Source organism: Varroa destructor, unplaced genomic scaffold (genome assembly GCF_002443255.2).
Source record: "Varroa destructor unplaced genomic scaffold, Vdes_3.0 BEIS01000006.1, whole genome shotgun sequence".
Lineage (NCBI taxonomy): Eukaryota > Metazoa > Arthropoda > Arachnida > Mesostigmata > Varroidae > Varroa > Varroa destructor.
Window position 1 is genome coordinate 19,043,604 of NW_019211459.1, and position 144,179 is coordinate 19,187,782.

General features: G+C 44.6%; 1 protein-coding gene and 1 long non-coding RNA gene across 2 annotated transcripts in view; both read right to left on the reverse strand.

Moving 5' to 3' along the window:
* LOC111252640 (uncharacterized) overlaps positions 1 to 29,240 on the reverse strand; it is a 34,692-nt gene extending 5,452 nt beyond the window's left edge. Inside the window, exon 1 of the mRNA XM_086991970.1 lies at positions 28,944 to 29,240. The gene's annotated coding sequence lies outside the window, so the exon portion shown is untranslated. The remainder of the gene's footprint in view (positions 1 to 28,943) is intronic.
* A 19,348-nt stretch (positions 29,241 to 48,588) lies between these two features.
* LOC147754953 (uncharacterized) lies at positions 48,589 to 108,362 on the reverse strand. Its single transcript, XR_015330578.1, has 4 exons — positions 107,641 to 108,362; positions 70,324 to 70,620; positions 60,440 to 60,568; positions 48,589 to 49,367 (listed from the first exon to the last, which is right to left on the reverse strand). It is a non-coding gene; the product is annotated as an uncharacterized LOC147754953 (long non-coding RNA).
* Positions 108,363 to 144,179: the final 35,817 nt, after the last annotated feature.

Here is a 144,179-nt window from a genome sequence, read left to right on the forward strand (position 1 = left end):
CTTCAATATGCGTGTATGTCCGCACTTTACTATAACCGTCAAATAATCGTGACATATCGTTTATTGTGCCACCTATCTTTTTATATATAGTATTTTTTCAGAAACTGTCCTTAGTTCCCGCATAGATATAGAGTGTATAGATTGGCTTCTATATCGCTGTGATCAAGATAAAAGTATACGTAAAATATTTAGGAGAAGAAATTCAAAGCACGGTAAACAATGTAACTATAATAATAATTTCCGAAGTAACGTGGCCATGGAGAGAACTAAAATACGCGCGTGCGTGAATCGAATTCCCGATACAAATCGAGAAAAACACCGTATACAATCTCGGGTCGAGGAAATGGTCGTAGGCGTCTTTCTCTAGCAGAAGGAGAAAGATGGACATTAGAAGCAGTAGTAGTTGTTACGCGAACAACGTAAACAAAGTAGTTTTATAGAATTCCCCTATACTCGATTGATATTGCATTTCACAAAGAGGTGCTCGCGAAGGCTATGCTGTACTTTGGAAACTACCAATGACCTACATAAAATAATTTTATGTAGGAGCATCCAATTCCACTAAGACCAAATGTTTATACGCGCATATTCTCTGGGGTAACATATGCTCAATGGGGTACTGTGTCTACCCGAAAACCCCACAGTGTGACCAGTCACTCACGACCTGTTTAATCAATGACCCAAGTAAGAATCTTTTGCATGTTCATGGGGTAAACTGTAAAAAAAGAAGAAATGCGCTGAAGATGATTATATCTAGCATTATATCGAAGGCACTAGCAAATCTACTATATCATTCTGGTTTTAGATCCTTCGAGGCATAATTTCACGTAACTAAGGCAAATGTGATACAGAATACTGAGATGGCAATTAAATAACTTAAATATACCTGTTTGTTAAATTGCGGCGTTTAGACACATTGAAGAAATCTACTTGAAACGTCTGACTAATCCCAACCACCGCTTTAGCCCTTTCCGAACAGATTTTACGTACCAGACGTTGCTTGCTCAATGTCGTGCTTATAAATATAAATATAGGTTATAAACGTTCCTTTTTTTCTTTGTGCTTTGATCTTTTGTACTTAGCCATATATGCCTGGCTAAAATAAGTCGTTGCAGAGGCTTATCGCAGCAGGCTTCCTAACTAGATCTGGCGTTGCTTCCTAATCTTTCATGCTGAATGTCTACGATTGAAGCCTTTACCGATCGAGGTAGAGCACCAAAGTCGATATATGGTTCGTATGACCATAACAGATTTTCAAGTTGCGTTTGATGCCTTCCGTTCGAGTGTTGAATTTAACACGCGTGCTAAATCTTTCAAAAAACTCGAATAGCGTTTGTATCAAGCAGGTAATTCGACAAAAACACAGGAAGCATAAAACTATCGGGATAGTTAATGCGAAATTGGCTAAAAATCGAAAGAATAACAATTCCATAAGATCAGTTTTTTTTTTCATTTGACGACCTGATGTCCCCAACGGACATCGGGCCGTACCATGAGACTATTGTGCGTTTGACGGGATCGGCGGATTGTGTTCCTTCGATCGAAGGACCCCGCCGGCGAACTACGTGGCAAAAACTCGACCACTTTATGGCGACCCAGTCATTGACGAGGCTCAACGAATTCTGTGTTGCCATTGTGATTTTGTGAGCTTAATGGTAGTCAATCGCTGCCGCGTTCGCGACCATTAACTAATAAAGGTGTTCTATCGCCTTCAAGACGATGCACTGATGAAACAAGCCCACAATGAGCGGTAGCGTATTTATTTCAATCGCTATTTCCAGTAACAATGCTGCTATGTGTGTGTCTAGTAACATCACGTGTTCGAGCATTCCATAAATCTGTAGGCCAAATATATAGTATTGCCAAATGAATTTATGAGGGCATTACTCGAACTCGTTTAAAAAACGTCTGACTGGCGTCATGTTTTAGCGCTGAACTAACATTGATCAAAGGTGTACGACTAAGAGTTGCGGCACAATTTCACCATGTGTCAAAGTTACTATTTTCCAAAAAAACCTAATAACTTATATCCAACAATGAGTAGCAAGCTGCAAGTAGCTTCTCTCGTTCTCTCGTAAGTTCTCTCGTTATCTTCTGATAATCAGGAGATAAAAATATTAGGAATGTACTACTTACAAGCGGGAGTCACGAAACGTGTTGGAGTAAGCCGAAATATGCGGTGTTGTTTTTAGAGGAAATACATTAACGGACGTACTGGTTACCTATATTGCTTAATCGCTTAGATGACCAGATATTTCGATTTGATTTACATCCGACCATGCCCATTTTTTCTGCCGTTTATAGACGTTCAACGATAGCATGATTTTGTCCTTTTTATATAAGTAATAGCAATATATGTAACAACAGTAATCGTCGCTAGTTAGCAACTACCCGCAGTAGACAATTGACAGGCATAGTTGAAAGCATCAGTAAATTTTGAAGACACCAAGAGCTTTTTATGAGATTTACTAAAGTCTGCTGGGTTCACTAATTGCAACCTTTTCTCTATAGTCACAAAATAGAGCAATCAGACAAGAAAGTTCTAAAGGATCGTAAAGAAGGAACCTTATTTATTAGCTGGTAGCCGAACCAGTATCATGTCCAGTAGCAGTAAAAAGGGGCATCAGAATATACTGTTACAAACTATGTTACGCTTATCAAGCAAATGCCTAAATTATTTACAAGAATCTTCTAATATACATGAGCAATTAGAAAGCCACTGATCACTTTGGCTATCCTGCAGCATAACGAGATCATGTCACAATGCCGAAAAGGTAACGACCGTTTCATTTTCAACCGAAATGTTTTGTTATTTCAAGACGATAACTTAGCCTGCAGATTCTAAATTGTGACTTGTTATCTAGCCCAGGACCATCTATCGGCTCTAACTGAACAAGAAGTTCATTGATTACCTTACATTACGTTAACAATTCAAATACTCAAACGTATCCCGAGACCTGTGGGTGAAACATTATCGCCAAGGAGACAATTTTTACTGAAAATCATTCCCTTAATCAGGTAAATTTAATTTAAATTATTATTGGTATTTCGCACATTTCCGATGTATGACGCCAACTAACTTAAGTAAGAGACCACACTTCTTCAAGCAGCCTAATGCTTCTAGGAGATCTCTGATCGAACGAATGGGCTATTTTTATCCGACAGAAATTCACGTACAAATTTATATAAAGTCTTCGAACGTTCAGGATTTATATACAGGCCATGTGAAAGTATTGTAGTAGGATAAACACGGACTCCTATTTGTTGTGATTTTTCAATTAGCCTGTTTATGAAATCGTGCCTGCACCAACGGATTTCGTTCGGGGCCTATTTCAATTCATATTTATCTTACAATAGGTTAATTTCGCAACGGTCATCTTATTATTGTACTGATGTTCCTTGTTGGTCTCACTCTGCGATCTATTTATGATAGAATTAAATAATAAGAAGCTGTCGTTATGTAAAAAGCCTTCTGTCACAAAAGGTAAATTTTAAATAATTAAAAAAAAAAAAACAATTTTTAAAAGCTCATCCTCCAACAACCTCTGTAGACCTTCCTTAATTACAAACACTTTTATGTCGATTGATGTATGCACAATGTTATGAAAGTTCGCTCAAACATGCGATCTCATTTCGATTCAAGCAAGTGAAGTTATAACAATATATAATAACTGCGACTCATCGCATAGAACTAGGATCTAGAACCTGGCGATTGTTGTCCTGCAAGGGTCCTTCTTAATTTAAAAAGGATGCATAGAGAGACATTAACTACATGATGAAAAATAGTTGTTTTTCATTTTAAGCTCTTTTACTTTAAGTAACTGCTATCTGCACTGGAATTACTGGCCGTTCCAGCCGAATCCAGCGTAGCGAGTGGCTTAACTTATCGAACACACGGCGTAAGATAAAACATAGCTTGCTTGTAGCGAATATTGTTAATCAACCAATATTCTGATACTGAATATATGTATATATATATATATATATATATTTAGTATCAGAATATTGATTGATTATTATTAAAGTTGAAATAAAAGTGGCAAAAATAAGTTTTTATTAACAAGTATAATATTATTTAAATCAGCTGCAAGCAATAGGGTGGAACTAGCGTTCGTATCCCTACCTTCTTCTATTTCCTTCATTCCGTAGATTGGGGTGAAAACCGTAGTCCTACCAGCTGCCTTAGCTAGTCGTAAATAATTTCGTGATCATCTATCTAATTCTGTATTAAGGGTTGAATTAGTTACTTGGACATAATATCAGGTCAAACAAAAACACTGAACCACAATACCGGTTTGTTGCGCGGTTCTTTCCCTTAGATTTAAGAATAGAAAGGTAATACAATTAATAAACTGCTCAAGTAGTAAGTGGAAGATTATCTAGTAATGAAATATCGAAATTCATATTTACAGCAACCAGCCGTCAGATTATATGCCGTAGATACGCAACTACGTAAGATGCAAACCTGTTATACACTGATACCTTCACAGACTACCTAGCCATCAGGTGATCTGTTGCAAAAATTTGATTATTATCCGTAGTCTGTGAATAGACACGTCTCGGCACTAAAAAAAATGTCTTGCTCAAAGCGTGCGTTGACGTCCCTAAACCCAATGATCAGCTAGAAAAAAGTCTGATACCACTACGTGATAACTTATAACGATTAAGGATAGGTTTGTAGCAGAGCAAAATCCACTTAACATTATTGTTTTTATTTTGTTTGGAGAATTTTCCAGCCATTTGAAACCAAAAGTCTCCAGAACTCCTTGGAAGAATCATGATAACCTGCCTTCATAATATCTTTGGGCGATGGATGAGGAGCAGAGTCATTCAATATTGACTGGCTATAGAAGAAGGTTAAAGGAGAAATCCTTCAAATCTCCTAATAGAACTTTACGAAATTATGAAATACTGGACATGTTCCTATTCAACTCGATAGCTAAAAGAAACACCAAAATTTTAGCAAAAACTTTGCTGAATAGATTTGGCTCCCTGGTTGGAGTAATCTCCGCTAGCCCGGTTAATTTTCAAGCAGTTCCTGGAGTTAGTTACGCGGTTTTAGTAGTATTCATGTTAACTTAACGTTCGTCGCTGTTTACGTAACGTCGTGTTTACTATTTATAAATCATGTGCAGTATCCCAGCATTAGCGGGGGTTGAACTTCCATAGGTGAAAACACTTATGTACCGCTTTCCCTTTGAAACATCATGTGTATGGAAGTTAAATCAATATATGTACGTATTTTTTAAATCTAAAGCCATCTTGTCTCCACATCATTATCGGCACCATTTTCTGTCTCGGTGCTTCTCATAATACAGCCTCGGATCAGCAAAATCCTTTATGTCTCTTTGGACCGTTTGAGAAATATATCGAAATCACAGCCAAAGACTTCAAAGACAGGGAGCGAAGGGAAGGATCAGGGGATAAGGGCACAGCTAAGAGTAACAGCGAAACGGGCGAACGTAAGAAGACCGGGGCAAAGGGAGAGAGAAAAATAGAGGTCGATAGAGGTTTAAGAGCTGGACGGAGCCAGGGAGGGGGTGAAAAACTAACATTGATTTTTCGATTAACTCAAAATCGACAGGGGTTCGCTCTTTCCTCTGCGACTGGGCGACCTGGGTGGTCTCGTGCTTCTTGCTCGCCCTCTTGGTGGCGATTTCTTCAGAAGATGTAGCTGCTATAGGACCGTCAGGAGTGCATTCGGACTCACAGCGTTCTCTGTTTCCCTTGCCGGAGCTGTCAAAGCCGTGGCTGCTGTCAAGCGTGCGGGAAACCTGTGCGAGAAGCATTGCTTTCTGCGCAGTACTCAGCTGGTCGCTTGAGCAGTTCGGTACTTTCGCCGATGCCGAACCCTGCGCGCAGGATTGCCTGTGAGATCGTAATCGGTTGGTCGGTCGGCGCCACTCGCAAATATAGATCTCTGCGGCAAAAACGACGAACCATCATCCTCCGTTCAACGCGGTTCCTCGTTTCCCGCCACTTCAAAAAGCGCCTCACTGCTCTTCCCTTTCTCAGATTCCGTTCAGACTGAAAAGTTTCAGTTGGCCGTTCAGTGATGGCCAAGCTTCTGAGGATGAGGACAGTTAGGGAGCGAGCTGGTAGAAAGAGAAATTCGCATAGTAGGAAAGATAACAAAAAGAAACTCGGAAAGCGACAATTGACTGCGATACGATCATCGTTACTGGCTTGCTCTGGCTTTGGCTAGTGTTTCCTGCTAGTGGTCTCTCTCTCATTTCCACTCAGCTTTCTCTTGTGCTGCCCTCTTCTGGATCGTTCAAGACAACCCACTTAATGGGGATGGACCGAAAAAGGAAGCGAGTCGGGAATCATGTTGGGTTGGGGCTACGGAAAGGGGTCGGGGGCTCAATTGGGATGATGGGGTTCGCTAGGAGAGGGACGGGATAAAAGGGGCAAATTGCGCAGTAGGCCCGCATCAGATCTCTGAGGCGGCCATCTCTGTTTGGTGCTTCGGCGATTTGAGGCCAGAGGCCAGAGGCTTAAGGGTTGACGAGACCCAAGATTCCCGTTGCCATAGCTGTTGTCGTCGCGTAGAAGTTGGACTCCATATGGACCGACGGGGAGCACTTTGGCGGGCTGAGTTCTTGAGGAGGCAGAATTTCGATGGACAGGAAATCTGTCCGGACTGTAGGGGGTGAAAGCAGGCGCTGGCGAAGTTTACTGAAAAGCAAATGAGAGCCGGGTCGAAAAGGACAGAACACAGAGGGACGACTAAGCGATTAGCCTGCCTACAAAAAAATACCGCCGACGTCCGCCAAATGATATACCTTAAACTCTATAAATGAGTATAAGAGACGCACGTAAAGACGGATTGCGGGCAGTAGGGGTGATATTAAGAAAGAGGTCTCGATAACCCTGGTAACTGAGGCTGTATATTGTTAGACAAGCATTGTTGTGTGTTTGAAGGTGTTTGCCTTTATGGACACAGGCGGTTACTGGTGCTGAACTTATAAGTGATAACAAAATTATTTTGTAGTCATGTATATATATATATATATATATTTTTTTTTTAATCACTATGTTGTTATCAGTCTGTGTTGTATACAGGCATTTGAAAAGTAGATGAAACCGGTTGTTGGAATGATCGTTTGATTCCTACAGCTGTAGATTGTTCATTTTGTGGTTCAGGTTGGACCTAGATCAGTTATAATTGTCAATTGCTGTTATAGAGATTTTGCTTAAATTACTATGGTACAGTTTAACGTAATTGTTGTTGTACCAGGGCGTCTTAAACTAAAGCCATTATTCTGTGTAGGTCATTTCTATTGTAAATAAGCACCACAACAAAACTAGCCTACGGGCAGAACCGTATCCATCTTCAGCTTGAGTTTCTCCGCAAAAGGGACTATTCGTTAACTATCAGTAAGAAATCTATATTAAGCATATCACTGATTGAAGGGTGCAAGTTAGACCGCGAATTGTCCTAATACAAATACAGGTTTATACGAGGCCAATGTAAAAGACAAGCTTAAGCTATTGTCTTATCAAGTGCACATGTTTGCATGTTGCTCGTGAACAGACAAAAACACTTTTCTCTAAGTTGATATTAATCAACATAAGAAGTTAACACTATTATTCAACATCAACTAATAATGAATCTCTTAACAAATGCATTCATATTTCAGGGACTGAAACTTGCCGATTTATAAAATTGAAATCAAACCTTTGCACTTATTATAGAAATATTGCAATTTCTATAATATTATAGAAAACATTGCAATACCCGCGTTCGTGGCAAAGCCTGACGCTCAGCGACTACGATAGCCAAGGTCCATTTGATTTTGGGCCTGCCTGCCTGTCCATCCTTGTCCGCTGTCCTTCTATGTGTTTATAGGCAGAGAATTACAGCAGGCGGTCCGGCGTCATTGTGTTGTTTTGTCGCCAACCGCTATAACCCTATCGTCATACAGCCAGTCAACATGCGGTGCTCGCTACGTGTCACCTTTCATCAGTCAGCCGTGCGCCCGCAATGCCATCAGCTTCTGCTTTGTCGCAGGCGGAGCTGCTACTGTTTCTCCACGGCAAACGCCCGATGTGTCCTCAATGCAAAACCTAACGTTGACTGACTCGGCCGAGCTTGCTGGCGTGCCTTCGACATAATGCGGGATCCTCTGAAGGTGGAGAAGAGGCAACGCGAGCTCTACTGAGAGCCAGGCAACCGAGAGGAGGATGAGGCTTGACAGAGATGACACTGGAGGGCCAGCAGAGGCGGGGGTAGCCTCTAGCTCTCAAAAGGGTGGGGGAGGCGAATTGTAAATTGGCTTTACAAGCGCATTGTTAGCGTGACACCTGTCCATGACCACGGCCATGCTGCTTCGTGCGGGAAGATTTTCGTTCGGACGGTATGGCCGCAGAGAATAGGACTGGAAGGCAAAGGGCAGGGGTTTAGTATGGGGCGAAAAAGAGGGGATTGTGGATATACGAAAAGGGGTTTGTTGGAACGGGAAGGCGATGGGCTACTGAAGAAGAAATGGTCGACCAACTTAGCTGGCTTGGATGTTCGGCTGCAGTGTTCCATAGAAGGAAAGAGGGAATTGAACGAGAGCGCATCGCTAAGAGTACGGACGGCATCCATTGAGACGACGCGTACCGTTCCTTCGTTCGTTGCCGTTCTGTCGAACGCTTTTGACTGTTGTGTCTGCCTCTACCACCAGCACCATCACCGGCAGCAGCGGCAGCATGGCCTTCGCTGTATAGTCCTACATGCTGCCACTCTGCCTATCCTGAGTCTTCCTCCTATGCCCTCAGTGCTTTTACTTTCAGCCATGTAAGTAGGAGGCGCTCGGCCAGACAGCCGTAGACGCACTCTCACATAGAATATATCCACATCAAAAAGAATCGTCTCATATACGTACTTAACGGAAGGCTGCTTGTCCATCGACCTGCCTTTCGGTAGTAGCCCGTTCGCTCGTTTCTTCCTGCTCGAATAGTGATGGGGTGGTTCGGACGAGGAGTCTGCCTGTAGCTTGCGGAAGCAGATCTAGCGAGGGGTGCCAGTGTCGACTTCATAGTTGAAGAAGGGCTGTGTTCGCCGGTTACAGACTAACCCAGCCAAGCCTAACAGGTACTGCTCTGCCAGCGATTTTCGAAGTGGTGGATCGGCAAGCTAAAAGGGTTCTCATTTTATATACCGAGCACTTAGTTTGTTTTTCGGTTACAGCTTTACGCAGATTATCACGGCTCCGGTTTTCTTACCAGACTAACCGAAACGTGCATTGACCCGTTTGCCTGTCCCTGCACGTAGTACAGTCAGGACATTTTAAAGTAACCCGGCAAGTTTGTGCACGTGACCCGCTTGTCGCAACGAACGGCTATGCATCGATTCGATTACCTACCGTGCCTATGTATGTAGATTTACTCACGCTTCAACAAACGCAACGTCGGCACAACTGCTCTTTGTCCCGACGAGTAAAGTGGTACTTTTTGAAGCTCATACAATAACAGTAATAAGCACTGTATTCAAAGCAGTTGAAGATATGATTTGTATGCGATGGCAAGTCAAACATGTTCCATTGATTCTATCTACTTAAAACGTGAGAGTTATGTGGATGTGAGATAAGTCGTAAGGATGCATCAATGAAAAAACTGCTATATTTGACATTAACAGGCGCAGCGATATTGTCTGAATATGTGGTAATTCGATGCAGCCATGCACTCCAAACAAAATATGGATGAACGACCTGTACAACATGTAAAAAAGGCTCTACGCCATGATTAGCTTGTAGTTTTTCGGACGAAAGCAAACCCAGTGGCGGTACAAAACGAAGCGCCCTTATCCACGCAGGTGTTGCATATTAGCGAAACCTGACCGTCCCTCCTGATAACAGCGTAAGACGTGGAACACCTACACCTCACGAAACACCAATGGATGCATTTATCAAAGCGTATCTCGTACCCGTCTGCAAGTGTCTATTCATTCTACATCAAAGTCTTTCCTGCTCGTACCGTTTAGTCATAAGAGTTTTGCAGTCACCGGCTTGCAGGCCCGAAGGCCTCTCCTGCAAATGGGACTTATGGCAGTCTAAAAATGCAGCGTATGTAGGTGAAATAGGGTTTCTGTGGTGGTTTAAAAAGCGGTAAATTAAAGTCGAGATGTTGATTTGAAATCGAACTCAGGTATGTTTACACTCTAAAAATCAATAAGTAAAGACGAAAGATTGGTAATTACTCGAGAAAAACAATTAATTATGGTAGTAATTTTTATCTGTAATACAGTGGGGACGTCGTATCTACGTACGTTACTGTAGACATTAATACAGATCATCAACCTTCCGGCACAGATTTTTTTGTGTCCGCTTTTGTTTCGTCGTACATTGTTTATGTATAGCTGAACGTGCAGTAACTGCGATTTCTATGGCCACTGCAGCGTTGGGACGAAAGAGCATTGGGAGAGCTTTCTGGCAATCGTGAAAAAAGAACACACCTAACTCGTTATATTTAGTCTGTATAATTTTAATAAAGCAGCGAAATCTATTAAATATAACATTGGTGAGCACAAATCTCAACTAAATAGATACATCGCCACGTAACTCGTACATATAAATTTTACGGGTTGTATGCCCACGTAAGCCAGACGGTTTCGCTGTTTGCGAAGCGGTCTAGCGGCTATAGTAATATCAAAAGACACATGCGCCGAAGAACTGAGCTACGAATAACCGCTCTGTGCTACTGAAACTGTGAAACGACAAATATTTTTCTTTCTTTGAATATAAAGAGCTTTTACTTATAGTCCTCTTCTATTGAAATTACCTACTCTTGTCAACTGTCAGACTACCTTGGGCCCTCTGCTCCCATAGGGTTACATAAGTAAGTGCGCGATAACAGTAGCGCTGGAGACCTGCAGCAGCTGCTGAAACTGCTATGAGTTACTTAAGAAAGTTCCCTCCCAAAAGTATTGAGCAACAGGTCATCCTAAAGCATGACATGGCAAAAAAAAACCCTGAAGTTCAAGCAACTCTCTCGATACCCATATCCTTAAACCGGTGCAGAGAGCTAACTTGTACTAAACAATGTGAAATGTCTATTTTTCGGTATCTAAATTATGGTACCTTTTTATAATTGAGCGAATTTGTCCGGCCAGTAATTCCTTTTAACCGCCGCCTCGGAGGAGCCACTGGCTTTTGAGGCGGACCCCATGCGGATTTTCACCTCACCGACGTCTAATGGATGAATTAGCAGGTCAAGGCCAGAAAAACAGACTCGCGTCTTGTACATGCATACATACTTCGACGCGCCCTATACATATATGCACGCTACGACGTTACGATATGGCCAGATAGGGAGAATGTGTAGAAGAGAGCGAGAGGGATAGAGAGAGACAAGAAGTGTTTAGTAGTACGGCAGTTCCCGGGGCGACACGGTAAAAGAAGTGAACCATGCGTGTAGTGCAACGAACACGACGGCCAGCCAGGACCCGGCCCTGGGATGGGTGAAGATTAGCGAAGGCATGAAGGCTGTCCCCAGCGCTGCTTCATTGTGGCTGCCACCTCGCATTTGCGCAATGGGCGGAATCGAAGCGTAAGCCCTCGAGATGGTGGACACCTGATGACGCTGACAATGTGAACGCCGGAAAGGAGCGGCACGTGAAAGCCAGCGGCTAGAACGACATTGTCGATTACGGCCGAGTGCACGTATCATGCATGAACTAGTATGAATATGGCAAAAGTATATTAGCATTCACTCACCCACAGAAACATATAGTATAATAGTGATATTGAATAATAACACGAAAAGGGTAAATTCGGACTGGTCGGCTAGTAATATTAATAATAATAGTAGTAGTATCTGTCGTTGTAGTACTAATTATCGTCCATAAAGTAAGCCATAAAGTAAGAAAGAAACTTATTTGCACAAAAATAAGTGTTACGAAGCAACGAGTGACGAATCGAGTTTGCTAGATTACGCCACGCAGCTTGCCTATCCGACCAGTAGACAAGTAAAAATAGTAAACTTCTGAAATAGGATTATAGTCGAAGAAGAAACGTCGCAAAGCGAAAACGATAGGGTAACTTTTGGCGTAACCAATCGTAGAGATTCGGTAAAGGAACCATACGGCAAACCAAAATACTACAAGTGATGCAAATACAGAAAGATGCGTATATCCCCGGTTTTTCCGTTCTACCCTGTTTTGCTTCCTTTCGTTTGTTCTTCCTCTCATTGTTGCTGTTGTTGTCGTCATCATCCCGTAACATGCGCGAGAGCAAGACATGCCCTTCGGGTGACCGCGTCCCCCGTCGGTCCACGAGTCGAATGAATAATGATTACTAAGTAAGTATCGAAACGTAGTAATGCACAGCACGTTCCAAAGACGGTTGAGAGTTGCGTTCCCGAACTGAAGCATAACAGCTATTGCAAACACATGGATATAATAGGCCAAACCAATAGGCCGACGAACACAATCGTCGATGGGAAGGAAAATAGCGCGGGCCGACCGTTGGCCTACTGGTCGTGTGGTGCCGCTAGCCTTGCCTTTGCGGTTGTTTAGAGAAAGCGCAGAAACACAACAGATTGTTTTTGGACACAGTGACCAGACGCATTTACCTCTATGTAGAAAGCTTCGTGGAGAGCAATCAAACGAGAAGACAAAACGCCATACACAAACAGGTAGTCGAACACTGACGACCAGTTTACAGGTTAGAATAGGTAGAGCAAGCGTAGCCATTGAGATTACACTATTTTGGGCTACTACGATTCCGTGTGAGCTGACCTCGCTTTGCGTTACCGTACGTTCCGATGCAATACTCGGAAACGAGCGAGCTATCGTGGGAACGGTGCCAGAGCAAAAGAGACAAACAGCCAGGTGCACATACGGAGAGAAGAAAAACACGGAGGAAAAAGTGTCGTAGAGTGTACGCGGATGGTATGAAGAGAGGATTTTCATAGGTCGCCGCTTAGAGGGGTGTCGACGATAACAGGAACCGGGGTCGTCAACCCAATCGCGCACCGATTCGCAACAGAAATGAGTCAGAACAACTGAGGGTTCATCTGCCCCCTTACTTCGTTTTTCACCCTGTCCCAGTTTAGCCGACTCTTGCAGCCTCCTGCCAGCCGGTCTCCACCTCTGCGGAGCCGCCCACAACTAGTCAACTGAGTTGGAGTTACTGAGGGACAGCAGCTGCCCATTCTTGCACCTGCCCTTCTGAAAGCACCGACTAGTTGAGCTGACGCGGTAAGCACAACGGCGTACCAGCTGAATAGTATCAGAAAGAAGGAGAGACAAAAGTCATTTGGATAATACGAGCCCACTCGAGCCATAGAGCGACCCAAAAAACGAAACAGAGGCGAACAAAAATCTGAGGGTACGGGTTTGCCCTACCGAATGCGGCCAGGCAAGCTTTCTGCCATCGCCGCCGCCACTGAGCGTCGAACCGGAAATGCAAACGACAAACAAACGATGATGCATCAATTTCCGACGGTAGATGAAACGGACTTCTAAGGGGAATGCAGTAAGCATCGTCGAACGGGTGGCTAGCTGGGCGTATGCTCATGCCGTCACGGGCCAATTATCTTGGATGTACAGCACATAACAGCGCAGAGAGGCGAAACAGAAAGAGAAAACGAGGAAAAGTCAACTACTGAAGTGGGACAAGCGTGCCATCGAAAATACGAATCCGCCCAACTGATCAAACGCAGTTATTGCTGAAGATGTACTACCACTACGGAGCCAATTGCCAGTGGCTGGTCCTTGATCGCTGCATCTTCTACATTCGTTCACTCTTTAGAAGTAGATCACAGGGAGTGAACAATTTGCATGGTATGAACTTATCGCCCACGAAGTAAATTGGCGTAACTTGATTATACTTATGCAGTAAAAATCAAGTATATATATTGTACTTATATAATTATTAAAAAAAGAAAAAAAAAAATATATATATATATATATAGAATAGCGAAATATGGGTCGAAACTAAGGAAAAATGTTTTTGTTGAGTTACTGTTACAAGTTTAGATCCCGAATATACTGCATCGCGCATTACATGCTGCTAGCTTAATGCTTCGTAGGCAGACTACGGATTTATACTGTATATTAGGACGATCACTTATCGAATCTCGCGTTTCATTGCATTCAACATCGACTCGTTATTCAGTAAGCCATCAAAATATACCAGAGATTTCTCTAAGTGACGGTTATAAATAACGAATAACATTACTTGCGCAAGTCGTTTCGCCATCCGACGCGATGACATCTACTGAAGAAGCAACGTTACGCCTCATTGTACACCTCTCCGTGCCTGTGCCACAAGAACTGCAGTGCGTAGTGGTGTACAGCTCGTTACCGTGCGCCACGGTCCCCCAGAATCGAGGTGCGTGCCACGAACTCATCAACAGGAAATAGTTCCTAATGTGCTCTCACGCAGAGAACCACATGCCGCCTCGACCATTTTCCCATCCTCCGTGCCAACGTCAACGACGACGATCGCTCAGCTAAAGGCGTTCGGTCGCAGGCCAGCCAGGTATGACCATATAGAGACGGTGGCAGGGTGGTAGGGTAGCAGCAGAAGTAGCAGAAGGTCGTAATTGGTGGCAGTATAACACATTAATAGAGCTTCTGCTGCTGTTGATAATGTTTGGGGGTGTTAATTGGAGCTTCTTTCTTGTGTTGCTGCCCACTATTGGGTGAGTGGTGAAGTCGTCGTAAATTACGTTATCATAACTCTCTGTCTCTTTTTTTTTTTTTCTTTAGAAGTCGTTGTAGTTGTGCCACCGCAGCTCCAACATTCAGTGGCCCTATCTAACGGCGAGAGCGTCTTCAGTGGCTGGCGCACGCTTCTGGCCGTTGTCCAGCGGCGAATATCGTTGTCGCCTTGTGACGATGGGGTCCACTGAAAGAGTTGCGTCGTCTGCGACATCAACCGTATAAATGGAAAATGAAGAGGGAATGGTCGTTGGTTGGTCAGGTAGGGTCGCCGTTTGGAAAGTCAACTATACATGAAAACAAGAAGTAGGTTACGGATTGCTGTCAGACGGATCAGCACCCTATGGAGACCCAAAGTACTGATGTGCCGTCAGGGAGCAGTTGACATCGAAATGGGAAGCAGCAGTGCGTGGTTGACAACGTGAGAAGTGGGAGACAAAAAGCAGGCACGAATGTAAATGTGGGCATTGGTGTGGTCGATTCACGTTTTGAACTAGGTTTCGACTCGGCCCGACATCGTGCAACACGAAATTGCCGTGTTCTGCAGCGTAAAAGGAGTAACTACAATGGCGACTTGTGTAAGCGCCTTGTATTGTTTTTTTGGCCCGAGAATATTGCACCTACATTTGATCTTCGAATGTAGAAGTGTGATTGAGAGCGAACAACTCTCAAAAAATAAACCAGTTTTTTTTTTTCTTTTCTTTTTTTTTAATAGACAGTTGTCAACAGAGCGACATTGCTCAAGGAAGGAACGGAACAGGAATTAAAAATGAAAGCTTAATGTAAATTGTACTATTAGCTTATCCATTTAATTTGTCTGTCTTCACTATCCTTCGAGATAATATAGTAATAATGGCGTAATTGTATCTACTTAGACTAACCCACTTTTAGTTAGCCCGATTTAAAGTAATTGTAAATAATCACACGTTCACCGAATAAGAATGAGATTACTCGGTACGTACATAATTTTACGCTTTACATTCTGCATTAATGTACGCCATAGTTCAGGAAAGATTATTATTGGGTTATTATTTTCCCAATATATTTAGGCAGTTGTTTGAGCGGAAGGCGAAGCCAGGCAAAAGTAACTAGGCGCGTTTCCTTAGCGTTTGTTGTGCATCTTTTTCAGGACTGGAAGGTAGTAGTAAGGAGTAGTAGTAAGAGCGATATGCTTTGTTCTCTTTTGTCGTATTGTTTGCGAGACATTTTCAGATGCCTTTCCCGAGCGACACGTCTTGCGCTGTCTAGGAAGATTGTAGATGAAAAGAAAAACTTGTTCCGGTTAAGAAACAATGATACCGAACTCGAAGTGTTTGCGCCAGTAAGAAATGATGTGCATAGAGTATATGTGGTAAAGGGTCTAGCATCGATATATTGAAAAGCGGAAATAAAAACTTGAACATAACATTTGCTTAGGGCGTGTTTAACTTTATTGCAAATAGAGATAACACCACGATTTACTTTACACATGCTACTTGGGGAGGGGGGAGGGGGGGGGAGGAGATTAAGTTAAGGATCCGTCTAAGTTCAAGTCAAATACACTTTAAAAATAGCTCTTATTTTAATCAGGTAATAACAGAACGTCATAATTTCAGTTATCTATTAGTCTGACTAACGGTTTTATATAGATATATTGGACGAAGGTGAGATGTGCGCCAGGATCAAGTCAGTTGTCAATTATCTATAATTTTGAAACTTTACAGAAACTTCTTTCAATTTCTATTTAATCTAACATTTTATGCGTTTATCAGAAGTGAAGTACTCTACCTCAATTTCCGTAGCAATGGAATGTACATTTCAAATTACTATTATCGTTTTACCTTCGGGCGTCCTTCGACCCGTTCTGGCCAAAGCATCTGCTAATGTAAATCTTATATGTGTTACAAACTGGCGATCAGTTGCAAAGTTAGAGAACAATGCCAATGTACATATATATGTTTTTTAGATACATTTACATACCATTCAAACATTTGAAGCTTGAATTGAAAGGCCATGCCTTTGATCTCTACAAGCTTCTATAGTAATTTAACTTTTTCAATTTTTTCAAGTGCATAGTAGAACACCTTAAATAATAAGTGGCACTTAGCTATAATAAAAGACGACTGCCTTTTAACTTATCTCGTTTGGCTTCAATTCAACTGGAGATGCAAGCATTGCTAGACTGCATAATATGGTCTCAATTATGGCCTCGTATTACAAGAACTTTCTTTATAGGATGACGACTTGACTCTCTCTATTTATAACAACAAACTTTCTATCTCGTCGTAAAAACAAATTACAATTAACTTAATTTTTTTTTCATATGTTTTTATTTATTTGCTAACTACCAAATGGATCAAACTGTGATTACAAGTGTGAAACACATCGAACAAAATACACTTCCGAAAATCTTTATCCGATCCTATCGAAGTATCATCCAGTAGTCAGTCATCCTTCCAGGAGGCACTTCTCCATGATAGCATCCGCCATTATTCAACACGCCCAACTCAAACTAATCCTTATATCACTCGTTCTCCACTACCCATTATCACACGTTGCCAGCCACGGACTGAAGCCGCAGCGGCAGTAGCAGCACGCACGATCTGGCTAGCTAATATCGGTAATGTCAATAGCAAATTACTGCTGTTGCTGATACTGCAATGGCCGACGCTAGCTGATGCAGCCGTTGCAGTCGCACTTAGTCCAACTCGAACGGAAGTAACATCGGCGTTAAACAGGCAACGTGATTTCCTCTTCCGTTTTCCCGTAATGCCCATTCCAGAAGACGGCAAAATAGAAGACGGATAGCGTGTCTTTGCGCTGGCCAGTCCCACGATGCCGCTCGGCGTCCGACCACCCCAACACTTTTTCTTGCACTATGTCTGGTCCGGTTGGCCCTACCATTTCCCTAAGCCAACACTGCGTCGCATTTCCAACATCCAGTATTAACGGCGAGAGCAGCAGAACTAGGTCTCTTACAGTGAGCGAACCTCTGACCTCTGTCTGTCTACCCGGCGTCCGCCCAGTTGGTGGCTCACCGCATTGCCTATAGCTACGATAACCCGCGATCTATGGGCATCTGACAGATGACCAAGAACTCAATCGGTCAAATGGCCCCAGGGCTTTGGGTCGAAAACCCAGCAAAGACGCAATTGCGGTGGGAGGCTGGTACCCGACGTTTTTTTTGCGAGCTTGCACAAAGCACGATAGGTAAGGGCAGCACGAAGAGCTGGGCCGAAAAGCGACTCTGACGAGGACTATTGAGCTGGACGGTATGGAGCACTGTACGAACAAAACGGGACAGAGGCCTTTGAGAGCTAAGGGGTAATGGCCAGCAAAGAGGCAGGGACCGATCCTAGAGGGCGGCGAGTTCGAGCCAAAGGACGCGAGCCTTTAGTCGGAGTAAGAAGGTGCCGCCGCTTTCACTCACAAAGTCGACTATAGAAATGGGGGTCGAGAGCCTCTAGGCCAGGGCTAACAATGGGCTAGGAAACGTTATGGACACGAAAGAGATTTGAACAGAGCAGAAGATTTCGATGCTAGCCAAGCCTTGGCAGGGGCATACGGGGGATCAGATTGACGGGTGTGTTTGGGGAAAGGGACCTGAGAGTGGCAGACAAGCAGCGTAGAGGGTAACGGGGCAAGCCGCCTGGACAACCAGCTAGGTACAAGAAAGGTGTTTGGTATTCCGCAAAGCCCTCATCAGTTGCCTTGATTTTGACTGATGGTCCACGGTGCCCATCGCTGGCTGGCCGGCTGACCATCCCTTTATTTGAGCCGCCTATTCTTTGGGTTCCGTGAAGACCACAAATCTTCTTCTAACCAATCTCGGACAGTCTCTACGTAATCGCTGCTCGCCGTCTGCGGATGCTGGGCTGTGCGCGTGCACCAAAACCGCGGCGCCGCTGAGACAAGACGAGTTCAGGCTGGGCTCTGTAGACAATCAAGTTGATTTAGTCGCTGGGCAAATGGTGGCCCAACGGCAAGCTGACTGCAAAAAGGGCAAATTGTTCCATTGTTAGTAAGAAAAGAGAACGCATAGGGTGCAGTGGAATGGCAGGAGTAGAAATCGAAGTGACGTCGTCGACGGAGGTGAATTCGTATACGTGTATGCACATACTGAGGTGTAAATACTCGGGAGGGGTAAGCGGAATCACGTGAGCGCGATTCTCCATAGCGCATGCTGAATGGCTAAAGTTACAGTATGCTAGAAGGTACTCAAGACACGTTGAAGAGAACCTGTGAAGAATCGATCGTGCTATAAACCTAGTTCGCTCTAACTGGAGAAAATATCTCTATTTGCAAGGTTTTTTTCGCTCAAAAGCCGAGCGGTTTCGAAGCTGGTAAAAGACAAAATTATTATATTTGTCGTGCTCTAGCGTCAGCTGAATACTTAAATATATTGCTTTGTTGATATTAATCTGTTTCATGAACATTTTTGTTTCTAATTATTATCGACTTTATAGCATGTATCATCAAAGACAATATGTAATCACTACGTTAGTAAAAATGTTCATAATTATAAATAAACATTGACTTCAGTGAATGGGCTTCAGGCTGGTGAAACCTGTTAGTGCAATGCTACCAGCTAATCGCTACTAATTAATCCGACAACTTCAACGTATGACGTATAACGGTTTTAAGGATCCTCGTGGACTGACTTGAAGATAAATAACCTCCTGAACAATTAACCCGATTGTCTCCGACCAACAAAACGGGAAGAGGTTAAAATAGATCTTTTATAAAGTTTGGATAAAAAATGACCAAGGTCCAACTAAATGTCCAATTGCGGAATAACGTTCGATAACTAAGCTAAAGCAGACTACAACCAATGAAACAACCAAAGGCAAATAAAAAGAGTCAACAAAGAATAGCCCTTATTATCACACAATGTAACAAGCTGCTTTGTCATTAAATGTCTTTTTTCGAGATTGTGATACTTGGAGTCCTACGAACTCGTAGAAATGCGCACATTGACAACTTGCAGTATCCGCAGATTGGATGAGCAAAACGGGCTTATTAAAAGTGAACCAATAGCATACTTTAGTAAATCGCATATCGATGTAAGACAAAAAAAAAACCTAATATAACTTTGCAGGTCCATGTCTCCCAGTAGTGTATATCCTATTTTGATGTTTTGTCATTGCTTTCCATTGCGCCGATTTCTCACAACAAGCCACTTTATACTGCATAAAAAATATGACTTGCAGATCTGATACTAAGCTTAATGCGAACAAATATTTCACAATAGTTCTGATAAGTCCAGTCTTCTCACACTTTCATTTCTTAAAGTGAGTGCGCGTCTGGAGGCTTGTTTTTGTTTTCAGCAGCATAAAGCGTTTGCTTCGATCGAGGAGTACTACGATGCCAGCCAAGGTACCATGGTGACACTGCTGTCGGCTACGGCTCGTAAGCATTACGGTCAGCTAGACGTTGTGCGCGCCAGAAGCCAGCGGTAAATCTCCCAGCGGGGTAATGCCAGCGCACCACAGCAGCACGGGCAGGCCAGTCGAATCGAAAGACAGCTGTAGGTGTCGAATCGAAAAGTTCACCTTACTTGACGTGTGGTCGAAGGCTTTGCAAGATTTTTACGGGCGCAGAGAGAGGGTCTGTTTCCGGAGCGTATTCGCTGGCGGATAGCATGCCAGGAAGCTAACTGCGACTACGCTAGTGAAGACTGAGGGCTGTTGGGGCTAGAGAGGTTCCTTCGTCCGTCGTAGGAGAAAGGAGAACAAGAGCCAGAAGTCGACGGGCAGAAGGCCTCGTTGCACACGACAAGCAGCAGGAGCAACGGAAACCTCAGGGACTTCGCTTACATGCCTGCCACTGATGTGTCGAGTCAGTCGGTCAACTGGCCAACTTCGTTTCTTCCTGGCATCAGCCCCCTATTTGACCCAGCACGCTGGTTGGTTCTTAGTTCCATGTCGAAGTGTTTGCCTGCGGCTGAGGATCGAGAACCCGAGTCGGACCGAGGACCGGAGTTGGCCCGATGGCGAGTAGGACACAGCGGTAGCAAGTGCGGAGTAAGCAGAGCAGGTTTCGACCCGACTCAACTGGCCACGAGTGCGGCTACTGTCACTGCTGGAAAGACATACACTGCGTCTCGGGGCACAAACCGAGGCGGAGCCTTGGTGCCCACCTGCCCGTCGCTTCCTTCTCTTAGAGAATGTAAGGGCAGATAGAGGGGTGATGGACTGCTGCTGCGGTAGACAATAACGATACGGCTTACCTTAGTGTTCAGACAGCATCTACCTACAAGGCGGGATTCGCCCGGAGACCTGATGGCAGCACCAGCGATAGTGCCACTGGGTAAAGCTGTGTGTAGCAGACGTGCCGATGAACAGGACTTACACCTGTTAATTCTCTCCTATTCTTATATTACCGTTACACGTTTCGGCCATTAGGGATATCCAACTGTGCGATCAAAAAGAAAGCCATGCAAGAAATTAAATTAAACACAAGGATACAATAATAACTGCGGTTATGCATAACAACTGCATTCGTAGGCGGTGCTGAAAAAGTAAGTGACATTTATTTAATTATTATTTTCAAGTTAAATAATGAACCAACTTAATCTCGTGAGCGCGAAATTTAAATTATTGTTCTTTTTCGGCAGCCGTTTTGCGAATCAATATTCCTTTTTTTAGAAGATGATAATTAGAACTATAGGAAGCAAACTTAGTTGTCACTCGAACTGAGTTTTCCAATGAGACAAGTACCAAAATCTATGCTGAATCACAGATAACAAGTAAGTTAGACCAACCAAAATGACCTTATTTCATGATCACGGTAGGAATTTTGCAGTTATCATTTGTATAAGTCAAACTTCTTATTCATGTTTGTAGGATAGTATACGGGAAACTTTTGGACCTCAGCAAAAGCCATCATGACATAATGGTTCGAGCTAGATTGCACGATAGATTGTACGCATCACGGAGGATCGTACCAAGCACTTTTTGAACTATACTTCGCTATCGGTATCACTACAGTACCTTTAGTATTATAATTATCATCACACTAGAAGTTACTTGACACCCATTTACTCACTATTGATAAGTTAAATGGACTACGAATTATCTAATTATTGGACATCAGAGGGAACTGAACGAATCAGGCATGGACAGACGCATGATAGTCTCAAAGATCGTCAACACCGCGCAACGACCATTATTGTTACTCGGTCGTATCTTATTTAGGCGAGTGGGTTATGATTGCCTTCTTCACGACCATGATACGCTCTCGCTATCCGTCGCAGACTTTTAGATATCCCTCATTGAAAACTTGTCCTTGCTCGTATCAGTCTGAGAATATTACCAATAGGCCAAATATCTCCAAAGACGTGCGATACTATAAAATGAACGCTGTGAAACACGAGCTTTTCCGTCTTCGTGCATACACGACATCATACAATAGATTCTTTTCTACCAAACGTCTTCTACCGCAATGCAACGAGGTCGGACGGCCGCTCGACAGCCTCCTCCTCTAGCTCGTCCTTTACAAGGCCTTATATTGTCCAGTGAGTTCAAGCGTATATCCATTCTATTTTAGATTCGAAAACAAAGTCAGTTATTCGCTTCGCTTTCATTTTTCTCGGCGAAGGATTTTCGGACCTCTCTCTCTCTCCCCATTCGCTGGGTTGCCCGTCCCGTCTGGGCAATCTACCGACTTAACCGCTTCTAGGTTGGGAGTTGGTTTGAGGCAGTACAATTCCGACTGGAGTAGAGCTCCGGTTGTGGTTTCTTGGTCGACTAAGAAAGAGAGCGCGGTGTGACGCTGGTCCGCGACACGGGTGGGCGTGTTTAATATTTGACAAGCAACTAAGCTCGAAATCTAAGTCGCATAAAGCGAAGACATGCGAGGAAGACAAGGACACGTACGATCCAGGATAAGAAGAATGTACTATTGAACAGAAAAGAACGCCGTAACGGAAATAGGAAGCAGCCCGAAGGCAGAATATACACGGCCAAATAAAAACAGAGTAAACATGATCTGTATTAGTGTTTTTTTTTCTTTTTTTATTTTTTTTTTGCTAGAACCATGGCGAAGATTAGAAGTAAGCTAACGATAGAAAAAGGATACACGACAAAGTCAACTTATTCTGAAGTTATGGTGAAATTTTAGCTCAGAATCGACTCTAACACATTGTGCATGTCAATGCAACGCGGTAACTTCGGCATCAGATACATTATTGTTATTGAATGCTCATTCGCTTATAGTCAACTTGGCATTGTTTTCGAGGGTCCGCGTTCAATCCTCAAGTGGTGACGACGTATCAATATTTTTTATTTAGTTGTTCCGGCAGCTTCTAAATGGAACGCAAATGCTGGCTCACACTAGTTGCTGACACAATACACAGCGTTGGAGATGCTTCCCGTTAGTCCTCTGTGTACTTCGAAGATTTTAATACCTCGTGTGAGGTGTGGGGAGGTACCATCCATCGTTGTCGAGATCTTTTTGTGCTGTTGCGCCCCCACCGCCACGATGCATCAGTTTCGATGAGTGTACACACGTGCACACGCTAGCTAATGAATAAGTCGTAGAACGCGAAGCATGGTTGAAGATGGCCATCACACTAGTGCTACTCAAAAGAGATCTGGATAGAAGCAATAAGCAATGGCGATGATACGACCGTTACGTCTATCTACGACCAAGTTCCGCTGCTTTCAAATTAATTAACAAATTTAAAAGTGACAAAACCTCAACAGTCACACAACAACACCTGAAATCTGTAGTCAACAATTTCGAAAAGAGCGACATGTGTGCTTCTAATTCTAATAAGTTTATTTAGTGTTTTCGTTATAATTTGTTTAATATAGCACTTATCTGCATTGCATTTATATTAAGTGCGCTTCAATGAGCTCAAATCTATCCACTTTCAGATATTTTTAACTGACTTTTTATCTGACTGCGAATACCAGAAACCTAGTGTAGAATAAAGAGTTTGTTTGGCCGTCCATGATATTTAAGTACTCGGCGACTTATAATGTCATGAGATTCTGTTGAAGGATTTAAGAAGCTTTTAAGACAATACATTAAAAAAATCAATAATTCCTATAAAAGCAAAGGCTCTGTGCCTCCACAGGACACATGTACTGTGTTCCTGCGGCTTATGGCCATTCAATGCAGTGTTTAATAACATGAGGGCTGAACGGATGAGATTTTTGCAGTTTCGGGTTACTCTACAGCCTTGGTATACTTAGTCACAGAGTAAGCTTTCTTCGAGATAAAAGGCACCACTCCATACTCTCAATAAATACGGAAAACTACGACCTGATTAATATTACTCTGTTCTGGTGATTTTTTTTGCATTACACTGAGGCTGCCATGCCTTGCGACTACTGCGTTGAGAAGATACTGCTTTCAGTCCGAATATCTGCAATGAACAGTACACACCCACCTTCATCAGAGAGTTGGTTCTAGCAAAGTAATGATTCTAATAGCGATCGCTTCTGACGAGTACAGGTAAACTGACATTGGTTAACTTTGGCGTCACTTCGAATAAGTTATGCCTTATTTACAGCCCACACATGAGGCCGGTTTGATGTACGTTACGATACAAGCTTCTTCGATTGCCTCGGCAGGCTAAAACAGGAGCTAGGATGCTAAGTTTTCGTATTCATTTCTAGTGCGCCCTAGATTCAGGGCATTCGAAATGAAAGCCTTCATTGGTAAATTTCGATAACAGGGCAAAAATAATCGGACATTGTAACATACGCGCAATGACTGATAGTTGATCTTCAAGCGTTGTGATGTTTATTAGGAACGTGGAACGTTCTAGACAGATCTGAAAGAGCTTTCTGGCCACAGGCTACCAAGGGACCCAACATCCGCTTTATAACGTAATGCTGAGTCCCCCGCGAAAGAAGCTAGAGAATATTTAAATTCTGCAAATGCTACTCTGGCAGTAACAGTAACTAACAGACTAGAGTCCATACGAATCAAAGAGTACATACGGAAACAAAGGATCGCCAGTCAACATAAAGGAACAGTGTAGGCTTTATCTACATAATATTCAAGATGCATGGTTTAGTTATTGATTATATTGTTTAAGCGCAAATAGAATATTTTACCAAGTGACGCTGAAATCGATGGAGGGGTTGTTGTGTCCTTACTATAATTACATATACGCCCTGACGAAATACAATGAGATGAAATAGAAAAATAAACTTATGAAAACATTTAATGGCTCTGTTTATATCATAGTACTGAATAAACGAGAAGACAACCTCAAGGACTTAATTATAACGGATGATTCCTGTAATTGGACATAGAAGTTTTGTGCTATAAAACAATATGGCTACCTTTTTCGGAACTTTTATGCTGTCCCTTAAAGAATTTTGCAGATTAGGAAAGATCCGCACTAGAAGAGTATTTGTCAACTTCGGAGATATGTAACTCACAGTTTTTAAAGTTCGAGATACGTTATGTCGACTTGGGTTATCTTCATAAAAAAACGTACTTCCGCTAACCTCATGCGCAACAGTTTTAGCATTGAAAGTCCTGAGTAAGAACTGCCCGTAACCATGTCCGTCGTGTTTCCTTTGTCGAACTAAGCAAAATTTCAAATTAATGTTTGCTAATGTTCCGTCAGTCTTAAGTGTTGGACCTTTTGTTAGGACAATTTTTTTCTTTACTCGTACGGTTTGTGTAGCGTGTGTGCCATCAGCGTAACGCAAATACTATAGTTGAATACCTGATAGATAATCGAAGGTTTTAAAGGAATTTTTTCAGTATACATATTCTAATTTTACATCGTGTAATGAAGCTAATTAATTTGGTAATATGTTTCTTCCAGATCGCCTAAGTTAAAGCGCAATTTCCTTATTGCAACATAATAATGAAATGCCCTAGAGAGGTGCCGTATATCTATCATACAATCCTTGGCCCACTTCACTGAAGCGCAAGGCCGCCGTCAAGCCGTTGCTAGATATGAGTCTATTATCAGTAACATTTCGAAGAACGTTAATTGAAGCGCGCTCTAAAGAACTGTTCGATTATTCTGTTAATCTCTACTAGCTCGGAACCAAGCGGATGCTTTAGAAGAGGGTGAAGCGTGTGAGACCTGATATGTTAAAAATTCTATTTTGTGTGCCCGACCGACTGCTGACTCCTCTGCTATTGTACTGTCGCTTTAGGTCCACAGGACAGGATATTTCGGGACATCTGCTGTGAAATCAGGCAGCCAGTCGCTAGACGTTGGCAATTGCAGGGGCCTAGTTTACCAAAACAGTGACGTATGAGCTGTGTTTGTATTCAAAAACAGAGAAAATCAAGGCTTTCATTTGATTCTTTTTATCTGGTTGTGGTGGCAGAATAGGCAGTTAAGACGCTTTAAAGGAACATGCTCCTTCCAGCATACGTTCATAGTAACTTCCTTCAAAAGTAGTTAAGTTAGAAGTTATTTTTACTTTGTGTAGATTGGCCGAGGTAAAATATTGTTTATGATAATACTATCGTCATTTTCTGCTTCTGCTTAGTAGGACCGTTACCTGGAAAGGTGGCTAATTGCAGCTATGAGGGTACGGCTTCCGCACGCTTAAGATGCGAACGCCAGCGTGCGCAAATCACTCAACGGCCAAGGATGCAAATAGAGAGCTGTTCTAAAATGTTTGTTTATTGGAGAACAAATATGAATACCTAAAGGTCGTTGTGATTATCGAAAATCGATGATCCTGAATGCGTACATAGTAAGGCCTAGGGGTACCTAAGTGTGCGATAATGAGTGCACCGGGATTCGTTGCTATCTGTGAATGATCGACGAAGGTAGGTTAACTTGGGTTTGTACTGTGCCTCTTTATGCTATCGCCTTCTATTGTGTGGCTGCCGGAGAAGAGACAAGTTTGAATTTTCGTCTGTATTTTATATGAAGATAAATATTTCGAAAGGCTAGCGTTTTATCAATAACAATATCGGGAAAGCCTGTTCGGTTATTGTTATTGTTCTAGGGCAGTGATTCTCTGAATCAACAAAAACGGCCTGTTTTTGTTTCAGCATTTTGATCATTTCGCACAAAAGATGACGTATGTGTATCATGCATTTTAGAGCTTGTCATTTAATGCGTGCATGAATTTTCCAACTACCCGCTCGATCCCGGTACCTCAGTTAGGTAAAGCTATTTAGAGGTAATACAGGCTAAACAAAAAGATGGAGAACGATTAATCTACTAGCGATAGCGCCATTCCTACCACGTCACCTATCTGTAGTATCTTCGAAACGAGAACTATCTCGAGATAACCTTCTGGGTGAAAAAAAAATAGATATTTTCTTTATTTGAAGCCGAAACTTTTGCTTCCTCTGTGTCCCTCGTCAATTTTGGCGGCGGCCAACGTAACTCAGTTGGCGTCATATTCTGTCAACACTGTGTTGACACTTGTTAATTTTTGACTATGTCAGGTATAAGCAAGGGATAATTGGAAACCTATAACCGACCTAAAATCCATTATACGTTTGCTCTTACGATCAACACGAAAAGCAACGAAGGAGAGTCATCTGGCGGGAATTGCACTTCACGGCTCCGTCTTAGGGACTAACGCGTTGTTTTTTCCAGTTAGAAGTGAATTTTCCCACCGCTAACACTTTAATACAGTCCATTTCCTCGTGGTGCGGGGCAATTCGCAAGTCCATAGCCATGAACGGATACGACTAAGATTTAGCCCACTTTATCGTTATAACATAGACACATACGCTATTGCAGGCGGTGCACTATGGTTTTCAGTGCCCATAAAGTGTAGACAAGAAGAATTAGGTACAGCGAATGTATGACGATTTCATTTTTTCCATAGAGGTTTCTTTATTGAGATAATATTTTACCTTATTCTCAAATACGTAAATAATATATATTTATTCTCAACTGAATATGTTCATTACATAGATGTTTTTTTGTTTTTTTTTTCATGAGCTTCGATTATTTTATACCGATATAAAGCCACGTAATTTTTGAAAGAAAAACAGAGAAATCAGTCGAGTTTTTGTGAAAAGCTTACCTCGAATTGCTAAAATAGCCACTCCGACAGCAAATACGGTGGTACGGTGTACGACGCAATGCCGTAATCAATAATGCATTGCATTTCTCAGTATTTACTGCAATAAGTTTAGGTCCGCATTCAACGACCTAAAAAACCTTTAGCTTTCTTTGATATTAATTCACTTAAAATATTGTACACTTTACTAACTTATAAATGCCAAATGTGCGTGACGAACTATAACGGATACATTAATTGTCACTGACGCTTAACTCCACACCGTTTTAAAAACTACATATTACCACCCTTAAGTTACTAGTACAGTTAAACTTGAATAAAGCGCTTAGGTATTGCAAAAGCTTTCGAACAGTTGCTTCGGTTCCCGTTTATGTATTATACCTCCACAGTCGGTCTGCCAATGTCGCAAGCACAGAGCGTCACTACGACACATTGCTTTCGTCTTCGCTGGCCATAGAGGACACACAACATGCGCACAGATAGAGTAATTGGGACTGCGTCTCTTTTGATAAAATGCTTCCTGCCCAGCGGCGACGCATTGCGAATCGTTGGTCCCGCCGAAAAAAAAACGACCAGGAATAACGTAAAAGAGGCCCTATTACAGTAGTTCCTTTTATCGCCCCTTTCATTCCGCGCTATAGGGATTTAGGAACGTCAGAAACTCTTCTGGGTCCGAGGAGCTTCTGGGAATGGCTAGGGAAGGTCTAAAAGAGGGACCGCCACGAACCGTAGAACACCATTTAACTCTGTGGCGACAGAAACCCACAGCCGAGAGAAATGGCGAGACGGGAGCCGGTTTGAGCCGTCCATTGGAGCAAACGCTAACGCTCACTGACTAGGACCGCCAGCCTTAGGGCCGTCAGCCAGAGGACAACCAAGCAGGAGCCAACACAGAAGGCGGAGTAGCAGCGTTCATTAAATGCCTCATTCTTCACAATATAGCGCACGGCATAGCCACAACCGCGTAGGGCCCCCGCTCGGCCGTTTGCCAGGCCATTCTACTGCTGCTGCTGCTGCTGCTGTTACTATACTACTACAGTTGAGACCTACACATCTGCGTCCACGAACACGCACACACAAACACATACATACAGGCTCACATATCTACATTTACATTCATACAGACATGCGCCGCCCCCGTCTTCCGACGATGACGCTCGCAGCATGCTCGGATCGCCCGCTGTGATAATGATTCTATTAGCTGCTGCGGTCGCCGCTGTTTAGTGCTTACGTAGTCCGCTTTCGGTACCACCTGCCTGTTTCAGATTGAGCGTCTCAGAGCTGCTAGCTCGTAGACCCATCCTAGTTGCTGTTGTGTGTGCTATACATACGTCCGATGAAGAGATGACATTACGCCGTAGCGTACGACCCTGCGAACGTACACACGAGTCCTAGCTGTATACACAGTCACATATATTGCTTACAGTATAAAAGTTGTGATACAAAATGGCTACGGAAAGACAACAGGCCCATAATTTGTAGTGGTATATCGGTTTCCATGTGGCAACATAAACAAATGTGTAGTTTCTATGGAAACATACAGCCTGAATATCAATCAAGTTTAAAGGATAGCCAAAGAATGTCATAGCATGAGCCGCTTAACCTCAGCTTGACGAAAGTGTTACAGAATACAGTGATTCATGGGGGACTTTGTACTGCGCGGTAAGTTCTGGCTAAAAAAAACCTTCACTCCCGCTAACACCGTATGCCAAGTTATCAGTGCGATAAAATAAAGTAGGCAACAAACGATTAAAGTACAGTGAGTGTCTAATAGTAATCTATTATTTGTCGTGAAATTTGTCATGAAAGATAAGTTTACATATCATGACACTCATATATGTAGATCTAGAAGCTGTTGCCCCTCGACCTGTGTAGTGGCGGTGGTTTCTACCTATCGCAACGCACATGTATTTGTTTAGAACGCCGAGGCAAAATATCGAATCGAGCCGGCCGACGCTCCACCAGCCTTCACTGCGCAGCGTGAGCCTTAACGCTCTTCTGTCCTTTCCGCTCCTTTAATCGTGCCCAGCACGTAGTTACCATAGTACAGCCTATATGAGATTCTTAACAAACTGCCGACCTTATCTACAATATATGTTGCGGTTGAAAATCTTACCAGGTTTAGGTCAGTCTGTTTTAGGCGTGAGAAGCAAACGCCGAGGCAGTTCCGGCATCCCAAGTGAAACAATAATCAGATGTTCTTCTCGCGGCATTTTTTTAGAGAATAAAACTTCGGCGCGTTAATATCCTTAGTTAAAAACGGTGCGGAACTGTTTTTCATATAAGACGCTTCGACACGACGTAATAGTTCTCGTGGAAGCTTCAGTGCCAACGTAGCGTTTCTACGTTTAGTTGGAAAGCTGAAAAAGCTGGTTGGATACCGAACTCCTTCAGTGACATAGCTATTTTCTAATCTGATTCTGCTACTTTTTCAACGGATTCTGCGTGCGTTAACTATTGTCGGATGGTTGCTTATGCGACCAGCGGCTTATTCACTGGCCAACAGATGAGATCTTCCGCTGAACAAGCAACGGTGCCCGCACTGCTGAGGGTCCATGTAGACCCTAGGCCTGGGGTTAGGTGGAGCCAAAAGAGTCTCAATGGTCCCTGGATAGGGATCTCGGCTAAGTATAGCTTACGAAATAGACTAGCCGAGAGCAGGGGTCCACTTAAATAAATGGACATGTGCAGAATATTTTGCATAATTGCCACATCGTAGAACGTCGTGTCAGTTTTGGGTATCCAGCCTCTGGCTTCGGACATTTGCAGGCTCACTAACTGGCTGGAGCTTCGCTAGAATGGGCTACTGTTGCTCCACCTGCGGCTGGCACTTCTGCTGTCCTCGCCCTGTAGCCTCGACCTCAGCAGACTCCCGTTCTTCATCCCCGTTTTCCCGTCTCTACCTATAGCTTCCATAGTCCCGCCTGCTGGTTGACAGGCGCGCCGGCAGGCTGATTGAGCAAACCGGCAACCTAGCGGCAGCTCTTCCGTCGATCACCCCGTTAACGGCATAGGCAAAAGACAGTGTCCTCCGCGCGTCGCCTGCCAAATGTTACCGCTAGCGTCCTTTCTGAAATAACATAGCGTTGGCTCAAAAACTGTCTACCTCATCTGCGCCTGGCTGCACCGCGACTGTTGTTTCGTGTGTAGCGCAGCGGCGAGCGCGCTTGCGCCATAGTTGAGCCTTTTCTGTACATTCGTATACACTTACATAAATACACAGGCATATAGAAATATACACATGCATAAACTGACTGACATACGCACATTACTAATAATCTTGTTCGCCATTTGTAGTAGTAGCAACAGTAGGACCGCCCATCCGGCTTATGGATACCAGCTCTCAGCTTCCTTTCTCCTTGTTATAGACTCACCGCTGCAGCTCTGGCGGACGAAAAATCAGCCGTAAGTGATGAGAGTTAGCGAGAGAACTGCTTGCAATCGTAACAGTAGGCTTAATCTGGACGTAACTGAAGCCTTTACGGCGACGCCCTAGCGACGCAGTCCTCGGAGGGATGTTGTTTAAGGCCAACGAAGGCGGATGAAGCGCGGGACATGGGGCTCGGCTTTTCAATCTACTCACCACCAGAGTTCTTTCTCTTCCACAAATCAGGGTAGAATATCCGATCTCCGAACAGCAGCAGCTGCTGCCGGTACGTCTGCCAAAATCGTCAGCGGTTTCTTTTTCTCACCCGCGCATGTTGCCCAACTGTCGACGCCACCGTTTAGCTAATGCTTCTTCCCGTATCGCAGTGTCTGAGGAGTTGATAGCACCGGGAGAACTAGACAGGTAAAAGCAAAGGAGACGACACTAATCGTCGACGGCTCAAGCATCAATGGCCTCCCCAGACAGCCCTAGAAACTGATTGTCTCCTAGGAGACAAGGCCTATATCCTCTAGTAGGCTCGTTGTCGTTAATCGCCCCATTTGAGCCTTGCTGTCTCCACCACGACGACGACAGGCATACGCTGATGTACAAAAGTGTGGTCAATTTCGTCTTTTCCTACTGGGCGTAATCTTTTTCCTTAAATTCACATTGAGCCGGACAACTATAAAAGGTACGGCCATGTTCTTACGTCCCTATCCTGTCGTCATTGCAAATGCATGACGCTCGGGCTTAGCAGCCAGGGGTTCGGTTGTTTAGAACGGGGTGATCGTGCCGATCTCCAGAGATGTTAGACCGGGTCGTTGACATAGTGTTTCGAGTGCACTAAGATGCCGTGTTTTTGCGCTGGCCGCACCCTGTCAAATCTTTTACGCGCCTTGGTCGCTTTTGCGTCTGCCATGTCACATCGCATGGTCCAGTAGTGCCGACGACGGTCGCCTGACCATTCGAGCTATGAAGAGAAAATTGGCAGCGGCCGCTGCAAAAGGCACGTTATATTTAAGATGCTATATTCTCAAACGTTGTACTAATGCGAAAAGTGACTGATTCACAAATGCGACACGTTATGCTAAAAGTACCCAGCGTTCGAAACAAGTTTCTATAGTAAACGCATGACGTGTAGCCTTTGATTAACACCGAGTAAAGTTGGGAATGCCCAGCGAAATTGAGAGATCCATGGCAAATTTAGAAGCTACGCTAAACATATAACGGGAAATTAAGAGCTTACTAGGTACGAAGTAAGAGACTTTTCTAGAGAAGGCTCGAGCAACAAATAATTTCCTGGTATATTTCTATGATTTTTAAAATTGTTCGAGATAGGTACGAGCTGATTTTCTATATTTAGTTAGTGTTGTATAGTGTATCGTAAGATTCAATGTCCGAAAGCTACGTTTATAGAGTAGTAGAAATACGCAAATATAATTAATTTCAATCAGCACAGGAAAAAGCCGAGGACTGAATTTTGCGTTCGCTTTCACCTATAGCGGTCAACGGCCCAATCGATAAATAGTGTTTTACAGAACTTGGACGCTTCAACGGGACAACTGACGTAGTTGTTACGCTTGGTTATTATACTTAAAGACATCTACACTTATTATCTAAATAAGGAATATGTCGTTATTTAAATAATAACTACTTCCTTTGAACTTTTGTTAAGATAAGAAAAACATTTAGATAAAAGCATTAATAAAAAGGTTTAGTCGAGCAGTTTTGTGTTCAGATAATCAATTTCCATATTAGGTTGTTGGTTACTTTTTTTTTTACCACTGCGTTAAAGTTAGTGCTATCCGTTATTACTGTTGGTTTTACTATTAATATTACTATTATGTCATGACTATTGCATACACTTACTTACTGAGCCTTAATGTGGTAATATATAGGTATAATTAACGCCAGCCAATAATAGGTCGTTGTCTAAGCCAGAAACGCCTTGCATTTTATTTCCTATTGATAGGTTAAAAATAACTAGAGCTGGTTAAACTATTGTCTCATAGAAACTACACACTATAGTTGCGCATAAGGGCAACCTGATTCATCAGTCGATTCGAGCTGATATCGGCGTACGGCGTACAATAGCAACTGTACAGCTAAGACGATACTGATCATTCGGAGCACACTCCATATCCATCAATCATCGTATAGTGGAAAAATAGAGTCACTTGAGAACAAGGGCGATGGAGCAGAGTATGTCGAACCTCGAGCTGCCTGAACGTTGAATAGTGAGCATCTGGGTTACACGGGCATGTATCAAGGGCCTTCGGCTATCCAGGGTATGGACGTGAATATGGGAGTATAGAGGGAAGCGAGAAGCAAAACGTCGGTTACCAGGCCCGAGGGACGGACGAAATGTTGGGAACTTACGGTCTTAGGGTTTAGACGAGGGTTAGGGGCAAAAGGGACAAGGGGCAGGACTAATATGCCTGTCGTCTACGTCGTCGTCACTGGCTCCTTCGTTGACGGCCACAGCCGCTGCAGTCATAGTTGTCGGTCGCCAGCCAGCAGGACTGCCGTTCATCACGAGAGCTGTCGAGCGACCACCGACGAGGCCCACCAGGCAGCCGGACGCACCAAAGTGCACACTATGTCGGCATGGCTGCGCCCGTGAGGCAAGAGGCATATCTCTTCATTTCGATAGCCTATATATTATGTTCCTGCCAGTGCGCGAGAGCGTGCTTCATGACGCTCCCGTAAACCCCCGTCGCTTTCGTCTACGTCCCGTGATTCTTACCAGGTCTACTCTCGCAGTGCTCCCCTTTTTAGCACTGCTCCTATGTAGGAAAGTCCTAGGCAGCGACCGTGGACTCTTCCCAAGCAACGGACTATTCCACTACTATAATATTGTTGTGTCATCTACTACGTCACCTGAACATAAATATTATCGACCTTTGCCAATGGCAACATCTTCAACGTCGACCTGAACGGTACTCTTCTGTTGCAAGCTTCTCATTCTACAGGCGGACATTGAAGTCTTAAGGGATTAGATTATCTGAGCAGGACGATTGAACAGCGAGAAAAATTACATAGCGTTACGGTGTGCGAAACTCTCCGGGTCGAACTGAGCCAGACACGAGCCAAACTAAGAATAATTGTAAGTTGTAGTTCCCAAAAACTTCAAACTGGAGCTAGCATAATAGACTTTGGAAAGTAGCTCGTTGTAACGTGTTTCTAAAACCCTACTCACTGTCAAGTAAAATTGCCCAAATGAAAAAGACGCTGATTATCCTTCGCGCATATCTGGAGCTCAGTTGTAGGACGGAAGCTTCTTAGTTAATGTTTACTATAGCTGTTATACGTAAACAGTAAGATATCTACAAGTTAAGTTAGTACTACTAAGCTTATTGACACTTTCTCCGTAATTAGTGTGTCCTGAAAACGTTCCAATAGCCTGATAGAGGTAAATTTAGTGTTTGGCTCCTATTATAACGGTAACGTCGAGCATTTCGCATCTCTCTTACGTCTGCTTCAAAGTAATAATTTACTATGTTAAATATGGTAATATTCAAATCGCATCAAAAGGGCAGTTACTAATCCACCTGTACTCTCTAGTCATGTTCTATAGCTGGAGATTCTTAACCTCTTTTACGCATTTTTAATGTGATAGTCGCAGCTATTATGTTTAGCATACCTTAATTATACTTATTTTAAGCTAACTTAATAGTAGTATCAATTACTAGAATATATCAATTAACCCAATAAAATCTTTATTACGTTGCCTTTGTTATATCTGCCATTCTCCGGGAAACCCACTTGCGATACTTGTCCGGCACCACAAGTTGGAATCTAATTTTGAAGCGTAACTCGTTCATTTATTTCTACGTCGCTGCGAAGAGTGGCATTGCAGTTGTGCTTCCTTCACAATGATTCTACTCATGAGCATACGTGCTTGATAGGTGGCATTCTCAACAAGAACGGACACACGATACACAGACGAGCACGTAGCCTTTCGCCTTCTTATATGAAGATAATGGCCAGACCCAAATCTGCTTGTACGATATGTACCCTAAGGCACTTGAATTGACATTAGGCTTCTTATGGACGTAGTCGTTGGCGGCATTATTCGAAAGGTGAATAGAAGCATAGGTCAATAGTAGACAGTTGGATTCGGGTGGGCAGCAGCTAGAGAAGCATAAGGTTGGTTTTGTGAGTCCTCAAATGAGTTCGATAGTTAGCTACTGCCACTACTAGTGTTTTGTCCGCACGAACACCCAACTTCCAACAAGCTGCTTAGGGCTGTAGGCTAAACCGTCCAGGGTTAGGGCCGTGTCTAACTAACACAATCCCAAGTGTACTGTTGTGTGTACTTCTGTCTACCTGTTTGTATCTAGCGAAGTTACGCCTTCCATTTGGGCATCCGCGGGTCTGTGTTGTTTTAGGTACTTCGGACTTTGCTTGCCTGACAGTTCGACTGGTTCGACCCCTTCGATCACCCCCCTCCAAATTGCTTACTTGCATGTTCACTTGTATACTCTATGTAGTAATGCCCGATATTATTATAGTGCTGTTGTTGCCGCTCTAGGAACGATAGGAAAGTATCACGACTAGTATGCAGAGAGCTTCGGTGAATGGAGTTCGATGTGTAAAACCATCGAAGAGGACGATACAAACCATAGGCCTTACAAGGCAGGAGAACAGAGAAGGAGCTCCGAAAGAGAGAAAAAGTAAGGTTTCCTCCACTTTCAATCCCATTCCAATTCCTAGACAACAACAGTCACTCCTTGAGCGGCAGCAGCGCTGGTGGGCCTTGGGAAAGACCAGAATGTATTCCCGAAAAGCGCCCGATCTCCTTTCTGACCTCAGCTGCTGCTCGGACGCCCACTATCCCTACAAAGCTCCGTCGGGGGAAGCAGAAGAATTTGGCAAGCTACAGACAAGCCATGGCTGCGTGGTCGGTCTGGAGTTCTCCTGACCGCCGGCGCCGTGCGAATGACTATTGATATTTATTTCGATTGCTGTACCCACCCTTACTGCTTTTCACTGCCAAGGGGTCTATCGGTTGACTGGCTGACGAGTGAAGGAAGATGCCTGCTGAAGCTGTTCGCGCAGCCAGAGAAACTTACACAGGCGGGAGTCTGAGCAAAAGCGAGAAAGCCACGAACGAAGAAAGGACATTGAGAGCTCGGAGTGGAGACTCAGGAGAAGAGGATGGAGAACGCAGCTAGTCGGAATAGAGGAGAAGCTATAATCGTTCACGCAATGGGAAAGCCCTCACCTACCACCTTATTGTGCCTATGCAGGTCCGGTTTGCCGCCGGTGTCCATCGAAGCGGTCTCACAATCGAAGCGAAGGAAATAACAGGATAAACAGGTGGGGGTGCATTTTACACAGTTTTCTCTTCGTATAATGGACTCGCCATCCATAATCAAAATGGTCTCTTTCTAAAAACATGCATGTTTTCCCTTTTTGCATTATCTTTTCGTCTGTTATTACAATTGAATACAGGTTTTTTTTAAGTTTATTTTGAAATGTGCAATTAGATCTCAATGGTAGTACTGATGCTAAAACGTTTCGGCTTAATTCGGGCGCTTCGATACAATCAGGACTAATTTATTTTCATACCACAAAACTAGAGGTATGTTAAATGTCAGTTTGATAAACAAACTTGGTTCACGTTTTCTGCATTAACTGGGGACACAATAGGAATACATATATATATAAAAAACCGTCAGTGTCGCCCCTTACAAGCAAAAGCAGAAAGCGGTATCCGAGGCTATTACCAGCTATCCGTATATTATATTTTTACGCCGTTGTATCTTTTTGTAATGCAACTATATCGTTTATTACCGAGGGAAATCAGCAGATTGCTTAAAATCAATCACGTTACATTTTGACGCTCGCTAGGATGAACCTCCATCCTGGTACTCGATACGTCTTGCAGTTACTCCTACTTCAAATCCGACAGGCATGTCCAACACGAACTATAAACGAGAACTTCAACTATAATGATAATGAGACAGGGTACAAATGTAATAGTAAAACTTTTGGTTCAATTAAATGAGTTTAACTTAGCGACATTGTGTGTATTATATCAAGACTCAGAAAGATATTAAATGGTAATGTGAGGATCGGTGGCGCCCAAGCGGCGGTCCTGGAAAAAAGATCTCATACCGTCGAATAATTCACCACGGTAAGGTACGATTTGTTTTTCGTCCTTAACAAAATTCTTGGCCTTTCACAACTGAGCGAAAGTCGAGTTGAAACGGTGACTGCTTCTACTCTAAACCAGGTTCCTTTTCAATTTTTTTCTATTAGTTACTAAAAATACTTATTCTTTCCTGTATAGTGTAACAGAAATATGTTCGCTCAATTTCGCTCATAATAACAGAAAACGATTTCATCAAAGGCGAGTTTGTCCAATAAAACGAAAAAAAACGCGCTAAACGCAACGTCACGAGTTCTTTGAATCACTCCAATGAGGTTTGAGGTGAAGTTATCAAGTGCTCATTTGTCCAGCCTTGTCATGATTGTGTATTCAGTAGAAATAGGAAAATGTAGAACATGCAGAAGAGGACTGGATCGCTATTCTCTAATGGCCCCCCAAAAACCCATTACCGAGTCCACGTCAGCCAGTCTGTGTTTTTCGCATCAGCCCGTTGCTACTGTCAAATTACGTAAGAGGGAATGGCGCTGCTTGTAAGAGCCGCTTCTTTTAGATCATTCTATGCCACCCTAACCTAACCTAACTAATAGATCGTGCAAATGTTTTGTTTCTAGTTGAAACGTGACGGAACTTCTGTGATGCGAACAAAGAGCGCCCGTGACCCATTTTTTTCTGCTCATGTTAGACCTACAAAGGTATCAAAGTTGTCTTGTATCATATTTATGGATCACATTCCCTTTAGACCTTTTTGCCTTCGTCGACTCCTAGCCATCCCTCTACACACTCTGCGGTGATCGAGTGCCATTACCAGTACAAGTTGGCTAACGACAGCTTTTTCTAAGGTATATGTTACAGGGCAGGTTTTCAACTTAAGTTCCATTGTTTCTTTTCGATCATGCTGGCTTATACTGGCTGCAAATATTGTCGAGTGGCACATGCATTTTACTCGCCTAGCCCTATAGTCTGGATGATTGCTGCTGCTGCTGCTGCTATGACCATGATCGAAGGTTCCCCGCCGCCACGTTCAGGCCAAGTGCGGGAATTTTCGCCGTGGATGATCGCCTCGCTATTGCTGGTTCGTACGGCGTTGCCGGCAGCGTCGCGGCTGATGGTGGTTCCTTGATGTAGCCAGAGAAGACCAAGGTTACAAGGAGGAATCGCGGTAAAAAGATTGGCCCATGGGGTTGGGCCAAGTTCTTCTTTTTCCTCCTCCCCCAACCCTCTATGACTCCTATTCGAGTTATGCCGTATGGTCTTCGCGGGCTTCATTCGTCATTATAATCGTCGGGGAGCTGCCGCTTAACAGACTTTCTATTTCGCTAGCCACCCATGCTCTAGTGTGGCCGTAGTTTGCGCCTGAATGGGAAATACCTCGTCGGCTGTACGACACAGTATTTTCGCTTAGGGCCGTCGCACTAGCCAGATATGCTGGTCCTCCGGGGTAGATCCCTGCTGCTCGACATATATTTACCTCCGTTCTATCAAAGCCTTAAAATTCGCTCTTAATCACTCTTCGCCCGAGTGATCGGTGATTCCGAGTCGTCCGCTGAAGTTCGCCGCGTTGGCCAGAAAAGAATTAGACGTATGTGCTGACTGAACCCAGTTGTATCAGCAAATGGTATGGCCACAGTTTAGGCTACAGAGACTTTCCAACAAAACGTTAGACAAGTGAAGTCACACAGGATCCCAGTCGACGAGGACAACAGAAAATGGTTATGTAGGAAGTAAACTACTGCGCGTATTAAAGTGCGATCGTTACGGTGAAACGGCAGTACAAAACTACAGAAACATTCACATCTAAAAAAAAACACAAAGGTCCGATCATCTGGTAATAATTTGTAGTCTTGATAATAGTAGTACAACGAAAATTAAGGGCGACATAGGTCACAGTATTCACACTTTTCGGTTCTTGTGCCCCGAGAGGAGTGTATCTAGGGGCTTGTTATTTTGTTTTCAAGATTCTACTTCGTCGGTGGCTCTGATGTACGTATGCAATTCCTTAGATTCTTTTTGGGCCCTTAGATTTTCAAAGGAAACGAAAAAAAGCAGCACCCAAAAATTATATGCCGCCGTTTTTCCAAACGACGGCTAACGCTGCACAAGCAATAGACAGTGTCAGTATATATTTAGGTCTTAATTCTATGTGGCCTTTCAAGGTTCGATATAAACATCGCACGTCTTTGATTTATTCACTGACTCGTTACGAACAGTTAAGTCTAAGGTAAGGAAGTTGCTCGATATATGCAAGCCAATAATACGAAAGTTACTTCGATAGATGTGATTTCATCAATCGAAGAAAACATACGTAATGATATATAAGGAAGCCGAATTTCGTACACTCATGCTCATCATCTGAACTATATAACGATAGGCGTTTATACGAAATCTTCGGTACAGCATTGTTTCACGTTATTCTTAAGGGAAGATCACTATTGAGGTTTTCAATGTCGCTGGGTTTAGTTGGGTTATAAACGCATCTCCCAACGATAAATTTATACGAACAAGTATTAGGCAATTACGAACCGTTTGAGCGGTTATATCAAATGTTATAGTTCCCTCCGCGCGTTTCAGGAATTCCGGCTCGAAATTCAACGTGGGAATGGTATTCCCTGCGTAGATCATCAAAGGTGGCTCCAGATGGAAACAATGTGCTAACGCTTCCTATGTGCGTATAATGCGACCGTTTCCACTCGTAATCTTGTGCGTGCAAAAAACCTTCCACCGGAGCAATGATGGCATTTAATTTGTTTAAATAACAACATTGCAAACAAAATACCAGCGAAGTTAAACACTTCCTTTTATGTACCCGCATAAACTTTCAAATCTTGTTTTGTGATCATATTTTCTATTACTACTATTGTTATTATTGTCAGCGTACTAAATGAGAGATTAAGTGAGAGTTCAGCAACAATATATATATATATATATATACATATACCTATTTTTGAATAAAGACGAACTTATAAATAGTAAATTTGAAGTCTAAATACTGCCGAATGATAACGATGGAAATGAGTTAACTTCGCTAATTAACGGTTGGAAAAGAGATGATTCGACAGCTGGCCAAGTTCGGCTTCTGGTAAACGAACAAAAGCAGATGTTACCTTCCCCTTTTCCTTAAGTTAATTTACTTTTCCATAAGAGTAGACTCATCCGACTAGCATCTGATTGTTGCCCCATCGCTCTGTAGGTTCCTGTTGCTGTTTTAGACCTTGTCGATGAAACAGAGGCATAATCGAACGTGAAGTCCACAAAACACTTAGTACCACAATTTACCCACAATAGTAAAGGCCCTGTTGCACCAATCCTAAGATTTTCAAATGAGGTCTTTAAACAGCGATAATACAATGTAAGTTTGGTAATTAGTCGAAGAAAGCGTATACGGACTAACCTTGGACCACGTACTCAATACATAATAACGTGCTGATTATTAGCAGATGATGCCTCTTTTCGTCTGAGAGTGTCCATTGTACTAATTGTGTGTCGTTGCCTATGGACGTGGATAACAGCTAAACAAAAGTACTCAATGTAGTCATGAAGAAAATTGATAGGCCTTCATAAAAAAAAACTATTAAGCCTAGGTAAAAGGACAATGATAAAACTGTCTTATAGCTGCATGCTCCTTCGTGAAAGTAAGCGATCAATTCGATCTGCGCGCGGGACCCTTCCCGGTCTCGATGACCCCCAACGACTAGTGTCAATTGTTGCCTCCTTGGTTTATTTATGACGATCATTACCACTACCTATGCTTAATTCGTATTTTTTCGTTAATATTGATCACATTATGCGGTTCCATTAGTTCTGTAAGGTGTAGGCGCCGTCCCGGTACATCGAGGCAATACTCTATTCTTCGAAGGAGCAAAGTTTAATCTATAAATTTTTGATTGCTGTTGTAACAGCTTAAGTTGGCTGTCGGCCGTAAGACACCACGAAAGCTCTCGAAAGTGCTCGATTAGCTAGACAGTCTACGGCGCTGAACACAGTGTTGTTAGGAGCCATTCTGATTTGAAAACAGGTACTGGCAGACTGACCAGCTTCCTAAGGTTTAACCTGGCGACAACAGAAAACTTTTGGTCGAGATGTACGCTTATAAAACTTCTAAGGCTGTAACCCATCATCACATCGTGCCGTATTAATAACATTATTTATCTAGCGCAATTATAATTTCAGTATGACTGCTCTTATCGTGTCTCGTCGCATGAGATAGCACGTACTTAAAAAAGGGTCGCAAACAATTCTTTCCTAGTAGAAGTTGTTTCAATTGGTGTCAAGCAGACGGATGCCTATGAGATGAGAGACAGAGTGAAGAAAAAATATTCTCTAAACGTTACGCTCTCAGTCAGCGTGCGACTAGTAGCTTAACGATTAGGCCTTATTCGTTTTATATCATAAGAAGTTTCATGCAATATACATGCAAGCAAAAAATGTACCAATAGCCTACCCTACAGTTGTATATCTCGGCTAATGATCCTACTATTATTAAAACCAAGATATTATTGCCCTTACTGCCAATGAGAGGTGTATACGAGCATCGATATAAATAGAACTAGCCTTGTTGAGTTGCCAGATGACTCTCGTCAACGGTGGAGGTGGCAGTGACGACGGCAATAATCACACGCGATGCGGTGTGGCAGACATGAAACAGTCCATCCACTTGGATTCGACTTACTCGGCTCTAGTGAAGGGTATGTTCCAATCAAGTTAGTTAGGGAATTGTTTCCCTGTTCTGTATATACATCCGGCTTCTGCTAGACGACCTACGTATCGACACTGTTCCTTGTATGTGCTAGACCTTCAAGGGGCGACAAGTGTCGGTTACTCATCGTTTTGTATAGTTCAATCAATCAATCGTCAAGGCGCAGAGCTCTGTGTGCCTATCTGATTTCAATTGTCGTTCCTTGTCGTTGATTTTCGTGATAGCGGCTATCGCGGTTTGACAAGCGAAGCGTAGCACCTTGTTTGTGCTGGCGACGCCTTTGCCTGCAAGCCTCAGCCGGCTTTGAGGTCCGTCCACCGATGATGACCTTTAGACAGTGAGTTATAGTAATATCGACCTCCTCACCGTCGTCGACGCCGTCCCGATCGGTAGACGATGCCATAGCAGTGGTTTATTGAAGACCCGCACAAAAATACTGTTGCTCTCGCATGCTTGTAGACATGAATGCATTGGAGTCTTTCGACGAATGGGTTGTAATATACTCGCCACAGTCTTCTCAGCTTCTGTCGCTGAACCTTAGTTATAATCTCAGACATAATCAGGTTCTCTCCATGTCGTGCACGTAAGCGCGAAACACATCGCTTTTTTGTTCGGGTACATCAAGTCGTTGTTGATGGCTAATGTCACTAGTATACGGTGACGAGTGCTGAAACGCGTCGTGCACGGCAGGATCATTAGCGATTAGCTTCGTCTCCGCATTGCCTACATTCAACGCTTCGTTGTCTGAAGTCGCAGGGGAGATTAGGTGATCCCGTTGGCAACAATCTTCGAACCCAAAGAGGATTTACTCGGATACAGCTACGCAGACAACCACTTCCTATGTGAGGGCATATTAGGCTGAACGCGCGGGCCTTCCGTCGACAAGATTTGGAACCATACATTCATGTCGTTTGAGGATCGCAGGCGAGGGACGGCTAATTCTCTTCACAAACCAGCGCAACGATTTCAGTGCCGCCAGATGGTCGGCCCCGGCCGTTGTTAAACCTCGATTGAGCCAAGTATCAAAGTAACTTTTCAGTAGCCAATAGTTCAATTGATAATCGACGAACGTTTTGTCTCAGTGTCCAAAACAGGGGGCTAATATTGGTTATAGGTTGTGTTCCACTGCGAGCTGAGGTTCGGCTCTGCGCATTGGGGCCTATGAACAGATCGCTACTGCCTGAGGGGACACTATGTCTGATCGATAGTGATGTAAAGCATGCCGTCAATTAGCAAGGGGTGAGGTTACAGACGCATCCTGATTGGACGCATTCATTTTGTCAAGCCACAATGTTCGATTTTTTGCTTTTCATTAAATTCGCTGGAGTCACGATCGAATCACAAAAATCGTACTTTAGAAAATTTGAATAGTTCTGAATAATCCTTGAAAATAATTTTGGTTTTTATCAAGGCTATTGCGAGATGTTGGTGTTATTTATTATTTTTTTTTTGTGTGGAGCCGATTTGTCCACACTGCACACGGTTTCTTGAATAACGCGGCGCTGTTTAACGCAGTTATTTATAGTTTTAGCCATAATCCATGGATTTAAGATAGTCAGCTATTTTCGACATCGTCATATACAAAATTCTACACTTCTCAAATGGACGTACGCAGGATTGAAGATATTGTAAAGAAGATGTTGAAATGCAAGTCATCGCGAATCGGAGGCTGTTGAGTACCGGCAGACCAATCCAACAGAAACAATGAAGAACCGGTGTTCGGATTAGCAATGTAAGATGTGACCTATATATCAAGTTTATGGATACAGCATCAAATCGTAGGAGCTTTGGACCAGTAAATCAGTGTCAGAAATATCCGAAACAAAACTGCTGGTTCTAATTTTTAACAAATTACTGATTTATCTAGTCCGTGACACTAAACTACGTAGCAGTCAATATTAATTGTACTGTTTCCCGTTTGGAAGCAGTTAATAGGTAAATCAATTTACTAAACGTGAATAATACCAGATCCTGGGTAGGACCTGCTCACAAAACCTTTGGTGCCTCAACCGATTATCATGCCTGTATAGCGTCTCTTTTTTCGTCATTCCACAATGGGCATCTTGTATGATTTTAAAAAAGAAGTTAAGTATATAATTAACTTCAACACGTAAAGTAAGCAAGCAGCTTTACATCGTTAAATTTTTTGACTGAAACACCCGTAGCACATAGATTGAAAACTAAGTTACATTTTTCCATTTAAATCCGTGATGTTGTCGGAAGCTGGCGGCCCTAAAGTTCCAATATTAGCAAAAATATATTCTAGCCTAAACAAGGCCATTGTGTTTCCTATAAGTATTCATTAAATAACAAGGGGTTAGTTGTAACGACTTAGACCTTTTTGCGTAGGGGCATTATATATACACAACAATATCTAGATGTGTCCGTCATGACAGCTTCCATTCGTAATATTAACGAATAGTTTGTTTTCCCGGTTGCACCGTGTTCTTTCGCTTCTTATTCTGATACGCGGTAGCTTAAGGGGGGCAGACAAATCTAAAAAAACTTATACGAAATCCAAGTATAGAAATAATGATCTTCCAGAAAAGATCATCTCAATACTAGCTCTATATTTAACGGATAAATAAAAGCCAAGTGCAGTAGTTTTATACGAGGAAAAAAATTGTTGTTACCTAAACATAATATCCGCAAAACCTATAGCGCTCTTAATTCAGGCTATCTGTTGCATCTACTAGACGACTGTAGTCACAGGGCGTAAGAGAGATGCTAATGTTACTAAAAAACTATAGGTATAGTTCAGTTCCATAGTTAGATCATGCATCGTACTGGTTTTAATCGTACAATATATGGAAACGTCACAACATGACGGGAGACGTCAAAGAACCTAAACACTACCGAGAATCCCTAGCTGAGATTTGCTATGCAGACGTACTGTGCTGGCATAAATATCGTCAGCCTTGAAAAATCGCTAGTAAATGATCGATAAAGATTCTTTCAGTAGGCTAAATTTTTATCTCTGCTCTTGCTTACGCTTTTTGCTATTCATATTGAAGTACAATCTATCAGCGAGCTTAGAATCATTTACATATATCAAAAACCACCTTCGATGCTTTTAGTTAGTTAGTTAGTAACGGTCGCGTAAAGCAGGCCACCAAGCAGCGAGACGTGAAAGTTATATATAGACATAAAAATGGAATTTTATGGAAACGCTAAATACAATTTATCTTACACGCAATAACTAATGACAATAAACTAGCGCTAAACGCTATAGGTACCGCATGATATATCAATGACTTAACAGAAAAGAGTAAAAACGACAATGTCTACACAGCACTGATACTATGCGTTAGCAAATTTTCTCCCTGTATCCCCTTGTATCAAAGGTAACCCACGCACACATTCAGCCCTTCACGCGTGACTCACACTGAAGCTGGCTACAACACACATTACACCTATTAAAATAGGTGTAGAGAAAAAAGGCCAAATATGTTCTCCCGAGCATTTCTATTATCGTTAGTTTTCTATTGTTATCATCGACAGCAAAATGCAATGTAGCCAGCGAGTCGAATTGAGTCTGTTGATGCGACTCGTGAGCACCGAGAGTGCACCTGACGGCGACGGACAACCGCCATCAGCTAGCTGGCCGTCTTTTGCGAACGGCCTGCCTACAGTCAGCGTCCATTCAAACGCCCCCGTCTGTAGCGGTAACGTCAACGCCAACGTCGACCGCGTAAGCACGATGATGGTCGACGTATTAGCTTTTAAGCCAGGGTACCAATGCACGTGGTCAGGAACACGGGTACAAACATTCACTGGCGGGCTGAGTGTTAGGAAGAACGCGAACTCCTTTCTACTGCACGAGTAGGTAACGCTAAATGCAGTGGCGGAGGTTGACGACGGCAGGCAGAGCCAGGTGAGCAGTGAATAGCGTCGAGAAGTACAGTGAGGGCCCGCAAGCTGCCGCTTCGCTACGCTAGCAGCGCTTGGCTGTTACTAAGCTAAACGTAATGCGCGTGAATGCCTAAGCGTCTCAGGCGAGTGGCGCCAAAGTTTGACTTGGTCTGTTAAAGGTGCTGCTGCTGCTGCTGCTGCTACTGGCGAGCGCTGCCAGGCCAAGCAAAGCATCTGGGCGTGAGAGTTTAGAGGGTAAAGCAGGAAGGGGAGAAGCCAACTCCGGTCTGCTAGTGAGCAGTGGGGCGCAATGACTGAGCGCAAGAGATGAAGGGAGTGGAGGCAGTCGCTTCGCGCAAAGTCGGAGGGCATTCATAGCTGGGTAGTTGCTTGATTCACGGCGTCTCTCTAGTTTCCCACTTCTCTATCCCTCATTTCCTCGCTTTTTCCTACCACTACTTTGCCGTCTACCTATTCGGACATGAGTCATGGCCGTAGGGGCCCGACAGAGCGAGCTGCCGCTACCAGAAAGTGGGGTGGATGGAAGCTTGGTTGTTGCCTAATCGAGTTTAGCGGTGGTGATCTTTATGATCCGGTACGCGTTCGCTTGTGAGAAAGCGAATTTGCTACGACTCACTCACACGCGCGCCTCTTGCGGGTTTTCTGTAGGAGCGATGCTCCCTTGCACACACCACTACGGTCGCCGCTACTGACGCAATGAGCTTTTCTTCCTCTCTTTCAGCGACCCTGCGCCCGTACACTTCCTTCACTATTATATCTCCTAAAGGTAGACCCATCGCGGCATCGATCGATACGAAAAGCACCAACCACCAATACACACGCAGGCACGCACGAAGACGCTACTGCTATTCGCCACTCTCCTGACGCTCCGCACAGGCCGACTCGCTGTCTGCACGATCTTTCTATGTTGGCCATCATAGGCCAGGCATTAAACTTTATGATAGCCACATACGAATAAAATATACAAGAACCAGTTTGGTACCCCCACCGATGGTGGAGCCAGTCAGGTATAAGCGACGATACCTATGCTATCCCCTGTCGACTATGTGCCGGGAAAGCACAGTCATGGGCGTGCGAGTGGTGATTTGGCATAGGTTAGGAGGCAGACGGATAGGGATACCACTCTGCGGATGGCTGTTTCTACTACGTGGAGGAGAAGGGTACAGAGTACTGGGGGTTGTGGTAGTTGCATAACGAAAGCGATCGTCAGGAACAGTCATAGGCAGAATAGAAGATGTGAGCCGCTGCAGGAGGCGGCTGAAGGGGTGTTAGGTGACCTGGAATTGCACGACGCAGGCGGCCGGCAGCACGGCATCCGTCAGAGCGTCATCCGTTCTCATTGCATTCTTGATCCTACATTTCTACAAAAGGGGAACTCCAAATGGGGTTGGGTTTGGGTCGCCGGCAAAGCAACCCACCGACTGGTTGTGGGTCGGTAGTTGGAAGCCGATTGCAGTCAGGCCGCGGGCCTACATGCGGACACGCCGGCTGGCGGGCGGGCTTTCAAACTAAAGTCAGTAGTAGTGATGGTCGTGGCTATGGCAAACGATGGCGGCGGGAACGCCGGTAGTGGCAGAGGCGTTTACGGAACGTGATGCTTCCTTTTCAATTACCGTCGTGAGCCTGGCCGACAGCAAAGCAAACGCATAGAAGTGAATGGTACAGCAGTGCGCAGCAGCCGCACAGTGTTCATCTTATTCCCCTTCCGATCAAAAAGAGAGGCCAGACCGCCCATTTGGCTAGCACTATCCTTTTGCAACGGGCATTATTTGGCTTCGTGCCTCGTTCAAACAGGAAGAAAAAGAAGGCCAAAGGAGTCAGAAAAGATCGCTTGCAGAAGAGGCCGTGGTTACTCTGCTAGCCAGCGTCGACACGTTAGATGGGGGGGGGGGGGGCATGGGAAAGCAGACGGGGCCTATAGCTGTAGCGAGTGAGTTCTCCCGTAAATTCTGTACCTATAGAGCGACTCACTGACTGACTCGCGTACAGGTGATGGAAGTACCAACGGTAGGTCGACAACGTTGTACCCCTAGGTTAGCTACAGAACGCCCCGAACTGAGCTGAAGGACGCTGCCGAAGTAGCCAACGTACACAGCAGCCGAATCAGCATTGCAGTGGTTGCCAGGGGCAGTTGCAGAGTAGCCGTACAAGGCAGGCATGACCGTAACGGTGCTAGTCGCAAACCAAGTACAACTTGAATATACGATACAAAACGACGGAAGTATGGAAAGAATGGGGGCTTAATAAGGGGGGCAAGCACGTCGTACAGAGGGGTGGGCCTGCAACGCCTCGAAGGGGAGGAGCTTCGAGCGGTGCGAGATCAGGTCGACGCGTGGCAACGCCGGGTTCCAATCCATGGAGCCTATCACAGTGATGCGTACGTCCCATCAGATGTGTTCTACAAATCCTATGAAAGAAGTATCACGAAGTTTTGATAATGATATCCACATAAGGTTGTACGATACCTTCTACTCGACAGTGAGAGCTGAACAGAGAAGTACCGACCGGCAGCTCTTTCAAAGTTTAGCGAAATCTGATTTTCAAGCTTTCGTCTTTAAGGCTGTGCAAAAGATGCCTAAAACACTATAATAGCTTAATATAGTGAAAAAAACGCCCGTTTTTTTTTTGTTGTAGCATCGCAGAGATTCGTCTTCAAAAATTATCGAAAACAAAATCGAGTCGATAGTATATCAGTATTTCGTCCTGTTTGGGGAATAGTTAAACGTCATTTAGCTTATTCAACTTAACTATTCATCTAGAAAAAAAATATTACTCTGTCTCCAGCAGCTGCATAACAAAAATTACAAAATGTATTTAACATATATGATATTATATGATCTAACAACATCCCATATACTATGAATGAAGAAGTGGTTTAGCATATAATGCTACTTGAAAGAACAAACTTTTTGGCTACCGTGACGAAGTTGAGCTATATACGATTGTATGCAGTTTTCATTGGTGTTGATAACTTTACAATGATAACGCTGAGAAGTAGAACGCGCAAAAAAGTTAAGCCAGATTTTTTTCAACAGCTTTCATTATACAGCTTTAGCTTATATAATATAAACGAAAACATTGTAGTTGTTTGACTGTTACATTTCTTCGCTGCCCTGTCTATTGAAAGTACCGACATGCTCGGTGCACCAAATTTTCTCAACCACCGTAGACCAGGCCAGCTAATTGCTCAATCTAAACATCAAAGAAAAACAATTATCAGAAAATGGTTGAATCGATCATCAACTCATCCTGGCCAACTTTGCTCATACTTACGTGTAGCAGCGAGCGTCAGGTGAGCTTCAAGCATTTTACATTAGTAATATGCGTTTGACAAGAATTTGGCCTTAGCACGATCCGTCCGATGTCCTGCTGGTGAAATTGCAGGTTATTTCCTTAGGTGCATAGGACGTTTCAATGAGTGTGAGGTCAAAATCGAGGTAATCGGTTTAGTATCACTGCACGAATCATAGTTCCGTGGGGACGGGTACGGGGGGGGGGGGGGGGGGGGGTATGACGACTTTTTTAGGTTGCGTCTACCATCGGCGTCATCCCTGCTATTGTTGTCGCAGGTTATGGAGAAGGCGGCCCGACAGACGAATCCTTTTTCTTCTTTCAATATCACGCGAAAACATTCGTTGAAGCCCACTGGCAGACTCGGCTAGCGCGAACTGATATCAGAGCGTGATGCCACGTTTAGAGCACGTCTGGAATTAGAATTGTGACCTTTGTGTCAGTGACGCGACGCGTGGGCATATGACGCTACCACTTATTATCTGGTTGTCGAAGACGGTGCGATTTACGTCGACCCTGCATAAGAAGAAACCTATTGCCTAATTCCGACTATGCTATGACTAAGGCACATCGTACGTAACATTTACTTAACTACACGATTACTTACGTGAGCATACGCTAATAAACTTATTCGCTTGAAAAGTTAGACAAATTAAGTGAGAGAGAGCGCTATTCCATACAGAATAGTGCGAGCTACTGTAAAGTATAGAACCTAAACGACGACATGGCAAAGTAACCGACTTCTGCACATATCCCTAGATATGTAAATCTAAGTTACTCTTCTGCTTCGTTATATAATCTTTGTAAAACCAGTTTTATAAGTAATCGTCCTAACCGATACATTTTAAGGTCAGTTAGCGAAAGACCTAGCACATGACTGTAGGCCGTCAACTTAACATTTACATGAAAATTTCTCGTCCTGTTTACTGGAGATACGCCGCCTCTAATTTATGTTAAACAAAATTTCTTTTCTGTTATAGTCGATAACCAAGTACGTATAGCATAATTGTCAACAATGAAATATATCTCCATATGATGGCTCATATATTCGGATCGCTTATTTAAGTATTCGTAATGTTGCCTTTTACTCGAACAACAGTTTTACTGGATAGCTGTATTTACCATCTCTATTAGAATAACATTTGAATAGGTCGGTGCTGCAGAGAGTCAAACCACAGAGCTTTAAATTCTATCAAGAGCTTAGCCTGTCGAGATAGGCCACACTGATAGAGACTGATCCTGTTAAAGTTTAGATTTATCACCTTGTAGTTAATGTTTTCCCAGTTTACGTTGTTAATATCGAATTTTACGCTCAAAGTTCTACTGAAATGTGTTTATCCAATAAAGATCTACAAGCTTACTAGTAAAATATGCAGAGAAGCAACGGCTTAACTTTATCGGTCGAGCTTTGCATACGTAGAGTGTCATTTGTGAGCAGTTACAATCTTTTCTGTCTATACCATGACAATGATCCTCCTCTATTAATCAAGTACCAAAGTGGGATCTTCTCCGGCGATCTTAGCTATCAATACAAATTGCTTGCTAGAAATACAAACACTTCCATCATCAAGGAAGATTAAATATTTTGATCGAACGATTCACCGAGGAGGTACGGAGAAAACAACAACACGTCATAATTCTTGGCCAGATTTCTATGTCACAACGTCTTCTATAACAAAACTCTACTTGTATCTTCTATTAGCGCACTCGCAGTACATGTATGGGGTCTGAAGTCGGTGTACTCCTCATACGGAATGCAAGTTATTTGGCCGCATCTTAATCAGACGAAATTAGACAACTGCGTCCCCAACTCACAAAAGTGTTTCAGTGAAGAGAAAACGAAATAGAGAAAGAGGGGCCGGGGGCAGGGAGACAGAGAGGGAGCGCTGAGTAAGCTTGGGCTAAGGCTGTCTGGCCGTCCTGTTCGACAGCGAATTGGGACCCGGCGTTTGTGGAGCTGTTACAACGGAAGTTCAACTATCCTCAGAGCATTCGGCATACCAACCTAACCCCATCCGCCAAGAGAAACGACAAAAACAAAATAATGAGTACGAACACTTTCTGACTTGTTCATGACTCGTAGTTGGAAATGCCGGACAAATCAGCGTCAAGTCATACGGCAAGTATGCCAATCGAGCACAAAAAAGACCGGCCAGGTGGATAAACGCTTAATAACAAATAGCTAGCTCCAGGACATTCCATCGGTCCTGCCTTCATAGTTTCTTTTCACGACTATGTTACATTTAAATAATGCATAAAGTTAACGGAGCCAAATTGTTCTTGGGGATAAGAGATTTAAGTAAAATCCAGTGTTTGCTAGTGCTCTCTTTGTTTTCGAAATTAAGGAGTAAATAAAGTCGAAAAAACAATCCCTCCTAATGTCTGTCCAGCCTATATCTGCTCTGGAGTCCGAATCAAACTATTTGTAGTCTAAACGAACTTTTATGTTTACTTAAATTCGTGCGCTTCAGCTTTGAATGATGTGTAACCGCATGTTGCGTGCATGTATAGAAGTACGTTACTCCTCTGCCTGCTGCCAGCCAACAGTTACTACTACCGCACGTTATTCAGCTTCATTTAATAGACACACACAGCGTAGCTAATCAATAATTGCTACAATAGCTACTGCTATTGTACAACAGGCATCCCATCTTCCCCTAAGCCGTAGTAGCAGTGATAGTAGAAGTTGCAACACTGCAACAATGCCATAAGCAACTGCAATCACCGTAACAACAACAGTCGCTACGGCAACAAATGGCAGACAGAGACAACAAGAACGACAATAACAGCCCATGTATGGTGGCCGTTACGGCGCCCCATTAACATCACGTCGCGAGAGGCAGGCGTCTGCGATAGGGCAGACGCAGAGCAATATTACCACTACGCTGCCTCGCAACTCTTTCTCCCGGCTCCGCCATTCTCATTCTTCTTTCTCTCGCTGCCAATAGAGCTGATGGCATCGCCTGGCGGTGGCAGCTGCGAAAGCGGCGATGAGGGCCGGCTTCGCTTTGGCAGACGAAGCAAAGGACAACGATGTGTGCGGTTCCGTCTGATCCTCGTAGTGCTCAATGATCTCCCCATTTCCACTTCCTCACTCGACCGGCGCTTGTTTTCATTCCCTCGTCCCGCAGCAATCAACGGAGACTGTCGACGAGCGCTAGAAGGGAGTCGCTGTAGGGACTTGTGTCCCATTGACAAGACAACAGCATCATCATCATCAGCTAGCAGGCAATGCGAATAGGACAAAGATAAGAGTAGGAAAATGGGACAAAATGGCGATGGCTGGAGGCATGTGACTCGTACCAAACGAATAGTTTGTGGGAAATCATAGGACTACAGGCGTTCGTGCAATGGCTCAGAAGCGATTGTCATCTGAGCGCAACATAGCTATGCAGCGTAAGCAAGACACCCGTTTCGACTTGCCCACATGACTGTTTGTCAATCGTTGTCGCAGATCGCGCTGCTGCAGCACGTTTTACCTCAATACAAATTAAAGCACACCAACACGCACGAAGTACACGACGAAAAAATTCTATAAGGAAAGCATGTAAATACATTTAACTATCTGTCCTTTCGTTATCATCGTGTTAAGTGTTCGTTCGTTAAGTGCGCGCGCGCAAAGCGCGATGCGGACGTCACATCATCGTTGTTGTTCGAACAAGATGGACGATTTAGAGAAAGGGAAAATGGCACTTAAGGGGGGCGAGAGTGTTAAAGACTGTAAACAAATTATGTGGCGGTAATTGCCAACTCGGAACAATGTTAGCAGACTCAAATAGAAGAAATACAACTGCAAGGGAAAAATAGTATACGACATACGAATATGTCGATAGATAGGTACTTATATAATATTCATATATATATATATATATCCAAATGATTTTCGATGGCTTACGGGTTAACAACAACAATAACCATTGGCGGCAACAGCCAGTTGAACTGCGAAAATTGCACAAATCGGATGCCGCCGCTGCGATAACGCGTACGGCAACAATAATCGTAACACAGTTTGACAATGTTCATATCAATTGAAAAGTGCGAGCAACGAAAAAAAGGAAAGAAGCACTGAGAAGAAGAATATTGAGGACAAGACGGGGCATGTCCAGGACCAAACGGGGCGATGCGAACCGGGGAAACGATTAAGAAACAATATTGGGATTAAAAAAAAATAACACAAAGCAATGATGGCTACATACGGTCGTATGCCTTTGTTCGCGCACCACGTGACGATTAGGTCCGCGATTTGTGTTTACTGGGTGTACCGACCCATTCGTACGACCAAGTTACTGGTATGCACTGGCTGTTCCTGTCCATACACGATAAGCAAACAAAGTGGAGGGAGAACTGACTCCTTCAAAGAAAGGTAGGAAACAGCCATCTATATATAGCCTTGCAAAGGGGGCGTAGCCTAGTAAAGCGGTAGAGGTTTGCCGTAGTATTGACGGTGATGGTGTCGCCAGCGGCGGCAGAAATGACTGGTAAGTTTTCCCCGGTTTAAGAAAAAAGTCACAGAAAAGGTCGAATTGGGGAGCAGCGGCAGTAATAGTGATGGCAGCAGAAGGCGGCCATCCCGTGATCGGCGCTGTTCATACGTAGCCAGAGGGGAGCAAAGGAAGAGCCGTCGCTTTCAGTGTCTCGCAAGCATTGTAAGTAAAGGAATAGTCTAAAAGAAAGCGCTTTGCTTCTGTTCCACGCAGCGTGGTGTAATGTTTGGCACTGTTATATGGCTGGGCCTATTGAGGAAGGAGTTGGGAGTTGAGGTGGTATGAACAGCAAGAAGAGGAGGCAGCAGCAGCAGCAGCAATCCGAATAAGGCCTGACCACGCCTGAAGAGACTAGGGTTTAACACAGACGCTCCCGGTGAGTGGGCTTGTTCCAGTACTAGTTGGCCCGAGGGCACCACAAACTAAACAGCCTTTCGTTTTTTGCCCCTTCCTTGTCCTGTCGGCCTTGCTTCGTCCACCGCATAGCAAGCATTGAGTACGTTTCTCTGCTTATCTTTCGTTGGCTATTTTGTTTTCTTCCATATTTTTTTTCAGTAGTTGCAATGACGGAGCAGGTAGTAGATGTCGAAATCTTCCCGAAAGGGAAATGACTGCAGCGAACACGGCGGACGAGTAGAAGCAAAGATGAAGCAAACGAGCGATAAAAATCGGGGCAGGGGCTTTTTCTCGCTAAGCAAAAGCATAGGCAGTACATTCGCTTTTGCTGCTCTCCGATGTTGCCAGTGTTTCTTCTGTTTGCTCTGCCTAAGTCCGTACATGCTTGTAGCTAGACTCTGCCGAACCAGACCTGCCGCTTCGGGGGACCAGACCCGGCAAGCTGAGGTACGATGACGAGGCACCGGCCGATCTGAAGAGCAAACGAAGCTATCAGCTAGCGATAGGGACCGACGGACTGAAAAGTGCCGTCGTTGAGAAGTTGCCGCACTGAAAAAAGACAGCGCCGAAGATTCGTGGGGGTTGTGGTTGGAGGAAGATGGGGAACGGGAAGTGTCGCAAGTGAACAGAAGCGAACAACGTTCAAGGAAAAAGTTGCCAGTGACGATCGCCTCCTGGACGATCCATCGCCTAGGTAAAAGAGGAAGCATACAAACGAATCGACGAAGATGCCTCTTCCGAAAGAGAGCAGCTCCAAGAACGGCGAAGTCGAGTGCAGAGAAATAAAGAGAGCGGAACCGTAATGGTTGTCCCTGTTGTTGCAGTTGACGCTGGGCCTCATGAAACCACGGTAGCAGCAATGCTATCATAAAAATCTTTGATGTCTGCCAGCCGCCATCGGCCGTAAAGGTGTCCTCGTTTAGCTCTCGAAAGCAGCAGCAGCATCAGAGGGAACCATCGACGTTCGCTGGCGCTCGAGGGGGTGGCAATGAATCTATAGCCTGCAGAGCACTATGAGAAACCTATGAGCGTCCAAATATACCTTTGGCTGGCGGCTTTTCATCTGGCCGCAACAGCAGCCGTCGTTGCCACTGGTAAGAGTAGGCGGTAACGCTAATGCCAGCACCGAATTGGCAGCACCAACGGCAGGGGAAGCAAGCAGGTGAGGGCGGACATCTGGCGTGCGACCGGTGGATTGTACCGGAATGACGCACAAAGGTCATCGTCAGCCTCTACAACAGCGACGAAAGCGACTGCAACGTAGACCACGTCAACAATAATACTGCTACTAGTATTACTATTACTAGTAGCAATGTCTGATGTAACGCCTAACGATGGTTCCGGACGTAAAACTAGAAGCAGTCTAATGCATCCATCAGAAACGATAACACTGTGGCTACTGCCTCGGTGTTGCTTCGGCTAGCACTCGATAAGAACGAAGAGGCGCCTGCAGCCTGACCGCTTTCGTGCCGTTCATCGTCACACAACCGTTGTAACAGGACCCTCCGCGGGCACCGAGATGCCCGGGGGCCACGCTGATAAAGCAGACAAGACGTACACTACTCGCGAAACGGTACAGTTTGTGTACACTCACATAAAAGGAAGAGACGAACCGGACCTCGCCAACACCGCCGTCGACATCACCATGTTCCCCACCTGACGTTGGGGAGCCACGCCAGTTTCCGAGCCTCCAATCCTTCGGGAACTGTCGCGGCCACCTGGGGCGACTTGCACGTCGAAGTCACCACCAGTACACAGCTAGAGAAGAATGTTACCATGAAGAAGCTACTCTTGACGGAACTATATAGGGCTAGGAGCAGTAGCGGCCGCACGGCAGAATCCAACTGCGAAGACGGTCGCTGTTCTGTCGTTCGTTCATCTTTCTTTTTAGCTTGGCCTTCTTGTGCAGGGGGTAGACGAAGGCAGGCAGGACAGCGACAGTGAGGCAGCGATTGACGACTATGGTTTAGGTGAAGGACATCAGCTTCAAGCTGCTGACAACTGCGACCTCAATGCGAAGGCTGCGGTTGGCTGGATGGGCGGAACTGGGCATCTGGCGAGCTCTCCAACTGCCCAGCTAGACAGGCTGGTTAAATGCTACGGCAGTTAGTTGGTTAGATAACCGTTTGCCGTCCGGAAAACTGTTCAACTAGGTGGAGACAAAAGGCCCGAAGCGAACTTCCAAACAAACAATAGTGGCCAGCGTCATTGCCTTTGGGGAGAAAGAATCTGCATGTGTGGCTGAACATAACTGCATATTTACATTGGTATGGATCATTCCACTGTTGCGACTAAAAAAGCCGTCGCATTGCCATAAAGTACAATAGAAGCGACGACCGAAATCTCGAGACTACAAAATCAAGGTAACCAACCCACACGGCGCAGCATTTTACGAGGCTGCAGAGCATAATAATAATAATAATAATGTGTGAGAGTACGAACCTGATGAAACGAGTACCATTAAAAAGAATAGGCTTTCTGTGGGGTCGTGATTAGTGATTATGCGCTATTTGTTTTTCCTGAAATTCCCTCACCATCAGGGTCCTGATGTCTCTTACGTAAACCCTGAGCGCGAAGGACTCGTCAACGGCCGCCTTGAGTCGGTTTCGATCTCCTCCGCTTTACTGTGATGGTCTTAATACACTCCTAAGTTCATTCAGTTTTTGGCCTTTGTTATATCTATTACCACCATCGGCTATTCTTCCCAATCGATTTCATCAAAACACATCAGAGGCACTAGTAGGCGATATCGCGGCCGCTGAATGGACCCTGACAATAATAAAATAAAGTGGCCCAAGGAAGACTTCAGCGGCAGACATGGGGTACATCGGCGATCGCAACAGCAGCCTGCAGCCTCGAACAGAGAGACCTGCTGTCCGTGGGGAGCGATAGAGAAATCAAGGGTTAAAGCAGTCATCGACAAAACGGAAGATAGTAGAGCCAACTGCTGCTGGTGCTAAAAAATGCCGACGACAAGAAGTGCGGTGAATTTTTAGCTAACGGCCGATAGCTAGTAAGACAAGCCCACCAGGCTGACGCCGAAGCCGAGAACCGAAAACGTGCTGCCTGCTATAGTATAAAACAGCATGCATATTATAGAGCGCACGGCTTAGTGGCCTACCCAGTCGAAGGAATCGGCGGACCTTTGCTTGAGCCTCGGTTCTTAGTTGAGCTGGCGTCATTCGAAGGAGCTACCACGACTGGTCGTTAACGCTGTTGTGGAGGCTTCCGAACTGTTGGAGTGAAGGCGCTTCAATTAATAATATTGTTATCAGCAAGAAAGGACGATGAAGTCTGAGCTTTCCCAGGAGCGAAGCTAAAGTGAAAAGTACTGAGGAGACGTGAGCTTCTGCTTTTGCTTCCATTGCCACTAGACGAAGAAGAAAGAAGACGCTGAAATAACTTTTAAGAGAATGTGCGAGAACAGCTTTGGTAAGGTAAGGTAAGCGCACACGTTTCGCGCCGGCTTTCCCAGGGGTACCGCTAGGCAGTCGCTGTTACACTGAGGAGATATTCAGCAAAAATCTCTGAATGGCTGTAGCAGCGCATTGAATTAGACAGATAAACCCAGCTTCGGCATTTCGCCATGGCCGTGAGCTACACTGACTGCTTTTCCATAAGGCAAAATTCGAAGTGCGGCCATTAATATATGATCTTAGAGTTTCGCATAGTAACGAAGCCATATAGGTAATCACCACCTAAGTAATTGACGTGTAACCACCGGCAAGCAAAAAGTGTTAAGCGACGCAGTCAGCCATCGTATTGCGTACATATATTCTCCGTTAGGAATTTATAGTGTGCTTTGATAGCTAGTTAGAAAAGCATTAGGGGATATGCTTGTACATGTATAGTTTGCAGTGTTCAAGGAGCTAGCATGTATTAACTATAATATAAACATTACGGAAACTTGACAAGATGCACATGTTGAGTGTATTTGATATATCATTATAGAAGCTGATATTACTTTGGTCCACATAGACATGCCGCAGGTTCTTTCAGGCTGGATAATGGGTAGTGACCGAAAATCTGAGTGACCTGCTTTGCCTGCAGAGCGGTTATTGGTGAGCGCAATATTTTTGCAACAACAATAAATCGTTGTTACATTGTACAGAACGGTGTATCGTTATCGTTGGAACTTGAAAATGATTACTCATTCGCGACTTGCTTGTAATATTGTGTAATTTTACTATCTTATTACTTAGATAAACGTTTATTTGCGCTCGTAATCCGAGCTGAAAGCGAAAATTCTTGATTACCTTTATAGAGTCCATAGTTATTTAAGAAAATATCAAACTATCGTGGGCACATGAATACCTGAAAACGTAGTGTTGTTTTTTTATACATAATGAAGCTGACTTTTACCCGCAACTACGAACTTGAATATGCAAGTTTAATTCTCTTAAAACTGCTATTGATTACATCCTTATATTCTCTGAAAAGCATCTTGAGCTGTGCTTTTTTCCCAGGTTATTCGACAATTTTTGTTAGTATCTTCCATTGCCAGCTCAGTATGATTGTCTGAGGCACTACTCAAGCCTGTCAGCTCCGGTTCAACTTCTTTGTTCACGTACATACTAATAGTGTACCCCCCCCATGACCTCCTTAAACTCTTCGGCAACTTTCCCTTTGCTTTCTGCTGCTATTGGTACTGCTACCATCGCTGGCACTAGAACGTAAGCTCACGTGAAGGGCATTCGTCCATGCCTAGCCCTGCCCCCGGGGGAAACAACTGACGGCACTGTAGCAACGGCAAAACTCTGCTGTCACGTCACGCCGCGTTAATCCGACCCCGTAGCGATACCACGCACGGACATTTCTTTTCACAGACAGTTGCTTGTTTGCTCATATCTATCCGTTCGTCCACTAGTTACATAGACATTTAGCTCCAACAATATATGTTCTATTGCAGCAAGGCAGTTCTACAGTTTGGAAGCTCCCTGCTACATTCTACGCGCAATGTTGTTGACGATACGTCTGCTGACGTCACCGCCGCCACCGGCGTCGCTGCTACCACCGGTTCGTGACTCCAACGGTTCGCGCACGGCGCGCCGCTGGCAACCAATTTTGTCTTTGATGCTCTCTCCAGTACAGAAAGCAGCAACAGCTGCTCCTATGACCCCAGTTTACCGTTGAAAACGGACTCCTACCCCGTATGCGATACTTCATCTTCTCACCCCTCATGCCCAGACAACCCCTCTGGTCTGCACTCTACTTAGACAAGTGGCCACTGGAACAATGACATGTATTCACTTCCCCTCCTTACTCCGTCGCTTTTTCCGACGGACGGAGGTGGTCGGACCAGTCAGCCAGGGTCCCATAATACCAATCATAGCTTCTTCCCCCTCACTTTTACCTTATTTTTACTCTTATTTTGCGCATTCATCTTTTATCCCGACGCCTCTCTTCTCTGGCTGCGCTAAAGAGGACTTCGCTGACGAATATTGGCTGCTGTCAGGGAGCGCCAGGCGCCATGCTTGTCGCGCTGGTAGCTCGTTTCCCCATTTGCGTGCCGCAACCGGCGATGCTACCGCTACAACTAGCAGCGTTTGTCGCCAGCACTGTCGGCCGGTGGCGCGCTGTTCGCGGCCAGACAGGCTAAAGGCAGGCTAGAAGCTACGAGTCATGGGCAGCAATGCGTTGCCTGACTGGGGGCTGCACTCCGCAGATAACGTGTAGTATTGTTGCCTCTGCCTCCGTCTTTACACGCACTAGCATCCAAGCCTAGCTAGGCTAAGCGGGGCGAGCCAGGCCGACCGGTGGGAGGCGGCCGTCAATCCATCCCAGCCCCTAAAAGCCTAGAATAAGCCTAGCTAGGCGGCTACTGCCAAGGCAGCAACACCAGGAGCTTTGCTTGGGGTGGCAAAAGCTTCACTGGGACTGCAAATGCCGGCCTTCCTAACGTGCTCGGCCATGCCGGATGGCTGCGTTCTTTTCGGTTGGGTCCTTATTTCGGGTCCCCCCGCAACGCCCACATACGGCTGATGTGCTGTTAGTGCTAATGGTGATAGCTATACGTACGGAACGTAGCATGTAGGGTGGGGTTCGTTTATGGGTGTTTTGTTAGAGGGTGGAAAAGGGGGCATTCTTGTAGGTCCAGGACGAGCGTTCGGACCATGACTCGACATGAGCACTCCTCCGCTCCCACTGGTGTCCACGGTGTTGCTTTCGAAACAGGCTGAATGCCTCCTGCTGGTGCCTTTGCTATCAACTCTCTTTGCCAGACAGTGTTCATAGTACGCTAGTATATTGTCGATGTATGTTCGTGTATGCACATACTCCAGTGCATGGGAAGGCGTGGTCTTATATAACGAAACGACACACGTAGATACGTACAACAGAACGAACAGAACGCACAGGCGGACGAAGGCCGCAGTGGTAGTCGACGGCCGGGGGACGGCACGCAACAGTCGCCCCGTGTGTCGCTCCGCCTGCCCAATTATGGCCCTACGGGTGACCATGGCGTAGTACGAAGAGCCGTTTGCCTCCGATACACCCCCAGAACTCACCCCACCGATGAAGAGAGTTGACCACTAGCTGTAGCAGTACGTAGTAGTGGCAGGTTACGTTGCATACTAATCTTAGCTTTTAGTTACTCTACTGCTCACCATTATTCTGCTGAATATACCAGTGGACGACGCGTCGGCCAAATCAGCAACCAAGTTGTATTTCTAAGTTATCTTCTTCTGCTGACTCTTCAAGCACGGTCACTCGTCTTCGTCATCGTAGGTTTACATCTACAAGACAACAGAATATATATCACAGTATGTTAAATAAGTTGTGCAGGGAGTCAGTTGTAGTAACGGTACAAATAAGTTGGTGAGTGGTACTCGTCTTGTGACACGTGTGCTTATATATCTGGGCCTGACACTTTCTTTAATCTGTAAAAAGCATTTAGAACAATTAACAATCGAGCTATAATTGACGAAAAGACAGATATTTAATGTTGTCTTCAGCGTATAACTTTTGCTATAATATTTAAAAATAGAGCAAGAGGATGGAAATTCCAATGTATGATAGCATCTCAAATAGGATTTTGTCACAAAATTGCCTTAGCAACCTTCTAGATAGTTTTTACAGCTTAGCTATATATATAACGCTCAACACCTACAAGGTTAGGTATAGCCAACAATTTTTGACTAAATACTTCTATTGGTTGCGTGCATTTTAGTCATGTTTGTCCTTCAATCTGGTACGGCATTTAGTGCTGTTCTTGTGCAAATCAAGAAGCTGCAGGACCAACAGGTTTCCTAGATCTGCCGATAACTGGGTAGAATGCCAACGAAACAGAGTCCAAGACTATTTGTCTAGATATTGGTAAATTGTCAGCAGCTTTACATGGTAAACACTTGAAAATAAGGTAAGTACCTGCTGGACTTTGCAGACATAAAGCCATTTGGTCAAACAGAATTTACTCTAACAAGCATTAGTAATTTTAGAAACTCAGGCACTTTTCAGTTTATCTAAATAGCCGATTAAGGGGTGGCGTATCTACGTATATGGATTCCATATGAATTAGCTACTCATAAGTCAAAATCGCTCGAAATTGACACCGTAAAGTCTCCTCTCGTTAAAGTAGATCCTTGCACTCTTTGGCAATTCGTGGATTTCGTAGTGATAGTGATAGTAAACTTATCTCTGTCTAACGTTTCAAATGTCGGATAAATCAAGGTTCGTTGTTTCTCGGGACACTGAAAAGTGCCTTAGCTTGCAATACTGAGGAACGGCCTGGTTAGGGCAAACGTGCTTGTTTCGAACAATACAAACCTCAAATCCGACGGAAGAATCTTTTTCTTCTATCACTTTATGACGCTCTGTAAAGCGAATCAACGTTTCGTCGCTTTTTGGGGATTCCAAACAGAATCACTGATACTGTTTAATTCGGATAGTCTTGGTAGCCAAATCATGCGCTAAAAAGCACTTTATGGTATTTTAGCCACGAAAATTCGTTGTATCGTTAAGAAATCACCCAGATCCGTTCTTTATGCAACGATATACAAAGCTCTCTGAGCCTAATTCTAAAGGACGATTTCGCTTTCCCCAGCGTCAATTAAATACCGCCATTATTTCTCGCAAGAGGTTTGGAGTCCCGTATGCTTGACATTTAGTACGAACGAGTACTTGACTGCCTGTTGAATGGCACCTAACGATTTCACATCCCTAGCGCTATCTTCACCTACCGCAATGGAGATGCCTCGTAAGTGGCCTTCTTACACGAGTGGCTGTGAGACACCTCTAAATCGTTACATTGCTACCGTAACTAACTACTTAATAGAGCAGCTCAATTTAGCAAAATGTATTACCAATGCTTTTATTATTACTAAAAAAAAAACATCATTAAATCTTGGATTACTAGGAACACCGAATAAATTTACTTTTGGGGAGCTGGTTCCACATCTCGCTTTCTCTAGTTTTCAAATGCTCAACGTTCATCCTCATAATTTCTATTACCACTTAATAATCCTATCGCTCAAAGGATTATTCGAGCCCCAAAGCGGGCACCGTTTATCCTAATGTTGATCTCACTAAACGTACACAAAGGGCCGCTAATACAACATTGTATCTGTTTCGAATCAAAAATCACCTTAGCTTGACTTAACTTTAAATAAGAAATATTTACACTGCTATTTAGTGTTGGATTTTGATTGATTTCACTTGGAGCAATGAGGAAGTTATCCAGAAAATATGTTTGCAGAAAAAGAACACCACAGGCCTTGGCTGTGTCTCGAAGTGGTAGAAGTGATACATTTCACCTTCATTTTGCGTCTCGGTACACCTCCTAGTTATCTTAACGGGCGAGTGTCTCGGATACTATAGCTATGTTCCTGCCGAAGACGCCTCGATTTGTATCTATGGCCGAACACAATTAGCTACCCGTTACGCGGTCCTTTCTGCTTTATTTGCCCCTCGTATACGATTGCTGTCGTTAATTAACGCCTTATGCCTTCAAAGGATAGTTTAGGATTACTGTGAGCACAATAGGAACTTTACATACTTTCATTTGCAGGCCATCTTAACCGTTTATATTTCATTAAACCATATATATATATATATATATATATATATATATATATATATATATATATATATATATAGCCGTTTATTGCACGTGTACCTTTTTGATACTCCCGGAAAAAGAGCCTATATATGAAGCAGACCCATGCATACTGAAGAGATCACTATGTGGTCATTTTTCAATGCAAACCATTTTATAGAAATAGCGATCACAGCTATGCATTGAAGCTACAATGCATTGCATTCTCTCTAGAATTAGCTAGCCTAGCTTAACGACTATACGCACACCAGTGACCATATATCACAAACATTCACGTACATTAGAAACGTGCTACGTGTAAGCGGTCATTCATTAGTGAGCATAAACTGCGGCATTGGGCGCTAAAAATGGGGGCACGGCCATTTGAGAACGGACGGACCTAATGTTGTTAGTTGAACAACACTTGCAAACGATTATGAAGAGAGAACCGACGAAAATAGCGGGCAAAGACTTGCTCCTTGCTTACGGAAGGGCCGACTTGAGTTAGACATTAACGGCCGCTAAGGCGCGACAGCGCCAGTGGTCATCGTCGCTGCCAGTAACAGCAAAGAAGGTGCCAGTCCGCTCGACCAAGATATGAAAGCAAAGAACCGGGGGGAAGTTAGGGACACTTGGCTGGGACCTGGCCTAGGTCGAAAGAAGTCATCGCTAGGGCCCGGTCGGCTGCGGCAGCGCTCGATGGCGCAAACCCCGGCGATCCAGCAGTTTCCTTTGAGCTAGCCAGCGTGCCAAAGTCAGACAAGCTGATGGCAGCCTCGAGAGGTAGTTCTTTCCCCCACGCCCCGGCCGTTTTCCTAGCGCAAACCGACCACCAAGCGAAGAGAAACCGCGTGTGCGCCAAAGGAACGACATTAAGGGGGTGGATCCTTAGGAGAAGAAGGGCGTAGTCTGGGAGAGTTCTGTGTGTGTAGGAACAACCAGTAAGAAGAGCCAGGAATGGAGTCGAAAGAAAAGTCAAAGATGAGCTTAGAACGATAGGTAAAGAATGATTGGAGTAAGGAGTGCAGGGCGAGAAGGAATAGCAAGGAACCAGCCGGTAGTAGTTTGGGGACCAGCAGCGGGTGAGCATGCACGGGCCGTAGCAAAGAGCAAAAGACGAAGACGAGTTGGGGAGATGCAAAAGGGGCGACTGGGGCACATTGGATTTGGGGGAAGGTGCTCGACCAGCAAAGTGGCATCAGCAGCAGCACCAGGGAGAAGGGGAATCCTGGAGAACCAAAAGTGGGGAAATACCCGGTTCGAAGCATTTTGACTTTAGACAGGGGCTACTGGGATCGGAAGACTGCGGACGGCCAGAAAGAGCAGGAGTGGAAGAGTGAAGGCGAGTTAGCAGCTGGTCAGAGCGCCAGCCGCATTCCGCGAATACTTGCACTTGCGAATTACCGTGGACCCCAAAAGGACCCTCGGCCCCACGACGATTCAAGTAGCAGCAGCACCATCACTGGTAACAGTGGAGGATCCGAGAACACCGATAGACTGGTTGGCAGACCAGCCAGCTAGCAAAAGCCGAAAAGACGGAGACGGCGGCGCGTAAGGAAGGGAGCCGAACTGAGCAGGGCACCCATTGGACTCTGTGGGTCTGCCGAGTACGCCCAAGTCCTAGAGACGAAGCTATAACATCGGGTAAAGTAAGGGGGGGGGGGGGGTAGTCGTGCCGACAACAGAAACATTGACTACGTCGGTTTTGCTGCTGTCCTGCGAGTCTGCAAATTTGCGGCAGGGGAGAGCGGCTTGGTCCTCAAACTCCGGACCGGAGGGACCAGAGAAGCGACTGCTGAAGCCGGTACGGCTACAAAGCGAGCGGACTAGGCGACGGTAGCGGCAGCAGCAAGAGGAGGAAGAGGACGACGACAACGACAAAATACGGATGAAGAAAGAGAAGAATATGACGGCAAAGAGGAACACTAGAAAGCTAAGCAATAGAATAGCTATTATCTACAGCGTGATCACGAGTAGCCTGCCCTGCCCCGTGTCGCCGTCGGGTTGCCTTTCCCCGTCAAGGCTCGCCGAAGCCTCGCACTTCTCCCATGCTACAACAGTACATTTTCCCGCAACAACAGCCGAGTCCGGTGCAAGCCACTGCTGGTCCTAGTGATTGACGCAATACAAGTGAACAACGCGGTCCTGCCCTGTGGAAGGCAAGAAAGGCGCCACTTGTAGCAGATCGTGGTGCTCGGAACAGAGCGGAAAGCTTCTGAAGGGGACGATATGAGACGGACACCCAATGAACAGCATAGTCGTGTACAGGAAGCGGCTTGCGAGTGGATTCTGACATAGAGACCAACTGTCGCACTGTCCTGCTCGAGAGCAAAATAACAGAGGATGAACTCTCTCGTATGTCTATTATTCCAGGCGTTCAGCATACACTTCACGTGTGTCCCTAGAGTTTGCGGGCACACACACCGTTATAAAACGACCACGGGAAATTAGGTTTTTTAGCCACAGTGTCGTTGGAAAGCTTAACACCGAGAGTCGAAACAGCCTGGCTATCAAGCTTCTGTTGTTGTTACGGTGAATGGTCGACAAGAAAGTGAAATCGATTTTTACACTTTGCTGGATTCGATCTTACGAACCATCACAAACTATCCTCCAGCTTTCGAGAGATCTACGCTACCGCTCACGCCATCGCGCTGTGGCTGTCACTGTTGCTATTCCAATTAGTAAATGAATAATGCAAGTTTTATATCCGGAATTGCTGGTCGGCATTACATCGGACGGCTGGTCCCTACAAGCAACTATTGTTTTTGCTCTTTTTATAGCATGTTTTTATTTGGTGTCAATTATTCGATCATAACTTCGATACTCCATTGTAATTTGCCCGCTACGGGCCGCTATAGGCTTCGTCCGTGCTGTGTATGCAAGTCGGGTAAGTTAGTGTGCTATCTATTATTAGATATACAAGTGCCTGAATAAATGTCGGTTAGACAAATCACTATGATAAATCGACAGTCAACACTAGAAGTACTTTTTGATAATATCTTTGCTAGTACTTTTATGGAGCATGAGATATCTGATAGAAACTAAAGTGAAACAGCAACCTAAACGATTAGCTGATCGCACGGAAAATCCCATTGGACGGAAACGAGAAGCGTATCGCGCACGAAAATGACAGAAAAATAAACGCACGAGGTTGAGCTTATTTAGCATTCAAACGAGCTGGATCCGATAATAAAGCCAAGCACGAAAAGTCAAGATGGCTCCCGAGAGGACGCTGTTTCAATTATTGCTTAAAACGATGGCTGAATATGGCAATGGCCCCTTCTATTCGAGCATAGGATAGTTTTAGTTTATCGTGGACCGCTCACTGCTCCCTTGCCATAGGCAACCTAAACGCTCTCTAGGCGCAGCATAGCTGGTTATTATTTGATCTTGTTGATACTGTTTGACCTTCTTGTTTAGGAAATTTCAGTGAAGCTCTTATAGCAGTCAACTTAATCTACTATATCGAAGGAGGGAGTACGGCCCTGACAGAGCTAAGTATGCCACCTTTAGAATAAAGGCTATTAGTAATTCCAGAAGTAGTTGTCGCTTATGAGAAAATAGGACTGGCAAAGAGACGCGACAAGAATAAGCGCTAGGTCCTAGTAATTTATGTGCACTCACGGTTTTAAATTGGTATATTAGACAGTCAACAAACATAGTAAGACACGAACGACCAGCCATTCTAATAACCCTGCGGCCCTAGGGAGACGCAACAGCTCTAGAGCTTTCTAAATCTGCCTGTACATACGCATAATTTCTAATGTTGGTTATATATTTGTGCACGATTATCATAGTAAAAGTTCTACCCTTTAAAATCCTCCACTATTCTTACCTGAAGAGAAATCAAAAGCAAGAAGGAAACTGCCTTCTTGTCTGTACTTCGGTCTATCTGCTCGCCTTGCCGTCTGTATAACCGTGTGTGTTTGCGTAGATTCACACGTGCATGCCCAAATGGAACTCCCAGTAAAAAAAAAAAACATCGTCTTTCGCTATGGTATAGCTGCCCCACACAACTTCGGTCTAGCTATGGATCCGGGCTTTGTTTTATAATCACTTGGGCAGGCAACGAGCGTGATCAGCTCCTCGAACGAACGGGTGCCGACAGTCTGTTATCCGCGTTCTCAGTGTCGCCACCACTTCTGTTCCCGGCTTGAAAAGCAACAGCGGAAGCTGTTGAGAGTCCAAAATTATCCTTGACGGCTGCGTTCTTTGCTGACTCCGATCTTTGAGCTTTCGTCCCGCGGGCACCGCGACCATTACCATCATGGTTGCTGTTACCATAAGTAAGGCCAGTACGGACGGGGCCATGTCGTTGCGCAGATCCAGTTTTCGAGCCAACCTCGGAAAACTGCCGCCTTGTCGTGTTGTACACATTACGCAAATAGGCAAAATCGGACGGGAAAGACTAGTAGGCAATGCAACGAATGGCAAATGACAATGGCTGACCAGTCTCTGCTATAGCCTCTGTAAAGTGGCAGGTTGGTCCGCTCAATCAAAGCACTGAAGAACCGCCATAACCAGTAACAGTAATGGAAACTTGGACGTTTTCTTCAAGACCGGCTGTCAGCCACGCTTTCTCTTTCTGTCTGACTTTCGCTTGTCACCAACAAAGGGTGATACCGGCAGCCTAAAAGGACAACACCTACTAACAGCTATGCCTTATTCAGTCCGTTATCGGTGTCTAGTTCGACGATTTCAGATATACGGGTTAAGAGACAACGAACCGACAATGTGAAGAATTGTGGGAAGAAACGAATAGCTAAGGATGAGTAGAAATTTAGCGGAAAGAGGACGTACGTACGTAGTGGCATAAAGGCCGATACGGGAGGCAGGCTAGAAGGTTGAAGCTGCCGGCAAAGGATGCATTAGAAACGTTCCTGGTTAACCGACAGACGCGACGACCGTTTGAATAAAAGAAAAGAACACCTAAGGGATAGTAAAGCTAAATGAATATTGACAACCCGAAATAAATTTATCTATAAATCCGTACGTTCGTATTGCGAGAATTGCACGCGTTTTCTGTGACTATTTTCTTCGATTTAGTGAACTTTCGCACAATCGATTTGAAACATGTGGTCACGAAAATTTTCGCGCATCGACATAGCCGCAAAAGTTAAGGAGTTAGCTGAAACTCTGACCTACACTTACCTTATTGACTCGAAACAACGTCGAAACCATTGATTTGATGAGCTGTGGACCCTCTTCTATCAGTAACTAGCGCTGCTGTGACTATTAGCGCACGCCAATCAAGGGCAGCTTACGTACTGAAATTCCGACCGAACCGTACGAAAATATACTAGATCTGCCGCTGGTCAACGGCGGAATCACGTCGCCCAGATCTCTAATGCAGGATCTACTCTCGGTCATCGACATGGTCGACACACGACCTTCCTGGTTGGGTACCTTTTTTCGAAAGCCACTGAAGTAGCTGCCAGTCGAATTGATGAAATTGCTTTTCCGTAGCAATTTCATCAATAGTAGTGTTATCAGTTGAGTAACTCTCACGGGTTGCTACATTAGAGTGACCTTTAGAAATAAGGCAACTTGAAAAAACGACCGGACTTTACAATAGACCTCGTCCAGCGACCAGCGACTTCGTTACAAAGTGAGTCTGCGATAAAGATAGCCTAACAGCGTTCCAGGTACGAGCGGCAAGGACGTGTAAAACAGTAGTGAACGTAACGGCTTGTATGCACTTGCATGAAAAATATGTAGTTTTACAAGTACCTAGCAAACTCTATTACCGCTCGAGGCGAAAGTATTAGTTTATTAGGCGTGAAATGTCATTGTTTCGCAAGCAGAGAAGGCGGGGATATTATCGAGAGCTAGAACTGAAGGTGACATCCCTTAAATCCAATATTGATTTTCTACGTTTCACTGCTATCGAATACATCCACTTATCACTATCACACCGAGTAACTACTAACATCCGGTAAACAGTATTCGATCTAAGTATTGTGTCTCAGATGTGCGGTGATCTAATGTATAAACATCAATGTATAAACAAAGCGGCGATCAAAGTGTTTACAAGAAAAACATGGGTCGGTATAAAATTCGTCATTCAGAAAAAGGTTAAGGGTAGGATGGGAATTGTAATGACGTTTTGGTTAACGCTTTATAGCGTGTTGAACCAGGACGTTCGTACTAGATATTTTTCGAAAATAGCTCCATTTTCAGGCGTATACGTGCAGAAAGGAACACGCCGAAAAATCCACATCTCTCTATGGCGGTCGGTCTTCAGTTGGGTGAAACGGAATGTCTCCACGTACTGCTTTAAGGCGTTAGCTTCAACCTGTTTAACAAATGTCCTTCTTTCTGCTAGAGTCTGCGTGCCGTTGTTAGTCTTACGAATATATATATATAACATGTACCACTGGGAGGTGACAATTCTAACCGACGCTGAAGTCAAGATGGTAAACGATTATGATAATATAAATTGAGTATTATACTGTTGTTTTGCAATTTGTCAATAGTGAACTTTATTCTATGCTGGTTTGTATGTATTAAATAATTAGAAAGGAATTGTTGGACCTTTTTCTAATCGAGCGAAATACAACACAGTACTCTATACAGTTACAGAGAACAATACTAAACAGGCAATTACGTGAGTTATTACCGGGTTTAGGTCAGTGGGACGGCTGCGTCGCAGTGGTACCTTTCTTGGTGGTCACTAGAAGCGTTATAATTCTAGGTCTTTATGGGTCCGACGTACGATAGATTTGCTCAATAGCTGCGGACAGCTGTTTTAGGATATCTAAGTTAAGATCGAGATTGTCGAAAGTGGATGAACTTGTGGCACTTTTTTTCGACCTCTACCAGCACTTGATACCAACTTGAGCTCATATTACAGTTCTACTAAATGCTTTATCGCTATCACCCCCTTCGAAATCATGTTCCAGTCACCATGGGACATGACACGTTTGAAGTGGGCGTCTTATAACACTGGCGTCGAGAACACCAGCGACAATATCGGCCACCCAGGCCCGAAAAGTCCTATAGTAATTCGTTCTTGCAACCAACTCTCAGTTAATAAAAACATTCGCATTAACAATTCTGAGATCAGGTCCGCTTTCGAAGTTCCGTCCATCGGTAAAGCTCTGGGCACAAATAGTCCGCTAATTGCTAAGACACTTAATTGCCTACCACGTTCGCATCTCTCCATCTTATCTATCGGTACCCTTAAATTTCACACCACCATTATCAGCAGGCCGATGATATTTGATCGTGTTGAAACGTCGTCCTGTTTCTTGTTCTTCTTGGCGCATTCGATAGCATTATTGACATACACGTTGGTAACGACGGTGGCAGCCTTCTTTATCTCCCAGTTGCGGTTCTCGCAGAGTCATTTTCATAGGCAGGTCTCCAGGGAGCGTTCTGCTAGAGAAAGCAAAGCGGTTCTTTTTGTTCGAGAATATTGCAACTAATTCGCCTTTGCTGGTTCGGTGTAATACTCACCTAGGGGCGCTTGAATGGCCCACGTCGGTAGGCTGGATATAACAGGAACTGCGAAACGAGGCCATCCCAACGGCTCCGCACGCCACTCCGACGCCTTCCTTTGGCTCGACTCACTTCATCTGTCTTCTCGTTCAGCTGCTTTTCGTAAGTTAACAGGACCACTGCCAACCAGCGAGCAATGCACTGTTTGATCCCTGATGCGGCAGCCGTCGCCACTTGCGCTGCTCAGCAGAAGTCGGCCGGTCGAAAGCCGGGTACACGTGTGGAGTCCCCCAATGGAGGCCAGAGCACCTAAGCCTTTCGAATAGCGGACGAAACATAAGAAAGCAAGGTGTTGAGTGTTTCAGGCGCCATCAGCAAAGAAAGAAATTGGATAGTACGTGCGTGTGCGCTTACAACGGAACACATAACAATATCGGCTTAAAAACGACTATAGTTGATATTAGAGCAGACCGGATAGTGGACGATAGTTACCGAGTCGGGAAACCCTACGGTATACTCATAACAACCTTTGTGTCCACTGCGCTGATTACTTCGCTGTAGTTATTGGCTGGAAATAAAATTCCACGTAGAGGTTTGGTCGCTGGTAGAGCAAAGCATGATCGTCTGTCTACACATGCAGGTTCGAGTTGAAATCAAAATAAGTACCTGTTTCTGGGAAAATCGGTGTATTTCAGGGTGGCTTTGATCCGAGTACGTCGCAGTTTAAAAACAAAACAGATTACATGGGCGTAAGCTGGGTTACAAGCATTGAAACGTAAACAAATATAAGGAAAAGATGTTTGCGTTATTGTTCTAAACGCTGTCATGGAATAAGTGATACACACATGTGACTAGGCCAAAAATCGGAAAAGCTCCTGAGAAAGAAGAGTTGCATCTTTACTTAGAAGTAATTTTCAATGGTGCTTATTGTGTTCTATCTTGCTTTGCATCGACGCAAAAACGTATGTACGTATTAACAGCGTTTTCAAGTAGATATTTAAATGTTTTGTATTGTATATCCGGTGTTTTAGTTAGATATCAACGAATTTCAGGCGATAGGTACCAACGAAATAGTTAGCTGTCAGTAACCGCATGCGTAGATGTTATATTAAATGGTTGAAAATGTATTGATCCTCTTTAGGCCACAACTAAAGCAAATATGTTTGATACTTTATAAAAATATTATTAAGCTAGGTAGTCACCATTTTTAAAAGACGACCTTCTGTCGGTTTTTTCTAATACTATAATCCCATAATTTTAAAATGTCTGGTTTCTGCGCTAAAAACTGTGACAAGCGATTTTTGCGTTCCTCCATTTACCTTCCAATTAACACCACTAAAAAAGTTCTACAAAGACCGAAAGAGATGATAGTTTGAGGATACAGGATTTGCGTTATCTAAGGCGAACGTATTAAAATTCCTTATTTCAGTTTTTGCCAGGTATCTAAATGTATAAGGTCGTGTATTTTCATTGTAGTATATGACGTCCTTTCTGTTGACTAGTTTTGGCTGATATTCTTAGAAGGTTGTTGTAACCCTCTTGGTTGTTGACAGTAGAGGTCCTACTCCATCGCGCTGTTAGGCAGAACTAGCATCATCTTTTTGCAATCCCACCAACCACATTGCACCACCTTGTTTGGCGTTAGTCTGTGCTTTACCACAGATTGAGGAGTGTATTTTTTGCTTTTCTTCGTGCATCACCGTGGTATTTAATCTACTTTTTATCACTCACGATTAAACAATTTAGGAATAGCTCAATTTTATTGTGTTTCGATCAAGGAATTATCTTGCGTCAGTTTGTGTGATACTCACACGCTGAACCTTTATTTTTGTAGCCAAACGACCTAAAACCCCTTGAATGTCGACGTTGTTTCCCTATCAATGTTTAATATATAATAATTTATAAATAAATTATATATATGTATACATTATTTTCGCTTATATTTAAGGCACTTTGTCTATAGTTAGACAGACCGTCAAAACCTGTTCCGACAGGTCGATATTTTGGTTTAACCTGCGGCTCCAGCTTTTCGAAGGTGTTATTAGCGATATTCTAGCGGCGGCCTTAAAGGCTAAACGCAGGTTCTCCTGATCACTGCCTAACAGAAAGTGCCCAAAAAGCGCAATGCTCTATTAAAGATGAAATGTCAGAAACGCAGTTGAAATCATCTTCATCTATTGTTGGTCCTAGATATTTTAAAGATATTATAAGACAAAAAACCTAAAAGGTAGAGCAAATCTAAAAGGTAGAGTGGAACATTTTTGCATTCCCAGCCCAAGTTAAAATGCACTCCGTAAGAGCTAATGCAGTTCTGAGGGTTAGACTAACTTACGAAAGGGTTAAAACCGTAATGGTCCTCTTTGTAACTCTATGAGACGATATCTACCTTCTTACAGGTTACTTCAAGCAAATGAACGTTTATTTTTTTTTAATACAACAGGGTGTGAATAGTAGACATGAATAGATGGGCATCCACCTCGTGCGGGAAAAGGAGGGGCGAAGCCTTGGCTAAATCCGCAGTTTCAGTAAACTTGTGCTTGGTGATCTAGTGGGGACGGTTCCGGACCAATAAAAAAGAGCTTTATTATGCTTTATAGCACAAGGAGTTCCGGCGGAACTATTATGAATCCGAGCCGAATGAGACCGCACTACAACATTCATAGCCTGGCAGCTGTCTATTTGGGATAGGATGGGGCTATTACCTCCAAATGCCCCGCCGACGTACAGAAACTTACTAATGCCACCAAGCATCCAAGTACCAAAATAGTGCTAATTCGGGTGCTGTTGCCGAAGTCTCCTGGTGACCACTGTCAAATCGCCAAAAAAACACTGATCATCCGTATTTTCCTGTTGGATATATTTTTCATATGCAGCTATTGTGCACTTAACCATAAATGCGCATAAACGAATGACCATATCAGCAGACTAATCAGGGCAAGGTTGATACTGACTGAAGTTATCAGAGAAGTTAATTTATTAAGAAGCTTGAGAGTGCGGGCTCGGGAGTAAAGCTTGGCATTAAGGTGACAATATATTCAGCTTCGTGAATATAGCCACACATGGAAAAGTTGTTTCAATTTATAGGTAGCCTATGTCATATGTACCGGAGACGATTCGTAAGCATATGTTTTCAGTTCCGAAATACCTGCGAATATATTTGTCTACTTATATTTTATCTCTAATTTTTATTGGTAGTGAAAACCAAGGCGTGTCCCGATGAGGTGATGGGTAAGAGATTACTTTTGCTGAATCTGTTTTCTATCGCGCTACAAAATTTATTGGTATCGGCGTGTTCTATCGTGTCCTAAAACATCTCGGTTACCGCGTACGGTACTGAAGCGTCCTAGCCCTGCGGTTGCTTGCTGAGTGTACTTTCTTAATTAAATAGCTTACGCATAGATTGAATGGATCCGAATTTTGCTGGTGCACTGAGTAACAGCCGAAGAGATACCCCCCTTGAAGAAGAAATCCCCTGTCTCAATAAACCACAGACTGCCTTCTTGTAGAGTGCGCCTATCGCACTTGGCCAATACAAACGTTGACAAAGGTTAACGAATGACTTAATCAATTTCGTCCGGAATTCATATGCTCATATTGAAAGCTACGTCGCTATGCTAACATCGCCTTATGTTAACGCTGAGAACCGCACGTGGTCATGCGGTCAATGGCAAATAATAATAATACCCTTTATGTAGAAACCAATCTCAACCAATCTCTTCAGGACTACACGTTTGTCTTTTTACAGTCTGCGCTTGTCTGAAGACACACACAAACCGATCTTCCTCTTGTAGCATTCAAATGAACTCCATCAAGTCTTGGTCCAAAACGGTAGACTATAAGATTCCTGGGGATTTTTCTATTACTAAACTTGCCAATGTACGCATGATTCTTTCTTGCGTAAATTGATCGCGCACCGTTTTTTCTGTGCGTTTCACCGCTACTGAAAATATGAAAACTGCAAGCGGACAATACAGACATGCTTTCGATAATAATATTTTTTGCTAGATGTATTATATTCTCTGTCTTTATTGCCCATCAATGACAATTCATAGATAGTAAAGAAGCTTACATTGCCGAGCCAGTTAGCTGTCTAAAAAAAAACAACTGTTGACTTATTAATTTATCTTTATATATAACTAGCTATAGAAGTTAGATAGCAGAAATCAATGACTATATAACATAATAGTAGTAACATTAAGCTACTATGGGTAACGTGTTAACACTATGTTTTTAACGAGCTCACTCTTTAAGGGTACTATAATATATCGTTACGTTTCCTTAACGACATACCTAGGTAACACTTCTTTTGGCCTCTACCCGTTTTTGCCGTATGAAATGCCATGATGTTTCCCGATACGATTTTTCTGGCCTTTCGCTCCACTTTTCTTTAACACTTAGAAATTACCTTCGGTAGATGCTTTTATTAAAATGACCAAAACGTTACTTAGCGTTCACGTGTTTTCCTGCGGATTCACATATATATTGCGCGATATATATCCCGCTGAGACAGCTCCCGGCATGTCGTTGTTTACTCGTTCCTTTTTCTGTGCTTATTTTCAGCAATGGCGCCCACTTTTCCTTGTCGGTGCTGCTTTGCCGCTGCTCATCTGCAGTTATGTGCAGTCAGTGGCGACAGACGCAGCTGGACTTGGTAGCGCAAAAGCCAGCCGGAGTTGCTCGACGTTGCCTGGTCGGGTGGAGATGCGTATGGCTGACTATGTTCCTAGCCGTCGGCCTATATTAAGGTCTGAAAGAAGACAGAAAGAATCCGGCGGATGCTGAAGCTTGCGGGAGAAGCTTGTAGAGACTCGCTGCCGACGGCTTTAGCAGGCCGAACACCCAGACATAGTAGCTTGTTGGTGGCTTCGTATTGAGCAGCAGGCGAATGCGAGCTACTGGAGCTTGATTCGCCTACGTGCTGTCGAGGTACCCAACGTTCCGGGTCGTTAGTTGGGTCCACACTCTCACAGTCATACTATGTACTCTCACAGCCTTTGGGAATATGTTGGCCTAACTTCGTGCTACTCCCGAGAGCATTGGTAACATTGCCCATAACACCTTCTTCTCGCGTTTCGACAAAGACTGCCGATACATCAGGTAATGTATAGCTTCTTGTAAACGCGCACAAACGACGAAGTTCAAATCTCAGATAGATTAACCTGTTTGAGCTGGATTAAACATATAAGTTTCGGATGCAAATTCACGTACTTTTGCACTTTTTTCTTTATATGCTTACACTGTCTATATATTCGTTGCGGTTTTTGAAATTGGCGCTTTGCCTCGTTCGAAATTAAACCATAGCATGTCGAATTTCAAATGCATCCATGTTGCAATGCCCGTTAAAAGCCTGGGCATAGTATAGGTCTCACTACGTAAGCCACCTCTATAACTCAGCCAAGATCTAGGCTCTGCATTACGGCACCAGAATTACCATTGTATAATATTTTCGTAATTAATGTTTCACGAGAATCGCATCGAAGGTTCAGTGCGGCTTGTAACGTAGTTTTCAAATTTGCCTTTGCAGCAGTGAACAAAACCTCGTTTTTACTGAAAGCTGACATACATTTCAAACATATCGTCTACAAAAAAACTAAGAAGAATAACGTGGCCGTATCATTACCAGCATCACCGTCGAGCTGCCTGCTTCTACGCATACCCTACACGGAACAAGCTGCTCCATCATTCAAAATATGCAGCTAAGATGTTTAAGAAGATTAACTTGATTTGGCAATAGATAGCAGGCGAGTAAATTTCATAGGGAAAAAATAAGTAAGACACCGTTTTCATACGCTTTTCATTTCGGTCCTTCATACCTTAGTGATTTATAGATAGGATTTATTTCTCATAGAGTCCGGAAATCGATAGAAGCATTATTTTCCATACTTTTTTTCTATTTGAACGTTTCTGCAGTATCTTTTCATATATACACATATATAATTCGTATTGATCTCTTGTTAATAGAATTTCGAGCATTCGGCCATAAAATTTAGCTCAGAGAATCAGGTCGATATACCTGAGTCATTTGAATATAGTAACTGGACCGGTTCATGAGACATTTTATGTTCGAAATAAGAATAGTCGGAGACTATAGTAGTTCGAGAATGTATTTAATGCTTATTTAGGGCAATGTGTACAGGAGCCAACGCTTGTGAACAATACATGTCCCTACGGATCGTAGGCGATAGCTTCTAGTGCTCGATTTCAAACGCCTAGTAGGCACCGACCACCTTCAGCAGTGTGCACACCTTCGAAAAGGACTATTTTTTATTATTAAGTGCAATAATCCTGCTTTACCTACACTTGTTGTATGTTTTCGGGCGTTTAGCGACTCGAACGTATGACTCCTTGTAATTGGCTCTCAAATACGATCCTTCCAGTGCTTCTTAGGGACACCACCGCGCTACAACAAAAAATGAGCTAAACTCCAAACAGTAACTTAAAAACGGGCCCAGTTTTCACGTTGAACCTTGTTTGTCTAAAAGAAAATTAAAGTTTCCAGGTAGATGAGAGCAAATGATTTTATCTTCCTGCTATAAAAAAAAAGTTGTCCCTATTTTTTTTAACAACAACATGTAAGTTGTTGGTTCTTGTTTATTTATAACGTTAATAGTAGACAGTATGATACCTTAATTGTATTTAGGAAAAAATACTGGATGCATGTAGTCACTTGGACATCTATTGTTGTACATATTTGCAAGTACCTGTCAAACCTGATAATTTTTTTGGTAAAGTTATTTATTTTTTCTAATTAGCGTGTTTGTTTTTTGAATTGTTTATTGTTGCTTAATATTTTTAGTCTGTGACTGTAAGGGTTATCAACACCTAAAAGGCTAATACATACTTTCTAATCTTCATACCCATCAAATCATGCCCGTTTATGTTTTCTTTATCGACAGCTCCGCTTGTTGTTTGGCTTCAAATGACTTCAACAAGTTTGGATCATACTAGAAATTATTTTTAACCACTTTGTTTAGAAAATGCTTACTCGCATTATACCGGATTTACTCGCCGGACGCTACGGGGATTTATCAATAACAGTCAACTGATTCCTCGAAAGGGAGGTGTCATAAACAAGGCAACCTCGACTGTGCACAAAGGTCTATGCGTTATTATAGCGTATCTCGAAAGAGCATACTTTAGTGGTGCACGGGCATATTTTTTTCTGAAATCCACTCTGTTTAGGTCTGTATTTTATAGACCCAGCGGGCTGGTGTTGTCGCAGTTTCGTCGGTCACTCTAATCCGACTGGATCGGGGATCAATACAGATGAACCCGATTTTGTGCTGGATTGACGATCGCTGGCTAGGCTAGATTTGGCGCTGCTTATTGCTTTGTGTGGTCGCTTCCGGGCTCAGTTCAAGTTCGGCGGTCTCGCCTTCAGCTGTGCTAGCGGCTTCAGCCTCCATCATCAGTCCGCAACAGCAGTGCTCTCCCCAATGCAACAACTTGCGGGAGGTGTCGTGCGCAAAGAGCGACGTGGCAGGCCAAGCGAATAGAAGAAGTTTGTGCTCTCGTGTAGGATGCATGTAGGTTTTTGCTGGATATCGACACTGGATGAAAACCCCGTAGCTATCCAACGGACGAACGGATCCTTCTCCCTGTCATTAGTTGTAGTGGCAGTAGAAGCAACCTGCCGTCGCACTGCGGCGCCCTGCTTGCATGCGCCATGTCTAGCTAGCCATATCCCCTATCCTACCATTGCAGAAAAGACTGTCGGTCTGCAGCAGCTCCGCGCTGTTTTATAAGTTCGTCGCCTTTTTGCGGCCACCAAAAAAAGGGAAATGCAGGTGGAACAACCGAGAAGGACTAGCGGGCCCTGCAATATACGAGGTAACTACGGACAGATAGGTTCTATGAAACTGTGAGTAAAGTATGGGCTCTGCGACTATGCCGGCTCGACTATCGTGCAAGTACCGCGGTAAAAGCAGTAACGGCAATGTGTATTTGTGCTCGTGTGAGCGCGAGTCGATGTGTGCGCCGACCTGCAAGATGTACACACAAGATGTAGTACACAGGCACAAGCTGTATTTTCTGCAGGTATCTAGTGGCAGTTGCAGTGGCCATACTAATGTTCAGCGATATACCGAAACCCCTAAAGCCTCCAGCAGCTACTAGTTGTACACCTGAACGCTACCGTTATTGCAGCTGAAGGCGCCGCTGTCGCTAGCTGGGAGTTGACTGCTTTTCCCAGCTGACTGCGGTCTTCCTCGGGCGGAGCGCTGAAAGCCGTGAGCAGACAGAGCTAAGGCTAGAGCTGCTTTTGAAAACCGTATGAGAGTTCTTCGTTTGACTGCTCATTGCTCGAGCTCGCTTTCCTTTTCGATTACGCTCCCTCGGCTTCATAAGCGTGAAGAGGTTCAGGAGTATCTGTTGAAGGGTAAGATTCAGGAAAAAAAACAGAGAGAGGGCCACTTGGAACGACACGAGCATGAACTCGCTCACTTAGACTGTAGTGACGGTGGTCGTAGCGGCGATAGGAGCAGTAGAGCAGGCATCTGTCGTCAGCGGTTTGAACTATGACTCTGTGAGGCCGCTCGGCTTGCCGGTCAGACAGTTCCCTGAGTAAGGTATTACTTACTGGTGTTGCTATCGGCGCGCCGTCGTGTCCCTTGCTCTGAACCCATGCTTTGTGATTCTCTACGCTAAGACTAAGACCGACAGTCCGTACCTTACCGTTGGCAGGAATTGGACGGCTCCTTTTCCTCAATTTCTCCTTTACTCTCTTCAACTTTCTTTCCATTTGTCTCCCTTTAGGGGCCCAGAGAGGAATAGAGAAATCATAAAGATGGATACCGCTTTACTGGTTTTTTATCCATTGCTATTGCTTTCCCGCTGACTGGCTTTTGCTGTGTGTTTACGCAACTGCTACAAGTAAGCAACAGGCGACGATGATGACTACGTATGCCCGTTATAGCAGGAGGATTGGTATTAACAGAAATATCAGTTCTGATACACGATCGTGATATAGCATGACAGAAAGAGGCAATAGAAGGATAGTACAAGTCAGTAGCCTTTGCTGCTGCTACTGCCACCGCCGCTGTGGCCCTGCGATATCCCGCTCCTCCTGGTATGGCCAGGGACGAACACAGTCAGGCTCGTGATGAGAAGCCTTGGATATGGGCAGATGGAAGCACTATGGGCAAAGCAGAAACTGCTACCGTGGCCGCTTCTCTTTTCCTGGCCGTTTCTTGGTCGGGCTAGTCTTACTAACACCAGCCCTAGTTTTTCTATCAGGGATTTCCTATAGGCCGGTGATGACGACAACCAATCAGAAAACGATGTGAATACGGTGATGGTGGTGGCAATGATAGCATGGATCTGCTGATTTCGATCGCGGCGCGAGATTGAGATTGGTTACGAATGCATAATACAGCTCACGACTATGCAGAGCTTTCTGAAGATGGAGTCAAACTGACGACAAGAAGGAATACTCTTATATTATATATGTATATGTATAGATGCTACTTCTTTAAACATTACAGAGAGCTACGTTTTATATGGGTATGTACCCCTCGCCTTATAGCCTCGTTGATTCGCCGTCAATGTATGCGCATCCACATCTCTGAGACGACTCACGTCTTAAGGATTGTTTCTTCTTCCTTACCTCTTCGCCATATATGACAAAGACGCACACAGCATATACGTGTATAAGTATATCCGGCAGAATTTTGTGCATTAGAATTGCATTTGTTTCCTTTCCACTGTGCATCCACAATTTGTTCACCGCAAGCACACAACCAGCTTTAAGGCACTGAAAAGGAGGCCAGCGGAACGGCTCTGGAGAAAAAGTGTCGAATCAAAGCAACCTTATAAGAGTCCTCAAAGAAGCCCAAATCGCGAGTCGCGCCTCTAGTAGGCCGATAGCTATAACTGCATGCGGGTGCTGTTTTCTTGTTCGTCCTAAATCTACACTAGACGACCACAATAGACTTACAATAAAACCTGTTCGATTCGTGTCTGGCTGGCGAAGACACTCGTCTTAGCTCCCCGACCCATGCAGCCATCTTGTCTGCTGTTCTCTGGGCCCCCTCTGGCTACCAATGACCATCATCAACACCGTCGGCTTTACTGCGATTAGCAGCAATTACATCCCACTCCCATCTTTCGTTTTTTCGCCCGCTCGCCTTTTTTTTTTTTCTAGCCCCCGATTTCCCCTCTTTACAACAATTCACCCTTCTCGTAGAGCTTTCGAAGACGAAAGTGCGACCAGATTTCGAAAGGCACAAAAAGGAAAAAAACCAAAAAAGACGAAGGTAACTTCTCCTTCGTTCTGTCATCATCTGGCCCAGTTCGGAATCCAACTTATTCTATCCCTATGTAAGTCCCTGTACCCGACCCATATTGGTCCTTCCTAGAGCCCTAGCCTGTGCAGCCCCAGTTTTCTCTCTCACACGTCGTCTTTCACTCGACGCAGGCTTCGATGCCTTGCGAAATTCGATTCGGTTCTGAAAAGATTCAGCAGCAGCAGCAGCAGCAGCCGCAGCCGCCACAAGCCGACCTGTAACGCGTCACGCTACTATGTTCACGGTTGATTCCCTAAAGAACGCAGGAGGCAATGTACAGACTGACGGGATGAGCTTGTTGGGTTCTTGGCTTGGCCATCCTGCCCATCCACCGGCGAATTTAATCATCCTGCGAATTTGAATCCTCTCTGTCGCCATCGTTTGCGAACGAACGACGAATGAAGCACTGGAGAGAGCAGCGTAATGCCAAAGAAGAGAAGTAAGTAGTCGACAAGCCGGTGATGGCAGCAGGGTCGAAGGTGGTGGCAGTTTTGGGATTTTGCAAAACAGCCGGTCCTGTCGGGGCAAAGTTCTGGGCAAAATGGAACGGAGATGGGGAACAGCTATGCATCTGTGTGGCCGACGATTCTGTTGAGTGTGATGCAGGAAAGGGGATATGGGTCAGGGTGTGCCCGAAAAGAATAGAACGAACAGAAAGAGAAGCTGAGACAGCTCGGTCCCCATCTCGTGCTGATGTTGCCTCCCCCGATTTCACGTCTCCGTTATGCGGTGCCGCTACTGCTGTTATTGCTGCTCGTCGCACTCCGCCACCACGAATTTCCCTTTGCCTCCTTTGCCGCCAGTGTCGACTATGTCCGATGCCGGCCGACGTTACCGCTTTCAATGCGGCTTCAGCCGGCACCTCCTGCATTGATTCGTTCCGTCTTCTTCGCTGTATCTCGTTTTCAGTGCGTTCCTTTGGCGTCGGCATACTGTGCCTTCTGTTTGCTTTTTTCTTCTTTCCGTCACGTCTGTTTCTTGCTTTCCCGCAATCGATGCTCCAGCTAACATCCTCACCTTTGATTTTCTTCAGTGGCGCTCACTTACTGCGACAGTCGCGGCAGCGGCAGTAGGGACAAGAAAAAACGTCGGTGCGGCCTCTTTCTGAGCGCGAATGCGTGGCCCAAAGTAGGTCAGTAAAAAAGAAAGAGACAACAAGAAAATGGAGGGCTTGACACCCGCAGCCGCGCCCACGGTCGCTAGCGGATTCACGCAGGCAGACGACGAGACCGATACGAGTGCTGATGTCTTGGCAGAATTCCTCTAATTTATCTCCGGTTAAGCGAGCAGAGCGATACCACGAGGATAGAAAAGGAGAATGCAATGGACGGAAGGAAATAAAATACGTTCGGTAATTAGAGGCACAGGATGGGGATTACATTTTTGCGCTATACGATTTCTTGTTTTCGAGCACAATTAGAATAAAGCTATTCATCACTGGGGGAAAAGTCAAGATAGAGATTTCAGAAATTTCCTGGGTCTTCAATTTTTAATCATGTATTTATCCACGTACGCAGTCTTTACATTTTTCAAAAACTAGGGAATCGGGCCCGCCAATCGATTGAAACTTGGTACCTTTAGGAGTAGGAAGACAAGCTACTAAAGGATAGGGCGGGCACATTTACGGATACGTTGTAGCCGCAGCTAATAGTCGAGTTCAACATGCCCAATTTGTCTTTGGTTTGTTTAATGGACGTTTAATTGATCGTCGCTCGAAAAGCAACTAATAAATCGCTTGGAGAGTACCATATCATTGCAAAATGCTAATGGTGCTATTTCCAAAAATCATCATAAACCACCTTCACTATGTAAAAAGTTGTTTATGGCGTTTTTTTTTTAACTAACTGCGGGCTACCATAGCGTCTTTGGTCACTCCATCGTATACCGGGTAGAGCCAGGCCAAATGTTGACGAATCGGCGACTACATTATACCTCGTCGGTCTACATATATTTCTTCTATGCTCATGTTCACCGTGAGTCTATTCTATCATGCTAGCAACTACCATTTCATGGGATGCTTTAGGGATACCCACAGAGATTTGCTTTGTGCAGTTATTGATCTTCTCCCTAGTCGAATTTAAAATTGGATTTGGAAGAACTTCAGAAAAAGAACCTAGAAACATTTAAAGTTTGGCTTGCCCGTTCTGATCTATGGATACTAAGATTCTGTCTGTTCTAAAGAAACGTCATTCGGTAAAGATGAAATGATGCTATGCATCTACAATTTTATTATTTTTGAGCCCGTTTTTTACGAGTTGACTAAACAACACATTACACTCACTAATCCATATGCCTTACAATGTTTGCGTTAAGAGCAATCCAACTAAGGTGCATATATGTTCCTGGTCATTATGAATGATACATTATTTTCATCGAAATACTGTTTTTTTTTTATTCCAGTAGGGCCGTACAAAACATTTGTCTAAGCCATTTTGGAGTACGCGATACTTAACCACTAAAAAAAAAATCCTAACCCATATCGTTGCTTTCTTATTTTTACAATCTCAAAGGTATCGAAACTAAAACAGACTAGAGCCTCGTCAAATACACCGCACAGAAACAGGTCATAGTAAATGAATGCCACTAAACTGATCTGTGTGTTTTATACGCTAAGCATCCCGCTTATACCAATTCCATAATGATAGTCATGCATCATAGGCGGGTAGTGGGGCATGCATTCGCCACTATGGCATTGATCGTCGAGTACGACGTTATTTCTGTTAATGCTCTCACTAACCTTGCAGATGTCTGCTTACGTTGTTGCTCTTCCCGGTCTATATTACTCTATATGTATCTGGATCGGATTGGCGGTGTCGATAGTGGTCAGCGCATGTTGTGGCCATAGCAGCAATGTAACCGTGTGTGCGTATTCCCCCCCGCTTATTCCCATTTGCCCATCGTGGCAGCATACCATCGAACTGATTCTTTCTTCTGCTTGCAATCTTTCGCCTCCTTAGCTGACGAATCGCGACCGGTGGCCAACGGCCTATGGCCTGTGGCCATAGGCCTCAGGGAAGGCACACGCTTCAGGCGCTGGGCTGGCCCCTGTCTGTTCAACGTGCGGCTGCTACTACTTAAGTTTAGACAGGCGACCCTGCTGCGGCATCCGCGGCCATGTCCGAGCTTTAAGGAGCTCGACTGCTGCTCTGTTTCCCTGCCACCTGTACCCCGTCATCCCCCTTATTCTATCCTTCTGAGGCTTGGTCTCCGGTCACGTTCTCGGAGCCAATACCTTGTTTTGCTTTCTATCTGCCTATGGTCTATATGCTGCTGCCGTGGTACTGCATGCTAGCTGGCATGACCGGGTCGACGACGAGGGAGTGCGAAGATGGGATAGCTCCGCGGGAGAAAAAGACAGGCGTCAAACGAACATACTCGCCGTGGACCGGCTACCCGCGTATCTATCTGTCTGTAGACCTGATGTGTCTGCGCGATCTCGTATGGGTAAGTCTTACCGCCTGGGTATGCGTGTATCCCGGTCTTTCGTTCGTTCGCTTACTATGTAGCAGCGTATGTGAGCGAGCTGAGGAGCAAGTAGGCTCACCGTCAGGCGGTCGAACAGGACGCCGGCGTATGGGGCTTCGCAAGGTCTACGGACCGCTATTGGCTAAGGCTAACTGGGGCTGGAGTTAACCAGCACACAGACTCCTTATGCATGCCAGTTGCTTTATGATACCCTGTCGAACAGCCGCATGGCTTCGTTGACTGGCTGTCTCTCATTGCGTGTGGTCATGGGGCTGCCCTCTGTCCGCTGCATCGACTACAGCCAGCATCGGAGCTTCTATACAACAGCTTTTTTAGTTTCTCCCCATTTCTCTCACAGACGTCCCGGACTGCACTTTCGCCTTGCAACCCCTCACACGTCACAGACGAAGGCCCTCCGTCGACCGACTACTTCTTTTACTCCTTCTCGTGTTCTGGCTTTCTTATCTATGAGACGGGTACTTCGTTTCCACTACTGCTGCCGGTCCATGCGGCCACACTACAAGAGAAACTCATGCTCGTACTGCCATATTACCCACTATATTACCCTTGTGCTACTATGTTACTAATTGCTTTGTCGTGCATGAGTTTCTTTCTTCGTTGTTCGTTGTCCTGCTCGGTCGCTCTTCCCGGTCGCGTCCTTCCTCCTTCTTGACTCGACTCAACTCTCAATGGTACGCACCGACCGGCAAACATTGCCCAAGCTAACTACTAAAGGATAGACGCCAGTCACATCCATGCCCTCCTATTGCCTACTGTGCTGTTTTACGGCAAGTAGTCTCTGCGTGTATGTGTGTGTCTGTGTAAGTGCAGAATGCGCATGTGGCCGGTACCGTTTCTATTCCTCTGTCTGCGTGACGTGTAGGTATGTTTCTATGTGTTAGAAGCGATTAAGTGAGAAGGATGCACGAGTGAGTTCGGCGAGCAGGAGTTGCCTTGACGCGGACCGAATTCGGCGCGCCACAGGTTTTGGTGTGGTGTGCCTCCGGGTTTGGCACTCAACCACCTTCCGTTTGTTTGCTGCTGTGGCTTCATCGAGAAACGCGGCGGGATGAGCAGAGCTATAGGAGATAAAAGAGACGAAAGGCGCTAGCTGTAAGAAGACGGCCGCAGTCCTCATTGGAAACGGCACCACCTCGATGGACGAGAACAGCAAAGATGATAATTTGATTAGCCCCTCTCGTCGTCCTCATGCTGGTGTGCTTTAGTCAGAAGGAAAGACGTTGAGCTATCCACTTACCCTCGGGCCTACATTAGTAGGCGCCGTAGTAATAACGGCAGTATTACGGTTGGAGTAGACCCCAGTGGCTGGCAAAGACACTCGCTGTCGAACACGGACCGACTAACAAACAGATGGACAACCAACCGAACGGATCTGTCTGCTCCAAAGATAGAGGGGAAGATCGGATAATCGGAAGCTAGACTAATAAATATACAGATTAGACAAGAGCTCACTACTTAAAATATAATATATCCATTCTAATTGGTCTAAGCAATTTGAATCAAGCGGTTAATATATTTAGTCGAACTAGTGCATCGGCTACGTCGGTAGTCCGGCATATTGGTAGGTAGGTGCGCGACCGCTTAATTAGGCGAATCATTCCCCCAAAAACTCCTAATAGAAAAAAGGTGCTCGTTCGAACCTCACAGGTCGGCAGATTTTGGCACCCCAGTCGATTAGGAAACAGGTTTAGTCTTTCATCTGCTCGAACATCAAATATCCATCCTCGTTTACTAGCCGAGGACATTCTGCTTCTGAAGGGAGCTCTGTAGTCGACAACAGGTGATCTGTGGAGGGCGAACTGATTTAAAACGAAACCAAGAGTCGTTATGCGTATAGGGAAAAAATTGTTTCGGGCTGTATAGATATTCCGTTAAAACTTCGATGCCTCCGCTTATTTAAAAACGCTTAGTCGGAGCGAACTAGAGTTCGTTTCCTACAAAAATATAGTTCGTTCGGGGCTAGGTAATTATTATCTACGCTTCGAAGGGAGATAGTATTTGTTTGTTGCTAACCGAATATCTTTATTTTTCATATATTTAGGAAAGCATTGCAGATCTAGGAAAGATCATACAGGAAAATATGCCCCTGTAACTTACTTGCCAGGTAAGTACAGTTCGGTTAACAAAAAAAAAAAAAGGTCAAATACTAAATGCTTATTATAGACAATGTTATGCTTTTCAAGGATCGTCATTGAATACCAACTGTTGTGTAGGTAACTGCGGTAATGACTCGAGATCTTACCTATAGACCTGTTTGTTTCGCATTTGAGTGGTCAAAGACAGTCCTTTCAAACAACTGATTTCATTTAGAGTGATCCTTATGGCTATGTACAGGTAACAAGAGGTGGTGTGTATGACGGTTTGATCTGCTCTGCTGTAGTAGTCTTCGGTATACTGAAGTTAAGAACCTCGAAGTTTTTATACCGACTGGAGAGCACTATCAGGGTGCGTTAGCGAACCGATTGTGACCCAGTTTAAGCGAGAAACAATCAACGCAAGCTTTTCCTTCGACAAGCGAAGAAACGGCACTATCCATCTAAGAAATCAACGACCCATCTAAACGGTCGGCTTCCAGCGTGTCACGGCTCTCCAAAAAGATGTCTACTTTCGGACTAGCGCTTTAGTTACGATATCGACCGAAACCGGGCCCATTTTCATTGTAACCCAGCTGTATGCGGGTACATTCACTAGGATGAACGGACGAAATCATTAAGTGAAGAAAAGCAAAGTTAATTAAATTAAATATTAGAGTTTTTATATAGAAATATATACAAATCATGAAGCTTTGGGAAAGCCATTGCAGAAGTACTTTTAACTTAGCCAGGTATAAGCAACAAGCAAACAGTGTTAAAAAGTAAATTAACTCTGATTCACAGGCCGTTCCCGACACTGATAAGTATGTAAAAATATTATATTCGCGTTCTACTTCTGAAGCCTGACTTAAATACATTGTAAAATATGGTTCAGGCGTCGTATTGTTCGTGATTGTGAGGGTCTAACATACGTTTTGATTGATCTAAAAATACGTTCCTTCCTTTCCTTCTTTTATCAGCTAGATAAGATATTCTCATCATCTATGTACACCTTTGACAGGCACAACCTATTTCAGTAGGTCTTCCTTGAGACAATCTTCTCCATTAACAGACAGTCTTTACCTGGCTTCAATTCACGTCAGTTACGAGTGACATCACTTATACATCGCTTATCCTTCTATACGTATTGCCAGCTTTTACCCCTTTTTTTACGCCCCCGTACTTGAGTGACGTGTGTCCTTGTCCAATCGTTCATTTTGTGATTACCTCTATTTTGCCACCAACCCACAAGCCATGGTGCTGGGGTGCTCTGCTTGTCCTGTTTGATCGACCGATCTTCTAGTGCCAAACCTGCATGAATATATGTAACCGTAGAACTCCATTGGCTATGCTGGCTTCTATTTGCTTTCGTAGACGTCACCTTCCTTGTTCGGTTGCTTGCCTAGCTATCTCAACCCGAACAGCTAAGCTCATGATCTTAGGCCTTCCAGGCCTAATCGTCACGAACCGTGAAATTCGTGAAAGACGTTTTTCACCGTTTCAACGTCATGTTCAATGTTGCAAGGCTGCCATAATACGTTAGCAGCACTTAATATCGACTTGAACCTTCCAGTAGTTACACTATGGTAGCTCGGCGCCTCTTGCCACCGTTAATGTGTGCCATACGGTGATAATGGCGGGCGTACCGATGTGGTGGCCGTCGTAGCACAAAAACCTCACCCTAGTGTATATGCTGAGGTATGGACGTGTATGTTTCTCTGTGTGTGTGACTTTGTGTGGCCTGTGCGTAGGCGAGCAAGCGACGAGCCGCAAAAGGACGAACGGACGGGCGGGCAGTCTGTCGGTGTTCCGAGCGCCACTTGAATCTCCCTAACCTCCTTGTGTGCTGGGCAAACACTGGCCGCGGTTCTTCATCTTGAATTTGCTCCCTATCTACCTCTCTAGCTCCTACCTAAGTTGCCGAGTCCCTTTACGCTGCCATCGTCGTAGTCGTTGTTGCCATCTACTGCCGAAACCCCGAGGGTTTGGGGTGTCTGTGTTTGCTTCCGACCTCTTGTCTTGGCCAGACAACTGCCGGCACCGCCGACACTTTCTCCTCTTCCGCCAGCCGCGGCAAGCCCTAAGCTACTTAACCTTAGGTCGTACAAAATTGCTAAAGAGAGGGGCCTACCAAGCGCCTTCAGAGGACCAGTTGCTTCAAGCCTCTTGCAAACGAAGCAACTGCCTAGAAGAAGCTGTGCTTCTGCATTCATCCGTCGTCGCCTATGTCGCCGCCATTACCGCACTGAACCAGCTACAGAAGAAATTGGTATCTATGGTAGCTGTTCCCTTCAGAGTAGCTTCTGCGCCGCTGCTGTTACGGTTTTTGTCTAAGTCACCGCCATCTCCCTCGAGTCATCTTCTTCCAATGCTCCCACACAAACGGCAGCAGCAGCACCAGGAAGACGACGAAAGAGGGGGGTATCTGAGAGAGGCTGGGATAGGCAATTTCGGGGGTTCGATGACTCCCAAGCGACTGACCGAGAGACGAAAGACGGCAGTTTGCTAGGCGAGCTGGTTCGATTCATCCCCTGGATGGGTCTTCGTTTGCATCGACTACTTCCAACTCGGCCACAAATGCTTGATGCTACACTTTCTCTCATTCAGAGTCCCTTTCACCCATCACTTTCATCTCCATCCCTGGATTCTCCGAAGTCTCTTTCGGTCTGGGAACGGCCACCGGCTTGCCTGTTTGCCTGCCGAGTTTGAGCTCAAGACCAAGAAATCCGTGTCCGAAGGAAAACGAAGGAGAGACAAAAGCCTGCAAGGCGCTAGTTGTTCACGTTTCGGTTACCCCATTCTCCTCTGCTACCGTCGCTTTGTACACTTTAGGCGAACATAAAAAGGCGACTACTGGTGATAAAAGGTTTGTCACTCTACGCAGGTTTGCATCTGAGCGTTTGTCCGCCGCCAAATACAATCTGGTCTATCTTGGCCACGGTCTAATGCCGTACTCATCTGCCATTATGGTGACTGTGTTACTCATTGTATCGTCAATCAGAAGAAGGTGCTAGTCAGTATAATGCCAATGTAACATACCTATATAGATATTGCTAGATAAAAGTGACATAACTAGAAAAACGTGGTATCGAAAAGCAGAGCAGTGTAGAAAAAAAAACGATTATATAGAGCAGATTATTTGAGTGTCAGTTAGATTTTTCTCTAGCATTCAAAGGGAAAAACACTACTACGAAGAGCACCGAATTGAATCGACGGTTCTATAGTGGCGGAGTAATATTAAATAGACGCACACTACGATAACGAACGAACGTCCTCGACATACGAGTTTGGTGAAGGCAATAATTTCCGATAGTTTTTCTATCAGTCATGCAGCATGGCTCCGATAGCAAAAACAGCTGTAGACAGCTTTAAAGAGTACGATAGTTTCTCTCGAGATCTCTAGCTCGACTCGCAGTTAACACTAATCAGTTCTTTTTTTTTCCATAGATAAAAAAATTCAGTAGATAACCATCGTGCATAGATGGCTGGGCAGCATAGCTAGTTCTTCACTGCTTATTTGTCATACGACAATATGTTGGTACCTGCAGAAAGACGGCCATTAATTCAATCTTCATAATTTTTCCTACAATTCAAGGGTTATAGGAGAAACATTTTCATAAAACAGGCAATATCAATTATATAGAGATAGTCACGATTAGATAACTAAAAAGCCAGCATAGTTTTAATGCTTATTTATTAAATTATCTTGAGACTTTGCTTTATTTTCTCCAAAAGGTCGTTTTGCCTCAATTAAAACAATTGCAGTTGTAAAACTGTTCCATTTGCGTAATGCTGATCTTGGTCTTCGGCCGAAAGTAGGACAACAAACCTGCTTTTTCTTTTAATGGCTCTTTACTTTCACTGTAGGTGGTAAGGTAAAAGGGCTGTGCGTTGACCCTTTGGTAGAGTCTTTAGGGACCAACGTTTACGTTGAATCTGCCTGCATGATTATTGCAAGACAAATTATCTATCCCAGCAGGCTGCTGTTGTCAATGTTGCAGCTATAGATGACATTTCCGCGATTCGCCATTTTGGAACACACAATCGCCCATTTATAAAATATGTGCTGGTTCAAACTGGTTTATCCGCAATGAATCCTTTGAAATTCCGTGAGCGGGCACCGACTCCAGATATAACAATGAGATTCCCACACGTACCAAAACGGTCATTCGAAGAAGTTTGATGGTAAATTTTGTTTGTTTTCCTGATTAAGTGATTTCGAACTTTTTCCCTACCAGTTACTTAAGTTCTCTGAAATAAGAATTTGATGGCAAATGTTTTTATCGCAAACTAAAAGAGAAACGATCTAACAAAACCAGCCATGGCTCAGGATGTGAATGGAACGTGCGTGCGCTTTCGAAATTATTCCAGACGAAACTATTAATTCTGAGCCAAGCTTTAACTCTACTAACTATCCCTTCTGTAAATGCCAACGTGTTCGTTTAAAGATGAGGCAAACGTGTTCACAGCATCGCTTCGCAAGCTGGTCTTGCACTACAGTCGAGTCAGCAAAGGGCGCAGAAAATGGCACATAAAAGATCCTTTCAAAAGCAAAACAAGTGTGGCAATATATGTTTTACTTAGCGATCATGCGTTTCATTGGGTTGAAGACAAGTGGTCCGTCTGTTAATACGACCGCTTGGAGCTTGAACGATGCCCAATAAGATAGTACGGTAGGGCCTTCCGTCATGAGGGGGTCAAAGACATGTGGGGCTGACAATGCTGCTGGTATTTAGTTTTTGAGTCGAAAGAATTTCCTGAGAACCGGTAAGTGTGAAATCAAAGACAAAAATAATTTCTGGTTGCGCAAAAAGATCAAAATTCACGGTTTAGTAGTGCAACTAAGTCTTGAATTAAGAACCGATTCGAACTTTTCAAGTTCTGGGAGGTATCCTTCTATTGAACTAAATGTAAGCTTCACTCCAAAGAGTAAACAACTTACTCCGACGGCAGGCTACTCACTATGGCAAGGCGGCCTTTATCATTCCACCTCCTGTCGAAATGCCCTAGTGCTCATGCAATGAGATTCAATGGGTTTTTTTTTCAATATTTTTCTGCTTACTAGATAAAACACGTTTCACTAGCAGGACCCGTTTACTAGAGCTGTTCGTAAACAAAGATTTACCTCCAGTTATTCATTATAATCATAATATCATCATCAGCATAAAGGTCTAATAATATAAAGTCGGAGTTCATTTCCTTAGTTTTTCTTCGCTCTAAGAGTTCATTCTTGGCTTATTGGGCGTAAAGCACTATAATTGTTGTTTGAGAAGCCTAATTAAATCTTCTGAGGCTGATTTCTGGCTGTAGCGGTTGACTACCTTTTCAAAGGTTGAATATCGGTTGAATTAAACACGTATATATAAAATAAAATGTTAACAGAAAATTGCGGATTTTATTGACGGTAGCAAAGGAATAAATATCCACAATACAGTTAAGACGATGTGAATCTCTGGACTATTTGTCTTATAGATGGATTCAAGAAGGAGCGGCTTTCAGGACGTTCGGGGCTAACTACGCTTAAAGTAAATGCTTCGGGTTATATTTCTGATTTTACAGTTAAACATCGTTTAGTATTAGCTGCTATGTACTGTTTAATATTCCGAAGCTTAAAATGAGAAGGAAAATTCTAAAACATAGGTCCTCAGGTAAGCAGGTGGTATGCATTTCGAGCAGAAATTACTTCTATCAGACGAACTGTTGGCAAGTTTTCAGTATCATGAAGACTTTCGTACACGTAACGAAATCGCTCAGCAGGGAACATATGTGAGGTTTGCCGACCTGTGCAAATGCTAAAGTATCCTGGACTTTATACGCTTACCGTCTTCGAGCTGCAAGAATATATCATTATAGTAGTCATAAATACTCTTAAGATTTTCGTTGATAATCTGACAGGCTGAAATGCTTTGGCCAGATATATAAGCGACTATGTAATAATTATCGTATCTATAACAGATCTATGTCTGGACAATGTAATCCGTTGAAAGGGAATGAACTATTTGCCAAGTTTGTTTTCTACCTTTTCCTTTAACAGGATGCCGAATTCGTATTACAGTACACGGAACAGCCACTTCCGCAGTACGTTGTTACTAGTTTGTTTTATGTGAACGATCATCTCTCAATTCGGAGGGTCATTTCGTTGCGGATATACTACCGCGACCACGGTGGCAACTGCTCCTCGCGAAGCTGCCTTGTTTTTTACGCAGCCACTATTACGTGTCCAACTCGTTGTCAAAAATGCGCGCCCGTTTCACCGACAGCAACCAACAAAGGCACGGCCTTGTGGTCCTGTCAGAAACGAGTTCCTTTCAGTCAGATCAGCATTGCTTCTTCCCAATTGACTTCCACCTTCTTTGCTTCCTATTGAGAACGACTATTGTACGCCTCGACGACTCTTGAAACAGCGGCCAGAGCTGGCCTGCCGACGCGACATCAAAATGTTCTCTGAGATCGTCTGGACTCAGCATTCATTGAAGCTTAGTCCGATACATAGCGTACTCCTGGAATGGATCTCGGCTTCCATGAATATATGGCTTATGCTGTCACTTACTGACTGGCATTCAGTCAACGCCTCTAGTACGGTATATAAGACAGTCATGAGGAGAACTTTGTCCCTTTCGTATGTCGAGTTTCTCTTTATCGGTTGCAGACGGGGCCCTTTTAAGAAGTTCACGAATAAAGTGCACTCAGCAACCCTAGATGTTGATTCAATATTTTCCGTTACATGCAACTTACTCAAGTTAGACTTTTTATCTGAAGTGACTTTCTAGTAATTCCTTATCTGCATGTGAAACATGGGGGTGTAACTGAGACAGTCCTTAACTATGCGTATAAAAACTAAACGAGTTGAGGCTTCTGCATACGGCTCTATATACACGGACTATTCAGTTGTTCTGTGTACGATATGTGTAGATCGTTTAGGAGGAAGTTGAGGATCAAATACGCGCCCGATATAGCGTGATTTATTGAGGCTTGTGCTTAATAGCCGTAGACGAAAAATTTGCAGCAAGTATTTGCTTTAAGTTACTCGGTGTCTTTTATTTAATAAGAGTCGTGATAACTGTGTACATTAAAGGCAGGCTATTTGAAATAGAGGCATACTAGTATTCGTCACTTATAAGAGAGTCATAGATTGCAGCCTAAGAAGACAAGCGAAATCAAGCCTGTCCTAAGCGTATAAAAACAGCTCTCGATAGCTAAAATTGCTGATTTTCGCTAAACAATTTTTTATTCGGTTTTTGCAATTCTATTAGCCAACAACTACCGTATCGAAATTGCATTACATTCCGAAAATAGATTGTGTCATAGAAATGTTACATCACAACTTACCCTTTTACTTCGTTGATGGGTCAATCGGGCTGTCTGATATTATTCCGAGGCCACACTTGTTTCCTATGAGCGTGAAAGCATACTTTTTATCTGGCGCTTCCTTTGTCGTACTTCAATAGATCATTATAGTCGTGAAGGGTAGACGCAAAAAACATCGCGAAGGTTGTCGATGGCAGACATCAAAAATTTGGGTAACACTTGACTATAACAGGATGATGTTGATATAAGACGAAGTTTGCTCCACAGGCCCCTATCAGTTCTCCGTCCAGTAAACTTTATACACGACGGGACAAGAGAATGATAGGGAATCGAGGAACTCATTTGGCGGAGATAAATGATGAGAACTGAAGTCATATTTCCGGTGCCCTTCACGGATGCCAAATAGCGTCCCATTCTTATGACTGCTGTGTAGCATGTTCTTTCCGTATGAAAACAGCTTCATTTGTAGTTGCAACAAAGCAGAGAGTAAACACACGTATGTGTATTCGTTGACAGAGTTGGTCCGTTGTCGCTTAATCCTGTGAAGCGAACCCCCCAGAACGGAAAAACCACCAGTGTATTTAATTGATTGAATAAGTTACACATGCATAACGTCACCAAAGACGCAATGCAGGAGGGAAAGCACAAATTCAAATTCTACATAGGTCTGTCCACCTGTTTGTGTATGTATGCGTGCGCGTGTGTTTGTGCTTTAAACAGCATACATTTTGTTGTGTGTATCCATGTGAGCGTTATGTTACATGAGTTGATGTTGACGTGCTTCTTTCCGTCGTGCTGTCTGTTCTCAAGCTTGTACGAACTGCTCCTCTTACGCTATTCAAATGTGTAACTGACCACATTTCCCCTGCGGTGCGCACTTATCTACGCAGACACGGTACCGCCTTCCCACAAAACTTCCCACAATGTCCGCTTGTCTAGTAGACTTTGCCTTCTCCATTATTCGTATCGATTGCTCGTGGTAGTTTATTATTGCTGAATGGTTGTGGTATCACTTGTGCTGCTGCTGGTAGGCGGCTGGCTTATGATGAGATGAGCTGGTAGTATTATAACGTGGAGGTTCATCGCAGTGCAACGAAGCAAATCAAAGCGAAATACAGAGACGGCCGTGTTTTGTTTCTAGTTCCTTCTCATGTCCATGTCTCGCTACACACTACTCGGTTTTTTGGGATGAGAAATCGGAACACGAACGGGACTCTAGGCTGTAGCACCATTCGCAGTAGCAAGGGGGTATTGCCATTCGATAAGTGCATCGAAAAGACTTTTCGCCCAGGTTTTGAGACGCAGCTTACAGGACATGCCGGGTGATGTCCTCCTGCCTCGTTGTCTGTCGCCCTGATTGGTCTACGACCGGTAATCCTTGACCCCCTTTCCTTCAGCTATCTTCTTTCTTACGTGGCTTGTTTTTTGCTCGAATATCGATGGTCCCACTGCCCGTTTCGTCTGCTGCCAACGTCATGTCGCCGTTGCTTATCAAGGTGAGAACCATTGGGGGCCTCTGACGGGCGGGGGCGGCGGGGAGTGACAAGATGGACTCCACTGGTGGAGTGGCTGAGGTATTCGAAGACGGTAGACGGCGTACAGCACAAACAGCAGCGGCAGCCACTCTGCTAATCAACAGCAGTGCCCAGCGTTGTATAGTAAAGGATACTTTTATGTGTTCGATCTGCAGATTAGTCTAACGAAGAACGAACGAACCTCAGCCAACCACTGCGAAGTAACGTCCTGTCAAGTTCTTTTGCGACGTCGCCTCCCTCTTGACCACGGAAGCGTCGGTCGGTGACGCCAAGTCTAGGGCTGTGTGCAACTGCCTGGCCGCACACGCTATTACTGTTGCGACAACCCCGAGCCTTCAGCAATCTACACTCTTGCGGAACCCTACAGTCTCTTGCAAGGTATATCGCTTTTTGTTGGACTCATACTAGGGAAAGAAAATGAACAGCTACGTGTAATCGTATAGTGGCCAGCAAGCCGCTCTCCCGGAAACTCGTCGTATTAGTATACAAAGTTGGAAGGGATCTCCTACGAAACGGCGTGTTCAAAGCGATGTTGATGGCCGCAACAGCCGTGGTGCTACATATCCCTCGTTCATGTCAGGAGGTCGTTGTAAGCGGTAAGAGAAGAAGCGACCTGGTGAACAAGAAGCTGCTGAACGCAGAGCCGGCACAACGTAAATTTTGCTCGATTCCTTCGATAGCTGCGGGAGATGTAGTTGACCGTAGCCTGACTCTCCTAGTTTACCCCACCAGTACCCCCTAAATTGTCCAACAAAGGGCGAACAGAGAAACAGAATGGGCAGCGCATAGTGCAACGAAAATCCACTAGCAACTTTCCTCCTGCTTTACTTTGACTCAAATATACCTCGCTAACCCATACAAAATTGCCTACAAGCTTCTTAGAATATACACACGTGATACGGACAAATGGACAGTGAAAATCGGTCAGTTGCTCTTAGGAGTGGACAGACAGCGCATGAGCGCCTTAGATTCAAAAGTTAAAAGCGAACTAGTTAAGTGTAATAAAAATGGGGATTTATCAAAGTCATGTACTTAGCTTGCTCAGAAGTTAATAAGGTTTTTTTTTCTCGCAAAATAGGAGGCACCGATTCCAGCAACATAATTCCGTGACGCACTGCCAAGGTCGGGCAATAGCTGCGTTCACTGCGTTCATTATGAATGAGCTGCCATTACATATAGTATAGTACAACTGCAACAGTTAACACAACGGTCCTTGTTACGACCAAGACCGTGACTTGTGCTCGTAGTAGAAACATCTGACGATGGTCCTCAGCTGCTCCCGCAACTTGGCGGGGCTTTCATTGGCAGGCGGAAAGCGTGGTTGACAGAGCCGACTTTAATAAAAAGCTGATAACACCGCCTCAGACGACAGCCGGGCTCCGCGATCTACCTACTGTTTGTCTATGTGGTCGAGTCTGCCTAAGAACATAATGTATTTTTCAGCGCAGGACGACAACTGTGTCGCCGTAAGGGGCATGAGAAATAATGTCATGAGGCTGAGACGAAAGGAAACCTAGAGTAGGACTTGGGTGACTAACTCCCTGCCCCACCCTATAAGCGCTGCTAACAATCGGAAGTACAGGAAAAGAACGGGGATAGCGGCTCCTACTGAGGCCTCGTGTAGAGTTAGTCACGCTGAGCTACAAACGTAGTAATGCTAGTGGTATCTCCTAGTAACTTGAGCTATGCGTCAACCGTTGAGCCTTGGTACTGCGTATGTTGATGCTGCAGTTGGTTTCGCATATTTTGACGTAGGTTTTACTCTTGATGATCATACTGGTTGTGGTGGTGCTGAAAATAAAAAAGACATCATATGATATACAGTCACATAGCGACACCGAAGTACAGGAGAAGAGGTCGGCCTTGACAGTAACAACAGGGTCAGGCCGCACGAACGTGAAAAGAAAGGACCACAAAGCAGAACGACGAAGTTAATAACCGCAGAATCCTTCCTGGTATCCCCGAGTCTCGCCTTCATCCAGAGCGTTAGTGGCAGATGACGGCGAGATAGCAACAAGACGATAAACGGAGGACAGCAGGAAGTTGGGAAAGGCGGTAGGGAAAACGGGATCTTTTTGCTCCAGCCGAACCAATCCTCATCTTGGTTAAGAACGATGTCCACACATGAAGGGACTGGCCATACAAGCCACATCAGCGTCTCCTGCTGGGTTCTTACTAGCGTGCTCCCCATGCCAGGTTCAGTCGGGCCGGAATTTAAGCCGTCCTTAGCCACGCAAAGTTCACCGCTTCTTATCCCGTTCTATTTCACAGACCCGGGCCACCTGCACACTGGGCTATCAGTTAGCGTTCGACGCTAAGCTCTGAATGTGTAGAAGGGCCTGAAACTCATGCCTCGTTCATTGTTGGGGTCGTAATAACAACCACATTTATGAACATCCATATTTATAAAAGCATAGACGATCACGTATTACTTACCGGACATATAAGCAGAGGATATAAAATGCGTACCATACTAAAAAAACCCGTCTGAAAGTAAGGCTGATGCGCTGAATGAGCCTTATAACAATAAAGTTACAACGCTTTAAAGTTCCTCTTCCTTCGATATAACACATTATGGCAAGAAGCTAGGATGCAGACTACAAGTGATTTTATGGGAAATTGATAAGTCAAGCAAGCATTTTTTGTTAGATAGCTTATTAGAGAAGACCAATCAAAAGGAACTTCAAGACGGGTCGCTAAGAGCAAACTTAACATACAACTATGCCGACAAATCTCTTCGAAGGCTTAGTGTGCATATATGTGTTGTTGCTGTTAGCGTTGATTTGGCCCACTTTGCACGCTGTTAGTAAATTAAGCACCGTCGGCCATCTGAGAATATTAACATTGAGAGCGACACGTTCTTACGTGCAGCTCTCTTAAGAGGCCAGCGGCCTAGTGGAGGGCGGCGAGAAGCTGAGCGAACTTATCTAGCTAGTCAAGCCAGGACGACGACAGCTGCAAAGAAATTTGCGGTTTTCCTCAATGCGCCTCCTTTCCGCCTCCAATGCCCCTAGCTGCACCAATGCGAAGCAGACGTGCTGATGGAATCCATTAATCTAACAGCCACCCAACGAAGCAGCCACAACCGCTATCCAGACCGACGCACAGACGCATCGATTAGCCTTACCCAGATGCGGGCTATCTTCATTACTATTGCGGTAGCACTCGCAGGCAGTAGTACACTTGCCCACGTCCTTCATTACCTTTTCGTACAGCGTTTGGCACATTTGAAGCGACGCGGAGTAGTGCGAGGGTCCAATTGAGAAGAAGGAAGAGTCCAGGTTGGGCCCAGTCGATTAAGTCTCCAGTAGAAAGCAACTGACTCCAGGCATCAGGGCTATGCCAGTTACAACTGCGGAGTTTGACATCCGCCAGGAAGCCATGCAGCTGAGTCGTCCATCTTTGCTCAGTCGTTTTGCCTGCTATGCCCTGCTGCTTAGCAAATGCGATAGATAGGTGACGGAACTACTTCGGAGGGCCGATTCGATTTAACGGAAGCCAAATTTTGTTTAGCTGTTTATCAAGGAGCGCTCGCTTGCGATTTCGTGACCGAATTAATTTAATTTTTTAATTTAGTTTAGGTTTTGTAGCCCAGGAGGGTATCTTTTGGTGACGGTTTTCGCTGCAAAGTCACAATATGAAACACTATGACCATGTGCTAATGTGCGAAATTCAATGACATAATCTAAAGTAGTACAAGTGGATACATTCTCGACAATCAACATGTCTATTGTGTATAATTGCCAGACTAACAATGGCCCATATGCAAAGAATGTCCCATAAAACACTACTACACCAGCACGAGAGTAGACAAATTCAGATGTATCAGAGGTACCATTAGACAAATGCATTATGTGCACAATCCATTCGTTCGGTGATGGCAGGTAATCACAGGACGGGTAGAGCTTAGCTTTTAGTCAAAGTTAAGATATTGATGACTTTAACATTTGCGAGTCTTGTGACGAAATGTGTGCGTGTATACCTTGCAGATGGCGGTTGTCGTTAGCGTCCGACGAGACCGGCTGCGCTTTTAGCCGAAGTGGTCTCTGAGCTGCTCAGCGTTATGTTGTACTTGTCTATGTGCTACCTATAACAAGTGCTACTCTTTCGGCGCAACGCTTCTATATTCGTCTGTCGTTTAGAAACACCCACTGCTATCATGACCGCAGGCATGAACGCTAGTAGTACAGCCACGCGAGGCAAGATGGTAGCGGCGTCGTCGTCGTCGGCACCAGCAGCAGCACGCCTGCCTTTCTGGCTGCTACCACCAAGGTTCAGTCGAAGGGAAAGCGCTGTCATGTAAGCTAGCCGGTCCACTGAACCGTTGGCCTGTAAACCCTCGTCAAACGTAAACGACCCGACCGGGTTGAGCCCTGCGAATTCTCCTGAACGAATTCGTTCGTATCTCCGACTGTGCAGGTGCACGTTGCCCCGTAGCACCGGGGTAGGTGCCGCTCACGTAGCCGGCCACCGAGCCGCGCTTTTCTCGTAAGGTATGGTTCTCACATTTGGCTGCTACTACGGCCAGAGACGCACTCGCTTTAGTGCACAGTAAAACTACTTCACTATAATGGCAGCGCAGTCGCCTCTCGAGACCGACGGTCAGATCCGCCCAGTTGCTACCGGCTGCTGGTATAAGCGCCAGGCGTTAGCGCCGGTCGATGGATGCTTTCTTGGTACACATAGGTTGATGGTGGCAGCTCGGGGATCTGGAGTAGCGCTGGGAAAAGGGAAGGACGGGAGTGAATCGGCACTGACTGCTTTTCGGTCGGAACCCAATGGATGCTGTGGATATGGAGACACGAAAAGGTCTGCTTACCGCTCCTGTGAGCAAACGAGCAACTCGCAGCGAGAAACAACCCGTTACCATCTCATGCCACCATATACGCTGTGTAGACTACGATTATAGCACGAGTAACATAAGTGTTAGCATTATGCGCCGACAACATTCAGTCGCCACGAACGTCCCATTTGGCCCTTTTGCCAAGTCGGTTCCAAGGCAGACAGGCGGGCATGCAGGCAAGCAAGCGGGTGGTCGTGCAAGAAGCCGACTTGGGTTTTGTCTGTAGGGCGATCTTTAGGACTCCTGCTGCTGCTACTGTCGCTATCTTGCTCCCCTCGTTTGGGAAGCTAGGGGGAACTTCTGCCTAATGTCCCACGGCTGGCTGCCATCGAGGAAGTGCGGGCAGGACACCTGATACCACTGCCGACACCATCATCAAGATCGTAGTCCTCATCACTAGCGCGGCTGCTCTCTAACAACACACGACGCTCCTTTCGTTCGACGTATGTCATGGCCATGTTTACTGATCTTTACTTCGTTCCTTCCTCTATCCTAAGAGCGAGTGACGCGCTCCACGCGTTCAACTGATGAACTTCGCTCGGCCATCTCGGCTATATACCGTCTCTCAGTACCTATTCTGCTATTCAGTATGTAGCAGACAGGTCTGCTGGCTAAGTCACTCTAGCGATTTCTCCTTTTGCTCAGCCTTAGAACGTGGATGTAGGAGAAGGGATCGGTGGCACACTCGAAGAAACCCGAAAACGGGTACGGGCCACAGCTGAAAAGACGATGGCCGGTCATCTATGCCTATGACCTGCCTGTTAGAGTTGTAGCAGCAGTTGCGGGCTGCGGACGCACGCAGGTACTGCACACGTCGCTGTTATGATGGGCTGGCATGCCTGTCGGCCATCCAAGCCACCTGCCTAGTTTGACGTTCTTCATCACAAGGACCACCTCCATCACCCTGAGATACCCATCTCTGTTCGTCAGCCTAGACCCCACAAACATATTGCTTCGTGGTATAAGAGACGAACTGCTCCACACACGTTACTTCCGTTAATCTCACTGTTTGGCCGATTTTCCGATCGTCGCAATGGAATTGAGTCAGAGAAACCAAGATCCATGAAAAACAATAGGAAATTGGCTGACCAGATGGCAAGAAGTTTTGAGATAAACGAAAAACGTAGAAGTCAAATCACTATTCAAAGAAGCTAAGTATATGGCTAAGAGAGAAGATTCTCAACCAACACAGCTGAAGGGGGGTGTATAGCTGACTATTGTCTTTTCTACCACCAGCGCGATGTGCTGTGCCAGCGGTTTGTCCGTCTAACGACCGGCCGAGCGGTGGTTAGAGACCTGCTGGCTGTCCAACAACCTGCTTGCTCTGTTCGAAACCTGCGGTCGAAAAAGAGAGCTGAACCGTGAGGTCCAACCTGGCTGTAGGTCGGCTTGCGATGGATGCCTAGAACACGCCATATGGAGAGCGGTGGTAACACCAGCAGCCAAACGAGTCAAAGACGAGATCGAGGTAACTAAGGAAAGTGAACCACCTCAATGTGAATGAACGCCCAGACTATACGGGTCTGGCGAACGGACGGATCCAACCTTGCCATATGAGCCGCGTATGGTATTCAGAGATGAATCGTCGGGCAGATGTGGACCCGTCAACGGCGCTGTTTCAATTGTTCAAAACTCTTAGGCTGCATCGCAGCAGCCACAAGTTTAGGTGCGGGGGAGGTGTATGAAGGAAATCCGGACTACAGGCTAGCCGGCGGTCCTAGTCTTCTTCGTTGAGCTTCAAGCCAAGCAGGAAGAACTTCTCTGACTGCGGCTCGTCTGCGTCTTGCTTGCCGCTATTCTCGCTGCTGCTGTCTGCGGCACTCCCGAGGGGCCACAGATAGGAGAAGAGAAAGTTCTAAAGGGAAGCGGCAGCCGGGGCTGGCTCGAGCCATGATATTGTGACCGTCCTTTCAGGTTCAAAAAAAGTGAAGCCGGGAGAACAGAGAAAGCAAGAGCAGATGCGAAGAAAGAGATGGCTGAAGAGGGAAAGAGTGGAAAAACGAGAGAAAGGGAAAAAATCCCGAGCACGCCCCGCAGTAAATAGTTCAGTACTGTATTGCAGGGAAGGGGGTCGTTGGCAGGCTAGCTCGTTCTCCTCCGCCCCTATAGATCCTGTCCTGGACAACGGCAGGAGAAGGACGAAAGCACAGCGGACGGCAAAACGTAGCGGAGGCAGAGGTCGACCACAACGTCGACTTCAGATGAATAGGAACAACGGCGGCAGCAGCAGCAGCAGCAACAACAACAATGCATGGATGCCCGCTCTCAATGAAATAATATCGCGTACGTTAGCTAGCTAGTGGTTACCTGCCCAGCTGAATACCAGCTGTATTAGAAAAGCCAGGCACACGAAGAGGAAGCGAGTTCAACAGAGAAATGGAACCGCGATGAAGAAAAGACGACGGAAAGCACAAAAGTATAATTGGTCTTCTTCGTGTTTTTTTTCGTATAAAAAAGCTCCTGCTTATCGACAATGGCTGGTACCATACGTAACCATGCCACGACATAGTCGTACGCAACGGGCAACAACCTATGGCCACAACATTTCAAAGCTCGAGGAAGAATACGCTAGAAAAGGTAATCATTTAGTTCCTTAAGATTCCGGTGATATCTTGATCTTGAACGTTTCGATTTCTGAGCTAAAACAACACCTCATAAAACAGATATAAAGTAGCTATACGGCAATGTGTGTCTATTAATTTGAATGTGAGCGAATAAGTAATGCTCATCTGTATGACATAACAAAATAGTCCAATAGTTTCATAGGAATATGGGTTATTTATGTGTTGGAATGTTCTGATCGTATGTTAGTTGTCAAAGTGTAGGACAACAAAGCCTTCCATAGAAGTACATGTATTTACTATAATCTTTAGTGGTCTAAACACCACGAATACTGAAATAGTCCACTTAGCAAAACCCCAATGCTCTTGAGTTGTCCTGAACATTCTTAATAGCGTTCGTTATGACGATTTGGTTTCCTGCTCGATAAATGATCCAAGCGATGCAAGAAGGCTGGACGGTCCCTTGACTTCGGTTTCTCTTGGCTTGTCGGTTATCGCGAGGGCCAATTGACGCAGCGAGGCCCGGAAAAGTTCGAATCGAGTAAAAGTCAATTAACAATTAGCAACGCCAAAAGGGCAGCTGTTCACTCGCAAAGTGGAAGCAAGGGCCATAAAGCTTGACTCTTTCGGTGTATGAGGTACGCTTGGCGGCCTCGTTGTAAAGTCCATCCGCTATACAGGTTCTGCCCGCTTGCCGATCATGTATCCCGCCATCGAGATTTTCAGCTGTTAATGGTAACCTGTGGTAGGAACAGAGTCGTAATGACGGTTGATTTTTGCTCGCCATGCTACACCTTGTCAATCCTGGAGCAGCTAGCTTTCGCGCTATCAGTAGCATACTAATTTATAAAATTTTGTTGACAAATCCTTATGAAAACCTCATGAAAATGGTAAAGTCCATAGCTGGAAGTGACCAGTGTACTGACCCTATCATGTGCTACATTTGTTTTGGTTTTGGGTATCTTGTCAGCATTCCAAACAATTTGAGTAGATATTACTAGACAACTGTTTCTAGTAATGTTGTCTCCCCAATCAATGTTGTTGAACTCTTCAGATTCAATCTAATCCGCTCTGAGTTTCTAACCATTACTTATTGTTAGTTACCCAAAATGCCATGGAACAGGTCTATGAGAGTTTTGTCTACAAATACCGACATTGATCTTTGCCCGCTAATAGAGCTCCGTGAAAGGCCAGCGGTCACTGTATTGTTACCTCGACCTCGGTCGACCTGTGTCGTTAGTGTTTGTATACTCTGTCCTTTTTGACTGCGAGCTCAGGTGCGCATCGTGCATATATATCTCATTTACCTCCAACTGCGCCGATCCCAGTTATCGTATATTTTTGTATCTGCCCGCTAGACGCGCTGTAATCGTCTTTCCGCAATTATTATATTTCCCTATCTGTGTAACAACTTTGTATTGCATCGATCTGCCTCTTGGCGATCAGTCTTTCCAGATCGTACTTTCTCTTTCTCCTTCGAGTATCTCCTGATTATTTTTCCATCCCACTTCATTTAACATTGTCATTCTTCTCAAAAATTATCTATCCGGGAAGGACGTAACCGTCGCAAATGGCGGAAGTCGCAGATGCGGATTGACAAGATCGCGGAACATCGAAGAGTTGGTCATGGTTGTGTAAAGAACCGAACTCCCTGTAGAGTAATTGCCAAATAATGCGTGTAAGGACAGCACGTTGGCCATCAGGATGTGAAGGAGCTATCGAAACACGAGCGAGTGACGGTGAACCCGCTGGAACACCAAGACCAAAGGCAGCAGAACGCAATTCGATATAACTCTGCCGGCCTGCTAGAATCGTTGGCCGCTGTAGCAAGCGGTCGCATTTGTCGCTTGAGACTGCCGTGGCTGTGCATTCGCCTTCGGAAGGGCCACATACACAGACACCCCAGAAAGCAGACACACTCATCGGGTGGCGCTCGAAGCGGCGGTGCTCGGAATGGAGGAGGGATATAAGACGAGTCTGGTAGAGTTTGTTGGGGTGCCGGCCAAGTGTAGCATGAGGGGTCCGTTGTCGCTCCGTCGCTCGGAGTTGTGGCACGGCCTCTGAGTACAACCAGTTCGTAGTGTGCTGATGGTGTCGGCGGTGGCGGTAACGGTGCAGCAGCGATGCCCCTTTAGCACAAAATAGCGGGCAACGCTACAACCCTTGGCTGTGTCGAGCAGCCCGAACGGAGCTCGTGGCTTGAGGTATAAAGCCATAGTCACCAAGCACGAGTAGCACAAAGCAGATACTAAGCGCGAGCAGGCCATCAACGATGAAAGCGCGGTAACACCACTTCTTGTCATGCTGTTGATGCTGATGCCGGCACCACAGTCGTCGCCGTTGCCCTTGTCGTCATCTTCACTATTCACCGTCCCAACCCTACCATCGTCGCTACCGCCACTAACGCTTGATAGCAGGCGGGGCAGAGTGAGGCAAAGCGGGCCGGATGGGGGGTTGCTGATGGCTTAGGTAATAAAAATAAAATTACGTCCGGAAAAACGCCCTCCTCAAGGGCAGCAGTAGCGGCACCAACGGCCGCATGTGTCGCGGTAGCTCGCATTCACGCACAAGGCGCACGCGCCGACAGAAGCCCGTGGCAGCCTTTGCCGGTTCGGATGGGTTCGGCTGGGAATTTAGGGGAAGGGAGTAATCGAGACAGCAGTAGCAAATAGGGGATGAAAGAAAGAGACCCTGCCTGCTGCGCTACAGGGTCGGAATATCTCTGTGCAAGTGAGGTAGACGATAGGGAGTCGGGCGATCCGCGATACTCGAGAAAGAGAGTCGGGGGCATACTGTGTCACGTATGGCAGCAGCCCACTGTGCCCTCTTCCTGGTTAAATAATTATGATTTTCCGCAAGACCGCGCTGACTGCAAGCAACAGTCGCCTGTGCCGCCTTCGTCTGCTGTCGCTAGGGGAAAAACCGGCGACAGCACCCCTACCAGCACCTTTAGTTTTTCCTGACGTTGTCCTTCCTTCACACCCAACTCTAGGGCGGGAAAGACACACATGGACACTCGAGATTTCTCTGCCCGCCTTGTATGTAATTTTACTCCTGCACCCATTTATCCACACAGGCTTCATACACGTGTTTATAGAACTTATTCAAAAAAAGAAAAACACGCGGAGCATCCACACGGGGCGCAGCTTGGGACCCACTAAGCACAGTAAAATGTTGTGTCTGCGCGTTACTGGCGGCCTAAATCTGTTCATCGTTCGGCCACAAAAAAAATGGCTGCCCGAATCTCTACAGTGTCAACGGTGGCCTTTTAGATATAGTCCACTTCGGTAAATACACACAGCTCGACAAAATAGGTACTGGGATATTAGTTGCTTGAAGCCTGATGAAGAAAAGCTGCTGAACATTGGATGAAAAAAAAAGTGGAGATGGTACTCATATTTTTCAAAGCTGGGAAATTTTTGAGATGAGGAAGGTCTCTCTATGAATAGCTGCAAAGGGATAAAGGGAAAGGAAATAGTTAGGGAACCCCGTAATAGCAAGTGAGACAGAGCCGGGTAAAGAAACAGAGCCTACCGTAGCCTAGAATAGCGAGAAGAATGTTAAGCAAAAGAAAAAACTTACGGGAAAAAAACAACGTAAAGTTATTTACAACACACAAAGAACTGTATGTGCGTGTCAGTTTATATACTACTGTTGCTAATACTACGGATATACAACTTCCACCGCCACAGATAGCCTCTATATAGCGGTAGGTGTCTGTTGTCCTAAGAAACCGATGAAGTTTAACTGGCAGTTTTTGTCTCTGTGTTTAACTTGAATAGAGTAACTGTCCCAACTTGGAAGCTGCTCTCGTTTGGTACTACTTTTAGTTCTTTTGAATCGGCAGGCGTGCACATTCGGTAGGTTCGTTACTGGTCGCAACGAGACGCGTATGCAGCGTGAAAATCCTATTTGGTAGGAACGAGGAAGGACAGGGTAGCGAGGGTAAAAAAGAAGGAACGAATCTGCCACTTTCCAGTGAATGGAAATATCGAATGCTGCAGCCAATGGACGACAATAACAGCGGCGGGAATAATGAATCAGTCAGTCGGCTGTTGGTGCAAGCCAAGCTATGCGAAACAAGAGTCTCTACTAGTGGATATAGTTTGTATGTGTATCGGAAAGGAACAAGGCAATATGTCGTGGAATAAAGATGCGCTATGCTAGCGCGGCGGAAAAAAGATCAATTCATCAATTCAATCAATCAAAGATAAGCAACAAAAAAGGGAGCCGAACGAGGAGGGTGCTCGGGAAATACGTAGCCGCGTTCCTACTTGTGGTCCGTAATGTTGCCGCAATTGCCGAGCGTCACAAGAGAGTCGTAAGCATTGCGAATGTCACAAGATGTTAGTTGTCTATCCATTATTGGTGTATGTAAGTGCGCGGTCAAGCACAGAGTGCCCTGCGAACAAGTCGCAATACGAAATGACCGTCCCCTTAGGGTTTCTGATATCATCACAGAGGCAGCGCTTACATTGTAGATACAAACGCCATGCAAGCTACAGCATTGCGTAGATGCTTCTGCAGCATTTCCAGCTGCATGCTGGGTTCTTGTTACACAGCTGAATAGATTGCAAACGCCAGAGTCAATTTAGCAGTTGCCCCCTGGCTGAGTGGTTCGTCTCGTTCTCTGGTCTTTTTGCACCCTTTTCTCTTTAGAGAAGTTCGTTGACAGGGCGACGATAGTGCATCAGTGTGAAACTTTTATTAGTGGGCGGTGTATGGAAGCAACAAGAAGAAGGGAGGCTGGTTGAAGAGAAAGCATTCTAGGAACGCAGACTACCATTAAACTGTAACGCACTGGGTAACACGTGGAAAATTTTCTAAGCACATTTAGATGCGCGCATTGCTCCATATTGCTACTCCCTGCCTGCCGGGTGATTTCGTCGTCGTTTGTGTTGTTACCGTACGTCGTGGAGCGTTATAACAAGAGGTCCAAAAACTTAGGTTAATGATGAATTATGGAATAGCTATGGAATGAAAAGAGGTAACTCGTGACGAAACAACAACGAGAAATGCAAGGCACGTTTGACGATAGAGTAAGACACGACTCTTTAACAGATAGATACACTTACTCACAGGAACTTAATCGCAACGAAAAAGCGAATGGGCGCTCGGGCGGGAGATGGGGCATGGGGGGGGGGAGGTAATTGAGGAGAACGGGAAAAGCGGAGAGGTAGGTTCATGGAAAGCTTTTGCTGCTTCCTGGGCAAGTGAATCACCACCGAGGACCAGCCGATAACTCACCGAACAACTGCTGAGATGTTCCTTTCTCCCATGATCGAATCCTGTCTAAGGGTCTGTCTACTTCAGATAGACTCCAAGAGGCACACAAGTGGTAGCACGAGACGCGAAATAGGTCTTGCGCCGGTGAGGGGCAACGCTGCAAGACGGTGATGACTTGCTTGCCGAAGGTGAGTGAAAAGTAAACGAGATTGTCTAGAAGCTGGTGGAATTCATTGGACTTAATCAATGAAACGTCGTCAGAAAAACGAACGGAGTCTGGCACCAACCAAACACTGACGCCGACAAATAAAGTCGAAGCCGTTTCGGGCCACTCTCGAACACGTTCGGTTGTTGTGCCCGCATCTGAACAGGAACTGCTTAGAAGCCTCAACACGATTTGTCACGCTTCGGATTAAGTAACTGTAGCGCGCACCAGTCTTGCCAAGAGGATCAACTGACTTAACTGTAGTCAATACTGGCTGAAAACGATTACTAACTTTTCGTAATGGTGAGCGACTGTGTTATCACATTTAGTCTCTCAATCTGTCAGAGGCGGCAGCGAAGTCCAACATCTCATCCGAGATAAGAAAGTCAAAGTGTGTGCGATGCTTCCACCTGCGGTGGTCTTGTTGACTGCGCCGAATCAGCGAATCGAACCACTACACTGCTCGCTCTAACTGTCACAGTGCCTACTCAGCCGCTCAGGCGCAGAGATGGAATTCGAGCTGTGACTTGAGCTGGTGGAGGCGCCGGCCGATCTGACTTTCAGGCCGCTCTCGGGCCTCAAAGTATCGTCGGATGTGCGTCCGTAAGGGGAAGTCGCAAGCAGGAGAGGGCAAGGCCCGTCTCTATGACTACCGTCTCTCCCCCTAGGATCGTCAACCCTCAACGACGCGGGGCTCCCTCACTCAGGAGGGTTTACCTATCCCAGCCCCGAGCTCGCTCCTTCTCTTACTTTGACCCACTCTTTTCCGGGAGCGCTTACCTTCACTCTCACCGCTGTGCCGGGTTGCACCAACTAAAGAGAAGTGGGCCGCATGCAACTAGCAAGTCGTCGACCATCCACTACCTTCATTGGTCTTGTGCTCCACAATTTCACCCCTGATTCCCCTTCGACAGTTGGTCCCATTAGCCGATGGCACGCTAAACTCAGTGCCTTCCTTAGCTGGATAGCATCGAACAGTCGCGCGATGAGTACTGGAAGAAAACAGGCTGAGCTATCTGCACGTACAAAGTAGCGCCAGTAGAAATAACATAGGTAGTAGTAGCAGGAGCTTACTATCAGAACAACCAAAAAGCTGAGCAGGACCTGAAGTTGGCTGCTCGAATCGGGGATATGGGTGACGCTATCTGTCGACGTTGGCTATATACAACGGGGCTGTAGGGTGCTGGAAGGAATACCGTGGCGGACGGTTAGCGCACGGGCAAGGCTAATTATTCGCTACTGACTGAATGTGTGTCGCGTTGCACGTTCGTCTGAGTGACGACGATATGGTAGACCGAAACGATAACGACAAATAGCAAATGGAAAATAGCTTGCTGAAGGAGAAATCGAAAAAGATAGTTAGAGGGAGGAGAGCACACGAAGACATAGAACAGCTTAAATACATTCCGCTTGACTCCCGAAGCGTCTTCTGTTGCTGCCTTTAGTTACCGCGCGCGCCCGCGAATCACCTTTCAGATGCACTGTGCTCTCTCTCGCGGCTGTAGTAGTAGCAGTAGTAGTGCTTAAAAAGAAGAGACTGACCGATGCCTAGCATAGGAAGCTAAACGGAGACTTGTAGAAAAACAGTAGGATAAGGACAGCGTAAAAGAAATAACGACAGAACTAAGTAGCCAATGTAACGAGGCACCATTGGCAGAACACTGGACGAGGACCGATGCCGCTTGACTCTTTGGTCAGTCGGTTGTTTAGCAAGAGGTACGACGAGACAAATGTTATGTTTTTTTACAAAGGGGAAAGGATGCCTCTTTCGTTGAAGGACCTGCTTTGCGCGCTGATAACTCGATTTCCATCGGATGAGCTCTTTTTCTTTTTCGACAAGGGAGACGGCAGCAACGACGGGAGCAGTCGTGGGCTCGAAGCGAGTAGGGCTCTGTAAGAGTACGGGGATTTGGATGAAGAAAGCCGCTGCTAAAGCCAATAGCCAGCCGGAACTAGAGCCAGGAGGAATTCTCTGGCCGAACTTTCGGGCGATCCAACTTGTTTTGGCTGGTCGGCGGTCAAGGACCAGCTTTTTCTTTGTAAAAGCACTAGGCAGTAGCAGCAGGAAGGCAAGCGATTTCGACCATGATGACGAAAACAAGGAATGAGGAATCGACGAACGGACAAACGAACTGCTGGGGGCGTATTCGCGTACGCCGTTCTCTGTTCGTCCCACTCTTTCTGCTTCGGCCGTACGCACGTTCAAGGAGTTACGAATTTTCAACAAGATCGCCTGTTTGGCAATCCAACTCCTACCTGCCTGACTCGGTGCTTTGCCTACTCCTCCTTTTCCTCTGCGATCGCTTTCTTTTTCCCCCACTTTAGTTGTCTCTCGTTCCCCAGTAGCGCTTTCACTACTCGGCAGTATCTGTTTGCTTTCCGTATGCCTTTGAACGGACACGACTATGAGCAAGCATTAGCGTGAGAGTGAATGGTGTCTTTCTCTGTCGAATAAAACTCCGCGCGTGAGTTCTCCCCTCCAGAGTTCCCGTCTTGCAGAAATAATATGGACGAGGCTGAACGAATCAAACTAAGGACGTCGTGAGTAACGGCACTCTGGAGGTGTGCGGCATCTATGAGCGTACGCGCCTCCTTGCCTACCTTTACTCTATCTCTTACCTTGAAACCCCCTGCTCCTAGAGCCTTATCTTCCGTTCGCGCGTTCATCTTATCCGTGCAGAAGCCTGCACATGCAGCTGTACGCGGCGGCGTCGCGTCATTCAATGTTATTCCACTTTGTTGTTGTTGCTGTCGTCTTCTTGCCTTCCTTCTTCTTCTGTCTTCAACTTCTCCATTCTCGTGCTTGCACGCAGCGATGTTCGGCGCTGTCGCTTCTTTTCACATTGAGGCTATTTCCCCACTTTTATTCCCGTCAGGAACAGCATCAGCAGCAGCAGTAGTAGTAGGAAGCGCGCGCGCGCGCGTCTCCTAAAGAACTGCGTCCGTTCCTCACTTTTACTCGAGGGCATGTCCTTCCTCCTTTAAGCTTCATTCATTCATTCCCCTCTTTTCCAGGTTTCTACCCGTAGCTTTTAGTTTCTACCCATAGCTTTTAGTGCCTTTCTCGGCTGTTGTCCGAGATGGTGGGTTGTTGTACGCTCGTCTAGAGGGAGAAAGGGGTCAAGACGCGCGTGTAGCACGACGTCGTGCACTATCCTGCCGCGGCCATTGGCTCCAACGCCGTCTGCCTAAACTTTACTTCGTAACTGACGAGAACACGGCGGGGCGCCGCAGTCGCTTTATAACTTCAGCCTTTCAACGAAAGATAAAAACAGACACAAAAGAGGAGCTTGCTCAGATAGAAACAAACGAACGGTCGCGAAAGAAAGCACGAATGAGGAGCTCCTCACAGAATACAACGCTCTAGAATTAAACGCGACTTGAACATCTCGCATTTGATCGTGGAGAAAAAAAATCGTAATTAAATTGCTATATTTTCACTTTGTTTTTGTTGTTTCTTTGCTTTTGAAATATTTTTTGAAAAACCGAGTATCCAGTCTGAGGAAAAAAGTTGTACACAATATGCAGATACAACGGTGGTAATGAATAATAGAATGGATTCAGTATCTGATATATATGCATATGCATTACGGCAAATTAGGGACCGTTGCTCCGCAGTTACAGCCACGATGCTCGAATAGTGCCAATATAACTTTGTAGGGGCTTTTTTTTTTATTTACAGGAAATATTCTATTTTTATAGGATATAACTATAGCTGTTAGTAAATTAACTGTACAGGAAGCTATCTATTATAAATAGGATTCATCTTGGTTATTTGAATAAATGATTAGGCAACATCCGTCGCTCCGATAGTGCCTTGCCCGATCGATAATTTTTTTCCTTGTTTACTGCTTAGGACATAACAATGATCTACAAAAGCAAGGCCCTGCATAGAGGTTAACTTACGTCGGATTGCACCAAATATCGGGAGAAGGTTCGAGACCGATACGACCGAGTCGAAAAATGTAACCTTCTAAATACGTACAAAGTTTATTTTACGTAATACTGCAACCTCTGGAACACTTTTGTGACTTTTTAACCTGGCAATGCTGAACAGCTTTAATGTTTGGTGACGATTTAACAAAGTCTGAGTCATAGGAATCCTACTTCTTCATGGTATACAAAGCTTTGCAAATATTATATAAAAATGTCTTTCGCCTTTTAAAGCCCGTCGTTTTTGTAAACAACGAATCACAAAACGTATCAGAATCACCAAAGGCTAATAAAAAATATGACGATAAACTTGTTTTATAATTTGTTATGCGTTAGGCCGAAAATTAGGGGCCGAGGTGAAAAATCTGTTGCAAATTGTAGTTTGCGATCCCCCTTTAACGTATCACGGTGTAAGTAAATTTAGTGTTGGCCGCCCTACATAGCCTCTCACACCGGTCGTATATGTATAATCAGAACTAGAGGTAAACTATCGTCTTTGTTCTGCTACTTAGCTGATCTCAGTATGAGTCTGCCCAAAGTCTGGATGCACATGTTAATTCAGATTAAGGACTGTGCAGCTCAGATGGGACGCTCGTCAGCTAAAACAGCGCTCATGACCTTTTTTCCGATCCTCCTACAAGAATGGTAGGCGTAGGCTTAGCCACTGGTCTGCAGGTAAACGAAGTGTCAAACGAACTAATCATAGTAAACACGTGCAGGGCCTTCATTACAGTCTAGACACTGTGAAATCCACCTAAACGAAGTCGTATACGTATGAACATATTGCGTTAGGGCTGTTAGACTTAGCGAAATTGTGAAGGACTATTCCTCTACATCGCGACTCTGGCAGCTTGACTTCAAAACAGATGCTTGAAAAAACAAGTCCGGACCGGGCCCGTGAGCTTTACAACCTTGTCAAAACGATCCAATTGTGACACGAAATTTAGCAATATTTGACGTCAAAGAATTATCAAATAGGAAATGCAGTAATTAAGTCGTAAAATGATCAAGGCTTTTGGGGCGCCGATAACATAAACGTTTACTAGCAGAACACAGATGCTCAAGGTCCAGTAAATCTATTTCTAGTAAATTCCCAACAGCGAAAACATTGTTGTAATAACGTCGCTGGACAAGCGTCGTTAAATTTTTTTGCATTCAAGGTTCCTGAATCTCTCGTGAAGTAACGAAGTTAGATGAACTGTATCCCGCCAAAGGTTGGTCCCTTGTAACCTGTAGCACCGCTGTACCTGGACAGCATCTACGATATACGTCGTAGCAAAACCATCCCGCCACCGTATTCGTGGAGGCCTTTCTTCTGCTGGCAATAGACGCCTTCCATCCGACTTGCCCTAGCCATCCTGAAAGGTATCCTATGTTATGGTACCCCAGGAAAAGCTTTGGTGATCCATGCCGGGGGAGGGGGCTTTGTCACCGACCGATACACCATGCCTGTCTCTTTTCCTACCGGTTTGTGACATTTCCCACTCGGCTCACTCACAACCTCCAGCCCCTCCGCCCGCTTGCGTTATAACGGGCACCATTTTGTTGTAAGAAGCGATGCGACGACTGAATAGCCACTGGTTTTGTGATTCGGTGACTAGCCGAGTTGCAATGTCTGCTCTGGGCATTGTCTGCAGGCCGGCTGGTTGGCCGACTATGCAAGTGAGACACGGACTTCTCGTCCCCGAGCTCACACGCTCGGCTGCGCTAGCTGCGGGTGGTGCACTCAGCACCGCGTCGCTAGGGATACCTAGCCATCTCTCTGTGTTGCAGCGCTCTGTGCCGCGGCCACTGTTACCATCAGCATCCCTGTGGAACCCCATAATAATTCTCCATACCTCCCGAACATGGACCCCTAGCGTTTCTGTGTGTCTACAAAGTCTGCGTCAACCAGCATCAACCAGCCTGCTCTGGCTCCATCGGCTTTCAGAGACTCTCTGCCATGCTCGAGCCCCCCGTGTTGCCACGTTCGCATTCTGTACACACGCACGGGTATATGTGTCGTTGGTGCCTCGGGCCGTTGCTATCAACAACTTCCGGAGCTGCTCGTTTGAAGGTATTGGCCTACCGCCCACCATCCACCAGACACGGACGCCAACAACAATAATAATAACAACGATGACGACTCGAGTTTGATGCCCTCGGGGAACGCGGGGGGGGGGGGGGGCAGCCAGCACTCGGACCAGAAACCACAGGTATGCGAGAGAAAGACCCAGAATTAGCTGGCTTGTCAGCGGCATTAGAGGCGGCGTTACGAGCGGTGGTTGTCGCTATTGCCGCAGCTCTCAAACAGCATCGGACCCCACACGCGCTACGTCGCCAGCGCCCGGCGGTCGCCTCTACTATGCTCGTCCACTTATATGTTGTTCATAGGCCTTCGTTCGTTATCAGCCACAATTCGTGGCGCCTCCTCACGCCAAACCGGAGGGTAAGTCTACATCTTCCGTTCGGAAGTAGAAACTAACGGTATTTTCAACTTGAATGCTTTTTAGATTAGACAAGCGAAAGTACCTCGGAGCAGATGGGCAGGAACGAGTCGAAGAAAACTGGACATTCGGACACAATGCGAGTACGAAATAACGCTTTACGCTTAAACGAGACCCCTCTTCACTTCGCTAACCCCCATGAAATGGCCACGCTCTATCACTTCTCGAATATCTTGGCTTGTTTCGTGAGCATTGCGTTATCGCTGGAACACGTATACGCTATTTAACCTGGGTAAAGAGCGAATCTTGCTAATCAGTTAGAAAATAGCTGGAAACATAGGTAGACTCTGCATCGTGACGCTAAACGTACACGAATGGTAACTTGATTTGATGTCCTCGGTGCATCTAAACAGATGGAAATTCTCACACAAAATAATAATTCGTCAGTGAAAATATTTAAATGAATTGCCGTTCGCTTCATTGGTTAGGTATCGTTTAACAAGTTGTGTATTTTTTTTGTATCTTTACTTGGTTCTTCGTGGTGAGGTCAGTGGAACATGCATCATGAAATCTTGCAAATGAGTACGATTCGTGTGGTACAAAAACCCATATCTATTACAGTTTCTAATAGTAAAGCAAAGCCCATTTACAAAACAGCGTTTCACTGCCTCGATCGCTACTAAGTTAGTTCCACCTTGTTCTGTTTATCAGCATTGCACGGCTGGTAGGCACCTTCACGTAAAGTCTCCAGTCGAACGCAGACTACACCGTAATGACAATGTGCTTCCTATCTATGGATAGTTTAAACGCGTATATCTAAAATCACAGTGGTATCATCGCAGTGCTCAGCAAGATGCCTAAATCCGGCAGGTTTGAGGGAGAACGAGCGTGCGCGATTAAACGTTGTTATGTTCATACACTTAGAGGGACGTAGGTTGTGGCGTCGTCGCAGTTTACTGAGCCTTACCTTAAATGAGATCGAGAAGTGATCCTTTGTACTGGCGTATGTCACTTTTTGGGTTTTGAGCCACATACAGCTGGCCCGTAACAGCGGTTCAAATGTACGTGGGACGCTCTTCAAATAGTTACCGTTGACGCTGCCGTCGCGTAATAGAGTTGTAATAGTGTCGTGGATTTTGCTGACATACGCAGACGGAACAGAGCACTGCCGAGGGCACTCTGCGGATACCAGTCAACGAAGGGAAAAGCAGTGAAGTATTTTCGCTGCACAGAAGTGCTATTCAGCTGCTAGCGACTATAGCAGCAGTAGCAGCAGCTGGTGTAGAAACTGCGTAATTTTCGTTTCCGTCTCGCTGAGTCCCGGCAGTAACGCTACTCTTCAGAACGATTACGCATACTGCAATGCCCGTATTACACACATACAGACGCACGTACACACATGTATTTTTATACATCTGTAGCGTGCGTTTCCTTTGCCGCTGGTCGCTGGCTGACAGCCTGTTTTACTATATAAAAGTATGAATAAGTTCATATCAATTTACAATACTCAATACAATAAGACTCTGCGAGTGTCGATTATAAGAAGGGTTACGAGAAGAAGGGGCAAAGTACGGATGACTGCTCGATGAAATATCATAGGATTTTGTCACATACAAACAAAAAAAAAACACATGGGCTTTCCAATGGGCTTTCTTGACCTTAGTAGAAACAATTCAAATATTAGATTTACACATGCGAGTGTTAGAGATGTTAAAAGTTAGCCGGTGTGCACTGGCGGGCCGTCAACGCGGCTTTTTTTTTACCTGGCCAATAGTTTGTGTATGCGCATGTTGCCGACATGTTCACTTGAAGTCTTTCAGATTTCCGGGGAATGGTCTCGAAAGCTAGAGCAAGGGCATTGAGTCATTTTTGGATAATAAGAACCCTGCAAGAATATTTCGGTCAAATCCTGCTCGTAGGGAGGGTAGGGCAATATATTGTAAATGCTAGAGAACAAAATTTATCTCGCTGTCTGGTATATTCCATGTTTTATTCTTTCTCGTAAGCAAATTTCACGAGTCTCTGAACACAAAAGAGCCGAAAAGTTTTCAGTTAAATAAACATCCGCACATGAAAAAGCACACCTGTCGTTTTTAAATTTTTTTGGAAAGGGATCTATCTTCTTTAGTTTGATACTATTTACGCAATTTTTGAAACTGGCCTGATTGCAACAGGGAGCTGGCATAGGCCTATGTATCAGTAAACTGTCGAAGTGTCGCACTTCTTTTAACCTTCCGGTTAAAGACGTTTCTGACCTAATAGAACCAAAGTCTATTAACCATCTACTGATTGTTCTTTTTATCATTCGACATTCTTAATAAGTGGCCGTTCTCTCAATTGCAGATAGTATTTTTTTTTTTTTCTATTCTACTTCTTTCAATTTTTTTTCCTCTCCATTGAAAAAATATCTCGATAAATTTTTTGTTCGTGTATCAAACGGGGCGTTAAATTTATTTTGAGAAAAAGCTACATTTAGTTGAGCCAATAATAAGAAGATCAGAGTGGTACAAAATAGATCTATCTAGATTTTCTAGTCAATGGTAGAAGTACATTGACATCTAATTAGCTCGTAATGATGACGGCGCTTGCTACGGGATTGGTTTAAATCGTTGAATGTTTAAGGAGAAAACGAGGCTAGCAACATATTCTTGAAAATATTGAACTTTTCGCTTCTGTAAAAGTTCACCATTTTTTTTTTCTTTCTATAGACGAAGAATTGTATTAGGCGGGTCTTTTTAACGTCTATTAAGTAGATCGTTCCCTTACAATTCGCTAATGATCATCATCATCATCATCACTCTGCATCAAGGCAGAATAATATCGAAAAAGGTCCTGTAATAATACCCGCGCTATCATCGTGGCTTTGTGCATATTCGGAAAGGCAAATCCTAACCGGAACGGATTAATTTCGAATATTCAATGGCGTTTAATTGAACAATTCCGCTCACCCGCGTAAAGAAGCGATTCGGTCACCGCTTTGACGTATTTACTTTCGATAGTAAGCGTCAGCTTTATCTGTCGGCAACAAAAACACTACCCATGTTCGTCCAGATCGGTCTGCGGCTCAGCTAATCGCTGATGTAGCATAGCCTTTGTCGTTCGTATGGCTCGGCAATTATAAATCGAGACCCAACTATTGGATTAATCGTTTGTTTTAGAATATCTGCCATGTAAAGATACAATCAGCAATACGTAAGATTTGATCAATGCGGGTCATCTCGTTGTTTTTTTCTGACTTACTGTACGGTAGCAAATGAAAGTAGTGCGAAGTTGAAAGAAGTTTGCTACGTTCACTTTTTACATAATGCACTGAGTTTGCCTCCAGCCCTCTGAAATTTTGGACATCCGTAATAATACGATAGAGACAGCCCTATTTGAATGGCAGGTAGCTTAGGTCAGTGGGTCCAGGGTGGGATTAGGTTGCTTTGTATGCAGCGCCAGACAAGATTCTTCCGGGATGAATTTCAGGAAGTCGGTAAAAAGCGACGCGTTTTTACTGGCAGTGGAACTTTGCTGCGAGATATGTTCTAAACAACTATGTATCATTACGTTTAATTTGTATATTGTCGTGTAATTTGTAATAATAATAATAATACCAAACGTACCCTACGAAGCAGCCAACTGTTTTTTTGTCTTGACGCCTCGTATAGGATGTGGCTCCTTATTGCCATTGCCTAAACCAAACGCGAACTTGTTTAAATGTGTACCGGTAGTTCCATTGAAAATAGATCTCATTGTCAAGTCGATCAATGGCAAAGAACATCTTTTAGAGTCCTCTTACTTTTCCTAGCTTACTTGTCAAGCTTTCCTGACACATAACGATATCTGTCCGGTGAAATGTTTATCGCTGTCTACGATCAGGAAGCAGTGTATATAGATAAATAAAATTAAGACGTCAGTAGCGTTTTTGTTATCTGGATGAGCTGTTTAGATTGTTGTTTGTCGGGTCTTTGCATATTCGTTGTATATTCCTCGAAGATTTTTGAGAAAAGCTACAAAAGTACTGCAAATGCTTCTAGAGCAAATCAACTGCTACCACTGAAGAGTCAGCATTTCTTAGCAATAATTGCAGACAATGCGTTTCCTAGTCAATCCTTAAAACTATTTTTATTTATCTCTTAGCTTCTTACCAACGTACACTTAGTTACATGTATTACAACCCCGTTAACCCATTAGAGATACGTACATGACAACAAATATAATTAGCTTACATTGTTGTTTCGCCATCTTACCATTAGCACGACTAGGCCTGTCCTGACAATACGTGTACTGCAACAAGTCAAAAGTGTAACTTACTTCCTATTATTCCCTTTTCGTACGATTTTACCCACATTTGAGCCACCCAAACACCAATAAAATCATCATCAGCAATACTAGGACCGACGTTATTTCGACGATAATCCGTTGCTTATTCAGCTGAATGTGAAGAGCAACCTCCTTACTTTTGTCGACTGCCATTGACGAAAATAAGGAATAGAGAAACAACTTGTCATGTTTCATTTGCGAACACGAATTAACCAAAATTGGGTTTCTTCTGACAAACGTATGGCAGAAACGAACCGTTAGGGTCACGGCGGCAAGATACCCAAGATATAGGTTCGTTTCGGCGAAAAACAACCTGGTTTATTAGTTCGCGTATCTTCGTGCCTTTCTCGCAATATCATTCTTTCTTACTGGATTTGTTTCTCTGTGAAGAGACCCCTGACCTTTTCTTCACACCGCTTACACAAGCAAACCCCTATTTTCCCCGTAGCCATTCTTCTGTTGCTACTGCCAGCTGGTGTGTCTCGTTCCATTTCCGCCAAGTTTGCGAGATATCGAGCGGCCGCTGGCGTTGGCGGGGCAAAAAATCAGGATGAGATAAGATCGCCCGCGGCAATCCTTTATCTTGGCCTTTATCTCTCAGAGTTGTTCCCTACAGAGTGGTTAGATCGGTCTCGCTCACAGCAGCTGCAACGGCGGCGGCGTTAATCGAGCTCTCATATCGCTTCGAACTACCGGGTCCCAACTTCAGAATAGCAGCATGGATCACAGTTGAAAGCAGGGGTTGGTGAAGTAGCGGCTACTGGCAGTAGAAATAGGAGGATTGGGTAATAGAGTGACTCGAGTTGAGCACTTGAGGGATGATTGCAAGAAGTTGGCCGGAGAGGCTGTAGAAGTTTGAAGGTGAATCAGGTAGGTCTTCCGTTTCCATTCTTCGGAACGCTACAGCTTCGTGGTTGTCGTAGTGATATCTTGTCGTTTACTAACCGTGATATACAGGGGGTGTTCGTTCTACGCTAGACAGCTGGTTTTTTCGGCAGGCCTATCGCACAGTAGTACAACAGCGCGAACTGCTCTACGTACCTATCCGTGTTCGTGTATTCGTGTCTGTGAGAGAACGTGTAGGAGTACCTATATTCGTATAGATCTGTATTTGTTGGTTAGAAATAACACATTCTTTATTCAGAGCAGGAATCTGCGCCGTCGTGAACTCTTGGTCGAGGTATGAGGGGGCGCAATTTCATAGATAACTACACTGCTTCAATCGCATAAGACTGATAACCATGAATAAAAAACAGTGAGACAGTGCCTCCTTCCGTAAGTCGACATGCCGAGCTCAGTCAACCTTTTCAGCCCCCCTCCTCACTCACTTCAGTGAAACGACAGGAAGACGGCAGCAGGGGCAAGCACTAATGAAAAAGAATGCTTTAGGTCAAACGAAGTGAGCTGAATTTGACCTAAAAACGACGCTGGTTCGAAGTAGCTTAAACGCAATTTGTCGACCAGTTGTTTCTGGCTGTACCATGTCTGTAGGAACGTTGCATACAAGAACCGTTGAGGTGCCTTTTCTTTAACAGCTGTGTACGTACATACGGTATTTCATTAAAGTGTACGTACATACGGTATTTCATTAAAAAGCCACATACGTTTTGAAGTTTGCCACATACGTGATGTGATAAACATCAAAGTCAGCATATAAGTGATAGATCATAATTGTTCCCTTAACCGCAGTGGCTTCTCGAACCGATGCGTAGTCACAGCCGTAGAAAAATTATTTGCCAATTATTTCTTTAGTTTCATAGGGCATTTTTCTATACTTTCTATTGTTGACATTCTGCCTAGTGGAAATGTACATTTCGAGCCTTCGGAGACCGCTTTTTTATTGCATGTAAATCCACTGGTAAGACGCGCAGAGCAATTTACAAAAAGGACAACATTGATTTTTTGTTTTTTCCAAGATCACTTCGCCGTACGACACCTGGGCGGAACTCTGCCCACTGTAATTGTTATTGCTTACCGACGTTTTTAATGCGGTCAGTTAATGAGGTCTTAGTCCGCAAGCGACTCGGAAAATACTAAGCTCGTAGCTTTGCTAGACCTATCAGGAGATAACCCATGAAAAAATATATCCAAGATGTTTTAAATATATGCGAGTGAACGAAGTGCTTCGATTCCGTCTTCACTTTTTTCTTTTGTCAACACAAAGTGTACCAAAGAAGGGATTTTTTTTGTGTTTATGTTCATCACGCAACTGAATGTCCTGCTAGGAGCAATGCTCATCAATAGACCTAAGGTCACCAACTGACCGCTCTACGCGGCCGAGCTGCATGACCTTGTGTAATATAGACCTACTAAGTCTCTAATCAAGTTTTACCAATCGTTTTACCTTTTTGACTAGAAAATAACTTACATTGAAATTTCTAGTAGAGTGTTTAGGTCGTTTTAGATTTTACACTTGGAGAACTGTACATACACCACTTTGAATTCGAATTAATCCTTACCATTCTTTTCCGGCGGGTAAATCTACCGTGACCAATAACTCTGGCAAGGAATCAAAGAGAGAAATAATTCGTACGAGTTGCAAGCCAGGTAGGTTCGTCCGGTGCTTGGAACCGGAGTTTCTCGCGTTTATAGTATTGACAATAGCTGCGACTGTTATGAAAATAATACAACTTGCTTGAGCAGATCAGATAAGAGATTTTCAACTAAAAACCACTGAAAGTCTGTCCTATTGTCTTTAAAACAGCGGGCATGTCAAGCTATTTATATTTCAGTGTGACGGGTGGTATCAATTTTGTTTTAAGATGGCGGTTCTCTGCTAATGTCTACGTTATAATAGCCCAAACTTGTTCTTTAGTCGAGATCACTGCGTCTTCTATGGCAGCCATTGCGAAATATTTACTCTGCGTCTAAAACAACACCGTTTGTATTCTTTCCGCACAATTCGACCTTTCGATCGTTCAATTCAGCCTCATCCTCAAGCCTACCCTGTCTAGATCATCATATAAAAACAAATTAAACTTCAAAACCGAGATACAGTACAATACCGGTTTCCTATAGAACTATGCAGTTCGGGTCAAAAATCTAACTTAGGTTACCAAACCGTTACCTTTCCTGCCCTGCCTTAACTCTTGCTTCTGGTAACCTTCCAAAACGCTAGTAGATATTTTCAATCGCTCATTGCAAAATAATATTTCCAAACAGCGATTGATATCGCGCGAAAATTTAAAAAGTTTTCAACCGTTGTAATTCAAAGAGAGAAAACCTTGGCGTTGAACAAACCCAAGACTGAAATCCAGTCTTGGGTTTGTTCAAGGTAGAGTAATATTTTCTTCTACGAAATACAAAATTTAACGACCTCGGTCTTTATTATGTCCTCGCTGTGTACAACACAAGTCAAGGAACAGATAAGATGCTTTCGGTTTCTGCTGTTGATACTGCAACATCTGATAACCACCGAGAGCATAATTTTCTCGCCTTTTTTGCGGTAGGTCTGCGAAGTATTTTGCGTTGCAGAAGTGTTAGCGGTGCACGAAACATATGACCGGTAGTTTATCTTAGACCGATACCGTAACTTAGGCCACTTTAAACTGCGCTTTTAAATTGTATTATAGCAATTTTACGTTTTTTTTCTCTTTGACCGCTTTGTCTTGGCAGACCAATGTTGAGTGCGACAAAGAATAATCAGCTACTTATTTTAGAAAAAAATTAAATTTGGTATCTAAAGTTTTCTTTTCCAAATATTTATAAGCTAAGAAAGTTCTGTGATTGTGTGTAGACTTCCTGTCATAGGAGGTTTAAACACCGGCAAATAAGAATATGCTTCATCTTTTGTATCATGTGGCCGCGTTTTTTCAGCCCACGAGTCTCTATAGGATAATGTGACCATCAAGATGCATTTGCCATTGTGAATTTGCCCTTCTAAAGAGTTTCAGTATAGATACAATACGAATGTTAAGAAACTGGCTTTGTCAAAGTGGCAGATATTGTGAGTTGTTTGTTTAGTAATAGAATCAGCAGGGACAGCAAGGATTATCTACGAAAATTCCAAAGTGGCCGAAGTAGCACTACCTTAGCCTGGTAACCAGGACCAGATCTTAGGACGCATAGTTTAGATAGGTAAAAAGAACGTAGCTATTGTGTTTGCGTTCACAAAAATAACCTAAAATGTTATGTTAGTGTGCCATAACTAATAAGGCAGACTTTCGCAGTTGGCCAAAATGCTCGTGCACGATGCGCAAATAATTAATCGGTCCTTTGTACAACTGGCATGTACGAAGCGTACATCCATTACATCGTATCGAATAGTAGATCACTGGCTCACCTAAATCCACTCTGAGATATGCCTGCTCTCATTTATTGTAATTCTCTGACAAACGCAGCATTGATACTAGGATGTCTGATGAGTAAGATACAATGGGCAGCTTATGCGCAGTGCAGATCGTTACTCAACTGCGTAGTTCCGATGTTCATGGCCACCTGGTCCTGTTTTGTTCGTCCTGAAGTTCTTCTGCTCATCTATTGGTCCGACGGCTGCGGTGGCTGCAGCGGCAGCTGCTGGATAAAAAAGGAACTCTACCCCTGCTCTGTCCTATGATACTTCACTCGTATACCTGGCCGATCAGATGCGTTTCGATGCCCCGCCAGACTGCACCGAGTACATTGGTAATAAGAAGGCCGTACACTTCATGGCCTTACACAGGCGGGAACTCCTACAACATAGACACTCAGTCCAACATACGTATATGGCCAGATAGGCGAAACTACCACGTTATCAAGCTGCCAGTGGCTATCCGGGGGCGTGGCTTCAAGCGTTCACTGGCGCATGCGCCCACCTTCAAGGGGCTCGCTCGCTCGCACGCTCGATGCTGTGCTGACGGTGAACCGGGCGGGTCCTTTTGTATGGCGCGGATCGCCGTACCGACTGCACGGTGCAGCCGAATAACGGTAACACCCGGCCCTGCGCGAGTGCGTCTACGGATATGATTATTTGGCGACTGACAGACAGACCTGGACGAACCAAACCGGCAGATTGGTTATGTGGCGACGGCCGTGGCCAACGGAGTCACCGCCATCTTCTTTCGAAAGTAAACTTAGCTTACATATCCAAGTGCTTGAAACTACTTGATAAGGTTGTAGCCATATTAGTTATGATGCATATATACAGAAATTGAGCAGACGCGGCTTGAAAGGCACAGCTAGTCGTCAATGATATCAGCCGTAGCTACGCGTATTTCTTAGGAAAATGGCCTAACGTAATGATGGAAGAAGTACAATCGTATGCTGCCTGACAAGAATGATAGAAACTGACGGCCCGAGCCACCCTTGTTTATTATTATTTGTCACATATAGACTCAGGACTAGTCAATATGGTTTTACCAGTCGATAGTGTCCCGAGTAACGGGTCTTAAACCAAGCTGGGCTTACAGATTTTCGCCCGCTTCTAGCCGTTGTTAATCTGTGTGCCATTAAAATCAAACAACGTAATGGCACTAGCAGTGCAACATTTACTCCATAGCTTCTAGGATTAACGGCAAGCAAGAGTTCATTAATACATGCTCATGGTGCAATGTTTTTTTTCAATTAAATAAGCAACTAGCACATTTACTTAACAGTAATATCATGTTTGTTACTTTTACATGGCACAGCCAGACACAACAAGTTTCGCTGGTATGAAATGGTTGAAGCTGGGTGGCTCCATCACTAAGTAGACATTATGATAATTGCGTTATACCGAACGGCGATCGACTATGCCAAACGTTTCGTTTCAGAATCGTTGCTAAATCATATACGTAGCCGTTCGTTAGCCAGAGAGAATACTGAAATTTACAAAAATAGAGATATTTTAAATATGGCTAGGCCTCCTAAACGTCCCTAGATGTTTTCACTGTAGTTCTCCATCTGTAGTTCCTCTGTGCCCCTCTCTGTTCTGTTTGTCCCTTGTCAGTTCCTCGTGCAACGGCACTTGTTTCATAGATTTGATAGAGAATACCGAAGCAGCCGTTGTTCTTCGATCTTAGATTTGTTTGCAGAAGCTCCCCGTACATTTGTTCAAAGAGCAACCGATAATCGTTGACATCTAAACAGATTGGACGTATCTCGTCAAAGTTCCAACGGGGATATTCTGCGGCTTTCTGATAGTCGAAATCTTCACTTTTGTATTCTTCTATTTCCAGTGACTCTGCTCAGAGTAACATAATGTTATTTAACTGCCCTTACCGGAACCAGTTCAGAATTTAAGGGAAAACACTATATAATCAATATGTGATTGTTTACTCGTGCGATGAGTATGTTCATGTGGTTCAAGTGGCTGTAAGAAGCGGAAGTTTACCGACATGACGTATTTGCAGGCTTTATATTTTCCCTTAAAACTAATCGTTTGCCGAAACTTACCGGTAATTAGGAGATCAGTAATCGCACATCAGTTAAATAACCTAATTGTTCAACTTCAGTGGGGCGATTTAAAAAGTGCTAATTTGACACTTCTGAAGAGTAGAAATTAACCAATAGGTTAAAACAGGCTTCTACCCAAATTGGCATCTCGATAATGAAATGTCCTTCAGCTGAAAACGATAGTCCACGAAAAACGGGACACGAAATATCTTTGTACAAAGGGTTTGATCACTATACCGTACCCCTCATTATAGAATATCATCTTCAATCAGACTACACTGCACGTAATGATATAATATAATCCAATAGATCAAGACGCACTTACTTGACACGAAAACGCTGGGCGCTCCGAATAGACGCTCTACTATCGATGGAAACGGTATAAGACCATTTGGTACAAAATATAAAATATGCTAATTTAATAACTCTGATGAAGAAGACCATGTACCGCTGTGAGACTCGCGATGCTTTCATTTGGCTCTAAGCTACGTTCCTATTCGTTGAAGTAAAGATGCCGTAACTGGCGCTTTCAGCGGATAAATTTCAATGAATTACGAAGTAGAGTGTTAACAGCTTCCCTGCTTTCAACAAAACGTTCCTATTACACAATCATACCCGATAGAAGTCTCCTTGAGCTAGCGTGCCTTTCCAGGAGTTAATTTTTGCAAAACATAGCTAAGTTCTTGATGATGTTTTTGAGATCATAATAAACTCTCGTGCCGCAGACTTCTGAAACGCTAGAATCAGTAACTCGTTACCCTACAGGCAGGAAGTTGTCAACAATAATAATGTATACTTCCATTGAGAATAGACGTTTTAACTTATAAAAAACATTCCAAGTTTAGAGTTATTCAGGTGTTCCGTACGTCTCTGAATTACCTGATAATTTGGACTAGGTCATGCGCTTGATGTCGAAAAATTCCTAATAACGTTGCGTCGACGAGTAGTTCCATCTCTGTGCAACGCTCGCGTCGGATTGGCGCGGATCTACCGCAGCTGCCATCGATATCGAGGACCAGTGCTATTGTGTAAGTTAGCCGACTATTTTCTACGGTTAAATTTTTAGACATAATTTCTATATAAGTTGAAACTGCGGCCGGATAACGATGTTGAACTACAGCTGATTTAGCTTCGTACTACAATTGTCACTGATTCAGTACAATGGAAAACAAAAAAAAAAACAAAAAAAAAAAACGAAAATTGGATAATGGAATTTATCTGAAGCAATTTGTTCCAATAGATGATCAATAACGGAACTAGTCACGATAGGGCGCAGCGGTAAATGGCAACCCTCCATAACCGCAATTTCAGTATTTAGCCATGTCCCTAGAGGACAAGCAATGATTATAGTTATCCCCCTTGACAGTCCTTCAAATTCGGAACAACTTACAAAGTTAAGAGCAGTCTAATAACGAGGCGAGACGGTGTCATACCGCCAAAAATAATACCATTTGGTTAACAATAATCAAATTAAAGAAAAAAGTAGAAATTTACTAACTGAATTCTATTTCGTTCCTTATTATATAAGATGTCAACTTTACTAGAAATTCTTTGGTTCCTATTGGCCCAAAATAATATGTCTGAGGAGAGAAGGACATCACACTTTGATTCAGTCTCGATGACCTATAGAATACAATCATGTTTGTACAACCACTGATAGACTATTTATTGAAGAGAACTTCAGGGTCAGAACATTTGCCATAATGGTTCTCTGTAACCAATCAGAGCCTAAGATTTCAGAATTACCCAACACCATGTACGAACGAATAGCATTTGCTTGTCAGACTAACTTAACATCATTAACCTGATCGGAAAAATTAACACTAGGCTACTTACTACAAACTGAGCAGGATTACTTCCGAATGTTTTACAAGCAACGGCCTCCTATTTTCGCTCAATACGGCCATTTACGGAACCTTACTCACTTTTCTAATAAACGGGATATTTTATTGCGTTGTACAGCCCACAAAATATTGGATGTAGAAGAAAACGTCTGTACCGGCCTAGAGCTGTTAAATTATTTACACTATCGAAGGGGCTTAGGGAAAAAATCTAATCGTTTACTGTACAATTTAGGGAAAACTGACTGACATAAAATCCTGATCTTTATAGCGCTGATATTTCAGTTAGGATGTAAACTATTAAGGCAACCTAGCTCGCGAAACGAGATCTCCTATTTAAGCTTCTCTGTCATCAAGATTCGCAGTGCATGCCAGCGCTCTTTCAACGTGATTTATATAGAATTCTCAACTTCTACATGTACGCTTATACGGTCGCGTAAATATTGAATCTAAAAATCTCTGAGTTGTACGTTGTTAGTGTGTTATTCCAAGCCAGCAGTGTTTCCTACATCAAGCTGCATTCATTCTCGTTACTGACACGTGCGATAATGCCTGACCCATTGGACGACGCTGGTCGTCGGCGCGGCCCAATTCAATGGATCTGACTTAAAATCTCCATCAATAAAGCATTATACTACGGGGCCGCATATTCGGGAATTCGCTTCGATCTTTCCTTTCGACATGTTTACACCTATGGCCATTCACCGCGGCGCCGGCCTTGCATATATAGCTACTCCGCGGGGCCATATTAGTTTAAAACGACTCGTGTTCGCTCAGGGAAGAACCTCATCGCCACGGTCCGCATGGCCGAACTCAGCGGAACATGTCCTGCGCGGCACTGCCTCGGGTCTACTCCCTATTCCTTAGAATCACTGTTGGATCTCACAGCAACCAGTATTGATACCCGTCGGAAACTCCTACACTGCTGTTTAATGAGTTCGACTTAATCTTGAGGTTTTTCTTAATAATTTTTTTAATATCTCGGACATTTACATGACCCGCACCCTATCCCCCGCTCTCCCGAAAATTTTTCCAATCCCATCTATGTACATCCGGCATCCGATGCATTAACAGAACTCCGGTTTGCCGAGGCAGGTGACAATCTGCACCGAGTTTGTGGCTTGGCCTGTAACGCCGCAGCCAGCAACCTCGAAGGGTTCAGAGAAGACTTGCTTTGCTGGAAGCGGCAGCAGCCCGCTGCTGAACTGGCTCCCCAACCCGACGCAGTACAGCTAGGGGCGGAATGTTATTGCGTTTTAATCCGCGCCCTCGTGCTCTCGGGAGCTCTGGCTGGAGCACACCGGCTCCAGTTCCTTCGAGAGTCATTTTTGGGTTGAACGAGCTCTGGAAGGGCGTCGAGGTAGTGGCCCGAAAGTCTCCAAGGGGCTTGACGAGCCAGGGTAGAGGGGGGAAGTTTCGGCCGAGAAGAGCTGCTAGTTAAAGTAAGGCAGACAGCAGGCAGGCAGGCAGGCAAGCAATGCGGCTGCGCTGAGGGCAGCAGCAACAGCAGCAGCAAGTCTGGGTAGTCCTGGGCGCCTAGCACTGCCTGACGATGGGTGGCAGCAGGCTGTGCTTGGCCTGGTGGTTAGACAGTTCCACATAACATCCCTCTAAATCTTGACCCGCATTTCGTTCGAGTTCCACTGCTCTCTCGTTCCGTCCTCGTTCTTCGCACTGACTCCAGCAATCTCAAACTTCTCTGGCTGTTGGCTGGATGGTTCGTGGTGGATAAGAGTTTTATCGGCTTATACCTCGTGTTTGGCATAGGTCGCGGACACGGTGGCGGTTCGACGATGTGTTCACTCAGCGAAACTGCTGTAGTGGTACCATAGTGGTAGCGCGACAGCAGTAACCCAAAGAAGTGACTACTATCGAATGGCATGGACGTGTTACGTGGTATGTTACGATGGTTAGGCGTATATATAGGTATATCCCTAATGCCAAATATTCAACTTAAGCAGCTCCGTGTCACTCGATCGTGATATGCTTTTTGAACTAGCTACGGTTGAAGTTCCATACATGACATTTCGGAGTCACTAGTTCCTTGTGTTGTTTGTAAAGGTAAGCTGACAAAACTAGCAGTAACGGAGACAGACTTAACGTTACCGGTTGATAAACGAACATATTCGGTTATAAATATTGGCCGTCGACGTAAAATACGTCTAAAAACATTCAACCAATTACTACCTGAGCAATGAATGCTACGGTTGTTAGCAAATGGCAGTAACTGTAGACTAGTGTTATTCTAAGAGGAGCACAATGGCTATCCTTTAGTTGAATAAATCAATATTAGTTTGTGTCTAATAAGATTACTACTTAAATTTTATGCCCTTTCAACACCTGAAATCACCGTTCGTTCTCCGATGGTTATTCAAAATGCCCGATCTTTCATAGGTTTTGAATGAAAATCTTTTCGGTTTCAACTGGTTTATATGCGTACTTATTAAAAATATGCTGCCTTAAAGCCCTGTGGTTCACGAGCTACTCTGTCTAAGCTAATTTACTATACGATATACAGTTTTCTAAGAGATATACTCGTTGCGGGTCTAGTACCCTTTAATAGTTGGTAATCGATGTTGTCTACAGGGAGGAAGTGTTTTCGTGGTGGATCCCGCTGTGCCTGCTAGAACAGCGCAAAGTTGCTGATGCATCCGCGTAATATTGGAACTCTGTTTGTTGTCCTACTGAGTGCATTGTTAATAGGATTGACCCTACCGAAGTCGTCCTATCTCTCGATTCGTAACTCTACCGGTAATTGCCAGTGCACATAAACATCGACTTCGTCCTTTTTGCTGTTTCTAGCCGCTTTACGTTGTAGGCTTCTGGCGACTGACCTATTTAGATGCTATCAGGATTAAGCGCCGCGCGGCGATTGTAGATAGAATTCAACCGCCATAGCAGGCAATTCGAGAAGTGAAGCTTTGCATTATCTCGATGGTTTTTTTATTTCCGTCATCATACTTATTCGAAGGACTTCAGCTCCAGCTTTCCTTACATAGTGCAGACTTATGGTGATGTAACGCCATGTTTCACTAGATTCGACTTTGTAAAAGTCGCTTTATTGAATTGAGGGCAGAGTGCAAAAATCATGTTTCGGGTTGTTTCGGGTTGAATTAGGATTTAACGGAAGTTAGGCTTTCAAGCTTCGATTGTATCTTCCGGCCTATAACTGTTAGTTCTCTGTGAACCATTCGAAGTTCTTCGGTGCAAGTACTTTCATCTTATTCTGGAAAAAACTATATTTTTTTTGCACTCAGAAGCTTTTGCACCGGAACAAAAAATGCGATTGCATCCAGTAGAATATTGGCCAAGCTAACCAAACTAGCTGTGTGACAAGTTACCAATTATATCAGATCAGACGAGAAAATTGACGTCGTCCCATGGCATGGGGGGGGGGGGGGGTGGACTGTGACTTCGTGACGCCCAGTAGCCTACCTTCTCTCTGACCACATTCTTCCTGTTATTACCACAACCGACCCATTACTATTTGACCGAAGAGCTGAGTTGGTCACGCCGTCTCGAAAGCGATGTGAGTATACTTGAGATCGAAAAAAACTGCAGAGCCTTGCGCTGAAGTTATCCTTCACACTCCGAAGCCTCCTGCAGGAAATATCCCAAGATGGTACTCCCAGGACGTAGCACAGCTCTCTGGAAAGAGCGGCAACCGCGGTAGCGAGGGCGATTACACACATGGTCCGCATCGCTGTTAATATTTACTAACTTTATTAAGCGGATACGTACGTGGCCCCGACAGTGTGTTTCCTGGCTGTCCCAAAGTCACAGGTCGACCAGTACACGAGCAATGAGAAGGGCATAGGAGTGGGCATTGGTCCTGCCCTGCTCGTGATCGCCCGCTGAAAATAAGCAGGTTTTCCACCTGAACGCGCGGCTTTTACAGATATTCAAATTAGTCGGGAGAAGCAGACGCCCGCTTAGTTTCGTGTGCTAAATTCGTGCTGGTCGATGTGTTGGTCTCTGACTGTGCATGTAAAACGTGTAGACAGTGTACCTTGCACATAGATATTCGAGCTTTCTTCGCTCCGTCTTAAACGCTTCCAAACGGCACTTCGGCGGTGTCAGCTAGAAACTGTACAATGGGTACAAGTTGACGGGAGTCATTGTAAATGCAGATGTTATGAAGGCACAAGTTTTTACTTGGTAACGTTCAAGTTGAACGTATTTTATAATATTATGTATGGAAAACGGCCTGTAGTGATCGGAGCTGCGTGTCGATCTTGTATACATATAGCTCCTTGGAAGCTCATCTCTAACAACTTTGCCAGCTTCGTAATTTGTACTCATAATTGCAATACACGAACACGAGACAGTGACCTGCTAGCAAGGATTATATCAGCTATGATCAAAAAGCTTATATTATAGCGGTACATAACACTCATGTTTTTTGCGCTACAGAGTGAAAAGGAAGTTTCCTCGATAGGTTTTAGCGGTGCTCAAACCTTTTGCTGATAAGGCTCGTGAAAACAAAACTCAGCTTGGATCTCGGCAGCGTAAAATGAGATTAACGTCCGCCAAAGGAAAATCATTGTCGAAGTTAGATCGGTATATACATATATAGATTCAAACAAGATCTGAATTTTAACGGAACTTCCAGTACAAAAGATGATAGGGGATCAGTTAGAGTAAGTCTTCAATTTCTATAAAGTATCCAAGCCTTAGAACATATTATAGCTTTCAGACATGCATTTCTGCAAGAGCAAACATCACAAAACAGAAAATAAGTGTATAATGGCTTTGTCGTTAAAAGAGTACTGTCGGGTGACCATTTTTAATCAATAAAGCAGGTTTCTGCTATTAAAATAGCTACTTCCTCTTGTTTGCGGTCTTCCCCCGTTCGTTTCACTACCTTTTCTGTTAGTGTTGCGTCGCCACCGGATCGTTCGTCGGCCGAAAGACGCACGATCGAGAGGTTCCTTTTTTCCTTCACTTTTCTTCGTTTGTTCGTTAAGGAACGTCGCTTGTTCACCTATTTCTTCGACTTCAACTGTGGCCGGTAATCTTGCCGTTTCTGTCCGCAATCTCTCGAATATTTCACGTTTCGCATTCTCCTGCTCCTACTGCTTCGTCACACAGCCTCTGGAGAAGAGAGCCCGACCAGAGAATCTGGCTAGTTTTGACAGCAAGTCGCCCTTCTAACTACTAGACTAGTAGTCAGCTAACAAGGCAAAAGGTGACTGAGCCTAAGCCAAAGCAGAGCAGGCCAGGCAGCGCTGGAATGACGAGCGGACCAACACGCCAGCATTACCGTATCCGACTGACAGGCCGTTGCCGTGCGCTCGGCTATTCTCTCTCCTGAGAGGCATGAGTCGGCGCAAGTAGAAGGGTAGTTTGTACATCCGTGGGGCTCTGCGAAAGCGTTTGCTAAAGGGGGTAAATTGGGACAAACGGGAGAAGGTGACGGGGAAATGTGGGGCTTCGGGGGGCTAATCGGAAAAAAGTGGCTAACAACCACTATAGCGTCATAGTACGGTACAGCACAAACGATGCAACCAGCAAGTCACAGTGCTGTAACGATACCACCTCTGCTGGTAGAAGCTTTTGCTACTACTGACGCTGTTGCTACCAGTGGGAAGAAGTAAGTGCGTCTAGAGAGCTGCGTCGCTGCTGCCGCCGCGCTGCTAACACTGATGAAAGCGTTCAATTACAAAATAACACCAGGGCGGCGTGTCTCCCATGGGGCGGTGGCGCGGGGCAAAGGGACTGGAAGGGCTGGGGCTTATCTTGCGGAACACGCCTCCTCTTAAGCGTAGGGGTAACTAGGAAGGCGAGGAAAGTGCGAATGAGACGAGACTCACAAGCGAGAGATATGGGCAACGCAGCGCTAGGGCCAGAAGCCAGTGGAGGCAATAAACGGAGGCGAAGCTCCCATGGCGATCACGATGACGCCAAGGGCGGCCGCAGCGGCGTCAGCAGCAGCGACGGCAAGTATAGTCTTTTCTTTAAAAGCTGCACTGCCAAAGCAGAAGTAAGGAAAAGTAGAGGCACTGAGAAAGAAAAACTGCACTCTCACTTTTCATCTCAAAAAAAGTGAGAGTGCAGAGAAGAGAGACAAACTGAGAGAGACTGCTGAAAGAACTGTGCCGACAGCAGACTCGAGGGTTACAGAGGTGAGGGCAGATAGGGTCGCCTTTAAGAACAACGCACTGATATGCCAGCCAACCAGTCCGATACGCTGTTTGTACCCAATGCATACGCATGTGATGGACAGTACAACCCGACTATGCACAAAGAGTAGAAACACAACACCGTATTACGACCAATCGAAAAAGATATCAGTGGCCTACCAGTATCCTTTGTAAATTGAACGCCTTTTCATTATAGTAGATTTTACGTCGGAGTCCTCACACTCGTTCTCTCTCTATATAGCTCAAAGCAAAAGTGCTGCTTTTACAATTCGAGGTTGCTTTGCTTGACTTAGCTAAAAATGCAATATACTTCGGTCAGAGCCTATCACTCAGCCCAGATGTGCCGCCTATTCATATCGTTGCCCCGGTCTTTCTCTCTCTTCTACATCTCTTAGATAGCTGGTACACGCTCGACGTTACCATAAACGCTGCAAACACTGTATACGTTCCCTGCTATACGTCCACCACCTATAAAATACCACGTTATCTGCACGTGTATGTCCGCATTTCAATCGACTAATTTTAACTACCGATTCTGGCGAATCGGCTACATTAGTGCTCCGCTGTATGCACGTCGTTATTTTCGTTAAGGCCCGTTTAAGCTGCACGATTCGACTGCTGCCTCTTTTGAGCCGCGTGTTCGCTGACTTAGTACTTAGTCCAGGGGTAACATCCCGGGTGCACGGGACACTTCGTGAGGGCTACATTGGACGAATCGATCAATTTTCTCATATCCAATAATCAAGTTCAGAGATCCCTGCGAATCGCATGTAACGATGGTAGACCGGCCTGTTGACTGATAAACTGCGTTTATCAGTTTATCTGCGTTTAAACAAATTTAACTAGATGACAAGTAGTGTTGCAGCTGTCGAGGTACGACAATGTTTCATTTCAACCATCGCGTTCCCACTGCTGCTTAGTTTCACACAATCCCGGCTGGAAGCAATTTCATCGATAACAGGCCCTTAGATCGGCAAGGCGGGTCCGAAAAGCCGCAATTCTCAGCTGGTTGTTTTGACTTTTCAGCAGACTCAATCTAAATCAGTTACTGTTTTCATCTCTGTAGTCGGAGCCAATATCTCATCAGATAAAGACTTTCAGCAGGATGCCATACTACACTCATTAGACACAGAATTGAAAGGAGTCATACTCAGTCGAACTTATGGACCAAATCATTTACTCATCTTTGTCCGTGAGCATCCAGCATCCACTTATAACAATTTGATATACTAAACGTTAGATATATATGACCGCTCTTTGAGCCTGGCTAGAGCTAATGTCTTGTGACGATTTCCGAATCTGAGGCTAACAGGGTTATTCAGAACCACATTATATAGCAAGTTACCGCGGTAAGTTACTGAGCCCAACTGTTCAGCGATTGAACTTGTGGCAAGCGAGAGGTATGACACAGATTGTTGCCTATATCTAGTACAATACAATATTCATAAACTGATGAAATTTCTGTACTCTGCATAAACAACAGTGAAAACCAAACACTGCGTAATGGGTCGGTTTTGTCCTTTCTGGGTCGCGTTTGTCACGGCCTCCGTTTGATCGACTTTGGAATCAACTTCCAAATTTTCTACCCTATTTTATCAGACTTTTTTAAAGCTCTAGAGTTGCTAATAAATTGAAACGAGCGCAAATTTGCTGGCTGCACAATTACGTTCAGGAACCCAAAAGTTTCCTAACAAATCGGGCAACATATGAGTGTAATCTTGTCATATTGTTAGTTGTTGCATCAGCAACAATTTGTATTCAGTTTTGAAGCACAAGAGTGCTTTAGATGTACACATGACTAAGTAAAGCGAAGTGTGCTTTTCGATAAGTTACTTTAGCGCTTCAAGTTTGCACCGAAATGTCCGGTTCCGTCGCCTTGAGGAAAAACACTGATTCATTTATTGTATTGCAAGTCATTGAAGAGTAATATTGAGTTTCTGTGCTCTCCTGCCATAGAACGTGATACATTTTACTTTGCACAGCCAACTACGGATGTCAGCGGCCACTGCATTTGTAGAGTGGGAGACAATTTTCCCGGTTAATCTAAATAACAGTGGTTTTCATCGCTGAGATACTGTGAAAGTCTTAAGCATGGTATAGCCACCTTGCTTACATCTGCAATGGACATCACTAATAAACAGGATTGTAGAAAGCACTCCTCCCTAAGGAGTTTCCTTAAAGCTTTATGTCCCAATTCACTTTGCCTTCTACTTCACTTTATATTTGAGGCGCCACGAAGGTACGAGATTGAAATTTGTAGAACGTTCGATTTTTAGAGAGCCCACGATCCGCCAGAACTGGTTTTATATTAGAATGGTTAATATAATTATATGGCCCTCGGATATCAAAGAACCGCAAAGCTGTATCTATTTTTGGTTTCAGTGTTACTTAGTAACGTCGGAAATAAGAAGCATTCATTCACTTCCATGTATGCAGAGCCAGGGTGACGGACAGTGAAGAGCGTTCAGCAGTCACCGTATACTCCAATGAAAATATAACTTAGAATACCGAATCGACCTTAAGGTTACCTTTATTTATGGAGAATGTTAGAGGACTAACGCGCTTTCTGTTTGCAGTGCGCTAATAGAGACTTCTTGAAATTATCCAGCGCCGTAAAGTTGTCATACAGATCAATGAGCTGGAAACTTCGAATCCTCTGAGCAAAGGTTTTATACAGCCAAGGTCCGATGCACAAGTTAAGATCTGCTCACATTGTCTTGAAAGCTTTTACATGTTCCAGTAATAAATGAAGCTAGACCCACTTAGTAAAATCGCTTCATCGTATTGTTTCTCATTATTTTTATCCGTTTCGCGGGATTAGAATTGATAGCATTTCGCTTATTGTTTGCTCCTGGCCGTCTTAAAGCACCTTACTGAAATACTGAAAAAAAATACTCGTATGAATGATCGACCTTGATTATAAGTTATCCACCACGTCAGGCTACGGCGTTTCTGTGATTTTTACGACCTCAACGCACTGCTTCAAGGTAGCTTGACCGTGCCTCTTTTGCTGAGCTTTTGACCGAATAGGTAGATTCAGGCGATGTCGGCTGCCAGACGATGAACCCAGTCAGGCAGTTGGCGTTCGCAGGAGCACATGTAGCGATTCGGTGATGACCTTCAACTCTGAAGCGTTTCGAGAGCTTGCCACCCTTGCTTTTATAATTGGCAGTCTTTTGATACTATCTAGGCCAATGACATATTCTGTTGGCGTCCATTTTAAAGTGGCTGGAAACAATAGCGAGCTTTATACTTCGCCTTGAACAAAAATGCCCAGTTGGATGTGTGACTGTAGTTAAGGTCTGTATATGATTCGCAAATCTAGATTCCAACACATCTCCTATCTGTTCCAAGTGCATCTTTCGTCCTCCACTAAACCCACATCTAATTCGGGTCTATTAATATCAGATGTCTGCGGTTCAGCGCATCAGCACCGTGGCCATGTTGCTGGTGGCCTGACGTGGCTTATTTGCCTCTTATATGGCCTGTGTGTGTTTAAAGCTATCATCGTATTTATTCCTCCATTTGTTTTTCTGTCTTAGCATCCGTCTGGTGGCCACACCGTGTGTATTATTATTTTCACTGTTAGCATCATGTACACAACGTATATGTGCAATGGTTTACGGGTTAGGCTGTGTGATAATAGTTCTATGTTACTAAGGTATCCTCTCCTTATCCTTCCAGTTTCACCTGTGCGGAGTTGAATCTTAAGGCAAACTCTTCCGTTAATTGTCCTGCTCATCTTTTAACTTCAAGAACCGCTCGTGCGCCTGAATCACCTGATAGTGGACTGATGGCAGCAACATTTGAGCTTTAGCAGTCTGGAAAAACCAAAGTCTATCCTTATTCTAGGAAGACATCTGCGATCTCCTTCACCGCTTACAGACCACAAAAAATCTTTGCATGTCTGTGCTTCGGAAGCATCTTCTAGAGCAGGACTAAACTAAGCATGAATTAACTTACAGGTCACTGGCAAAAACGCTACTTTATCCAACTTTTTTGGTGTCTCAGATATCTGGGTATCTCTGTCCTGGCTCTGTGTGCTATCGATCTGCATGCTTGTTCCGCTGTGGTTGTCGTAATTTACAATAATAGCATCTTTTGTTTTGAAATAAAATTAAGTTTCTCCCGAATCGATTTTATGCGGGTGCGTAAAAACAATAGGTGTTAATAATTAGAGACAGACTGGGTTAAAGGCTAACGATCACAATAGAAACTGAGAAAAAAACAAAGCTAATTACTGATAGAGTCATGGCTGCTGGCGACCACGGCCAGCGGTAAAAACCTACAGCGTATGTACGTTAACTACAGTAGACGGAACAGTAAGAACACGGATACGATGTCTCCTTCGTAGGGGGTACAGTGAACAACTTTAAACGAGCTCTGAGGAGCAGAAGCTTCGTGAGTGACCTGTCATGTGCAGAATTTATAAATTTGCCATAGATCAGTATTCAATAATGTGTAAACATCTAGTAGTTAGAGGTAACAAACCTGTTACCGGTGCCGCTCTGGTTCTGATTGGGGTAACAACGCGAATTTGACGTAAGACCCCAGCGGTCGTCTGCTACGGTAACGGACCGGGCGACAGGTTAGGAAATTCAATTTGCGTGTGGCCTGCTTTAAGATAATTATCGATTTGGCAGGACCGATAATCCCAGTAGCCTGACAGATTTTTATTTTTATTAAGCAATTACACCTTGTATGACTGAAAAAAGCAGTATAATTCGCTATAATACGACGAACCCCTTACACGATCTTGTGAAGTGAGTCAATATCGAATATCGAACAAAGAAGAAGCTGAACGTCCAAATAAGCAAACGTCAGCCTTATTCCGATTGTGCTTTAGAGCAACAAACGTACCGCACCCATGTCTCTCGATATCTTTAGGCGCTAGTTACACAGATACATACAACAAGATGTCCGTCTACCTTATGTTCAGTCGTTCATTTCTATAACAATTCACAGTGTGGTATTTAGTCTCGTTCGTGATCTCCTAGCTTATCCGAAGCCTTCAGCTGGAGCGGGGCTCCCCGGGGTACACTTCGAAACCGCACAACGGACCGCGGAACTTCCCAGGATCATCAACAGAAATAGCTCAGCAGCTAGAGGCCGTGCTGTTTTAAAATCTGATTCTTTCTAAATAACCGATTAAGTCTCTGGTCGGGCAAAACATTATAAACGCATCACACAAGACACCGAGAAGCTGGGAAATTTCTATGGCGGATTCTTCAATTTATGTAAAGCTAACAGGAAGCCGATCTAATGCAAATTAATCTCTCACAAGGTCTAGTAGAGGCTTCACATTTTGCGCATATAGATTTTTATAGCTAAAGCTATGGTAGACCGTATGGGAACGTACCTGAAGTAATTAATTTAATTAGTGAGCTGTGTGATCTTAATATATTACGTGATAATAGCCAAATCGAGAGAAGTATAAACACACCTCAGACGAAGATTCAATGACCGTTCCAAAGTTCTTTTACTTGATCTAAGTAGATAACAATATAGAGTTATTTCATTAACCAGCTGCAATTCATTTTTACGGAGTTTTGACATTAAACTAAGTGTATTGAGTTATGACAGAGAAAAAGGTTGGCATTACTGCTACGTAACGACGTGTTTCTAATGCTTTGCGTCTCATGAGATGAGCGAAAATAGGACGTGACAAGACAAAACCATGTCACCTTTCAAAGAATATACATATTAGCTGACATCAACGCGTATGATAAGTAAAAAGTACAATTAAGTTTGCCGACGTAATCATCCACTACGCGAGCAAATAGGTAAGCACCCACATAAGCTTGCGTCATTTAAGCGTGCTCTTCGACTGTGTCTCTGTGTTTAGCGATATGTACATTCCCTGCTATGAAGCACCGCGCGTGCTCACATGGCCAAGCACACGACTCATCGGAACAGAGTTAGTGTCTACATAGCGACAGTGTTGCTGCGGCGCTTTCCCTCGGCCCGCCTATCTTTCTCGCCTCCGCAATTCTTAACCGCTCAGAAGCTGCCAGTGTTCCCCGCGCTCCTTCCGCCCAGTCTTAGTCAAGTTCGAAGGGATCCGACGTCGCTCGGGCCATGCTGGCGATAGATAGCGAGCCAGCAGCGGTTAGCGTCGGTCTGTTCGGTCGCAAGTTCTCCTTTCTTGTCTCGCTGATTTTCGCTGTCACTCTCTCCTTGTGACTCCTTGTCGGTAGCAACGAACGTGCGCCGTTTGGCCAGGCGAGCGGAACGCCGGAGCACTGCGCAGAAGTTAGGACACTTGATCGCTGCTGCTCCAATCGGCTCAGCTCGTGCGTAGGCGCTGGCAAGTCAAGGCGATCTGGTGACGACGGGCGGATTGGAGCTGCTGCTGTGACGCGGCTCGTATTGTCTCCTCCCGAGTTATTTTTGAGTGTCTGCGGGCGACAGCCACGCCGTTGGCAGTAGCAGCTGGCGACGACGATGACTACTACTCTGCTAGTATTCCGCCATGCCTGCCACCCTGGATGTTATTGGGTGCTTGAGTTTCCCACACAACTACATGATCGGGGGTCTTGCAGCCGGTTGCAAACTGGGAACCACCAATCACTACGAGCGGTGTAGCCAAGCAAGTAAGGCACACAAAATTCTGCGGCACAGGCTCACCGCGACCACTGCTGCCGTCATTACCAATCCACAAAGAGTGTATACGAGTGAGAATGAGGGCTGTGGAACATGTTATAGCTGTAGGCAGCCGAGCGCTCTATGCAAAAGCGGCCGGAAAAATAGAATCAAGATTAAAAAAATCAAGTGCAGTATTGCTAGCAGTACGGGTTCGTTGTCTCCGCTACTACCACTACGACAACTAGTTCTACTTTTAGCCAAGTATAAACAGATACTGACGAAGAGGTATATAGCCAACGACGCATAATCATCCATATGCACAGACGATGCGGAGAGCTTGATGGCGAACGGTCCAGCTCAAAAAAACTGCCGAATCTCCATGCACGCCACGGGTAGGGTAGAGAACAATTGGTTACCGAACGAGTCCAGGCAAGCACATGTTCAATTCTTGCGACGGTACCGCGCGAACTAAAATCAGGCGACGCAAATCCATTGCATAATCGTTGTCCGACGACCAGCCATGATTCAGTTGCGATCTGCGGCTGGTCGCCAGCCTGGCGAAGGATGACAACGATTACGGCAACAGCGCTGCTTTTACACATCTATCAATGTTCCTTAAAGGAGTGGTGACGTATTGAAGAATAAGAGGAATTGATTGCGAAAAGGATACAATCGAACGTGCAGCTAAAGGCTGAGCGCACGGACGTCCACTTACGAAAATACATTTAGCGACAACAAGGATCAGCCAATTTGCCAACGTTTTCATTACGACAAATGATAATAGCGAAAAAATGATCTATGAAAAGACAGGAATCGACTTAAGGAGGCCGATCCAGAAGCAGCTGAAGCGAAGTGGAAAAGAACATGCTGGGCTGAGGAAAAGAGGAGGTATCAGAAGGAAAAGTGGAAAAAAGCTTTTTGAAAGAATGGTTGATCTATATGTGCAATTGGAAATGGACTGGATGAAAATGTCTAATAACAAATTAAATCGAAAAGCATTACTTGAATCTTGCGGATGAGGTAAAGGGTCCGTATCGAGATTAAAATCAGCAGGGGTGCTAGAGGGCAACATACAGGTGGACATTTTCCTACCGCTGAACAGGGCGTAATGCACCGTGAAGTGGCCAAACGGTATGATTCTCTTTGTCACACAAGAGACGACCAAATCAATAGTTGAAGTACAGAGAACGTTTGAAATTCTAGTACTGCTCGTCGATCAGTACTCAGAAGCACACGTTCTGCTTAGGTATTCACACGCCACACGTAGTGCCGCTTAGGAGCATAATGATACCCTCTATAGGAAAAGTTAAGAGTCTGTAACTGACTTGCCGAAGTAGCGATCAACGGGCGCTCTCTGTAGGGGTGGCAAAACTTGCGAGATAATCACTGCTAGCCAATTTGCGTAAAGCCGCTACACCAGGACAAAATAAATTAGGGCGATGGGCGGTCGGGAAGGGGTATCATCGAATGTTGACCCAACCCTTTTTCCTGCTTACCTTTCCACTCTTTGTTCACTATATCCAAACCCAATATTGTCTAGTGAACCGCAGCGTCGATGCATTGTTGCGCTAAAGTGGACTTTCTGCTGTCAAGCGTAAGTGTGCCATCGTTCATCATAATACTCTACCTGTCCATTTAACTGGCTTGATAGATCCGCAGCCGCGAAAACATATGAATGTGTATATCTCACATTAAATATTTGTGTGTATACATATTTGTGTATCCGTGTTTATAGCCCCATTGGCCGTGTGTACTTGAGTACTTACCGCGTGCTTGTACACGATTATAATGAGATACGATGGTGAGTATTTAAGTGATATGTTGACGGGAGGCGCAAAGTTAGGTATCCGGCGGAAAGTTTGTTGGGGTGACACGATTCGGGCTAATAAGCTGTGGCTGTGGTTCTGTGTGTGTGCGTGTACTAGCCACCAATTGTGTCGGTTGTGCGCAAGCAAGGGAACGAACGAACGTACGCGTGCATGCGTACAGATCTATCGCCCTACCTGCCTGCGGTCTCTATGATTGTATGGCGCATGTAGCACATAATATGAGTGTCGCCAAATCGAGTCCAGACAAGTATCTGTGAATTAGTGTTTTCTCTCTAGCTTTCTTTGAGTCACAAACATTGCAAGCAGAAGTGTGCGAGTGGTTGTGGGATCCGGAGTGGTTCTAGCGAGCCGGCGTCGAGCGTCGCACAGAGGTGAAAGGGCCGATTAGGCAGCGACAGAATATTGGTGGCGGAAGCGTAGGTTTGGGAAAGAGGAGCCTAGGAGAAGAGGATCGGCAAGGCACAAGCAGGCCAGAGTACGAAGCAAATTGCGCGCAAAAGGGGGAAGGGAATAAGGCTAGTTTTAGCCTTGTTCTGTTCTCCCCTAGGGGCAGAGAACGGGACTATGGTAGAAACGGTGCACGGCAAACAGCTGGGCAGACAAGGTGCTTGGTACTGGGTTCGCGAATGCGTCTAGCCACAATAACGACAGGGACAGCAGGAACAAGCAATTGTGTTCTGAGCCATATGATGCCATGGTGGCGCGCGGTGACGGGAACAACATGTCGTCGAAGAGATTTCAGGCAGCTCGGGAGAAGCTGAGAAGTTGGAAGGGATGTTAACGAGACTAAGAGCGAATGGAGCCTGAGACAGGAGCGGCGGCAATCAGGCGCGCAGAAATCTCCTGGTCGTCGGTGGTTTTGGCAAAATGTGAACCGCGTCAAATTGAATTCAGCTCGATGGGGAGAACGAGCCATCCAGTGAGTTTCCGTTAAAGATTAATTTGCGAAATCTGAGACTAAAGAGACGAAGGATAAGGAAGGCGCAAGCAAAATGCTTGAACTGAATGAAGGTTATTGTCCTTTACAGCAGACTTTCAAAAACGGACCCAGGCAAAATACTCTGGGATATTAATGTATTATATGTTTAAACTGATTTATCTGAAATTCGCAAAGATTTACGCAGGAACTATAAATAGTCGTTCGCAATTCGAACTAGGCAGCCCGCATGATAAATTAAGCATGATAAAAAAAGTAACTACGCCCCGCTTACGGATAGCAAATCCGTTAAATCGACTAGCCTTAACGCTTCTCTCATTTGCGCACGTTATGTATTAAAATTAATTTTAGTTTCATACAAAGTGCGAAATTTATGCAAATTCAATACGTTTCATGATTCCCTATGCAATAGTGCAACGTTTGCAGAACAGGATATCCCTTTTCATTTAAACTTAACTAAATGAACTGTAGAACACAATGTGTACGTAAAACTGCCACTGTCCACTGAAGCACAGGACGAGAACGCATCGAACAGCTACTGCTCTATGAATATATCGGACTGCAATGCCAGCAGTTGCTATGGAAAAACTGTAATCTTCTGATGAAGTTGTGTGCTTGACGTTTAGATGTGTAAACTTTTATTCTGACAGCTTATGTTCTATTGTATGTAGTTCTTACGAGGTCAACACGACCAGTTCTTTGATATATCTGCTACAGAGCATTGGTTTTGGTCACTCAATCGATCAGAAACCCTGTAAGTGCTACGTGCCGTTTCGGATTCGACGTATCAACTATTCTTCTAACCATCCGAGGCATGTTAAATGCCCAAATTGTCATTCTGTTAGACCTTGGGGACATCTTGCACGCCAGTCCTATCCCGGTGCTCATGTTAGCTTTAAAACTCGACAAATTTGTTGGAGACCTAACTCTCCAAGGTGGGTTTAGACAAGAGATTGACTTACTCATACGGTATGCCAGGTTATTGTTAAACAGCCAGTAGAAACCTGATGTTAATTTGTGCGTGTCCAAAGTAGCTCACAGGCATATACCTCTGAATATAAATCGGCGATTCTATTGCTGATATATTTTTTCTGTCGGTGTCTGTTAGGAACGATAAAAAATAAGCAAAATGATGAATTGATTTTGGAAGCCGCAAAAAACCTGATTTTGCTTTTTACAAGGTGCCCTGAATTTGTTTGTTTCGATAATCGCCATGGACGATGTGGCCTAATGAGATCTACGTTTTAAATGAAAATAACTGTTTACAGAACAGGATGTTGTTTTACTTGCTACGTTTGAATTTTACGATTTGTTTGTATCTTCGAGAGCCCTATAGAAACAAAGTACCTAGCAAACACATTTACTCATACTAGCCGGTGACTTCGACCGCGATCTTTCGACTCTCGTATAATCGCTTTAAAGCTGATCGTGCTTTAGATCCAGCGTTCCAGACGAAGGTGCTGCAGCCGCGGTTATCTTATTTTGAGCTAACTGTTTTAGATGGACTCGTCCGTTGACCAAACCGCGCAGGCCATGCCTCCAACGCGACAGATACGCAATCATATGCGGGTGTTGTGTCCTTAAACGTTTTCTCCGCCTCTTTCGGCGAACAGATTGGGCGAAATGAAGACTGGAACAAAATCAGAGAAAAAGACTCAGCGCTAGAAGGGGGCCGACGGAGGCGGCCACTATACAAATCGTCGGTAGGCAACAAGTCTATCTACTACTACTGCTGCGAGGACATTTATTTTCTGTAGACCTGAGCTCTCTAAAGGTACACTTCTCGATTTGCACTATACATCCATAAATATACGTATGTAGTAATTAACATGAAAATATTCCCTCAACATCTTCTTTTAGCTTGCACGCAATAAGCTCACTGTGACCACTCTCCTCAGCTACTACAGCTATCGCGTGTCGCAACTGTACCTCACTTGTGCCGCTAGTCGGAAAAGTTTTGCGGGCATTGGACAATCTGCTTAGCACTGACTGTTTCTAGCGCCGA